The following is a 126649-nucleotide window of genomic DNA, read 5'->3' on the forward strand; positions in this document are numbered from 1 at the left end:
TTTGATTTGTCAGCAACTTTCTGCCAGCCCTCTCTCCTTGCTTCTGCAGCCTTTGCAGTGTTCTCTTGCATTTTAATTAAACTCTGAAACTCCTGAAATCCCTCACTCATGAGTTCTTGCTCTGCTGCCGGAAAATACCGTGCACGCCCCTTCGACATTTTCGCCGACCAATCAGCGGGTTGCCGATCACTGTTTCTACTATCGATGCATAGCCCCTTTTACGACACCCAGTGATGTCACATTACTGCGTCCAGCTGTACTAATCGTCAACAGCAGGTGTGTTCGGGGAACCGGATTAGCGAGCTCACGGTTAGCGCGATGGTTTGGTCTTGGATGTGTCATTTGATCTTGGATGTAGTAAGCGACTTACGAAGAACAGGCCCCAGGTCTGTTCCCCAGTTGTGTTTCTGTGTCTCTCTAGTTGCTCATGTATGTGTTTATTCTACCTTTGTCCTTGTCAAGTTTGTATGTCTCAGTCTCTGTTCCCTGTTTTATTGTGATACTCACTTGTCCTGTGTGCATCATGTTCAGTTTTGCATCCTCTTGAGTTATTAGGTGTATTCATTTCAGCTGTGTCCCCATGTGCTTCCACTTCCCCCAATCACCTGCCTGAGTCGCCCTTTATTCTTTTGTCAGAGTGTTTGTCGTCATCGGCTTGTGTTGCTGGTTCTAAGTGTTATATTGTTTATAGGTTTAGTTTGTCAGTTCCCTTTTATATTCTCTGTATCTTTGTATTTACTTGTCGGCCAAACAAACAGTTTGCTTTTTGTTCACTACATCCATTCCTGCATTCCAGGTTCACACTCACCTCTTCACTTCATGACACTATTTAGGACCTCCTGTCACTTAACGTGGCCTAAAACTTAATAATCCAAAATTATTAATTTGATCATTTATCCTGGACAAGTGGGAATATTGACCTTAACCTTTATAAACCTTTTTTTAAGCTGTTTAAATGGCTGTGCACATCCTTATTTCTGTTTTAAAGGTAGATCATTTAACATGTGGCTCTGTGAGGATAGCAGACAGTATAAAATATGGACCTAGCTACCGTGATGTCAACCGCTGGATTTGGGCTCTACAATCTGAAGCCTCAACTTAGCTTTTTTGGAATCTGCTGTTTTGGGTATTTCTTTTAGCCAGAGCTCCATCCATAGACAGTACAAGTACAACATATAGACACAGATGTCTACTAATTAGTGGTAAGTGACATTCAAATAAAACACTACACCAAAACTGAAGCATATAATTCTTGACTCCTCGGCTACAGACAGCTGACAAATAATATGGTTTCCTATGTCCAATAAAATGCTCCGTGCATCAACGACAGCACAAGCCTGGTGGAATGGTCCACTTAAGTGATTCCACGCAGCAGGTGTGAAGCCCAGCATACACATACTGACTGCAGCTACCTGTTTTGGGATGTTTGTCAGTCAAACTGGTCATACTCTGGCACCCAGGTAAAAAAATAAATACTATACCAACACTAATACTTTCCACAGAGGTAACCTTTTTTTGTACAAGTCAACTTTTTTAAGCTCCAAACTTGCGAGCCACTCTCAAGTGGTCTGTTTCAGTTCACCACCAGCTCTTCCTGTGGATTTATACTGAGTCACACAACTTGACTCAGTAATAATATATATATATATTATTTCCAAAAACCCATGACAAAGAATCCGCTAAGCAAGCTACACAGACAGCTTTCCAGTTGTCTCACTTTCACCTCAGGACCGTACCTCTGGGAAGGAAAGTGTCAGCATGACAGTCAGGGAACACGTCATGCTGCTCTAAATGATTGCTTGCACTAAAAGAAGTGTGGGCTGCACTAATTGCAGCTCTTCCCGACCTCAAAGGCCACAGGATGCCCAAACAGTAAGTTACCATCCAGATTTGGAACACCCCATATTTGGCCAGACAAATTGCAGCAATCAAAGGTTTCCCTCCCAGTTGGTGATTGGCTTCATTGTATAGCTGATATTTTTAAAAATCTCCTATCATGGAACAATCATACGACACCTGGCTAAGGTTCTGCACAAAGCAACGTGTGAGTGTTGCAGGGTGTGATTATGATTAGGATCCTAGACGAGGCAAATGTTCTTAAATTTCTGCTTCATTTTTCTTTCAAAAGAAGGTAAAGCAAACAAAGATGAACTTTACTGAATGGGAAAACAAGAAGATTTAACGGGACATTGGAAAGCAGGTCAACTGACAGCTGATAAAGAGAAAGATAGAGCTGGAAAAACTAATTTGGGAACAACGTGGGGTGAAATTAATGATAGCAGATCGGACAATCAATAAAGTGATTCAACAGAGTAACAGAATTGCTAAAAAGACAGACTGACCTAAGCATTCTAATTTTTCAGTTTGAGCACTCTCTGCATGCACGTTAGTCCTTCCAACGTGAAGTAGAGACACAATGAGGCGACAGGCCCTTAACAAAATGACATCATTGCTTAGGAGACATCATTCTAAAGCAGTGTCTTTAAATATGATATGTGGCACATCTGAAGCATCTGATTTTTGTTGTTGTTATAACCCAGTGCTGTATTTAATAAGCTCTGTGAAATAAGCATTATAGCACTCACAGGAACACATTTATTTTCACCACAACATATAATGTGATCAGAATGAACTCTTTTAATAAACACACAAAGACAACGGGCGAAGGGGAGAAGGTTTGACTGTGTAGTTGGTCAATCTAGAGAACAAAAACAACATTTATTTGGAGTCCTCTTCCCTTATCGTGTTGGTGTCTATATTCCAGTCTTTTTTTAAAGATTCTTGTAAAGGATACACCTGTGCATCCACACTAATACCTCCTCCGGGAAGCCTCCTTTCTCCTCTCTGCCGAGATGCATTTTAGAAATTGAGACCTTCAAGATGGCACAGTGAGATCAAGTTTTCCATCTGGCAGGAAGGCAGAGAACGGAGGAGGTGAAGGAGGCGGCACAGATGAGAAATGAGGAAAGGCTCACAGAATGCACACAACAATAGAGACAGACACAGACAAGGAAGTACTTTGTGACAGGGGAAAGGTAGAAACTAAAATGTTACAAAGCAAACACAGGAATTGTATGTAGTGCAGGGGTGGGCAATCTCAGTCCACGAGGGCCGGTGTCCCTGCAGGTTTTAGATCTCACCTTGGGTCAACACACCTGAATCACATGATTAGTTCGTTACCAGGCCTCTGGAGAACTTCGGGACATGTTGAGGAGCTAATTTAGCCATTTAAATCAGCTGTGTTGGTTCGAGGACACATCTAAAACCTGCAGGGACACCGGCCCTCGTGGACTGAGATTGCCCACCCCTGATGTAGGGCCTTCACCTTACGACAGGAGCGTCCAACTCCAGGCCTCAAGGGCCGGTGTCCTGCAGGTTTTAGATATCACCCTGTGTCAACACACCTGAATCAAATGATTAGTTCATTACCAGGCCTCTGGAGAACTTCAAGGCATGTTGAGGAGGTAATTTAGCCATTTAAATCAGCCTATTGGATCAAGGACACGTCTAAAACCTGCAGGACACCGGCCCTTGAGGCCTGGAGTTTGAAATCCATGCTTTAAGATATAAAGCGCCTTGAGGCAACTGTGATTGTGATTTGGCACTATACAAATAAAATTGTAAACGTGATGATAAGCACACACAGCAAGGAGGTCCCATGTTTGATCCCACCCACGACTCGGTTGGGGTCTATCTGTGTGGGGTTTGTGTGAGTTCTCTCTGGCCACTTTGGATTCCTTCTAAAAGTCCAGTGTTTCCAATGTTTCACGTCTAGAGTCATAGTTTGTGAATATGGGCTGCATGCATTTTGTGCTTTCACAATATTTATATAACACTTAAGGCTTTATGATCAAAAGGAAAAAATGAAAATGTCATTCTCTGCAATATGGAACCTTTAATGAATCTGTTTTTGTAACCAGGACACATGAAAGTGGTTGCCAGATGGTCCAGGGCTGAGTGCGTCTCACCTGAGTGCCCATTAGTTTGTGGAGGAAAAAAATGTGTGGGCATTGAAGCACATCAGGCATGTGTATGATTTCCCGAATGTTTTCTTTTTTTAATTAATCCTCATTCGAAGATAATTAAAATGAAGCCCTAAAATTTTACTATATTTTTAATTAGGAGGAAACTTTGGAAACTCTCTTGAATGCAGTTATGGGTTAACTGCTGAACTAACATGGAACTGGCATGTAGTGAAATGATCTGGTGCTAGCCACTGCAGCAGCTCAGCTGCTTTCAAACCAGCTATTAAAGTTTCATTCCCTTTATGCAGGAAAACAGCATGCCCTGCATATTCAAATGGATCCGCTCCAGGAGAAGCCAAGCCACATGTTTCTAAACAGCATTACATTTTCTGACAAGTGAAATGTTCGAGGATTTCACATATTCACAAAAAGAATCCTTGAACAAAAAGCCACAAAAGGGAAACTTGGACCTCTGTTTAATTACTTGTGGGATATGAAATAACGGCACTAATTACACGAACTGTAGCAGTGTAGGAATGTTTTTGGAAAACAAGAGATAACCGTTTTCTGCTTTCTAGGAACAAGCATTTGATCCTTTTTTCGTGACTCAGAGAAGTAAATTGATTAAACCTCACTTCAGTGCTTGTTTGAATCATGCACACACATAAATCACTCATTCTGCTCTATTCTGCTTAATAGAGCTGCGGTATTTTAAAACTAAATATTACAGCAAACACAAATTGGTCACGCAGGCTGAGGTTTTGGATGGTGGCCATTTCGTTTTGGTGTGCATTCCATAACTTTGCCTTTTGCATGTTTGCCTCTCTGGAGATGGTTTAAAAGAGGAGGACTTGCTGTTTACACTTTTATTCTACTTTAGTTTCTTCGAACAGTTGGTCTACATCTGAAGGAAAGTGGACAACAGATGAATAAAACGGGGTCTTGTGGCCCTGTGGGACCGAAATCTTGTCTCAGAAGCACCCAGCTGAGCATGTGGCACACTGCACAGCTTCATCACTGAGCCTTCCCTTCAGACTCCCTTCACTCTGTCGAAAGAAGCACTGAGTTGGAGCCTTTTTTAAAATTAAAAGGTCAGAGTTTCAACCGCACCCGTGTCGACGACACCCCTTCTTTCCCTTTACTCATGCATGCACACAGGCACATCGCACACATAAGCCCACAGACACACACACGTACACAGGGCCAGCCCAAAGATGATCTTCAGTTTACCTCCGAACACAGATGTTTCTCAGCTTGACAGACTGAAGCTAATGATCCTTTTTAACACATTTCTGCTTGCATGTTAACTCGGTACAGATGAAACAAAACAGTAACATATGTATTTAAATAAGCAAGGACTCCGAGCTTGAAATATCTCTCTTCATCACAAGAGCTGTTTTTTTCAGGAAGCAACTGAAAAGTGAAAAGTGGTTAAAAAAAATCACACAGATAATTACAAGAAGTCTGCAGCACATTTTCTCCTTTTTTCCCCCCACACAGCAAAACAGTCTAGAAATATCAAGTGAGTCACGATGCTCATTACCTTTCCAAATATGATCCTTCCAGCACTTATTTCCTGTAAGGGAGAACTGTTATGGGGACGTGAACTGCTAATGCAGTACTGACTCTCATATCAAATTTCTAAAACAAATTAGGAAGGGATGCTTTGCTTTAATGGATTTCTGTCACCATCACTGACCAATGGGTATTGTTTAAAATATAAGATTTTTTTTTATTTAGAAACCCCAAAACTTGAAAGCTAACAAATCTATATTACTAACAAAGACATTGAAACACTGAACACATTTTGTTTCCACATCTTTCCACAGTACTGTGCAGAAGTCTTGAGCCAACATCTTATTTCTTTAATTTTTTAAGGAAAAATGGAAATAGGTGTAGGAATGAATGGAAGGAAGAAAATTAATATTTGGCATGACCACCTTTATTCTTCAATAAAGCCTGAACTCTCTCAGTCAAGCATTCTTTTAATTCCTTAAAACAGTGATTAGCAATAGTTCCTCCCATGTGGGGAAGCCTATCCATGACTCATAGTGTTCCACTGTGTGTTTTTCTATCCAAGTGCTTTTACTGCATTGGCAGTGTGTTTGAGATCATTTCCTTCTTTAAACGTTGCTTCTTTTCAGCCACCCTTGCATTGAGATTTCCTGATGAGGTATCAGTGAATAATAGATGGATCAACTGCATCTCTCAGGTCCTATGTCCTCGCTGGACTTTTCTCTATTTATTAAAAACATGAGTTCCAGATTCAAGATTCAAAAATACACTGCGTGCCATGCTGAGATAGGTCAAGGTTATGGCTAACTGATCTTTGGGATTCGCCTTCTTGGTGGAAGATATACTGTTATGCTTTTCAAAATCTTTTCTTTTAGATTGGACTAAGAAAATATAGTGTGCTTTTATGACAGACTGCTAGTAACTGCCCAAAGATATCTTTTAAAATTGATGATTTGCTAAGCTGTTGATTATGGGAGAACATAGGTGAAAAGGCAGAGCAGTCAAAGTCAAAAGAACAACTTTTAAATGGGTTCAGAAACCCTGTCGAACTACTGCTGAAGACCAAATTCAAAAAGATAAAAAGGAAATCTGTTTCCTTGGAAGCCAAATATAAAGACATATGAGGTGACTTCTTTGTATATGAGGAAATGTTTCTGTCAAAACGTCTGTTCAGGCTTGTTGCTTGTTTAGAATGCATTTCTAGAAATGGTCTTTTTCTTATGCTGATTATAGTTGGGAGAACTTGAAGCACCGGTATCAGCAACTGAATTTATGTATGTGTGCTGCATATTTGTGCTGTGATAGAAGTTAAGATCTAAGAAGTGCAGCGGTTTAGTTCATGTCACCTTTGTTGAGCCATAAGATTGAAAGGTGAAAGCTTAAGAGCTGAAAAGTTGAGAGGTCACATAGTAGTTATTCACAGATGTTACTACAACTTGGAACAGAATGAAACAACATGTTAACTGTCCGAGTGATGTAACATGTTTGTTGGCACAGTCATTCAAGAACATGATACCTACTGATTGTTACATGATTGGACTAAAACTAGCTTTAAAAAATATATCTATTGCAGTATTTCATATTCTCAAGTACTTTCAAAAGCTTGTGATTAATGCAATTAAAAGGGGCGCTTATCTGATCAAACCAGTCTTGATAAATAATCCTTAAACAACTGGTTGTTTATCGATGACATTTTTGATGATATTTTAGAACAAAATACTCATTTTGAGTCTCCCTGCTGTGCAGGCGATGCTCAGGTCATTCACGCTTCCAGTCACCACGGCAACAGTCTCACGGACATGTCATCTGCTGAGCAGCATGCTTAGCTGTGGATTGCCTGACCCTATATCTCAGTCAGTCAGTAGTTCAAACAGTACGCAACAACAAACATTTCTCCCCAGTGACCTTCTCTTCATGGCTTCAGCCAAATTGAACAAATCAACTATTTTTTTTCTCCTTACCTACCACATTTCCCTCTTTGTCTCCCTCTTCCACTCTCCCCTTAATTCACCTGTCAGCCTCTCACACCCACAGAAGCTTATCTGTGATGAAAAACACAAGCTCTCTTACCTAATAAAATGGCACCACTTTGTCTGATAATTCTGTTTAAGCAAAGACGGGAAGAACCATAAAGCCTATTCAATACACGGGAAGAGAAAGGGCAAGAGAAAGTAATAGATTCATTCAGTTATCTTTTCCAGAGATTTATGTTTTATGGAATTATAAATTTCACATATGGATTTGTTTATAAGTCCGTGGTGTATCTTCATTTGTTATTATTCCAGGAAACTCTGCTTTTCCCAATATTTGAACTATAGTGTCTCTGCTTTTAGTTAGATTGGGCATTAATCAGCTAGAAGAAGGCAACATTCAATCACAGTCTGCTTTATCCCTCTAGCCAGCAATCAATATCTGAACTGCAATAAGCGTTGTTTGTTGGTTTATAAATCATTTGTCCTTTTATTACCAATTCTAGCCGCAAAAGATTAAGATATTCTATCACTATATTACTCTTTAACCTAATTACTTTATCTAGTTTCGTCTCTGAGCTATTTTGTCCACATTAATTCCAGCTACGGCTACCTGACCTTAGTCACACATACAGTGGGGCAAAAAAGTATTTAGTCAGCCACCGATTGTGCAAGTTCCCCCACTTAAAATGATGACAGAGGTCAGTAATTTGCACCAGAGGTACACTTCAACTGTGAGAGACAGAATGTGAAAAAAAAATCCATGAATCCACATGGTAGGATTTGTAAAGAATTTATTCGTAAATCAGGGTGGAAAATAAGTATTTGGTCACCTCAAACATGGAAAATCTCTGGCTCTCACAGACCTGTAACGTCTTCTGTAAGAAGCTTTTCTGTCCCCCACTCGTTACCTGTTTGAATGGCACCTGTTTGAACTCATCATCTGTATAAAAGACACCTGTCCACAGCCTCAAACAGTCAGACTCCAAACTCCGCCATGGCCAAGACCAAAGAGCTTTCGAAGGACACCAGGAAAAGTATTGTAGACCTGCACCAGACTGGGAAGAGTGAATCTACAATAGGCAAGCAGCTTGGTGTGAAAAATCAGCTGTGGGAGCAATCATCAGAAAATGGAAGACATACAAGACCACTGATAATCTCCCTCGATCTGGGGCTCCACGCAAGATCTCATCCCGTGGGGTCAAAATGATCATGAGAACGGTGAGCAAAGATCCCAGAACCACACGGGGGGACCTGGTGAATGACCTGCAGAGAGCTGGGACCAAAGTAACAAAGGTCACCATCAGTAACACACTACAACGGCAGGGAATCAAATCCCGCAGTGCCAGACGTGTTCCGCTGCTGAAGCCAGTGCATGTCCAGGCCCGTCTGAAGTTTGCCAGAGAGCACATGGATGATACAGCAGAGGATTGGGAGAATGTCATGTGGTCAGATGAAACCAAAGTAGAACTTTTTGGTATAAACTCAACTCGTCGTGTTTGGAGGAAGAAGAATACTGAGTTGCATCCCAAGAACACCATACCTACTGTGAAGCATGGGGGTGGAAACATCATGCTATGGGGCTGTTTTTCTGCCAAGGGGACAGGACGACTGATCCGTGTTAAGGACAGAATGAATGGGGCCATGTATTGTGAGATTTTGAGCCAAAACCTCCTTCCATCAGTGAGAACTTTGAAGATGAAACGAGGCTGGGTCTTCCAACATGACAATGATCCAAAACACACCGCCCGGGCAACAAAGGAGTGGCTCCGTAAGAAGCATTTGAAAGTCCTGGAGTGGCCTAGCCAGTCTCCAGACCTCAACCCCATAGAAAATCTGTGGCGGGAGTTGAAAGTCCGTGTTGCTCGGCGACAGCCCCAAAACATCACTGCTCTCGAGAAGATCTGCATGGAAGAATGGGCCAAAATACCAGCTACTGTGTGTGCAAACCTGGTAAAGACCTATAGTAAACGTTTGACCTCTGTTATTGCCAACAAAGGTTATGTTACAAAGTATTGAGTTGTATTTTTGTTATTGACCAAATACTTATTTTCCACCCTGATTTACCAATAAATTCTTTACAAATCCTACCATGTGGATTCATGGAATTTTTTTTCACATTCTGTCTCTCACAGTTGAAGTGTACCTCTGGTGCAAATTACTGACCTCTGTCATCATTTTAGGTGGGGGAACTTGCACAATCGGTGGCTGACTAAATACTTTTTTGCCCCACTGTAATGCCCGGAAGCATCAAGCGGCAACGCAGAGATACAGTCTGTAAATTTGTACTCTTACGGGAAATCATAAGCTAAGCTGGTAGCCTCTCTGATTTTCACAGTAATTGATCCACATCGTAATCCTTTGTAAATACAGTATGAATTTACAGATAATAGGGATTAGGATGATTGCATCTGTGATTCAAGAGGTCTGTTTCTATCTAGAGGCCAACTGTAAGGTATTTACAGTAAATATTAGTGGACGTCTCCCCGTGTGAGATAAAACATTTAACAGAAGTCAGACTTGGGGTGACTTCCTGTACATTACCCCAAGATGAATATATAAATAAATTAACCCTCCTTGTCTGCATCACAAGTGAGCACATGTGGGAATCTGCTGTGTTCAGTACAGGACAATGATGTTTGAGGAAATGGAGCCTTGGAGTATAAATAAAAAACTAATAAACAAGGAAAACTACTATATAACTTCATTACTACTATGTAGCTTTGGCAGTTTTCTGCTTCACTGATGAATATATGTATTTATTTTTGTAAAAACTAATCTTTTATTTGCAAGTTGTCAAACATTAAACCTGCTAATAATAACTAGTAGGATCGCCCTTTCACTGTTTGCATTTTTCCTATTTATTCAGTATTGCTTGTTGAGGCAACCATGTGTATTTACTGCCATCTAATGTTGGGATAAAATTGTGATGAAACCAGTTTTCCATGATCTAACTGTATTTCACTGAATATGCAGTGTGCCTGCATGTCGTTGAGATACTCCAACATTTTATTCCTCTTTCTGCTAAACAGAAACCGTTTAATAACCGAAGACAAAAATCCATTTTCGACTTTTATTTTCCATTGCACAGTAATCTCTATCTACAGAATTTCTAAATTTTTGTGGCAGCAGATAAAGTCATAAACATCCATGTGAAAGTTGCATAAAACTGTACAAGAAAATTGGCTACAATGAGAAAAATACTGCAACCCACTGATAACTGTTGAATCGAGGACAGAAGATGGCATATGGCAGATAGACAGGACTCCCTCTTATTGAGTGTGGATCATATCAGGTAGGAATACTGCATACTGTAGTACATGGGCTGAAAAATCAAATTCACTCAAAGATGGGAAAACAAGTATAACATTCAAAGAAATAACAGCTGGATTAAAGGGAAAGACATCAAACGGATATTGGTGGGGGGCTGACTTGTAGCTAAAACAGCTATTTTTCCTGAAGTACTTCGTTTTGTCTCTCTTTTTAAGCTTAGGGGCGAAAGATAGACCAACCAGCCAACATTCACACCACAATGCTTACTGGAAACACAGGAGGCCACACCTGTAGCTGCGCAACCAACGGAGAGAATACAGAGGACAAGTGAAGGACTTTTAAATTAAACCAAAATTTAGAGGTCGTCCTCACATATTATCACACATTATCTTACCCTTGTCCTCTTTTTTTTCCTTTTTTACTTAATTGGTGGTTTGAGTTTGTCCACACTTACCTGAACTAGGACATCACCAGCAATGAGTAAACAACCGGAACAAAATATAATAAATCATATCACTTCATTTACATGAACATAACCTTACATACAGACAGAGAAGATGTACAAATACACCCATTCACACAGATGAATACCATAAACATCATTTGAGGTGTGGTGGAATGATAGTGATTTTTATGATCCATCGTGTTATAAATGGCTGAGTTCCTTTGCGACTTTCCATTTCCTGAACCCTGAAAAGTGACAAGGGTGATATATCTAAACTGGATAACACATATTCACATGTACCGTGTGGTTTCCAGACTCGCGGCCAAATGCTATGGGACAACGCAATGGGAAAGGTAAAGCAATTCTTTGGCGTCAGAAAAAAATATGGCCTGTCTCCTCTTTTGTTGCCTGAGCAACTTCGGCATTTACTTTCCACTTAGATTGTCAAACTATTTACTTATATACAAATAAAGGTTAAAAGCCCGGCAGACAGATACATCACATTTGAGTTCGACTGCAAACATGGAAAATAGAAACAGGATAATAATGAAGATAACACCAAACACAGCTGTCTCCTCCACCTCAGTAAGTAAATATTAAAAGGAATCACACGTACAGACAAGTGTGAGCAAAACACAGAAAAATTTTTAAAAAAAATACACGAAAAAAGTTTCAAATATGTCCCTTTGAAAGATTACTCAGCCATTTTCTTGTTTTTATCCCACCTGTATGATTACTGTTAGGATTTATGCTTGCAATGTATGTAATCCAATACTGATACTTGGCTATTTGTGTATTTAACGCTGATTTCATCAAACCACCGAGCTCGTGACATCGGAGACAGAGCGAGCAAGTGGGAGGCAGCTCACATTGCATCTGCTAAGTGATTAAATTACATTTTCAGTAAAGGAATAAATGTGTGTGGCTCATACATTCTCTCTTTTAGAATAATAAAAAAAAAAAGCTGATGTCACCATGTTACTGAGTCCCAAATATGCCTTTTATATCCTTGCCCTCCTTATAGATTCCAGCCCTTTTCATAAGGAGAAATTAATTTCAGTTGTTAGACAAAAGTCACAAAATGTATTTTCTTTTTCAACAAATTAAATATCATCCACTTTCACAACAATAGAAAAATAAGAGTTTTTCCAATAATATTACTACTAACAATAATGATCATAATACAGACGGAGCAAATAACCCAACAAATAACAAATAGAGGAATGGCGAGAAAAGAAATTCACGCACGCACATACGTTCTCACGCACGCACCCACACACACGGTAACGATTTGAAAGTTTGTCAAATACAGAGGTGAGTCTAGAGATTGAGCAAGATGATGAAATATCCAGTGTACTTCCGAATGAGTTATCCCTGCGACCCTCTGCATAGAGGAGACATCTCTATCGCAGCACTTCTTATACCTCTCCAACGGTGCCTCCTTCGGCCCTCGCGCCCCGCTTCCATCTCCCCGATGAGTTATCCCTTTGTTTTGTACTTGTCACTTGGAAGTGGATACAGCATTGCACATTTATTAGATCTATGTATATATAATGATGTATTTACTTTTTTTTTTTGTACATTTTAATAACTTTTTGAAGTCTTTGCGTCTTCATTACACATTTGTCTTTTTTTTTTTTTTAGCCAGTTTGAATATTGGCCACGAGGGTACAGAGTAGAGACAACAGTAAAGAACATTTTGGCAAATGAGAGTGAAGAATCTTCAGGTGCATGGGCCAGTCAGCTACCTCAGAGGAGAGGCTGAACAGAGATAAACAATGAGACAAGAACATAAAAAGAAGACACCATTTATTAAGTTATTCCCTCTGAGGTCATCTTCCTCTCCTGTCTACCCCTCAGTTCCACCCCAAGACTGAGGTAAGTACAGTGTTTCATCGTTGTGCTAGGGAAGAAAATCCCCAAGTGTCTCAGTGAAGGAGGCTTGGAGGGACGGATGAAGGGACAGACAGATGGGTAGGGGTCACGGTGAGTCCAGATGAGCCAGATGAGGGAGGTCAATCAGACAATGGTGTCCACAGAGCTCTACTCCACCCCTTCCACCAATCAGAACTGGTACCACTTTTTGTCTTTGCACTTCAGCATCATCTGGAAACAAAGAACACGTAGTCATGGGAACATGGTCCAAATGATCGGGCAGTACCACAAAACCATCACGTCTCTCTCTAAAACCACTTCCATTTGCTGTTGATAAAGTTAATTTTATGTAAGAATGTATATGAATTTGCTTTGATTTTGAATTTTGTTTACTTGGTCAGTCAAACACTGTAAAGAACAGGGGCGCTCACATAATTTTAGAAACCGTTTCCATTCTGAAAGAAATCTACAATTTGAGTAAGTTTCTTGGTTACATACTGCCCTCTACTGGTTAAATAGTGTCAGGTATTACATGTAATATTTCACAGTAACTGCTTTGCTGTGTAAAATATTTTATGGAGGGTCAAGACTGGTCACAAGCATTTAATTTCATTGTTTATTGTTTGTTAGTAGCACTAATGTACAGTGAGCATTCATGATGTCACATCGTCGCTCTGTTAATTGTGGGTATGAATTTTCAAGCTCGACGTCCTTCTTGACACTTTTGCTCACCTCGTGGGCGTGTTTGGAAAAAGAGTCTGCACTGGCCATCATGGCGGCCGTCCTCTCCTCCAGTTCACCCAGTTTCTGGCCTCTTTCATCTAGTGCTATCCGGGCACGTGCCAGATCACCAACCACACCAGAGGCAGCTCCCTTCATCCCCTCAATGCCACCTGGGCCAGGGATGTGCTGGGCCAGACTTCGCGATGCCCTTCCAGCTGTTACTTCACCAACTGATCGAAGGAAGAAAAGACAGATAAGCATGAAGTGATGGTACATATAGGACAGAAATATACTGTATGTATATCATCAGATACATATTCGGCATACATAGTTCCTCTCTGTCCAGCGACTGTGCACCGCCACCAAACAGGCCTTTGAAGAACCCTCTGTTGGGGGCCTCCGGTGTCTCCACTGGTGTGAAAAGTTCACCCAGCATCTCCTGAAATATTAACACATTTTATAAATACATATATAAAATGTATAAATATAGATAAAGATATATATATACTAGACATATAGAATAGAATAGAATTCAACTTTATTGTCATTGCACATGCACAGGTACAGGGCAACGAAATGCAGTTTGCATCCATCCAGAAGTGCTTTAGTGATATAGATATATTACAATATATATTAGCAATAGTATAGATATGTAAGTATATTACAGAAATGGGTCTATTATGGTATGTTATAATGTACACGGTATGAAGTATGTTGTGAATATGCTATAACTATAAGTATGTACAGGCTGTAGTGAGTACAAGCTATGTACAGGATATGAACAGGATATAAATATGAAAAACTATACAGAATATGAAATAAATAACTTTACAGAAATCTGAGATATACAGCTATACAGAAATGTGAACTATGGAAGTTGTAAACAGTTGTAGAATTAAAGATTATCGAATGTACAGAATGATTATTTACACAGAGCTATACAGTAGTGCAGTTAAGATAAGTGAGGGTGTAGATAGTTTCTACAGAGGCTACATAAAGTGCTAGTGGTTGTGAGTGGTGGTTCAGTCCATGTTATTATTGTGTGTTTGAGGGTACAGTTGTCCATTGTGGGTGTGTGTATGTTCAGTCCATGAGTTAATGTGGGTCAGATGTCAGGAGGCAGAGTTCAGGAGTCTGACAGCTGTGGGGAAGAAGCTGTTCCGGTACCTGGTGGTCTTAGTCCGGAGGCTCCTGTAGCGCCTCCCAGAGGGAGGGCTATCCCCCAATAATACAAGTCCCTAGCTTGTGAGACACACTGCAGTAAAATCTGGACACGGTTATAAATAGAATAGTTCTCACCATGGATGACTCAGTTCCCCATAGTTATTTCAGGCCAAGCAACTTATGTGAGACAAGTTTCAAACTACTTAGGCTACTTTGGATTAACTCCATTCCTTGCATTCATTTATTGATGTTTTGTGTTCATTAGCTATGACACAGGCAGTAAGTGAGTGTATGACAATATAAAGGTTTCTCCTGGTCCAGGCTTAGGCGTCAGAGCTTTGTGTGCCCGCTGGATATTCAGAGCAGGGTCTGGTGGGAGAAAGAGCTCAGCTCTCAACAAGTGTTCCACAAACTGCAGCACAGAGTTTCCTTCAGAACCTTCTATTAGGCCTATTGATCCATTGATAATATACATTACTGGACAATATACATTTTTCTAGGGCAGCCAGTTTTGTTACAGTGACTGAATTAATGCATCTTTTGTGGCCATGTTCCAACTTTCCATCTCTTCCAAGTGTTTTGCAGCTTCTTTGAGTCTTGTCTTATAGCTAGCTACCTCACCTATTGTTTCTGTCAGTTTTATATTAATGTCTGGAATTCTACCTTCATTTCTTGTTTAATGTCTTTGTTCAGTGGGACAAAATCAGTTCTGAACTTTGCCTTAAGTGAGTGAATTTCTTTAATGATGTCCTGGAAGCCTGAGTGGAGGTGGCTAGCCCCTTCTCCTTCCACATGCTCACCTTGCATGCTGTTTTCCGGCTGTCTCCTCTAGCCGGCTCCCCTGTCTTCTTGACCTTCTCCCACCGTTCATGACATTTATTCCACAGTTTAATGATTAAAAATACTTCAGCACTTTTATTTGTGAGTTTTTACCAGGAGCTGCAAACTTATGCTGCCATCCTCTCAGCATCCCCCTTGTGAATTTTGATTAGATAGAGGGAGTTTGGCAGGAGTTTTTCAAAATCTCATTCTGGCATGACAATAGGAATATAGGGTTATGGTATTTCAAAATTCTTCCTGTCTGTTACCCATAGAGACAAGGTTAATTTTAATACGTGAATATTTCTTATAGGTATAAACAAACCAAAACAAAATAGCCTAGGTACTTAGTTGGCTAATGTGTGTCTCCAAGCCATGCAGAGATTTTAAACTGTTTTGCAATAGTAACACGTAGTAGTGCTGTATATAGAAGGCTAATTCACCTGTAGGTTTTCACAAGTGTCCTGACTGTAAGTGATCCTCTGGATCTCAGTGGGGGAGCAGAGGTACATGGCCTGACCCAGGTTAGTAAAGCAGAAAGTCCTGGCTATCCGCATGTCTGTCAAAGGTAGGTAGTTCACATCCATGAGCGGTCTCAATCCTGGCACACTGTATGGGAGGCACAGAAACAATATCAATAAAGTTTCTGACCTACTCTGAACTCTAATTATTTAAACTCAACGTCCATTTTGTTAGGTATACTATTTTGTTAAGGCAAATAACTCATCAGCCAAGATGTGCAGCAAATCCATAGACAGTCAGACCTGCTGAAATACAATCTGAGCATCAGAATGGGAAAAAAGGTGTCAGATTGTCTGGTCTGAATATTTCAGAAACTGCTGATCTAGTGAGATTTTGCCGGACAGACGAAACTAGACAATAACCCAAGATCAGCAGTCGTCTGAGTTGACAGGAAGGAAAGAGTAACTTGCAAAAATTAAAAAAAAACAAACTCTGGTTATAAACAAGTTATGCAGAGAAAGATCTCTGAATGTACAACACGCTGAACTTGAAGCAGATGGGTTACAGTAGCAGAAGACCACACTGGATGTCAATCCTGTCAGCTGAGAACAAGAAACCAAGGCTATATTTTGTAGCCCAAAACTGAACAATAAAAGACTGGAAATTGTTGCCTGGTCTGACGAGTCATGATTTCTGCTGCGACATTCGGATGGTAGGATCAGGTGTTGGCATAAACAACATGAATGCACGGATCCATCGTGCTTTATATCAATGTTTCAGACTGATGGTGGGGGCGTAATAGTGTGGGGATAATTTTTGGCACACTTTTGACCCCTAAGTACCAACTGAGCATTACTGAAATGCTACAGCCTGCCTGACCATTGCTGCTGACCATGTTCATCTCTTTATGAACACAGTGTAACCATCTTCTGTTGTTTCCTTCCAGCAGAATTACACACCCTGTCACAAAGCTCAAGTCATCAGACTAGTTTCTTGAACATGACAATGAGCGGTGTAATGAGAGATTCACGTCATAAATGTGTAGCCGACAAATCTGGTCAAACTGTGTGATGCCAATTCCAATATGGACCAAAACCAAAAGCTCTTAAGATGGAATGTTTCCAGCATCTTGCTGAATCTAGGACATGAATAATTAAGGAAGTTCTAAAGGCAAACACTTTTCCAAACCAGTAAAAGCAAAGTGTACCTAATAAAATGTCCAGCATTGCCTGGTGTTTGGCACTTTATCCTTGCTTTTAACATAGTCCAGAAAGAGCCTGTATTATGATACAAAGTCTGAATTCTAAAAATGAAGTACAAAGTGTGAAAAAAAGTGAGAATGCTGAGATTAAAGTTCGAATTCTGAAAATTCAGTCTGGAAAAAATTTTTATTTCTAAAATCAAAGTCCAGATTCTAAGTAAAAAATCTGAACTTAAGATCTGAACTAATTAAAGTCTGTATACTATAAAAAAAACACCTCTGGATTTCGATGAACAGGTGCAAATTATGACCAAATTAAATTATGACCCCAATTTTTGTATGTACCTGTCCTCTTTCTTACCATATGGCAGCTTTCGCTGTACACAGTTTACAGATTTTGTGTGGAAAGTCTTTGCAACAAGCACAAATATGAGCAAAATTATTTGCTCTCCTGCTTCTTTTGTTAAGTCAATTCCAGTTCATGTATATAAATATATAGACATGCCATGCTTGATAGAGGGGAGAGCAAACATTCTTAATTCTAACTGCATGTATTGGTTGAAACATTGCCTGACTTTAGATGTAGCCTTACCTGAGGGTCATGATGTGGCCGTTGGCACAGAAACAAGCCACGCACATGCCTTGGTTCATCTGCACCACATCTGCCCGTAAGATGAAGGAGGTCTCTGTGATACTGTGTTTATAGATGCAGGACTGGGAAGGAAGGGCAATGACTTTGGCCTGTTTCTCTGAACACACTACAGCATACTGGCTCTCATTGAGGTCCTGGGAGGTGGAAGGGGACACTGAGACGGGCCGGCGCTTACGGACTTTTTCTCTTTCTTCGCCGTCTGCTGTAACGTTGGGTTCATACCAAGGCTCATATGCAGATGGCAGCTGAGAACCCGTGGAGTCTATAAAGGCCATCCGCAAGATGCTTCCCTTCAGCCGTACCAACATACCTGGTGAACAGGAGGAAAAAAAATCTATTGGAACATTATATTTCCAGAGGACTGCTGCATTTTGGAAATGCTTAGTGTGTTCTGGTGAAAAATGACTCCAAAGTTCAGTGATGGACGCCGAGATAATGCCATTCAAAATAAGTATCAGGCTAGACACTGGCTGCCTCAGATTTTTAAATACAAAAACTAAAGTTTTGACTGAATATATCGATAGGAAATTACAAGTTATCAAGGCCTTCATATCCTTTATATCTTTAAGACACTCCTGCAGTTTAGTAGAGGACAAGTAGAGGACAAAAGAAGAAGAAGAGGCAGGCCTAAAAACTTACACACAGAAGTAGAACAATATATGAAATTCGTTTCTTTGAGAAACAGGAAAAATCTAAAATATACACATGATAAACAGTATAATCCAATGATCTGCATATGATCACACCGTATATTTAAAACAACTATTTTAAGAACTTTTGGAATTAGTCATAAGGTCAGTAATTAGTAAATAAATGACTAAAGTGCCTACTTTAAAGTAATGGTTTGATTAAAGCCACCTTAAAAGCCTCTGGTATGTAGCCTATTAGCAGAGATAAATTGGTCATACTGTATTTATGTGTACCATTTTTGGTCCATTTTCACTTAAACATTTAAAAATCATTGTGTACTGTTTTTCCTTAAAATTTACAGAGTGGGTTGCCAAGTTTGGTCTTTATTGCCGTTAAAAAAAACAAAAAAAACCTCTCACACTCTAATTTCCCTCCCTCCCTCCCATCTGAGATTGCTTTACCCACCGGCAGGTGAAAGGATAACTGGCTGCAGTTGCCGTTGCTCTCCAGCAGGTGGCAATGTGAGAGCCAGAACCAGGACAGTTCCCAGGGAGGTGCCCACATACAGGCAGGGTGTCAAAATGCTGTCCCCCTTCCGAGCGAAAGTCTCACAGAAGTGGAATGAGCTGATGGCCTCTCGTGCTTCCTTATCGATGCTGGTGACACTGGACGAGCGTGAGCGGCTGAAAGAGTTGTCCCGGTGGTCTAATGGGTTGGCACCCCGCGGCGGGCATACAGACAGGAGGACAGTAAGGAGAAAAAACAGAGAGGTAAAGCACCTGCAAAAAAGTATTATTGCAAGACAGACAATGGAGAAGTTGGCACAAAATATGCTAAAAAAAATAAATAAATAATGAAAAAAATAGAAACATAACAATCACTAGCTTCTTACTGCCTTAAAAGAAAGAGTTTGGAAGTTAAATGCAAATGGATTTACACTTTTCAAAGCAAATTCAAGGCATACCAGTAATAGCATTTTTATTTGTTTATAAATGATTGATTTTAGTACTGATAATGTAGATACTGGAAATTGAGAGAAAGAAAGTCGACTCGCACTTTTAACAGCTAGTGGCAAAATAAAAGTAAATAGTTAGTGGTCTTGTCTTTCTAGGAAAAACAGATCTCATAAGTTGAATTGCCTTTTTTAACAGAGCAGCATCATTTAAGACCTATTTGTTGATGATTTAACATCACTGCAGTTCCCTTACATTATACAAGAGCCATCAATTTAACACAATTTTATTACTATAAAATAAACCAGCTGTTTGGCACATTACGAAAGTTAAATGTGCATAACACTGAGATCATTAAACAAGCATACAGGTGAATATCTTATTTTAAACCCATGAAACCTAACAATATTCCATGTTTGGGAAGAAGGTTGTACAGAAAAAAAGTTGTATTGATATTATTTTATTTTATTTTTTTTGAAGGACCAATCAGACAGAGAAAAGAAAGCCATGAAAAACACACAAGAGAAAAGAAAAGCTGCAAAAGTTACACAAAGCTTTAGAGTGAGATGGGGTGTAAAAAGTTTAGCTTAGCACCACTGACCTCTGCTTTAACCCCCACCATGGTCAAAAGAAGTGTGAGCAAGGGTTCATTTCCAACAATTTGATTGAGTTCAATCATTTTAATTCAGTTCAGATCAGTGCTACTTTTGATGCATGCAAACTAAAGAGAACAGTTGCACAGCTTGCCAATTTTGAGACTAATAACCAGAAAAAAAACTGGACTAATGTAAAGTGATGGAGTCCAGTCAGAGCGAGAAAAGTATATTGCATTTCATACAAATTGTTTGGAGACACGAAGTCAAGGCTTACCCAAGTCTGGCTTTAGCTCAGTAGGCAAGCTTAATTTCCGTGACATCTTTGCTGGAAAAAAGAGAACATCCCTCTTTACAAACACATGTCTAAGCTAACACACGATGCCATGCAAAGCTAGTTAATCTAGCATTGGACTAGGACTGTGCACACACCTGAAATACACCAAAATGACAGAAGACTGTTGAACAAGTGCCAAGGGATTGTTTTATAGAATAGGAGAGCCAAAATGCTTTAGACAGGAGGAGACACTGCATAAGGATTAAGAGACGACCCTCTGTATCACAGAGGCATGCTGTTACAGACTAAACAAAAGAGGTGACGTCTGTTTGCACAATGCCCTGAAAGACAGGACAGGTAAGACACACGTCAAAACTGCACGGCCATTCAGGACCTTCATGCCAAAGGAGCATGCAGCAAGAAGAAGGAAGTAACAAGAAACAAAAAATGAACCAGAGATGGAAGAAAACATAGTGAAAAGGATGGTTAAACCTGCTGCTGGTTATATACTTTCAGTACTAGTTTGTAAAGCATTCCATCTTTCAGAAGAGTGAATATAAATAGCAGTGAATGAAAGTCCTAAATATTATTTTCTCTGTCTGTAGGAAAAAGAAGAAGGACGATAAAATGAGACATTCAGGTAATAGAGTTATGACTGTCTTGCAATTTAAACTGCCAGAAACAATACATAAAGAAATCCATACAAGTTCCTTTAAAAAAAACTGCAACATTCGTAATACCTTCAAGTATTTGAGTTGAATTTGATTATTTTGGCTTTTTATCATTAGCGTTTTATTTTTTAAGCTAAGTGGAGAACATAAAATCTTGCTGTTGCCCGTCTACGGTACTTATGAAGGTGTAGACCAACTTTTAGAGCCCAAAACGTGCATATGCTATCCATACATGCATGATTTATCCAGATGATTTGATTTCTGTTCTCTAGTATGCTGGAAATTGGGGGAATTTTATTGACTTTATCAAGATTTTTTTAAGCTAAACTAAAATACTGAACTCACATATGTGGGTTTTGGGGATATTGTAAAAATATTGCACTGTGAATAATCAGGTGTTAAAAGGACTCAGGAGGACAACATCAGTTTCCGGACCAGGCTAAGCAAAGACAAATAATCCAGCACAAACAAAGCAGCCACAACATTAAAACTATTTACGAGACGTTGTTAACAACAATTATCTTGTACTCTGAAAAGCTGGCTCTCAACAGTCACGTGAACGTTACTTTGGCATGGTTCACCCACCTTCACATTGCTAGAGACCAAGTATATCGGACATGACGACAGCAATCCCCAAACTTTGCCTCCTGATGTTCACGTGGACGTTACTTTGGCATGTTTCACCCACCCTACACTTTGCTGGAAATCAAGCGTATTGGACATGGCAACAGCGATCCTGAAAGGCAGAGGCCTCCCCAGAAGTGCAGAAAGTGATCAGCAATAGCTCAAGCAGCATGTCAATGAGCCCAAGATGTTGAACTCCCAATACCCATGGGATGTGCCTGAGTAAGCCTGATCAACAGAGGGCTCCACTGTCAAAATGTGAGACACTAAAGAGTCAGGGCTGCTATGTCATCACAATGACCAAAAGAAATTTGTGCAGGTGGTTTTAATGCTGTCGCTGATTGGTGTGGATATTGTACTTACTCACTGTCACTTGTATGAGATACCGAATCCTTCCTTTGCTAATCCTCTTTTTTGACTTGCTCACTTAGTTTAAATGTACTTTTACAAAGTTTTATCAACACACACTGAAGTTGGACAAAGACAAAATCAGACAGACGAATTGCTCTCTGTTCAATGGTATCATCAAACTTCGTACAATTAGTTGGGACAAGTATCAGATGCAGGCACATTTACAATATGACACTCGTGCTACATACATGTAGCATGCAATATGTACAGTATATTTGACAAGTAAGGTGTCTCAAGAAAACTGCAGTCCCACCGTCCTTCCAGGTAAGCTTTTGCTTCACAAGCTCTGAATCCTTAGAATATAGTTTTCGTATATTACTCTTCTGTGCTCAAATATCAAATATGAGCATCTTGTCATTTCAAATGAAGAATACTCATTTATGTTAAAATACAAAGTGGCTTCAAAGATAGTTGAATAGAAGCTAACCCAGGAGTATAGAGGAACGTCAGCTCTCTGTTCCCTACTTTAGTTCTTCCCACTGTGGTGAGTATGGACAAAGGAAGACAGAGACACTTTCTCCACAAAAAGAAAAAAAGGGAAACAAAACAGGGGCACCAAATCTAGACCACGTTTTTTCCTGCCTAAACAGCCTCTGATAGACATTTTTGCCCAATCTTACCTCCTCTACCACCTCCATTGTAGAATTGGTGTAGATTGCTGTTTGACATCAAGACTTTTGAGGGTGTTGGGGAGGAGGGAGGAGTAAAATAGAGTAAATGCGCAGTTAGAAAAACACCCATTTTTACCCCATTACCCCAGTGCGTGTGTGTATTAGCACAAAAACTGAGTAAATATTTATTTGGTCAACTATTTCTTTGTTGTAACAATGCTTCTTGGCAAAAAATCTTGGAGAGGCAGTTTTTTTACCCTTAAGTGATGCCACATTTGTAAGGAAAATGCATTTGGAAATCCCCCATTATATGGATGTTGGCCCTCAATTTGGAGATTGTACTAAGGCTCACTCAAAATGGTTTTATGGAACACCAGCTTAAAGTTGCCCTGTGGCTCTATCCAGATCAGTCAAATGTGGCACAACCCATACTCTGCTGCTCAACCCACAAATGCATTTTCCTTACAAATGTGGCACCAATTAAGGGGAAATAAACAGGCTTTCCAAGATTTACTGCCAAGCATAGTTAAAACAAAGAAATAATCAACCAAACACAGATGTGCTTACTTGTTCTGAGCAGAAATTGGCTTGTAATGTCAACGGCACCTTTCTTTTTGAAGGAACACTGATTCTGTCTTCTGATGTAAATTATTCTCGTACAATGTAAAGAACTGGGAAATAAATCAAGCCAGGCCATCCACATTTACACTGTATTTAAGTCTAAAACAAGCCATCCTACAAACGTTACATTATTCCTCTGCAGAATTCATACCACAAATACTCAAAGAGAGACAGAGAGAGGAAATAAACAAAAATCTAAAACAAACTGGCTCACACTTAAAACCTAGATTACAGAGAGAGTTTTGTAGGAAAGCACTCTTTTTCTCTCCCTGTCCCATGAGTATAGCAAAGCAGACAGATGTATCACATCACAGTCTGGTGGCACCAGACACAGAGACTGGGACAGCCATCATACCTGGAAACAGCAGCAAGCAGACTCTGTGATTTGTTTTCTGTCTGACCTTTTTAAAAAGCTCCTTATTTTCATTGTGGTAATGCCAAGTTACCCATAATGAGATAAACCTAGGCTGTTCTCTCTTCAAGCGCCTTCAGATGAAATACTAATGACGCAGATTAAGATGGAAGCAAGTAAAAGAGCAACGGGGAATCTTGTTCCTGCATATCACAAAGCAGTAGATCATCAAAAGGCTGAATATTTAAAATCAGAGGTGGGATAGTGCAGCATAAAGTGGATTGTGTTTTTGTTCTAGTACATTCTATTGAGTTTGCTGTCTAAATGTCATATACACACAAAAACTGCTTAATTTGGCAATACATTTAGACGAATCTGCTTCAATACACTGCATCCGGACACAGGGAAATGTTGAAAGACGCACCCTTATCGAAATCCAAGTTAAAAATAATCAAGAATCTTGGCATGCAATATATTTGTGAGTATCAAAAAGCATGGAATTTCAGTGCTACGGAATATGTGAAGCCCCTTTTCCTACTAATATTCATGTAAATGAATAGGTTTCTCTACCAGAATGCAGAGTTTGGTTTTCCCATAATTTCGAGCAGCCTCAGTGAATTACCATCAGTCCCCGGATGCATTTACAGCCTATGTAACCCAGTTTTTCAGAATACGGAGTGAGATTATAAATGACGTATTCCCCTTTTTTCAACTCTGCAAAGTGGTAAAAAAAAAAAGAAAAAAGCATGGACATATGGCAAAACTATTATAAATCCATAAATGTGCAATATTTAACTGAAATAGTGCATTTTTAAAGAAAGAGGTTGAATGAAGCCAAACACGTGAATGACTCAAAAAAGAAGAAACTTCTAGAGTTCAAGTTTGATGAGCAACAACTTCATTACAACATTAATAACCGTAAAGGCTATTTTGAAACATTAATCTTCCTCCCAGCACACGTAAGTGGTTTTCTAGGTATATTTCTGACTGCTTTACTGTTTGGTTGTTATTTCTGCTATATTCGCCACTCCTCTCTTTCAATGACAAGCTGAAAGATATGTTACCTGAAGTAGGCGACTTGCAGCGGTCCTCCGATGTAGCCGAGCCTTCATTGATGTCACAAAGACCTGTATGAGAGATGACATAATCAAAACAAAAATCAGGTGGATTTTCAAAAAAAAAAAATATTGGCTGTTCACTCTGCGTATGCATAAAAAATATGTTTCTTTAACTTTATATTTTAGTGTCGCCTTGGCTAGGATCTATGTGCAGTCTCATCCGCCATCTGTCAGAGACTATCAAGGTCTCTAGTTTTCTTTATCCAGTTTTAAATGCTACTTCCTCCCTTTCCCGCATGCATGTTTGAGTATAAGTGTGTTTATTTGTGTGTGACATTGTTCTGTGAGGCAGAAAGCCAAGCAGACAGAAGTCCCTATTGGCAGAGCAACACAGCTGGATGCCTGATTACTGCTCACACTTGCCAACCACTGACAAGTGCCAGCCCACTGCTCACCAGTTAGTGACACCAGATGCTCTGCGAGTATTTAATGTGAGCCTTTTGTGAACATTCGGATGTTTACACATACAGTACTTTGAGTCTTTACTTGCATGTGTGGTTGCTTTGCATACAGCATAAAAATCTCTCAACCCACGTGGACACACTTTGCTAAATTCATTAATCAAACTTTTGCTCAAGTATGGACAGGAAACTGTCGTGACGTTGCGGCAGTATCAAAACATGCACTGCTGTTTTCTGACACGTGGTGGCAGTGTGTCCTTACTGGAAAGGATACCGTTCGCTGTCCGTGGTAGACAATAGTAAAAAGGAAGGGATGCGTGGAAAAGGGATGGGCTGCGAGAGAGTGGGTATGTGAATGAGAGGCAAAGAGAAAGAGAGAGGCGGATAAACAAAGAGAGAAAGTCAATCGAAGCACAAAGAGAGAGCGAGTATTTGGTCGTCATCGCTCAATCATGCGTCAGCATTGTAGACTAAGCAAGAAAGAGAGCATCATTGTGCATTCAAAGCGTGTCGTCACTTTATTCATTCTCATATTTGCATCAGTTTACAGTTTAGAACGGGAACTAAAGAACTGTGGGGTGAGCTGTTCTGGCAAAAAAAAAAAAAAAAAAGCTGTCATGCTCAGAAAAATGAATAAAATGTTTTTCTTTCTGGCTTCAATCTTCTCTCTTTTTATTACCTCCAGAAGGCTGTCGCGTCTTTCTTGGCGACCGGGGCTGTCTCTGGTAGGGGTCATTAGAGCCATAAAGCTCGACCGTCCCCAAGTTGAGGACTACTGTCTTCTGGATGTAGTCCACCACTGCCAGACCGTTACTGTTGCCAAATACCACTCTGGGGATTGGCAACAAAGTAAAGAAGAAGTGGGAAGAAAAGGAGGGGTGAAAGTTTTTAAAACAAGAATAACGGAAAGTTACAGTTAGGAGATTTGATTTTGTTTTGGAATACGTAAACATTGTAGTTGAAGCCCAAAATCAGGTGGAATCTCTTAAATTCCCGTAGCTGCTGAACTGTGTCGACAGGACTTGAGCAGTAACTTCTTGAACAGCACCGGTATCTGTGACGATTTTGCCTGCAATTTGATTTGCGCTAACTTTGCTAATGTTGCTTTTTACCTTCAGATTAAGCGTCTTAACATAAATAGCATAAATCCCAGCAAAGTCCCAGAAAATGCTTCTAGTTTCAGTTAAGGCTTGCGTGTACTTACAGGCCGTAGGAGGAATTGACGGCCAGACTTGTGATCTGCTGAGGAGGCTCTCCACTCACCCACACTAACTGGACCACCAAATCTACCTGGTAACCTGGAGACTGCTTCAATGGAGTACTGCGCACTCTGTGGATGAAAGGAGGCCATAGACAAAAAAAAAGGTTTCATAAAAAGAATGACGAGGGGCGCAGCTGCGGTTGTGAAGCTGTTGTGTATTGAGTGGCTGCAGGGGAATGTTGGGGAGGCTGTGGCTGAGAATGCTTCGAGTGTGCTTGAGGCAAAAGGCAAGACTCTTGTGTGCATGAGTATGTGTGCAAGTGCTCCTGCAGCTTATGAGCGTTTATGCGAGTGCTTCTCTCTCCCTCTCCTTAAAGTTATATATGTGTGTATGTGTTTCATACTTGAGGCAGGGTATGTTGCCTCCATCAGAGTTGTTGCTGCTGGTGGAAGGGTGTGAAGGTGGGCCGCTTGTCTGAGGAGAGGCACCGGGCGTCGGGAGCGCCGATGTCTGTTCACCCCCGCCATCTGGAGACTCTATGTCATTCAGCTCGTACTGCATTCGCACCTCTAGCAACTGGATGAGAGGACATACACACAGGTGCACATATTAACATGCACATTATAAACGAGGAACATCATGAAACTTCCTCTTCTACATTATTGTAAATAATAATTCCTCAGGACATGATGACTGTGTCGCTAAATGGCTTTCATATGCGATCGCAGAGTCACTTTGATGATAAGGAGGTGTTTGATGTTTGTGTGGGAAGATTGAGAGTCTTAGAGGTCCTCCAATACTGCGATGTTTCATTCCTTCTGAGTCCTCCTTCAGGCTACCCCTTTGCAACCCGCGCCTTCGCAGAGACACGCGTGTACGATTCACACACACCGATACACACGCAAACTCATCAGCTCCTCTCTTTTGCATTCTGTCAGTCTCATTAGCCCCACTGACATGTGGGAGTGAAGAGTGATCAGTGCCCTTGTTCAGAGACTACCTTCATTTCTGCAAGGTTATTTAGAGGTGTTTGACCTTGTTCTAACACGGGCTGTTTCGCCTAATTACTGCTCGCCATTGCTGCATGTAGCGTTCTGATCCACATTACAGCATGTGGCGTTTAGGACTAAGGGCTCTAACATTTCTCTTCTGCGTGCATCAATGCTTACTGTCATTTACCCACAGAAAACTGCAAAGCTTTCAAACATGAACGTAGCTGATTTTTAATCTCTTCCAACAGCTACTAAGAGGCTCCTAAGCAAGGCACTTGAAGTCTATAAATTCATAATTGCTTCTCGCTGTTTGTTTGAAAGAACAAAACATTTGGGCATTTAGGACAAACAGTGCTGAACACAAAAAGGGCATCAGCTAAACGCGCCACAGTGCCACCCACATGCTTTGATTGACAAGTGAACACTGCGAAGTCTGCTGCAACAGCACCTCAGCAATGACTGTTCACAAGAAATATGTTGCCAGGACTAGAAAGATAATCTCATGCTAGACACTATTTTATTGCTTTGCTACCACAACCAACAGCAAAGCATATATGCACAGTTTCACGCTAATACAGAAGCTGTGAGCATACGCGGAGATAATAACGGCATTTCTCTTTATTTCATTAAGCACCCGCTCGCATCACACCACCATTAGCATTTACATCGCTATCAAAGCAGGTCATAATGATGGTCTAGCTTTGCTTGTTCACTGCCCTGTCTGTTGGCATGGTAACCATACTGCCTTTGACTAGGCAGATCTTTGAGTTCATGTGGTTGTGCATATGCCTCAACATCTGATGCTTAATTTATAATACCGCAGTTGTGTCCGTTTGCTTACGGAGAGGGGTTTTGGAGCGACGAAAACCAACCACTGCCAGACGAATGTGGATGACACTGTGCATCGGTCAAATGCAGATTGGTTGACGAGTGGGCTGATGTCATGCCAGAAAGTGATTGCCTTCATTTGCAGTGTTGTAAATGACTTTTGGCCGATAATTTGTCAGACGTATTATGAACGATGAAATCATTTTGAGCCAGAAAGAACATTTCTGTCAAGCTGTAAAGACACACTTATATATCCTTTATTTATCCAGGTAAGAATAATCCTAGATATTAAAAATGTCCTTTTTAACCAAAATCTGGAGAAAAAGGCAACAGAAACTACAACAAATATGTCATGAAAGTTCTATAAAGATACACTAAGTGGTCAAAAAGGACAAGATAGATTATAATGTAAAAAACTGAGTAGGTACAATAACGCAGAGTTATAAAAATAATCGCAAAACAGGTAATTTCTTAATTTTATCTCCAGTGCTTTGTAAATCCTGTTGACTACGGCCTATTTACCAATTTTAAGAAATTATATGAAACATAAAAAACATCTACAATCACTTTTTTGCAGATAATCTTGTTTTTGACATAAGAACAGGGAAGGGAGTGTGAAAAGTACAAACAGTGGCTGCAGTGGACACTTCATTGTTTTTAACACTGTTTCACTTCAGCTCTTTGTATCTCATAACTTAGTTCTCCTCCGAGGCAAACCGATGGACCAAAAACAAAACAAATAGTAGCCCACAGCTCTACAACATATTTCTGACAATGCACCCAGTGAACAACAGGCATTTATTGCAGGCAGGCATTAGGAAGCCACGTATTACAAAAGATGATTAAGAAAAACATGAAATTCCTGGAAGTTGAGGCTAAAGGTAAAACTGAAGACTGATACCCACCTGAACCACCTCAGTAGTTACTTCCAGCTTACTGAAGCGGTAGATGATAACATTGGCTGACACACCGGCCACACACAGCATCCGGCTCTCAGGGCACCAGGCCATGATCTGAATGGCAAAGGGGTCTTCATCTGACACCTCAGTGCTGCCCTTGTCCTCCTTAGACCTGTTCCTGTCAAATATCTTGGCTGTTTTGAGTTTATAGAGCACCTGGAGCATTACTAGAAAGAAAGGAGGAAAGAAATAACATCAGGAGGAGCAGCTATATTGAAGCCTATGCTAAAGGAGACGCTCTTACAGGCTTAAATGAATGAGTAAAAAACAAAGTGTCATTTAAATTTTCAAAGTCATTCTGTTTTCTTTCTTTCTTGACTTCCCTCCTTTTTCTTCCAAGTTAAATTGAAACTCAAAGTGTCCTTTGACTTTTTCTGTTTAAAAGCTAATAAAATAGTCAATAAAATAAACTATATTTGTAATTTATGAGCTTAACCTACTTGCAGAGGCATCCCAGAACTTCACAGTTCCATCAGCGTGCCTGGAAATGCATGGGAGTGACACGAGACACAAATGAAGGACCATGTCAGTTATAACTTTTGACTTTTTATGTGAGCAAACAACACCAGCCAATTTGTAACATTTGCAGGGAAAGAAAACAATATCAGCCCTGGTAACAAAAATGTGTCAGAATTTGCCATAGTAAAGCTTTTACAATCAAATCTCATGAGAAGTGAGAAAATCAAAATACACTTAGAGGGTAAAATGACTGAAAGGGAAGTTATTTATCCCTTAAAAAATCCTTTACATCAGCCACACGTCTCTTCTTTGAAACCAACAAGCTGATTCCCAAAGAGCTATTACCCGAAAACTTGGTGTGCGGTGTGTTCTTGAAAAATCTGAGGAAACTGGACAAGTGGAGTGAAGTGGAGTGCAAATGAAGAAGTGACAAGCCTATGTCATGGTTTGATCCACCATGCAATACAGTACCATCTCCAAAGCATCAATAGATTGATGTGAAGGTCAAAGTGATAATGATGCTATATAGAGCTATTTAAAACATGTTTGTTGCTGCCATTATTTTGTATTGATAACATATAGGTATTCTTTGGGACTCTGACATCTTCTTAAAGATCAAATAAGTCAAAACTTTTATAAAATGTCTTCTACTGTTAAAAGGATGCTGACATTTCTTCTTCTTCTGTTTGTATAGTGAACATTTAGATAATGATACTGGTATCTGTGTATTCTTTCAAGTTGTTCCCAAAACGCATTATATTTTTAAAGAAGGTATTGTCAACATAAAGAGAATGAGCTATTTCTAGTTAGTTAGAAATATACTGTAATAAGCTCTCATTACTAAAGTAGTAACATTTAGAATCCCCATATGTCATTTCATATATGCCTATATGCTGTCAATACAAACAAAAAAAATAGTTCTATATTGCATTTTTATCACTCTGACCTTCAGACCAATCTTTTGACCTTCAAGGAGAGGCAAAACGTAGCATAATTTAAATCTTCATACAGCAGTTTCTATTTGTTAATAATACACACTACACTTGTTCACATGACCCCACTCTACACCCCTACAAAGCTATTCAAAACTTCTCAAGCTATCATATTTAGAGACAGAACGATACGCATGCATGTAAACACTACCAAAAACATTTTGGCAGAGGTAATTAGAGACAACTCAAGCCTTCTTCGCAGCGCTGTCATTTGTGATTTTTTTTCATAACTATAACAGTAAGAAATAAATATATAGCCAGAAGTATTCGGGCATCTGAACAGCTCCAAAGCAATATCAACATAATTCAGATCACAAGACGTCCTAATGATATAACGAGGAGATATATTCTAGACATACACGGGTTCCCAACTCACTAACAAACATTAGAAGAAGAAAACCTTCAATAATCCATTAATATCCAAGCACTTCTAGACAAACATAAAGGCGTAACATCAATATGTGTTATAAAAGAATGCTTTCGTATTGATAATTGACAGATTTTCTATTTGGTGTCACAAAAAAATGCATGTCATTTGGCTATGTTTCTTCTTTGTTTTGTTGGCAATTCAGCTAAGTGGAGAGGGAGAGAAATACTGTGCAGGCTGTGGCACTCTTCGAAGGAAAAAAACCTGGGCAGAATAATAATGTGGCACATGGGGGAGAAGAGACAAGGAGGAAGGAGAGGAGCAAGGGCCTCCTACTGCCTAACCCATACCTCAATGTCACTCCTTTCCTGCATGTGTTCTGTAAAAAACACCCACCCCCCACCCCTGGCCCCCTTTGTTGACAGCTTTGAGAGGGATAATAAGCATCAAATGGGAGCAAAGTGCACATGATGGGAATATATAAAAACTTGGTGACCTGACAGTGCAGGAGAGGGGAAAGCAATTGTGCAGGATAATAAAGATAACACTAATGAAATTAGTGTCTTACCCAGTGATGATGATCTCTGGGTAGCTCTGTATGCCTTGACCCCAGTTTCCACCACTGATGGGCCATTCCTGGACAGACAGCAGACAACACACGCGTTACCTTAGTAAATGAGATCGTACAGGAATCACTATGTCAGTAAACAAGGTGTCAATGAACACACTGATTGTGCAAATAGATGACATGATAAACCAGCGCAAGTGTGAGTGCACGCAGGAAAACAAGCGCGAGTCCTTGGTGTACGTCTCTCAGTGTGTCTTGCGATTATGGTGTGCGTCTCCATGTGTGTTAGCGGGGGTTTGGCTATGAACACGTTGACACATACAAAGGTCAACGGGATGACTCACGGTGATCTTTATGTGAGAATACCCTCCCGCAGCTCAGTAAGGCTTGTGCTTAACAGGAAAAAAAAAAAGGAAGAAGCTAGGCTGCCAGTTTGGGTCAGTGCATGCTGACATTTCAGACAGAAAGCCAGAACAAGGCAACAGAGAAAAGAACATAAGCATACATAATGGCTGAAAAAGCAGGGGGTCTGTCTTAAATGATACAGAGATGTGAGAAGAGAATGAGAGGAGAGAGGAGGTGTACTGAGGACGGGAGTATCATTAGGTAATACGGCACTATTATATAGTCCATTTGGCTTCATGGAAACATTAAAACATGTGTTTCCGAGGACTAAGACAAATTCACCTATTATGTAGAGCGAGGTATTAATCTACCCTTCATCCTGTGACCTTCTTGTTCTTTATGTATGTAGGCGCATTGTGGGAATTTCTGTTTCTTCGTTCATCACATCAAAAATCTGTGATGATTATTTCATGAGTTACTGCAATTCATTTTATACCAAAATATTTCAAAACGTGCCTCATTCAATAATGTGGAGCAGCATTTAGTTGTTTGTAGTCTCAGACTTCTAATTACAGTTCAGTAACTTCCTAATAATTTGTGTTTTCTGTGACGTTTCCCCAAAATACTCATTTGACACCAGTAACAGCTGTGATAGCAGCTCTCTGAGACACAGTCATGCTTTGATTTCATTTCTAACAACAGCATGCTATGCTGACAAAGCGGCAATATAAATATAGGGCTGTTTAGCATGTGGTGTCTACCCGAGGCCTGTACTCAGAAGCTGGATTTCAAACATAACCTGCTCTGGACCTTGCTGCGAAAATATTGAGGTGTCTAGTTGATCACTGAAAGCTTTTTGTGTTTCCCAAATGACCACTGATAATATAGATTTTTAGACGCAACTTTATTCCTTGTTTTTCTGCTACGAGCAATTTAAAACCCGTTATTGTTATATAAGTTTTAATACAGCAACATAAAAAAGGGCATGTGAGTCTAGTGCTTTCCGAGCTTATATAATTATATATGCAACTAAGCGTAGTTACTGGTTTGATATTGTTTTTGATATATATTTTTTTCTTTTATTGCTCTCAAACCTTTTTTACTGCCTGGTTTGCAGCTGAGGGACCTGCTAAAATTGTCTTACACACCATAGGTAGGCCTTTATTTATTCATTATTGTGCAATAAGAGCAACATATCTATGAATTTACAGTGTTTTTTCCCCCTATCATTACTTTCTTGCTTTAAAAACATTTTAAGTAGCACCTTTTTCATCTTACTTACCACTCGCACACATGCAGCACTTTTTATGACGACACTTACTTTACAGCAGTTTCCTTCTCACGCAGACTCACATACCACCTTGACTAAAGCAGCTGTATTTCATTTCATTTTAAGTATATGCTTCTTTCTTTTTATTTGTTTTATTACATCTAAAATATCGCAAAAAGCAACGAATAATGCCTCGATCTAAATAACCTCAAGAACAGATCAAAAAACAAAGTCACTGACGTCTATCAGTCTGGAAAAGGTTACAAAGATATTTCTAAAGCTTTGGGACTCCAGTAAAAAAAAACGAGCTGTGAGAGCCATTATCCACAAATAAAGAAAACTTGGAACAGTGGTGAACCTTCCTAGGAGTGGCCAACTCAACCAGGAGGTCACAAAAGAACCCAGAACAACATCTAAAGAACTGCAGGCCTCAGCTAAGGTCAGAGTTCATGATTCAGCAATTAAAAAGATTTGGCAAAATAATGGTATCCATGAGAGAGACCCAAGGAGAAAATCTGTACTGACCAAAAAGAACTCAAAAGCTTGTCTCGCATCTTGATAATCTCCAAGATTTTAGGGGAAAATATTCTGTGGATTTATTAGGTTTAGGGGTAGTTACTTTTTCACACAAGGCCAGGTTTGGTTTAAAAAAAAAACCCAGATTTTTTTATTTACTGAGGTTATCTTTGTCTAGTATTACATATTAATATTTGCTGAAACATTTAAGTGTAACAAAAACACAAACATATATGGTGGATGCACTACTTTTAGTCTCCTCAGAATAAATGAATATTTTCAACCATGTAAAACTGCAAATCTGAAAAAAAAAAAAAGAGGCTTTGCCCTTTGAGTCTATGTCTTAATCCAAAGTCTCTTCTTCACCCACGATATGTTATACAAGTGATTTTCTATTAAGATGTCAGAGGAAGAAGGACACATAATGGCATCTAATGATAAAACGTGCAGTACCTTTTTGCTGTAGCCCTGTCGTTTCTGCCGTGAGCCAACAGAGTAAAGTGCAGGTATGAGGTCCACAGAGCAGTCGGCAAAGTACTCGCAGCAGGTCACAGGAGACTCGTGGATAGTCAGAGGATAGGGGTTCTCGAATATTGGATAACTGTTAAATACAGCCCGCACATACTCAAGTGACAAGTCAGTCTAAATAAAAATAATATGTCTGCCGGTGTCAGTTGCACTGGTCAAACACAGTGTTGCATACCTGCAATTCAACAAATGTTGGACATTGACTAAAAATGTTGAGTAAAGAAAGGAATAATAAACAACAGTGACAAGCTGTACTACTGGGCCAAGTAGCAGTTTACCCCATGGTTAAGAAACAAAAGTCAAGATAATGAACCATTTTTTGAACCTACCCATTTTGTGCAAGGTCGATCACAACTAAATCCTTTTCTAGAAGGACGACCACAGCATAGGGTTCCTGAAAATCTGCAAACCGCACAAAGATTCATAACATCACACTTTTATCAGTCTTGTAATTCCATGAGAAAAGAGCTCCCCTAAAATATGCAAACCACATGGGAAGAATTTCCCACTCTTTATACAGCAAATTATATCTATGCCCTTAAGATGTGAGGGCAGGAACGCTCAACGCTAGAATTTTATTATACTATGTAATTTATAACTGTAGGGGATATTGCTCAAGTTGAATATTTGTATCAGTCTGATTTGAGAGTAAAATGTCATATTCCATTTTAAGATTAGTGCCTCATAATAGATTTTAACTGTGGTAATGAATAAATTCATTTTATTTTACTTGCCACTGCATATTCTGCAGAGGCTCAGTATATATTGTAACCTGCAGTGCAAAAATTACTTCAGTTTCATACATTTGCAATAATCAACGTGTCAAGTGGAGCGTTTCCCAAATCTGGTTGTTATTAACAGCCCCTTGACAAAAGCAGACTGGAGTTATAAAGACCCACTTAATTTGTGGGAGAGGGCAAACATGCAAAACCTCCTCTGGAGCTTGCTGCCCTAAAGGTTTGTCCAGACCCGGCTGTCACAGAACACAAGGGTTGTTTCCTATCATATCGTCCACGATAATGTAAAGTAAAAATTCTAACGTGCCATAAAATGTCATATGCGATATAAAATGTTTATGTTTCCTAGTGTGTGCCACCATGAGACAAGCCCAGGCATGTCTGAGAACAAAAACTGTGTCTTAACCCTCGATGACAAGCTTCAATAAAACACCATTTCTCTTATATCGTCAGAAATATCATCATTGCAGATTTTCTTGACATATTGTTAAATTACTTTAAGTCCAAAGACATGCAGTTAGTGGGGATAGGTTATTTGGAAACTCTAAATTGCCCATAGGTTTGAATGTGAGTGTGAATGGTTGTCTGCGTCTATGGGCTAGCCCTGCTACAGACTGCAGACGTGTCCAGGGTGTACCCTGCCTCTCGCCCTAAGACAGCTGAGATAGGCTCTGGACCTTCCTATCAACGCATCTGTTGACCACTTACTCCCTATAAATGGGGACATGGCAAACCAAAACAACATCATTTCCCCTCACTGAAGTATAAAGCATTTAGGCATTTTCTTTCATTTGTCTCCTATATGTCTGTACTCTAAGTACACCTTAAAAAATTCTTCAATTTCCAACACTACCGTTTGTCAGTGTTTGGATTTTTATCATTTCCTTGTCTGTCTTAAGAAATCCTAGTTTGTCTGTTTAGTTTATCATTCATCCAAAATATTCAACTTTGTATTGACAAATATAGTTTATAAATGATATTTAGGGATACCGTCTCATCTACTTGTGCCAGGATTATTAGACTATGTGGACAAACATTCATTGTGGAATCCAAAGACCCAGTAATGTCCATTACCAGATGATTTCAGTGAGCAGTGACATCAGATTGTCAGTGACATAATGAAGTCGCCATTCTTACATAATTCACTAATCCGTCCTGTAGCTGTATACGTGCCAGATAACACAGCAGCAGAGATTGCATCCTGGATCACATACATACAGGCCATACTGGTAAGCTCCAGCTGTTGGCTCCTCAATACCATAAATAAAATAATAATTAAATTTAGATTGAAGGGCATTGTGCACAGCGGGATGAAATGAAAATGTAATAGCCTATGTGTCAGATAATAAAACTGAAAAGTAGCATCCTTTCCCTTGGGAAATTTCTGATTTATTACAGAAACACACTCACACACACAGACAGGCTGTCCAACATAATTAAGAACCAGAAAGTTGTGTGCATATTTCCGCAGGTGTTAGTGCAAAAGAAGAGTAAATTAACAATGTCCACAATTCTCAGACGTTCTCATTCAGACCAAAGTATGCACACTTACCATTAGGATATGGTGTCTCACATAGCGTGAGGAAGTCTACTATAGGATAGTCCATCTCCAGCACAGCAGTACTCTTCCCATGCATCACTGTTAGACAAGGCCTCCGGCCCACCGTGTCGTAGGACAGACCACCAGAAAAGATTATGAAGGGGTCTCTGGAATGAGTTGCATTCATGCAATTATTTACTTAAATGGGTTTTTAAAATATTAGGCATTTTATATGGTGGGGCTTTATTTAATAATGTGCGTTCACACTCTTAATATTTTATTTCGCCAGCAGGAAATTGTTGTGGCATTAAGAGCCTTGGCACAACTTAAAGCATGAGTCAATCTGACTACAAATGAAAAAAATCAGTACAGTGAGCTTAATTTTTCAGGAACTGTTGCATGGATATTAATGTATGTATACCATGGTATACTGTAAGTAAGATGTCATCATGCATACAAAATAACATCAGGGTTGGAGTTAAAACAAAAGACTTTGATTTAAAGAGGACTGGGCTTGTCTTGTCTTGTCTTTAGTATCCACAACTCTGAGTTTATGCTTTATATAACAAAATAGCTGATTAAGAAAAGCTGATACTACAAAATATATAGTTTTAAATGATTGGCTTAAGTTACAAACATGAGGAGTATCTGTATGTAAGTAAAATGCAACTTGAGCTGCTTTGTGGGGACTTTTGTCATGGCTCTGCCTGCATTAAACACATGCATGTCTATAAATATGCTCAAGTGAACGTGCATTATACAAGTGTATAACAGTATATGTGTACGCGTGTGAGACTGAGGGACCATACCCAATTCTAGTTGTTTTGTACTCCACTTTAAGAATGGGCTTACAAGACTCTGGCTTCTTCCCGTCCTTGGGCTGTTTTCCTAAAATAGAACAAACAGAAGTTACTTTGGTTTGCAGTTCACTCCTTCTTCACCCAGTCTCTTCTGTCATCTTGGGGTTTTTTCCCCCCAGAAGCAGCATTGTAAAATGCTGTGCTGAAGAGTATGCAGCAAAATAACAGAAACCTATTCATCAGAGAGAAGAAAGACAAATTCAAGGACGGGGACATGCAAAGAAAGGTGTAAAGATCCTGGATGATTTACAGAATCCATCTTTTCAAACCTCAAGGGGTGTCAGTGTGGAATAAAATTACACATCCATCACATGCATGCCTATGTGTGCGCATTTCTGTATCACAAAGTACAGTGAGCAGTTGAATTTATATGAAAAGTCTTACTGAAGAGCGAAAGTGACCCCAAATGCAGGTTATGCAAGGCAGGTCTGTATAATAAAGAACACTTTTTAATAACTACCATTTAATAATGGATATCTAAAAAGACAATTAAAAGAGGACTTATAAGCCTTACTTAAACATGTCAAAGGAATTTGCATAATTGCCCATTAAATACCAAACTAATTATGCATGCAGCAGTGGGAGAAACAACTAATTAAAAAGCCCATGCGGTGAAATCTTTTCTGCAACCCCCGACACATAAAATCAGCTTGAAAAACTGATTCAAAGTTGTTGTAATTTTTGATTTAATTTCTTTTCTTGTTCCCTTTTTCTGACTCTCTTGCTTTCTCTGCCCAGTTGCCGTCGCCTATTTTTCTTCCAGGTGCTTCATCTGTGTGAACTAAGTGGGGTGAGTCAGTGTGTTGGGGGACAGAAGAGTATGGATTAAATGCATCTTCAAAAGAGCAGACTTGCTTTCTGCAGGAAGTAAACAGAGGACGCACATGCACACACAAAGTAAGGAAAACAGAGGCAGGAAATAATTGAACCGACAATAATCCTCTGCCTGAAATGAGGAAACAATGATTGAGCCATGTGTAGGCAGACACTTGAGAGATGGCTACAGCGAGAGTGGCTACAGAGGGAACAACATAATCAACACTACAAGACCGTCAAGTCATCAGACCATGGGCAATCAGTGTTTTTATGTAACAATTAAAAAATAAAGTTACAATCACACTCTATATGGATGTTTGTTCCAAAGCTATATTCGAACAGGTGGCACCCAACTTTTTTGTTTAGATCCTCTAAAGCAAAGTCTACCTGCAACCCATCCACCCATATTTTAATTCTCCAGCCTAATAAACATCTCACACCCTTTAGATTTATCTCAACACTCTCCATGGAGGTCTTGATCCCTTCACCGAAAGTTTCTTCACTGTCCTCAGTCAACTAGCTTGTGAGACAATATAAATTAACTCCATATGCACTGCATGTCAAATTTCAATAATGGTGATTGTTATACAGAAACGATGTGCGTCAAAGATTATAGAAATGTTGAATCTTGAGAGGAAAAATCAGTTAGAGTTCAACTATAGTTGATTAATGACTTATGAAGTGTAAGGGCTATTAACTTCTTATTAGTGATTGTGATTGACAACAACTGGCAGTTTCTCTTTCGATGTATAAAAATAATTGTTTTGATCTCAGAACAATGAGAAAGTCCTAAATGGTGGTCGTTTTGAGCTATTTCTAAGTAACTTAAGACACCAAGATCACTTCAAACAGGTGGAACATCAATATAACTGCCCATAGTGAAATGAATTTTACATCACCATGGACTGAGAGGGTGCCAACCAAAAAAGAAGCCCCTACTCCACTGACACCTTTAAGCTTGACTGAAGGTTTCGGCTGCCCACAGAAATAACCCAAATGCCTTGTGAGGTAAAGTTTTATGGTCATATGTGACAAAGATTGAGCTATTTGGTCATAATGACAAAGGTGTGTTTAGAAGAGTAAAGGTAAAGCTTATAAAGCTAACATTGTACCAACTGTACCAACTGACAAGGTGGTAGCATTGAGCTCTGCAGCTGTTTCGCTACCAGTGGTACTGGTATATTGCACAAAGTGGATGAAATAATGAAGAAAAACTCCAAATTCCCCAGGAAACCAGCCAATTCAAATGAATTGTATCAATGAGCGGTGAAATATCCAGCAAGAATTATGCCAAAAGCTTTTTAATACCTACCAAAGGCATCTAGAAACTAGCTAAGGGACATTTAACCTATCAGTGAGTGCATGGTGTATGTAAATATTTGAGGCAGCACGTATACCTTTGACCCTGTCTGGATTAAAGGAAAGACAAAATAAAGTCAAACTTCTTCACCCAGTTCTAGTCATTAAAAATGTAGGAACCCTTGAAAAAGACCAGTTCAAGGAAATCATTACAAGCCAAAAAATTACTGTGACATTGTATGTATAAAGTGTGTGTGTGTGTGTTTTTTTACTTCCTTACCGTGTGGTGTGATTGTCTGTATGGGCTTGCCCTGGCCTCTGACGTTCCATATGGTCAGAGTTCCATCTGAGTGACTGCAGATGAACTGCTTGCCCTCGTGATGCCAGGCAACTGAGTGGATAGCCTAAGAAATGACAGGCAGGAAGGCAGGGGTTGGGGGCAGTGGTTTATTCGAATGAAACCTTATGTGCCAGCATGCAACTTGCACACTACAAGTTTGTTGCATTACCACAGCCATATGGTACATGACTTTCATACGTGGCTTAAATGGCCGCGACTTTGCACACTTGCGCAGATGGTTGAAGTGAGATAAAAGAGCTCCCTGGCTTTAGAAAATTTCCTGTGGCACAAATGCATATATTAAAAGCTTTCATAGGAACCATTTGTTGAATGTGAAATAAAGAAAAAAGAAACCCCAGCTAGATGGTTCCATTAGCAATATTATTAACTTAGGAGTCATATTTCATAAAGATACAGCATTACTCTGACAAATGTGTCCATAATATTCAATATAATTGAAAAACCGCTAATACTTCAATCAAGACCATATGGTTTAGCATGAATTACTGTGGAAATAAGAAAAAAAGTATTTCGCTTTGACTCTAGTCCATCATTGAGAGCTAGAGGAACAATAGAAGCTTTTTAAAAGGTTAAAAAAAACTACTAAAAGGAAATACAGTTAATCACAAGCTTAATATCAACTACAACAGTTACAGAAAAGGTTGCAAAAGAGGAAGTTTAAGAGGTGACCTTTAGTTAGGGCTTCAAAACCGAGAAGAGGGCACAAGTGAAGAAAATAAAGACCAAATGGAGATACAGATCTGTGATTCACAGACAAGCTAACAGATAAAGAGAATAATGGGGAAAGACAGACAAGATTGAGAGAGCTGGTGCCCTCTCTGTCCTCTCATCTTTCCCATCATCTGAACAGTCCTGCTGCTGTTGTAAGCCTGGCTTGGGATGATTTATGTACTAGCAACAAAACACAAACACATCAAAACCAAAGTGTATCTGCAAAGGCCAAGCTTGCCCTTTTGTCGTCGTATTCAATGCTGATAATTAAAACCAGCAAACATTTTGACATCAAACCATATGTTGGCTGCACGATGTGTGAAGCCGACAGCCATCCACATCAGCCCTTTAATATTTAGGGCATTTTGTCTGAAAATCCCCTCGTTGTCACTGGTCCCACTCGCCTTGTGTCCTCGGCGCTGCTGCTTGTCTCACATCGCTCATCTGAAATGAATGACTGCCTCTCTGTCAGAGCTGATGTGAGTGCATGGTCAGGTTAAGTCAATCTCTTCCAATTGCAGCTGCCATTTATTTAGGTGTATATCAATTTTGCCTTGAGTGTGTCATTAATCATAAGCAGTGCTATATGTCAGGCTCACCAAATCTGCTGAGTTTTAAGAAAAAAGCTGCATGAAAGGGAATAGCATCAGTCAGCGCTCTTATGGCACGCTCTGAGCGGTGTACCTGTTTTGTGTGCTCCAAAGTGAACAGTATCATACTTTTGCTTCCTAGTTAAGTGTGTGGTGTGCTGCACAGACTCTCCTGGCATGTTTTATAAAATCATAAAGACTGAATCACCTTTATGATCACACTGCTTGGTTTTAACAAACTAAAGACCAATCAGAGACTGAGATCAGTCTGCTATAAAGCGTAAAATAACCCCCCCCCCCCCCCCAATGTGCTCTTGGTTCTGAGGTTTTCTCATGGAGATTTCGTCTTCCTGAGGATTGTTAGAAATAAATAGACATGATGACTAACGGCTTCTGTGTCTCTTTAAACTGGGGCGGCGGTGTGGAGAACATGGTGGGGATGGTTGGATGCAGCAGCCCAGAAGGAGAGACAGTTTGACAGCACTTTTTTTTCACTATACACCAGTGATTCACTGGTGTATAGTGGCAGGTGGTGTGGATGTAGTTATTTGCAGGTGTCTCGAATACAGTGCGAACACATCTCTAATTTTGTCAAATGTTTAGCATCCCACACTGTGGAAATGAAATCAATGTTCCAAGTTTTACTTTCAGTTATAAGTGCAGACTGTTCTCCTGGGGATCTAAATTCTGTTGTCAACACTAAAAGTATACTTATGGATAGATGATATCTAATAATGGATACTGGTATAAACTGTCTATGATTTTCCCTCAATGCAGTCCAGTCCACTTTTGAATATTCCTCCCTGGAAAATTCGCCCATTCTGTGTTACCCTGACACTAACAGACTTCTAGAAATCTATCAGTGCATTGTTCATCACGCCAGTCCCAAGAGGCAACAATGCCCTGTGCTTAATTGGAAATGAGCAGGATAATTGAAACACATGGCACTCATCAAATCAAACAATACCAATTAAAAAGGCTAATTTCATGATTTATCACATCAGGTCAGTTTTTCACAGATTGGTCTTTGGGGGCTGAGAGGATCCTGTCTACATTCATCACAGTTACACAAGACCTCCTCACACAGACACACAAATACACACTCGCGACAAAGACGCTAACAAGCATAGAAAACAGGAGAAAACAAACACATTAGTTTTGTGTCACAGTATGACCCGAAACAGCCCTGAAATATCATTGGCTAACCCTAAATGACACTTTACCTTAGAGTAGGGCTGTGCGATATGAACAAAATCTCATATCCCAATATAAGAATTCTATCATCCTGATAACGATATAAATCACAAAAATGAAACATTTTCTGTAAATTCTGTGAATCTCGGGCAGCTCGACTTGCGGGAAGTGTTTCCAGCTGCGCGTCATGTAGCTGGAGTCGAGTGTTTTAACAGATGCATGAAACGATACATTTTTAGACATAAGTTGTAAAGGCCGCCGTTTTCTTTGTGAGTATTTATTACACGGCGTGCTGCGGGGAAAAGCCTGGGCCCTGTGCTTCGTACGTCGCTTACTACATCCAAGATCAAATGAAACATCCAAGACCAAACCATCGCGCTAACCGTGAGCGCGCTAATCCGGTTCCCCGAACACACCTGCTGTTGACGATTAGTACAGCTGGACGCAGTAATGTGACATCACTGGGTGTCGTAAAAGGGGCTACGCATAGATAGTAGAAACATTGATCGGCAACCCGCTGATTGGTCGGCGAAAATGTCGACGGAGCGCGCTCGGCTCGGTATTTTTCGGCAGCAGAGCAAGAACTCTTGAGTGAGGGATTTCAGGAGTTTCAGAGTTTAATCAGAACGCAAGGGAACACTGCAAAGGCTGCAAAAGCAAGGAGCGAGGGCTGGCAGGAAGTTGCTGACAAATTAAACTCGTAAGTAATTTAATAATAACAATAATAATGGAGTGGATTGATATAGCGCTTTTCAAGGCACCCAAAGCGCTTTACAATGCCACTATTCAGTCACTCTCACATTCACACACTGGTGGAGGCAGCGACAGTTGTAGCCACAGCTGCCCTGGGGCAGACTGACAGAAGCCAGGCTGCCATATCGCGCCATCGGCCCCTCTGGCCAACACCAGTAGGCGGTAGGGTAGATTTATTATATTACACTATATTATCCAATATTATATTACATTATATTATAATATGTTATATTTTATCCTCTTTCACATTAGAGCCACGACAGGACCCACTAGAACATGGGAACAGGTAAAAGTGAAATATAAGAATATTCTACAGAATGGTAATATTTATCACTTATATTGCTTTTAGTCTCTTGGAAAGAGACCCTGGAATAATCTGTTTATAACAGCAACCAAGAAAAGGGCAGAGCAACAAAAGACAGGTGGTGGTCCTGCACCCCCTCGTCAACAAGTTGGTTAAGTAAATAATACCCTCACGGGAAAATCGATATCTCTCTATGAGCACACTGTCGCGCTGAGCTAAAGGATCCTGTCTGTCCCGCAATATACGCTGAATTCTGAGGACTCTCCTTATCAATCTTGCACCTTCCGCAATGGGTGGCTCGCGTATACGGACAGGACATGGCTGCGACAGACTTCCCAAATCCACCTTCGCTTTTATAGCCGTGGTCTCTCATCTTGATTACACGAAGTAATTTACAATTGCTACTCTGAAATATGAATTACATCTGTAATAATCACATGTAATAGAATGTTAATAGTACATTTCCCTTTTTTAGGAAATGACCTGTGTGAAATCAATAAATGGATCAGGTGCTGCATTGTCTTTAGTTACATTGATGTTATTTATTTATGGTGAAACAGTGGTGGAATATCGCTGTTGCTTTCGTATGAATGACGCGGGCATACCTGCGTGGCCGCGATCTAATCCTGTTTACATAAAGTAAACCTGCTCCCCAGCAGGTTTACGCTTACGGCTCTGTTGCTATGACAGCAAGTCCCGGATGGGCTTCGGGGAACCGAACGATCCAGGATCACGCGAAATCGTCAACAATCTCATCCAGCTAACTCACTTAGCGCGGTACGAAGAACAGGCCCCTGTTCTAACATTTGAGTCTAAGATTTATTTTTTTTAGCACCTGGCGGCTCTTTTTTACTTCTCATCCGTAAATAAGCTGCTCTTTCACGTGGTTCAGTTTATTTTGAAAAGTCTCAACAGGATCTTGAGCTTTATTGTGAAAGGTTTATGTGGAACATAAACAAGCGGACACGTGATGGTGTTGTTACCGTCGTTGTTGCTAACCACAACACATAAAAACAGGCGCTTGTCCGTCCATAGTGTGGTTATATTAAATATAAGAGAAAGAGAGAACTTTAGGAAATTAATATAGCCACTACAGTGACCATCAAAACAATGAAAAAATATTGCTGTAAATAGTTCATTTTGCGACACCACGAAACAAACGATAGCATAAAATGAAACAATAGACGTTTTTATGTCGTCATCCGATATATATCGTTATATCGAACAGCCCTACCTTAGAGCAAGACTTTACACAGAGTACTCAACATACTGCTGTACCTGTTTTTGTACACATAAAAACACATACACACACACAAGCAGTCACATACACACAGCAAAAGTAATGCGAGTCAAGCAACACAACCAGCTTAATCTGAACAAACAAGGCATTTGGAGGCAAAACGTCAGCAGTGATTTGCAATGAGCAATCCATTTTTATTCAGTTATTTTAAATCCACATTTTCTGCTTTTGTGTTGCAAGATGCTCGTTACATAAGTCTTGAAAGAAACAAGCCCCAGTGAGCCTCTTATTTACACATTTAGATTTGTCTCTGTATTATGAAGATGATTCACCATCACTGTTTCTGACTGAATAAACAACTTTGGAAGCACAATATACTGTCAATCTCTACATAACCAGCATAATCAGACACTCCGAGTATGATGGCAAGGTGGCAGTGTGTAAATACCCGTCTGAACGAAAAGCTTTTTTTCTGTTCAGAGAATCAACAGGTCGAATTTCTTATTCTGCAAAACTCAAACTGGATCTTCTTGAGATCTTTTATAAGTTTTTAAAGAATTCTAAAAAGAGTAAACAGTCAGTATCCAACATGAAAGCGTGGATCCATCCTGCTTTGTATCAAAGGGTCAGGCTACTGGTTGGGGTGTAATGGCTTAACTGCCACAGCCTGCCTGAATTTTGTTGCTGGCATGTCCTTTTCTTTATGACAACAGTGCACAAACAGTTAAGGCAGTTCTGAAGGCGAAAGGGGGACCAACCCAATATTTGCAAGGTGTACCTAAGGTGAGTGGTGGCCAGTTGATAACATGCTAATGTTGAAAATAAACTCCAAGTGGAGCCTCACAGAGCTGTTGGCATGGCTGTGCGGTTTACTTGTAAACAGGGTGTTGTGGTTTTTTTGTTTTAAATGAGTAAAAATGACCAAATCAGTGAGATATGTTACATGTTCTTATGTGGGGTTTTTTAATAGTCTGAGCAATTGATGACTATTCTACAGAGAGAAAGACTCATCCAAATGGTTGGGATACCACCCTGAAACCTCACAGCTGGGATGATTATGTGACTCACGTGTTATAAACAGCAGCTCGTAAACATCTCTAAAACAACTTCAGGGTGGGAATAAGCATTAGAAAACCAAATTCACCAGCAAACCAAATGCATGGGAAGTCTTGTTACGACATTACACTTATGCATTTGCATCCACTTTATCCTGATGGATGGACTCCCTAAGAGACTGACCATCATGTAAAGAGTGATACTCTCACCACTAATGGGTATTATGCAAGCCTTGCCAAATCACCCATGAGCTCTGTACAGTTAAGTTGTCTGTCTGAAATCTCAACAGGTCTTAGGGGGAAAGAAAACACTTCCTAATGAAGCCACACTTGTGTCAGATAGTTTGCAGATCATTTTGTAGCATTTGTTTTTAATCTTAAGGGATAAGCAGATGGGAGGGATTCACTGCGAGAGGACGCATTAAATTAAGATAGCGGAGCTGCCCATCACAGAGAATGCTGCAGGAAATGTGTGGAAGTCTTATCTGCCAGGTGGATTTTTTTTTTTCTTGTCGAGAATCTCACCCATCCGGTTAGAACAGTGCCGGTCTGATTCAACAGTATTAAAAATACTGGCAGGCTGTTTACAAAATGAATGTTGGAATAAAATATGTTAACAATGCAAATTTGTCCACAACTGGAGCAGGTTATTGTTATGTTTTATTTAAATTCTAATAATTAATGCTTCGTGGTTGAGGGGAATATGTTTTCCAATTTTATTGTTATTGTTGCCCTTTATTAGTAGCTGCGAGAATTATGACCTGCTCCTGCACAAATCCCTGCAAATATTTTGTCCCCCAAGTTTTTCTCTTGTGTTTGTGGACTTTTCTTCAGATCGTGGCGTAGGTGCTAAGTTTGGGTGCGCTTTGTGTTTGCGCGTCCTGGTTATCGTAGTCGCAGTCAAAGTAACCAATTTCTTATTTGTCCATTTGTGAAAAGAAATAGAAAGGAAAAGAGGAATGGGGAGAACAAAAGGAAGGGTAATAGGGAAAATAGAGTGCCTTATCTGTGCAGCTTTGGCTGGACATCTGTGACAAAAGCCTGAACAGGTCGTGCCTTTGCAGCTATAGAGACTGACTGCCAGATGCACTCCGAAGTTGAAATCAATAAAAATAAACTGCAAGCTGCAAAAGTAATGTTTTTTTTCCAGGGATACTAAAGATGTTTACTTGAATTCTACGCTAAATTCTTGTGAATAATAGCAGGTGCTGTGCTCCCTACTATATAACACTGTATGGCATCTATACACCAAAATACTACTAATTTTTTTTACTGTAAATGCACATGTATGCGTGCAGAAAGGAATGTTCATCTTTCTTAAAAGCTCCTTTCCTTCATTCCTTTCTGCACACAGTGGAAGAAGGCTGTCTAAATTAGTGCAATTAAACAATAGGCTTACTGAAGGGGAAAAAAGGATTACAAATTCCATCCATGCATTCAGTGTGCGCCACCAGGACACAAACACAGAGGGCGGAGGGAAGAACTAACTCAGATTTGGCTGCAATATTAACCATTCATCAGGTTTTGAGTCAGATGGAGAAGAGCGAGGCAGGGTCACAGTGACAGATGCTCTCTGGCTAGCACTCACTGGAAACCCATACTGCTGATCCACAGCTAATAATAGACAATCCACTGAAAGACACAGAGTTGAAGGCGTGCTCTCTCAGCTCTTTAGGAGCTTGTAAAAACAAGTTTTATTGCCTTTGTTTGCCTGAACTCTGCTGGAAAGTGTCAAAGTTTTTTCTTTGCGGTACAGGATAAGTTTGCTAATTTGCTAACTGTTCTTCAGTTTGTCAGCATCTGTAATTTCCAAATGCTGCCTTCATATATTTTTTTTTAACAGAAAGAATTTCATTTCCTCTACTTGCACAAATTATACAAGAACGCTTGCAAGACATGTTAAAAAATGTGGCAGGAAAACAGGAAGTGGCATTGCTCATTATCTCGATCTTTTGAAATCAAAGACCACAGACTGCCTTTCAGCTGTTTAAACATTCGCAAATTTCCATCAAGAGTAAAATACGCTTTAAGATGTCTGTGCATTTTCTAAAGTCTGAATCCATCACCGCGCGGTCTGCTGGCTTACTCTGCTGTTGAAAAGGAGAAGACGAAAAGCTTCCTTGTTCATTTCAGTCGACAACTTTGATACTTGGCAGGAAGCTTCTAGGCAAATAGGGTTTGAATGAAAGCACGCTGGAGGAAAAAAAAGCACGCGCGGCAGGAAGACTATAGCTTGGAGAGGATGTGAGAGCTGGAAAAGAGTTACTTCACAGTATTGTTTGAAGAAGCTATGTGGAGTTTGCATAGAGTCATGATGCCAGTAAATCACAGCCAGCGAATATAACATCGCCTGCAAATCCATGCATTATCAGTGGCTTACAATTAATGTTAATAGTTTCATTTATATTGAGGTTAACAAATGGATGCTAATTCTATTTATGCTTATTATTAAGGTTACAGTGGGTGGCATTTTAAAGCATATTATAAGAAATATGCTTTAAAATATAGACAGAAAATAAAAAGAAATTAACTGCAGTGAAGTCCATTTTAAAGATACCTGACCCTGGAAAACATTTAGATTTAGTAGCCAGGGGAGTAACTTCACCACATATCAAATGAGATGAAAGAACAGTTGCATGTTGCAGGCCCTTTTTTTAAGTCAGCCAGTGAAAAATTACATTGAAGCAAGACATAACACCCCGCCCACCCTCTAGCTCAATACCCTGTCCCTCAGTTCCCACCCAATCTAACCCCCCCAGTCCCTGGGGAGGTGTATCTGCGAGGGTTTGGAGAGAGGAGATGAGCTCCTCTGGGAGATTCAATACTAGGATCTGTAATGCCCAGGAGCAGTGGGAGGATATTAGCTTATCTGAGAAAAGGATGTAGGGAGAGCAAAGGCAGAGAGGCAGACAGAGTAAGAAGGAGAGCTTCATACATACTGAACATACAAAATCTCCACCTCTTTTTTTTTTGTATTTGTATCTTACAGACTGCCAACAAGGTGAGCATCTACGTGAGTGATACGATAATCTCATTATCTTAAACAGACTAGCCCTTTGTAAGGCCGCAGACACAGCTGCATGGCCGTGTACATGCTGAGTCAGCATGTGTGTCTATGTGTGTTCTTACAGCCATTCAGCTGGCTTAAGCCTCAGTAACAAAGTTATGAATGAGAGGTCCTATTCATAGAGATGTTTCGCTCCTACCAGGAAGTCTAAATCATGGACTGTAGGAGTTCAGACTATAATCAGATTGAAGGGGAACAGCTAGGTTTGATGTAAAAAGGCAGATATTTCTTTTACCGACTAATAGCATTAAATTAGTCAAATTTAACTCATACATTAGTAGAATTTGTGGGGGGGTTTTAATTGCAAATCAATAAATTAATAGAGTTTAGAAAGCAGAGTAAGTGATACAGTGCATGGCTAATATCAGCGTTATTAGTCATGTACTGCTTATAAGATGAAAGCAGTGAACATGAGTCTAAATCTTAGTTTAAAACAAGATTTCATTACAATGCTGTTTAACTTGCAAGACCCAATCTCAGTCAGATAAATGCTAGGTCCAGAGAGAGTCGAAGCAGCTCTGACACCATCTCTATTTAACTGTCATGTTTTCTGTTATTTACAGAAATACACTGTTACCTTATAAAGCCAAATAATCCATTATTTAAAAAAAAGTGTATCTGTTTTTATACAAGAAAACCACTGTGCTGCTTTACAATCAGACATGAGCACATGGCACTCTACTGTGTGAATCATAACCGTGGTAAAATATGTATTTAACAAAGTCTTCTTCTTTGTAAATGACACAACACATCTTCTGCAGTGCTACCCAGAAATGCTTTTAAAGCTTTTAGAAACTACTAAAGTTTTACATACTTAAAATTCCTAAATATCAGCCCGTGCCAGCACTTCATTTGTAATTTTACACCCTCTCATACTGTTTGGGTGAAATTTGGCCCGTTTTGATATTTGACAGCAGCAAAAAATATCCTAAATTGACCCAGAATACAAATGAAAAGTGAAAATATTTTAACATTTTGTACTGTTACCTTGTACATTTAGGCTGTTCTGGGTCAAACTGAACCTGTATCTATTTTAAATGGATTTTAGAGCCACCAGTGTGAGTAATACCAAGGGAAATGGTGGTTTTAGGAAATCTTGAAATTGTATTTTCTTACGGGACAGTGGTGACAGAATCTAAGGGGGATTTTGACACTGTAACAAGAACTGTCTGTGTTAGCCTGAGCTCCTGCTGAGACGGGCACCTGCTGGTCTTTGAAGGATAATGGGCAAACCTTGAAACAGCGAAACAGAACAGAATACGGTGTACATAAGGGGTCAGGCAGAGGTTAGAGAATTTCTTGAGAGATGGTTCCTGGACACTTGAGATCTATAACAGAGTGATGCAGTGGTTATCACTCTCACCTCACAGCAAGAAGGTTCAGTTTGAAGTTAGAGCTGGGCGATATGAGATTTTTTCATATCACGATATGTTTTTTTCATTTCAGGCGATAACGATATCTATCACGATATAAGCCAAATAACTATATTAAGATTTAAATGTGCCGTTGCTCACAAGTAAAATCAGCAGCTTGTTTTTATTTAAATATTTATTTCCCATAATAAGTTCAACAGGGTAGATGTACTTAAGGAACATGAGACTTTTTCAGATAAATAAAGGCAAATATTGCAAACTACACAAAAGGCAGCCGCTAAAGCGTTTAAGTTTCAAAATAGAACAAACAAAACAGACTAAATTGTCAATTCCACTTAGAAACAAAATATTAATTCTAAAAATAAATCTTAGTTTGTTTTACAGAAGAACAGACAAAACTTTTGTCAATATCAAACTGAGAACTAAAAGGAAATTCTCAATCTCTCCTTGTTGTATAGCTGAGCTTTTCAAACAGTTTTAACAGTTACTTTAGTCTGACAAAAGCCGAATGACGAATTAGCGCTTCCAGTCAGAGACTGAGGCTACGTCCACACGTACACGGGTATTTTTGAAAACGGAGATTTTCCGTTTCCGTTTTAAAAAATAATCCCGTCCACACATAAAGGCAGAAATGAAGGAAAACGCTGCTATGAACATGCCAAAGCAGCAGGTGGCGCTAGATTCCTAACCGTACCGAAATGTTGGCCAATCAGAAGTCTAGAAGCCTCGGTGGGGAAAAAGTAAACAAAGCTGGGGCATAGAAGCAGAACCGAGTCGTATGTGTGGACGGACAGTAACTGTGTGTATATGTAAGCATTTAAACACTGCAGAGAGTAGAATTAACAGTAACAGTATTGTAGAAATTCATTTCACCGAAACAATAATGTGGCGCACAGTGTGACGCATGCACCAGTTTATTGTATTTCCAGACTTGCTTTCGGCACAATTTACAGTGCACGCTACTCTGTTTTTTGTCAGACTTGAAATAGCCGAAATACCTTCACACTACGGAACTTCTATGGCTCTTCCGTTTGACAATCTCTCCGGCATTGGAACCATCATCTGTTTTCTCTTCGGTCACGCTCGGTTGATTTTTCTAGTCGGCACACTCATTTCCTCCATTACGCGCCGGCTCCATTACCCGCTGGCTGCTTCCCAAACAAACACACGTGCGGCTTGGCACTTGTGCTGTACGTAACAAGTCACGCGACGTGACGCTGCGGCTGTGATTGGTTCGGCTCTGCGCTACTTAATTTGGATTGGCTGACTTTTTTTTTTTTTTGAGGACAAGAGCGGCGAGGTCTATCGCGATAGCTTAATTTCTCTATCGAGTAAAAGTTATATCGCGATACATATCGTTATCGTTCTATCGCCCAGCTCTACTTGAAGTATATGGACTAAAGTGCTGCATGGATGCATATCTCAGGTGGTTAGTAAAACTATAAAAGCTCTACGTGAATGTGAGTACATTACATTTGCATCTAGGAGCTCCCACAACGTAACAAAATAATCTGAGATTAAAACAGAAATCAAAAGAGGGACTGGGTGTTTTGTTTATGATACAGCAGTGAGAACAGAGTTTAACATTTACAGAGGTTACACGTGTTTTCCATGATTTATGTAAAGCAGGACATAGTACTGCATAAGAGTAGATATTTTCTCAAAAAACAGTAGTAATTAAGGTTTAATTATCCATTAATTGTCCATTTTTAAGTCTAAATTTCCAAATAAACCTGTAGATCAAAACTTGATTTAGACACTTATAATGAGAGAATTCTTGGCCTGTGTCAAAATGGACCCAGACCATGCTGTGAAGACATAAAATATGAACAGTGTGTGAGGGATAAAGAGGAAATACTTTGTCTTTAGCTTGACAACACAAATCTAGTTAGTGATGGCTTATTTAAAAGTTATTCTCTTATTAAGCAAATTCTGGCTTCATCCTACTATGAAGTCAAACCTGACAGCCCCCCTTTCTTATTGAGGTGAAGCAGAGACTAGAAAGTTTTATCTTTCTTATTTTATCACCCTGCCAGCACTCTTTTTGTCCTCCATTGTGTGGTTTAAAGCACAGACAAGAGAAAGGAAACACAGCTGTAGTAAAGTATTTCAAACTCAGGTAGACACACACACACACACAGACCAATACACACATTCACAAAAATGTATGCAATTCAGTTCAGAATATGTGATTTCACTTCCAGTCCTCGTATTACATTTTCTTAAAATGGAAGTCAAATGAATGCTGGAAATCTATTAGAGAAGAAAAGAAATCTGGGATATTTGCCTACCTCATCATATGTGTAGCGATAGTCTGCCTTCTTTGATTTGAGATCCCACAGGACCACGATCCCAGACTCAAATCCAATTATAAGCTGGAGAGGAAGAGCGACAGGCAGTCAGTGAGATAGGTAGGAGAGATGACAGACAGGGGGATAGAAAAGACCCCATGATGGGCAGAAAAAGAAGTAATACGTTTGACATTCAAGCACAGCGTGAAAGGAAGTCAGGTGTAAGAAGACTACAGCGGCTTAGGAAAAAAAACCTGCCCACCCTACTTCACAAAAAATGATATTAGATAATACAAAAAGAGCTGTAGAAAAAGAACATGATGCTTTAAAAAAAATCTGAGCTTATTCACAGAAAAATACTTCCCGCACTCAGTCTCAAAAATCATCAAAAATCATCTGCATTTGTGTCAAATTCCTCTCATCAATTAAAATAACCAAAACAAATATATACAGTAGTTGTCCTCCAGCACCTCATGGGTGCTGTCTTGTCAACTTATATCCTTATATACTTATCACACGCTGTTTAAAAGGCATGCTGATACATATCTGAAGAGTGGTCAAAGTGGTCAGCACAACCTGCATTCAAATTAAACTATACTCTAAATGGGGCTACACTAAAAAACTAAGTAATGCTTTCTCTTGACTCACCCCTTGTTTCTTCATATTTTGCATCCGAGGTGCCAGACTTCCTGTAAATTATTTTTAAAAGTGGGCTTAAGCTGTAATTTTCCTGGCTTTCTGAAGCTCTTTCAAAGTTTTTCATTGTGCACTGACTGCTTTTTCACTCATTGGCTTTCAATGAGGCATTCTTAAGGATAGGAAACAGGAAGAAAGGGCCGAGATGTGCCAGTTTACACAAGAACTGGCCTGAAAATTAGAGGCAATAGGTCTTATGGTGAGATCAATACCAATTTAAAAACTCTGGTGCAAATTATCATCAGTACGCTGAAAAGTACCCTCAGATGTTGATCCACCATGCAATATCATCTGGAAAGTGTCTGATTGGCAAATTTCAACATGGCAATGATCCCAAACGCACTGCCAATGTAGTAAAAACATACCTGGACAGATTAAATCCAGGTGGAATCAACCACGGAACATTATCAGTCATGGCCTCAACAAAGTCTGGACCTGGACATTGTTAAAATACTGTGGGATCATGTTAACGGAGTCCTTTAGGAAGCCTGGAGAACTATTCCTAAAAGTTACTCAAATAAATTACAAGAAGTGTTGCCTAATAGAGTTCAGGTAGTGTTAAAGAATAAAGGTAGTCACATTAAATATTGACTTTCAAGCTTGTTAAAATTTTATAATCTGTTTGCTTTATATACTTTATATACTGTGCAATCCCTGTATGTTTCCATGTTTTAATAACTCGCTGCACATTTATCCAATTTCTTAGAAAAATATAAAGAATTGTGGGGTAATTCAAGACTTTTGCACAGACTTTTGACCAATGTAAGCTTTGCAAGATATTGCGATTGGGTGCAGAAAGCCGCTGATTCTTACCTTTCCTTCATCCATGGGGTTATCACTTATGTGAACAACTGGTCCAGGATGAGCCTTAGAGGACCTTGTAAGAAAGATCAAAAAGACAGACAGTTTTTTTTCCCCTTTAAGCCAGGATGGAGAAGACAGGCATCATGTAAGATTTACTAATATGACATGGTCATAGCCCTCATCTTAACCCCTAGTGAGGGTTAAGATGAAGACCGAGTGTCTTTGGACTTGTCGAAGAGGTCTGCTGGGAGGACAGAGCTGTCAATCATTCCAAGGCTCTAAAAGGCCGTACAAAGAAATAAGCTTCCTGAAGGTTGTGATGGATGACTCTGTCAGGCCAGGAAGTCCCCAGTGGCTATGTGTATGTGCATCCACGTGCTGATATGTGTGTCCATTTGCATGTCAGTGGAGAAGATAGGGCAAAAAGTGCTCGACAGCCTCTCCTCTCCCCCTGCTGTCTGTGCTTTACCCTCCAGACAGTCTTATGTCAAAACTCCTCTTTCTGTGAGCCACATGGGAGCCAAATGTACCTAACCTGCCCTGCCTTAAAGAGATGATGTGGACAGAGGATTGCCAGGCAAGGTCACTGCTGAAAAAAGTGGTGACTCTTGGAGCCTGAAACATATCCCCAGCACCGTGAAACAAGGGCAGGGATGCCTGACAAAGAGAAGGAGAGGAAGGAGCTGCAGCCAAATGTAAGTAATGCAAAAATGAGGCAAGGCAAAGTTGTTGTTTTGACCTATGCCTTTGCATATTTGTGACAGCGGAGGACACGCTGATGACAATATCAAAAATGTAAAAAAGATGTACATATTTCACTGGGAACATATTTTGGATGGAAATCAATTAGCAAGGGATGAATGTTAACTCTGCTCATTCGATTTAGCTTAGCATATTTCCATGAATCTATGAATATAACCAAAGGGCAATAGAAGGGAAGAAGAATAGACAACAATGTGTGTGTGTGTGTGTGTGTGTGTGTGTGTGTGTGTGTGTGTGTGTGTGTGTGTGTGTGTGTGTGTGTGTGTGTGTGTGTGTGTGTGTTAGAAGGTAGCAGTTAGTGGGCAGGCAAGCAGTCATTCAGTCATCTCTATATTTAGCCCGTTAGTGCTGGAGCCTTATTACCTAAGCTCTGCTGCAGCCAGAGTTGTTGATTTATCTAATCCCCCCTTCACTGCCTGTGTCTCAGCGAACAGCAGTCCACACCCGCGCACACATTTGTGTGTCAGTGCAATTAAGACACATCTTAACATCTACCCCATCTGTAAACAATCCCCCTCAATGCCACAGCAAAATAGTACTCTGTTGCCAAACTACAAACTGCAAGTTCCCCTCCGTCCCACATGGTTTACTTGGGGTTTTAGGGTTTTTATATATAATGTTCTCTGTGCTTCCCTTGAGACTTCACAGCAAATCTATTTTGTTAAAACCTGTTGTCGTACAGTAAATAAACCAGAAGTGAACATATTTACAAAGTTCACAAAAAACCCCAACACATTCAGGTTTGGAGATAAAGGAATCACCATAGCAACAGAGGCAGGATGGGCAGAGCGCGAGCAGGCTCCCAAAAATCATCCACAGGCAAACACACACATGCACACACACACACACACAGATACACGGAATGGTGAGATGCTATACTGTGCATGTATGCCACTGTATTTGTCTCAATATATGCTTGTGTGCGCAGAGTATGCTTGTATTCTCATAGTATGTTCGCATTTATCACATTCTTGTCTTTCAAAAACTAAGTGAAGGTTTTATATGTCACACAGACAGACACGCACACACACACACACACACGCAGAACCAACAGCAAGAGTAAAACTAAATACCCCGTGGCAAATATAATGCTTGTTCAGAACGTCATAAAATCTTGCAATCCCCCCCACCCCGATACCTTCAGCCAGTCATCTGTTATAAAGCCTTACTGCACCAAATCCTTCTCTGTATATCAAACATTCTCCCTACCCAGCAATGCCTTTAGCGCATTAAAGAAAATGGCCTATTACAATACATATGTTGCATGCATGCGCACGTGCACTGTAAAGCAATTGTCTTTGCGTGTATAATGAACACAGGAGTGAGGGGGTATTTAAGCACTTGTAAAGGTAACACCTCATTGAATTTAAAAGCATCTCCTCGGCGCTGACACACCCACATTTCCTCATTCACACGCAGAGAATATAGCAGTAACTGAACTCATAGGACGGTATAATTTCAGATATTATGCATTTAGAAATGAAAGCACAAAAAAATCATCGAGCATACCTATTCAACAGCTTAACTCCAACACTGACACATGCCCACACAGTGAAGTCCTGAACATCTGGTGTCATCATGGGTGACAATCTCTCAGGCTGCAGAGGCGCAGTCAGCATGGCAGTGCCTCTGCGGCAACATGGCTTGAATAGCCTATTCGCAGCCTGCTGATTTCTTATGTGGCCTGATGTGACCTCAACAGACCACGCGTGTTGTATGTGTGTATGTGTGTGTCTACTATAGCGTCATTTTGTGTGATTCTTTATGTAAGCATTCATGACAGCTACATATTTTTCCAGCATAGGATCACGTTCCAGACATCAGTCCTGGCTTAGCTATACTAATTCTGCATAGAGAGCTGCTTCCTCATCAAAACTGTAGCCTCCTGAAAGAGACCAAAATCAGCAGAGGCAGCCATGAAATGGTAATTGTTATATTATTGGAACAGATTTACTTTTTTTGGAGACGTGCTCTCATTCATCTTCTTGCCACAGGTTAGAAAATAGGTGACACATCTCGGATCCGTTTCTTAAAAATGAAGCTACCACTAGACATCGATTGGCTTAGCTGAGCACAGCTACACAATATCTGCCAGAACTCGCTCATAATCCCAACATCCGATGGCATAAACCCCTATAAAAAGGTAACATGTTTTTTTTTTAGAGAAAGAATAAATTAAATTTTAATTAGTGACATTTAGCGTTACTGCTAGGCTTGGTTTAAGACAGGGTAGCTGTTTTCTGCTGCTTTCTGTCTCTATGTTAAGCAAGCATTTTCAGTCATATTTAATGTACAGAAATAGAGTCTTCACCTTCTTCATCTTTCCTAATGTCTTCACCCTCTAGCAGGCCACAAGGCCACGAGTTCCCTCCATTTAAGTTGTCCCCTGAGCTTGCCCTCAGGTGTAGCTCTGACACAACAGTTCTCTTCCAGATAATTCAGGGTCTGCCTGGTTTGTTTTGGGGGGGTTTTCCCCTGGTGAAGTCCAATTAATGACCCAACCATTTAAAACATTCCAGTTTTACTTTACTGCAACGAGAGTCTTCCACTCTAACTTTCCGAAAAACACCAAATACAGGTATTTAAAAAAAAAAAATCTTGATGTTTTACGACCAAAAATCTATTTCTTTGGTACTGAAAAAAGATTAGAACAAGAACCAGACTATAAATATGTGTAGGAACCAAACAAAATTAACCTGTGAAGTGACTTATTTCTACCCTTAATTAAACAGAATATCAAAAGGATATGTATAACAACAAAAGATCACTGTACCGGGTCTACAAGCGGTAGCACAGCATTCCTGAAGTCCCAGTACATGGCTAGGGGGATACTCCCAGCCATAAATCTTCTCTAATCTATTTTAGTACCAGCTGAGGATTTCACACATGCATATAAACAAAGTGTGCAGGAAGTATTCATGTAAGAAATTTTTTTTTAAGATTCAACCAAGTATTTATACTAGCTGCAGGGTTCGAGTGGGGGAGCAGGAGGAAATGAAAGTGGACAGAACAGGAGATGCCTCGGGTCAACATGTTCACGTGAACTATGTGTCATAGTAAGCTCTTAACATTTGCTCCAGTCCCACTTCTCCTTGTCTCTCTGCACCCAGTGACTGTTTAGCTGATTTAACACACACCAGCGCACACATAGTCACTGCTAGATACATACATAACAGCTTCAAACTGTATATTCAAGTTAGATGAAAGGATACGTTGAACACTTAAACATTCAATAACTGCATACCCTCCTACACAACTAGACAAGAAAAAGGAGCTGTGTTAATATCAGAACAGTTAACAGCCACTGAAAAGGATATAATAACTCAATCTGAAATCATGGAGAGATGTATTACAAGTACGGGGTACTTAAAGAATATGCCTTTTTTCAGAAATTGTTAACTTGGTTATTTATTTATTTTTCTTGTCTTTTTCATAATTCACTTTTTGGGGGAGGGAATGTAATGCCACTGGGAACGCAGCAGTGGAGTGATGAGAATGTAGGGGATCCTAATGGAGTTAAGTCTTTGATAGGGATGCTTAGTAGAGCACAGTGGTACACATTTTGCATGTATAAAGTTTGTGTATGCTAATTTATGATTAATATACTGCAGTCAAGTATATCATATATGAAGGATTAGCCTAATTCTATTTAACCTCCTAAGATCCTGACTCTTTAATAGCATGCATTTTTAATTTCTCTTTGCTATTTGGGCTGATCAGGACCTGATGAATGCGAAAACAAAGAATTACATGATTTTTGATTTTTTACCTCATTTTTGTTTCTGAGAAAAAATGAGATCTGTATATGAGGACATTTGCTTTAAATTTCGATAGAACAGTGGCAGTATAACGTCCTCGTAAGTGGATATCAGGCCGTTGTAGAGCAAAATTTAGCATTTTGGTCTAGACAACCCAAAATGTGATGTCGACATATGTGGACGCCAGGTCCTAGGAGGTTAATTTGCTTTCTAGTAATGTTGTAAGAAGAGCTTTAACCAATACAGAATTATTTAAGACCAATACTAATACTGATATTCCAATACACTGGCTATTTTCTTTCCTTTCAGACACACCCAAAAAAAAGATTTCCCTGATATTTATTATATTTGCTTGTTTAAGCTCTTCTCGGATCAGCTGGATATTGTGTTTTTGGGGCATTCAAAAACACGTGTGTGGCTAACAAGGAAGTTGGAGAGTGCCTTCCAATGACTAAGGCTACGTCCACACGTACACAGGTATTTTTGAAAACGGAGATTTTCCGTTTTCGTTTTTAAAAAAAAATCCCGTCCACACGTAAAAGCCAAAACGAAGGAAAACGCTGCAACATACCAAAGCATATAGCGATATATTCCTAACCGTGTAGAAATGTTGGCCAATCAGAAGTCTAGAAGCCTGGGTGGGAAAGAGTAAACAAAGATGGTGCATAGAAGCAGAACTGAGTCTTATGTGTGAAGAAAATCTCCACCCTGGCAGGAATTTTTTAAACACAGTTTACGTGTGTACGAAAGCTGCAAACGCACGGAAAAATCTGCGTTTTCAAATATAACCGGGTACGTGTGGATGTAGCCCTAAGTCTGTAACGTCAACAATCATAACATGATTAAAGGGTTTTCTTGTAGTTTTCTTTAGTTTTCATTTAAAAGGCTCTTATAAATGCTAATACCAAGAAAAATGGCTAACGTCGGCTGACAATATCGGCCCGCACATACATCGGTCAAGTTCTAACAGTAAGTTTGTTGTGTTGTTATTTAAAGTATATAATATACCAATTCATTTAGAAGCAGAATCCTTTTGTTGTCATTAAACATCAGATGTTCAACGATATTAAAGGCAGTTTCCTGGTAGCAGCATTTAGACTAAATAAAAAAGTAATAAAAGCTAGCAGTAAAACACACCTAATAATGTCAGCTGTACAAACTAATGTGCAAGTTTGCTCTGAAGTATTGCACTTTTCTTGGGGTGTGGTGATGTGTATGAGATATCATGTCTATTGAGATATCTAAATTATTTCTATGATTGTTTTAAAAAAGAAAAAACGTGCATGTTAACAAACTCAGATTCATATGTTGACGTAGCAGCCTTCATGCCTGTAGCACTCAGTCAACAACAGCGCTGTGCAGACGGCGTAGGATGTTAGTTGGTCTAAAAGTCCAGTACAATTTCTAACACAGTAGCTTGGGAACAGAGGTGTGAGTCATCCAAATACTCGGAGCACTCGGCCTGGGGCTACTGGCACAGCAACTGCACAATTTGTCTCCAAATAGCAGGGCCCAAAGGATGATGACCCCTGTACACACTGCATCTTATCCTCATTAGAGCAGTCACAGCTGCACTGAGGTGTACTAGGCAGGGCTTGAAATACAATGTTTAGGTTATATTTTCCATAATACAGCATGCAGATAACAGCAAGAACATTTTGGATATTTATGTCTAATGGAGATTTGTTTCATCAGAAAGCTGCCCAAGGTGACACCTTCCTTTTTTCACTCTTAAAAAAAGGCAAATTTTAGAATTTCATACTTGACACCAGCAGGTGTTGTTTGATAAACGAGACAAACAATTAATCACTTTGCTGATTGGATATCTATCACACAACCAGTCACTGCAGATGTAAGTGGAGTGACTGTGATTTTGACAGAGCACTATCTTGGTCTGATGAGAACAACAGAAGACGCTTTTGTATCTGGAAAGTGACGCTACTAACGCCACAGCTGGCTGGGCTCAAGAGACAACAAGAGAATCACCTCACACCTCTCTGATCTTCATCAAAGCAAACAACCGCCACACACTCATACATTTAAACAGATATGCAAACTGAATGCATCCGCATCAAGTCTGAGAACTGATTCCTGACGATGCTGACATCTTATGCCGTCGATCGAGGCTTGAACCGGAGATATGTCCTCCGACTCACACCGCAGGTTGGGACAAAAACAGCAATACGTGAAATAATATTTTGTAACTCTATTTTCTACAAACCTGAATGACTTAATGTCGTGTGAGATGATGCCTGATAGGGAACACGATTCATCTTCGGCTCGAGGTAATGAAATGAAAGGTGAAAGCAGATATACTGTAGAGATTTAGATGTGAATGTGATCTTGAGAAAAAGTGGAAATCTGAGGAAGGTATGGAAGCCACACAGGTCAATACATATCAAGAATGTTTAAAGAGATCTAGCATGAGCAAAAAGACAAGTACGGCACGCTTTTGTAATAATATTTGGTTTTAATACTAGAAATCCGGTCGTTAAGTGATGACGTGACGAATCCTACTTCCGGGCCTAAAGTAGTCTGCGTTTAATATGGCTTTTGTGTTGTTAACATGTTTAATGTTATGTATTTTCTTCTATTTAATCTCAAAAAGCTCCTAAAACAGTCAGTGATCACTGTTGACCTCCCTCGGCTTTTATTACCGCTAATCATTTATTTAAGCTCAGTTTTTAAAACCTTAGGATGTAACTACAGCCCAGCCCATGCAGCAGTATATGAATGACTAACCTCATATTGTGGATGGATTATCTCAGTTGTTCTCCTAGCTGAAGTTTGGTCCTTTTACAGCATCCTGCCATGCGATTACATTTGTTCCTGACCACCGAGAACACTCACGTTAACTTTTATCGAGTGGAAAAAAAGTTAGCTTGTTTATATTATGCTAACATAGCTGTGTCGCTAGCGGTCACGTAGCACATCATTATATACCAGCTAGCCAAACTTCAGTAACCCTACAAACGTCACTGCTGTTTAGTTTTCTGTCTTCATTTATGTTGGAAGTGATAACAGAGCTGTACGTTTTAATTTGTTTCCAAAACCCCGCAGTCAGGACATGCTATATTGTATTTAGATAGAAGCTAGCGAGCTAACTCCCTGCTAACTTCTAACTCCGTTAAATGTCATAAATTCCGTTTTCATGGATTCCTGGATGTTAAACTCAATTGTTACACCTGGTAGAGCAGAACGCTGATTATTTTATTAAAGATGAAAGACTTTAGACAGTTTTTCAACTCTCAGTAATGCCATAGTGATCGTTTGATATATGGACCTGCAGCAGAGTTTAGGCCCAGACACGGCTAGTGACGTCAGACTTAACGACCGGATGGAAGGACTAGATTTTTATTATTTCCAACATGGACGTTTTTGCAATTTGTGATATCAAAATGGGAAATTGAGTAATTTTTGAGATTACTACTTTGAAGAAGGTAGAAGAGTAGGGTAAGCTTTTACTTTAAACTTTCACAATTTCACATTTTCTGGAGAATATCACAAATATTTTGAAACTCAACAAACAAAAGTGTAACTTTTGGTGAAGCAGCCATATTTAAAGCAGCTAAAACGTCACATTTCAAATCAGATATTGTTCCTACGGTAGTTGTTATGGCGAGTGCACTGGTAGCATACCACAAGCTGTGTGTGAGAGTCTTAATGAATTTGGAAGTAAAAGAGAAAGCGCTATTTCCATGAAGTCAATGTTAACATATACATATGCAGTATTAACTCAACTGGCTGTACATGCAGCTGATGCCCAATAAACTGCTATTTAAATATTCTTCCAGAGATGAATACATTTCTCATAGTGCAAAAGTCTTTACTCTTTCATTTCCCACCAGACAAACATTGAAATAGAAGTCACTGAAACAATTTATGGGTGGCAGGGGATGCCAAGGGAAGGTGAACAGACATTATGAAGGTGAAGGGGAACAGCGTGGAAGGTTTTGTTTGTCCTTTAGTCAAAAGGCACCCCGGTATCTACCTCACCATCATCCATATCTACTCTCCATCACACATTATTACTCCTTGCTTTCCCCCTTTGCCCTTTTTTCTTTAATTGGAAAACTTTTTCATCTGCCTCTCTGACTTATCCGTGCAACTTTATTCTTCTGGGCAATCATTCCCTGCCCTCTCTTACCTGCATTTATCCTTCTGTCCTACTCCATTCCTATATCACTCTTCATCTCTACATGTCCTTTCCCTCAGGCAAAAGCCCTGTGTCATCCTTTCCACTCTTCTCCCCTCCTCTTCTTTCTCTCCCTCTCTCTCTCTCCCAACGCTCACTCTCGCCTTTTCCTCCCTGCAGCCCTGTCGACGAGACGAGACGTCTGTGTGTACCATACACTGATCTCGGCAGACACCTGTTCCACCCCCTCTCTCCCTCCTACTCTTTTCACTCCGTCTCCACACACACACACACACACACACACACACGCAGACACACATGCACAGTTGGAGATGAGGGGAAAGCATGAAGCAAAATGCTCCAGTGAATAATTTAAGTCTATACAGCAGGGAACCAAAATGGAGCCTGTCAAGCTGACAGATCCATTCAAACAGCAAAGAGACAGGTCCCTTACTAGCTTGAATCTGATACTGGGAGTGGAAATGATACAGTGACTAATGATTCTTTCTTATCTCCTTACATTTGGAATACAATAACCTTTTGACCGGTAAAACGTCAAACGGCGTTCTTCTGTTTTCAAGGTGAGTCACAAGACCCCAAGGTCCTCATTGGAGTGTCGCTGATATGAGTTCAACTCTAACAAAATCTATATATTGATCCACTTATCGGTGATTCTCTTTGGATAAGATACCCCGCCATGTGAGACAAAACCTATGAAGGTTTTTAAGTATAAGACAAAAGCAAAGCTTTCAGGACACAATCTGGAAGAGAGCATCAGAGGGTAAAAAAAAAAAATCACGAGGGCCACTCACAGTTCAATGGCTTTGTTCCACATGATGACGTAGCCTGAGAGCATAAAGGACTCCACGTTGACAATGTGGATGTTCCCTCGTTCTGTGCCGATGTACAACCATTTACTCTGGAAGGGCAGGTGGCAGAAAGTTATTCTGTGGACAGAAGGAGAGGAGTGTTAGAAACAGAGGAAAGGGAGGAAAAGAAAATGTGGACAAAACCTCAGAGGAAGACAGAAAGCCAAAAGTAAGAAGCTTCTTGAAAATCACTCAGTCTTATTCTAACACGACAAATTATGCAAAACTATGAGAGGATTATTTACCACTCCACCAGGTCGAAGCAGTCAAGATGAGAGTGGCAAACCACAGATTTCTGAGTCATTCAATCAGACCCTTTTCCTCTACACCCACAAGATACATGAGGGCAAAGAGGCAGCCATCATTTTCTTCGGGTTTTTTTTCATTATCACCCACATCTCCTCCTTTTATCCATCAATCAGACTCAAGTTTAATGAGAGGTTATAAACCCTTCCCTCCTTATCCATTCATCTTCTCATCCCTTTTTCATCATTTTGTTCTTTCATCCATTCTCCAATTCAACTTTCAATCCATCTGAGGAATAGTAATGTACAACCTTGCTAATCCGGCTTGCTAATATTTCAAGGTTATTCGGCTCCTCCAGCGATCCTTTTGATTCTGCACGGTGGTTTGAGCCACACCTGTGGTGCTGAGAAGCTTGTATCTATAGGACAAAGCCCATAAGTTTCATCAGCTGAGAAAGCCATCCATGCAGGAGGAGAAATAAAGCTGCACTTCTTGTTCAGTATTTCTAACAATGGTACAGCAACGTACTTCCTCCTCAGCGCTGACGGGTTTGCTCAAGTTTAACAGCAAAGTCACTTGGCACAATTGCTGGCAATTTGCTGCTATCAAAGACAGATTAAGTGGAGGCAGTGTGTCAACAAAATGCTTTGAGATAAAACAGAATATAGTTTACATTTATCTTGGTACCTTGGCAGGGATGAATTAAAAAAAACTGAACTTAAAATCAGGCTCTGTACTATATCATGAAGGATTAAATTAACCATACGCAACTAGGGCTGCCACGATTAGCCGACCAGTCACAATTATGTCGACTATCAAAATCGTCGACGGCGTTTAAAGCCTTGTAAAATCCTGAAAGACGCAGGAATACGTAGTAGGATTTAAGTGTGTAATAACGGACTGAAACAGAAGATGCATGTACAAGGATGCCAGCTGCTGTTAAACCCCGACGAAGAAGAAAAGTTATATCGTAGCTGTGTTCAGGGGCCGCATCCTTCGGAGGCCGCATTTGAAGGCCGATTACGTTACAGCGACGTGACGAAGGCTTTCCAAATTCGAAGCCTTCTGCAAATGCAGCCGACAAATGCATCCTACTTTTCCCCAGATTTGAAGGATGGGTCGGGCGTATCCTTTGTGGCCCAACCTATCCCAGAATTCATAGCTCAGCCAATTCGAGTTTCAAACAATGGTGAATGTAGCTGTGTAAACTTCAAATATCTGCTCGGTTTATCAAGACATCACATATTTGCAAAAGTGCTTCGACGTTTTCAGAGACATCTGTTACCCACCAGCTCGATAGCTAGCCGGGGTTCAAGGCTCACTAGAGCCCGTGAGAACACCGGACTCCTGGCAAATTGTTTTCAAACCCACCGCGGTCTTTCGCTACTCAGGTTAAACATGATATATAAGTCACTTAGATAACTTAAAACTTTTACTGTTTGGCTTTTTTCAGTGTTTTATTTGTTCCTGAGTAAATCGGTTTGGCTGATATATTAAAGTTACAGTTTTCACACAGCTGAATAAATGTCAAACAGAAAACTGATTATCAGAAGCGTGAGATGGTCGAGAATTTACTCCAGTGTCCTGTCATATTTTAGATAGCAAGAAGTTTATTAAACTTCACCGAGACAATCTGCAAATTTTATTAAAAGTTTAATAAACTATCATCTTGTCTTTATTTTTAGTTAGCACATACCGTAAATACTTAAAGCTGTAAGCTAATGATAGTTATATAAGTGCAGACGCATGCTGATGCAATAAGCTGTACGTTTTACGTCCAATGGATGCATGATCTGATTAGTCGACTAATCGCAAAAATAATCGGTGACTAGTCGACAATCAAAATAATCGTGTGCGGCAGCCCTATACGCAATATTAAAACAATTCCTTATAATTAGAAAAATATGCAATCCCATTTTCTGCATGATTCAATGTTGATTCAATTGAGCATAACTAATGTGCAAAAGCATTTTAGAGATTAGGGATGGGTATCGTTTAGGTTTTATCCGATATCGGTGCCAAACCGGTACTTTTGAAACGGTGCCCGTGCTTAAACGGTGCTCAAACCGGTGCTTAAAGAATGGAGAACACAAAATTGGTCCAAAAACCTCTCATGTTCAGCTGTTTTTTTGTAAAAAGATAACAATGTTAGCCTTTTTTATGGCATCACTCTTGGCTGGAAGCAGTGCTTAATCAATGGAAAAAACACAAACTTTGTCCAAAAACCTCTCATGTTTAACTGTTCCCCACTTTTTCTTTGGTCATTTTAGCCTTTTTGGCCAGGGTGAAGGGAGTATCTGCCATCAAACAAGAAGACAGCCGCATGTAGCTATGATGATGTTTGCTAGTTCACCTTACATGCATTAATTTGATAATGCGGTTAGCCTACTCAGCGTAAATTACACACGAACAACATTAAGCTACTCACTCAGAGAAGAACAGCTGCTGCTGCTGCCGTCATCATCCGTCATCATTTCTGCTACACTGGCAGGGCTAGGGGCCAGGACTCTCCTCTTCGGGTTTTTGGGGGATGTTGCTAACTCCGGGTCCGATAACAGGCACCACACCCGCAGTAGATGCGCTCGGTGTGAGGTCTCGCAGCAAGCTATCAAATACGGCGCATTTCTCAGCTTTTAAAAAAAACGCTATGCGTCGCCAGGTGTTTCATGGGATTCGAGGTGTTACCTCCTTTGACAGTATCACAGTATCAGCTTAAAGCACTTGTTGCAGGCTGCTGAGTTTGCATATTTTGCTGTGAAGTACAGCCAGACTTTGACCGCTTCGCCTTGGGCATTTTTAATCTGTAGCTCTGCTCTAAAAGAACGTACGTACCTGGACCCGCCTGCTATCCTCGGAAACGTAAAATGATTGGCTAGAATCTAAAGTGTATGACATCTCAGGAAAAAAAGCACCGAAATAAAGCACCGAAATGTGCGCTGCTTTTCGGTCTGGTTACTACCGTTTATGTCAGAACCGGTACCCATCCCTATTAGAGATACAACTAAATAATAGAAACTGTGATCTTGGTTATACATATGCAAAAAAAAATACCCTGTTGAAGCATGACGGGTAACTCGATCTCTAGTTATCAGGATTTGTGTCTCCATGTGCAGCATATGGATGTTGCCAGTGAACATTAGTAATTGCATCTCCTCCAAAACTTACTTCGCAAAGCTGTTCGGTAGCTTAAAGCATTTTAAAACTTTTCATTCACTCTGGGAGTCGATCTCACACTGTTGCTCCGGGGCTGTACTGAGATCAGCAGCAGCTCTTACTATAACACACGCTCTTCCCCTCTCTGCCTCCATGCTCTGCTTTAACAAATAAATATATTCATACTTTTGGAGAGGCAGCAGGCTGCATCACATACCAAGCCTCCAAAATAACACATGCAAAGAGACATAAAACAACATTTAACTCATATTTTGTATGACCACGTTTATTCTTCAACAGAGGCTGAACCTTCTTGAGCGATTTGTCTTGTGATTTCTTTAAGTAGTCTTCAGGAATAGTTCTCTAGGCTTCTTAAAGGACATTTAAAACTCTTTTTGGATGTTGACTGCTTTTTGTTTTGCTCTTAATGTTCCCAATGTGTTTGGGATCACTGTCATGCTGACAAATGAAACTGTTGCCAATCCAGTGATTTCCACATGGTATTGCATGGTGAATCAAAATCTGATGGTACTTTTTGGTGTTCTTTATTTCATCATATTTTGTGAAGACCCCCACCACCACTGGCTGAAATTCACCCTAAACCATGACAGAGCCTCCACCATGTTATACAGATGGCTGTGGACATACATTCTTGTACCTCTTTCCTTATACTGTTGATGATTTGAACCACAACTTTCATAGATTTATCAATCCATAAGACCTGTTGCCACTGATTTTCAGTCCAGTTCTTGTGTAATTTGGCATTTTGCCACCTTTTCCCCTTCTTAACAGTCACCTGAGATCATTTTTCACGAGCTTTCGGCAAAGTGTAGATAAATCAACCTGCAAAGACCTGAAACAGATCCTGTGTCAGAACCCAAGGACATGATTTTCAGATGCCGTTCATCTGCCTTGCCACTTCTTCCAAAGAAATGTTCGCAAATTCTTTAGAGACACATGCATCATGCCTAGATACACCAGGTTTCCAGCCAATAGCTCTTTGGGAATCACTTTTTTGGTGCAAAAATGATATTTTATGCTTGTCAAAATGTGTTATGTTTAGCATTTTTTGTAAATTCAGCTAAAGAAATGGAACAACTTTGTGGTTTTGCAACAAAATGCTAGTAACATTGTGTCTACAATTAAAAATTGGTTATCTGTTATGTGTAGACGTAACAGTGGTTCATCCCTTGGGCTAGATGGCTCTTTTGCGCTTGAATGGTTCATAACTCAAAGGTTCACAAAGATAAGGACATTTTAAAAACTGAAGAATGAATGGTTCCCCAGAAGCAAAGTGTAGAGGAGTGAGGTGTGGATCAAGGCCTTTGGACAGTCTTGTACTATTATAAAGTGGAAGAGCTTAGCTTTCATCATACTAGGTTCATGACAAAATCAAAATCAAGTTTTAGCATATTGTAGAAAGTACTTTGCAGTGACTGACCTTTTGAAATCTTCAAAAAATAAATGTAACCCAGATTTTTCACGTCCATGTGTAAGATGCATCTACGCAAAGCAGAGACATGATAAGGCTTAAAGGTTGCTGATTTGATTTTGTGTGTTTACCAATCTCAACAGTTTCCATATATCTCTTTCTTCAAGAATAGTGTTATATACACACTTCAAAATCTCTTAGGGAAAAAACGAACCAGATACCAGAAACCATAGTTGAAACCACTAAAAACGTGATTTTTAGTGGCTAACTCGCATGTGGACAGATTATCAGAGAGATGCACATGTTTGTACAGATGCACTTAACCAGAGGAAATGTAACAGCAACACGGATATTCATGATAACTTGTGGGATCCTTTTATCTAGCAGACGGTCCACTGCACAAGCAGATGTGCCTCGTCTATGCATATGAGGGCTTGCATGTAAATAAAATAAATAAATTCTAATTTTATTTGTCACGTACACAGTCATACACAGTACGATATGTAGTGAAATGCTTGGACAACTGCTCGTGACCTAAAGAGAACAAAAAAGGAAAAGGCTATGAATAAGATAGGAAATAAATATGAAAAATTAAAAAGGGTAAATTTAACTAGGAAGGAATAAAATATAAATTAAGGTTAAAAATGAAATAACTGTACAACACAAATTAGAATGAAGGGTAAATTTAACTGGGAAGAATAAGATAAAGATAAATATATAAATTAAAGTTGAAAATAAAATAACTGTACAACAAAATACACAATACACAATATAGAACTATATAAGAATGTATGAAGAAATCTAAATATAAATAAATATATACACAATAACAGCAGCTGTACAAGTATTAACCGGAAATGAAGAATATAGTGACCAGTGTTGTGCAAAACCAAAGTCCAGAAAGTCCAGTGTGTGTGTAAGAACCATATGTGTGGGTCAGTACTGTGTGGTGGTGTGATTGAGAGACCGTATCGCCTGCGGGAAGAAGCTCCTCCTCAGTCTCTCTGTGTTGGTCTTCAGGGAGCGGAATCGCTTTCCTGACCTCAACAGAGAGAACAGTCTGTTGTTGGGATGGCTGAGGTCCTTCACGATCTTCCTGGCCTTGGTCCGGCACCGCCTGCTGTAGATTGAGTGCAGGTCAGGGAGCTCGGAGCGGATGGTGCGCTCAGCTGACCGCACAACCCTCTGTAGAGCTCGTCTGTCCTGCATGGTGCTGTTCCCGAACCAGGTTAAGATGTTTCCCGCCAGGATGCTCTCTATGGTGCACGAGTAAAAGTTCCTGAGCACCTTGGAGGGCAGTTGGAAGTCTCTCAAGCGTCTGAGGTGGTAGAGACGCTGTCGGGCCTTTTTCACCACGGTGTTGATGTGACAGGACAATGACAGGTCCTGCGTGATGTGAACTCAGAGGTATTTGAAGCTGTCCACTCTCTCCACTGGGCACTCGTTGATGACGGGGGTCTGGTAGTTCCTCTCCTGCTTAGTGCTGAAGTCCACTATCAGCTCCTTTGTCTTACTGACGTTTAGAAGGAGGTTGTTCCTCTGGCACCAGTTCTCCAGATTCCTAATTTCCTTCAGGTAGGCCGTCTCGTTGTTATCAGAGATCAGGCCCATGCGTCGATTTCATGAGCGATGGTTTTGTAAAATGCAAACATATTGTAGTTGTTACTGCATTTATGCTTACTGTCTGTCTGTATATGTGAGTGCAAATGGGTGTGTGTGTGGTTATTACGTGCTCCCCAGCTGTTGATATGAATTAATGTAATTGCACATGTATTGTGTGCAAATGTATGTTGTGTATAAATAGGTTTGATCCATGAGCATATACAAGTCAACTGCCAGAATATAAGGGCCAACTGTGAAGCATAATTATACAAATTATCCTTGCAGTTTGTTAGTGTGTTACTGTGTATGTGTGTGTCCATTTCTCTGTGCGTGTGTGCAAACACGCACTCAGTTGTTTGTGCAGTTGTCATTACGTGTGTGTCACTGTGTTCACACTTGTTGTGCATGCACGCGTCTCCTGGTGAAACCTCCAGCTTCAAGTGGTCACCACACAGCTGCTGGTTGCAGGCTCGGAGCCAAGCACACTGCCTTAGAAATGACAGACACCTGCTGCACAACACAACTCTGACACTAACTGCAATGTGAGCTAGACGTATGACAGTACGGTTCGCTGTGAATTAATTGTGAAGAGGGGACACTCCAGAAAGTCATCTTTTATAAAGCATGGTTTTATGTGGCATTCCTATCAGTGAGGATCATCCAGTAATCTGCTCGCGCCTGTAATTAGAAATCACCAGTTACAATACTTTGATCTACGCTGCCTTGATCTTGTGACACTTTCCTTTTTTCTGAACAACATTTTACCATGCTATCCTTCAGCACAGACCACAGGGTGCAGAATGGATAAATAGACAGTAATATGAAACAAATTTGTTTCCAGTGAAGCTGTCCTGTGTGGTTTTATATTAATTCACATTCCTGTTTGCAAATACACTCACTGGCCACTTCACTGGTTACACTTTTTCAACTGCTCCTTAATGCAAATACCTTATCAGCCAATCACATGGCAGCGATTCAAAACATTTACAAATGCAGACAAGTCAACCTGCTGAATTTTTCCCTGCATAAACATCTATAAGGTTTACAGAGAATGATAAAAGGAAGAAAAAGAAAATATGCAGTGAGCAGCAGTTTTGTGGGTGAAAATTCTTTGTTGACACCAGAGGTCCAAAGACACTGTTTCAGGCTGATAGGAGGCCAACAGTAATTCAAATAACCACTTGTTACAGCCAGTGTATACAGAAGGGCACATAATACATATAATCGAAACTGCAGCAGATGGGCTACAACAGCAGAAGACCACACTAGGTGCTGGATTAGTCCACAATTCACCTGCACTAATCAAAATCTGATAACAGAAGACTAGAAAAACGTTGCCTGGTCTGACAGGTGTCAAATTCTGTTGCAACATTCAAATGGGAGGGTTAGAATTTGGTGTAATCAACAGGAAAGCATGAATCCATCCTGCTTTATATCAACGAGTCAGGCTGCTATTGGTGTTATGGTGTGTGGGGGAAATTTTAGTACCTTCGTGCCAACTGAGCATCATTTAAACACCACAGCCTACTTGAGTATTATCCATCTTCTGATGGATGCTTCCAGCAGGATACTGCACCATGTCACAAAGCTCAAATCATCTCAAAGTGGTTTCTTGAACATAACAATTAGTTGACTATACACAAATGGTATCCACAGTCAGATCTCGATCCAAAAGAGCACTTTAGGGATTTGATGGAACAGGAGATTTGCATCATGGATGTGAAGCTTTGCAGCAACTGTGTAATGCTATCATTTCAATATAGAGCAAAATCTCTGAGGAATGTTTCTAGCGCATTGTTGAATCAATGCCATGAAGAATTAAGGCCATTCTGAAGGCAAAAGAAGGTCCAACACGAGCAAGCTGCAACTAATGAAGGGGTGAGTGTATATTAACAGGGGTGATCATGAACATAAATGTATATTGTTTATAAATATGTTTGATCTGTAAACAATGGGAGGAGAGGATGAAGACAAAGTTAATCATTGTTTCATTTTACTCACTGTGTTTCTTGCCAATATTCTCTTTCAAAAGCTATTCAAAGTCTGAAATTTTACAATAGTTTGGATTTCTTTGGTATTATTTGGATTAAATTGGATTATTTGGATTAGAGTGATTCAGACACAGACAGCGAACAAAAAGAAATCTCCATAAAAATGACATCACCATTGTCAAGCAGTTACAGCAGCCAAAAAAAGTCGTGTAAGAGTTGAACAGTCTTTAAACATAGCAAATTATCCATGAGAATGAAAGCTTCTAATACCCCAAAGCGGTTAGGGGATTTTAATCTAAGGTGCCAATGCTCAAAGACATGCACGTACTTTTTCACCTTTGCATGTTTCAATGCATGTGTGCAAGGTTAGAAGCTGGGGAGAAAGTTGTGGAGTGAATCAAATCGAAATCATCAGCCCTGCAGCAGCTTTAATCAGCCAAATATCTCTGAGCAAAGTCTGCTGAACTGAATAATTCATTTTTCAAGCATTTTTAAGACATTTGATTGACGCACTCCCAATGTCAGCAAACTCCTAAGTACAAAAAAAATCTGTGATAGCAGGCTGTGACTTTAGGCTTATTATTAAGTCACCTTGATTGACTGTCAGACAGCTTCACTGAAGTATAAGAGGAATACAATGAGGTAGTATTTATAAAACAGACTTTCCTTAATCTTACCACAGAGAACATAAAATATTAGGTGTCACTTTTTTGCAAGCACACACTCCCACCTCTCCCACCATTATCTCGTATCATATCACCCTATTTTAACGATAACATCCACATCTGCAATGCATTCCTGTGAGGCCAGGAGGTGACGAGAGCATCCTACGCCAGAATGACTCGGCAGGATTTCTTTTTCCCCCCACACTCCTTCCCACAGACTGACTCACTGCTCTCTGGCTGAGGCCCAGTGTGTCTCAGCTCATCCTCTCTTCCTTTCTCTCATCTCCCTGTTGCCTAATGTGTATGGATACTGATGCTCGAGGGGCTTTCTGCAACACTGCTCTCAATCATCAACTCAAATTCTGATCAGGGCTCAATTAGGGAGGAATGAAAGATCTGTTTAGAGCACTTGAACGGGCCTAAAGATGATAGGAAGTGGGCTGTGGTGGCTCAACAGTGATATTTCTATCATGGAAGAGCCCACACTCTGACCCCAGGTATCAAGCAACTTGGCATACACGGAGAAACAAAATTTCCCAGCATGCCTACTAACCAAACTACATTTTTTGGCCATTAATCACCAAATATAGTTCGCTTTCTTTAGCTTCTCCACATTTTACAGCCTTATCAATAGTAAAAGTGAAGTTACCGTTTTAAAGATAGCAGTCATAAAGACTGATCTGCTGGCGAGAAAGCTGTCGAAAGCGAGTGCCGTCCAAAACCAAAACATCCATTAAAGGAATAGTGCAACATTTTGGGCGACACGTTTGCAGTAATTGCTTTCTTACTGAGAGATACTGCAGCTGGCTAAATCAATAGCACCCTCATGTCTGTGCATTAAATACAGAGCCTGAGCCAAGAGGCATTTAGCTTAGCAGGAAGAAACAGCAAGCCCAGCTCTCTCCAAAGTTAAATAATCTGTCTACTGGCACCTCTATCCCTCTCATTAATTAACGCGCTTTATCGTGTTTCGATAATCACGGAAAGAAAGAAACTATTTGTGGCTTTGTGGTAAACGCTGGAACTTTCCAGACGTGTCACAGATTTGTCATCACCAAGAGATTAAGCAATAACCACTGACTGCAGTGAAGCGCAGAGCCAAAGGAATTTTGTTCATTACGCCAAGTTAAGTCCATCTACAACCACAAGCTGTCATAATATTTGTTTTGAATGTTGTCTTAACTTTACTATGACTTAACATTATTATTATAATTTTTATTACTATAGTGGAGTATTTTTCACCCTGTTAAGAAGCTGCTGTCACAGTTCTGGATGGGTGAGTCAGTGCTTTTCTTGATGGAGTTCACAGCTGCTCTGTCCTCTGGCAAGTTCAAGTCAAGCTTTGAACAAAGTGTCAGAGAGGGCAAGAAGGAAAAAAAGATGGGATTGGATTGCAGTGGGTGACCGACATCTTGGCCTTACAAATAATTGAAAGTTTTCTGGCTTTACTAGAACACTCACTCTTAACTTCAGATGACACTTCAAGGTGTGATATCTATTGGGAAACATGACCTCATGGTATTTCTTTCTTTTGACAGCTACAGAAAGTATGATCGGGGTGCACACTTAAAAAAACGCACACACACAAACATAAACAAAGCAAGGATTACAGATATCTGTAGCTTCTTTTTAACGGTGTGACAGAAAAGCTGAGTGTGCATGAGGTCCTACAAAATCTAAGTAATTCCAAAGATCAGTTGTTTTAATAAAAATACCTATGGGAGGTATCAGCATATAATAGTAAGCTGATTTCTAATACTGTTAAAGTTTAAACCCATTAGCTTCTATACACCTATCATTGTATGTTTAGTCCAAAGAAGTCATCCAAAAAGCCTTATCAACTTCACCTTATCTGGTATTTTATATGTAAGACCAAATCAACTGATGCACATTTCTATCCGATTGTTCAGTCAGACGTCACTAGCCGTGTCTGGGTCTAAACTCCGCTGCAGGTCCATATATCAAACTATCACTATGGCATTACTGAGAGTTGAAAAACTGTCTAAAGTCTTTCATCTTTAATAAAATGATCAGCGTTCTGCTCTACCAGGTGTAACAATTGAGTTTAACATCCAGGAATCCATGAAAACGGAATTTATGACATTTAACAGAGTTAGAAGTTAGCAGGGAGTTAGCTCGCTAGCTTCTATCTAAATACAATATAGCATGTCCTGACTGCGGGGTTTTGGAAACAAATTAAAACGTACAGCTCTGTTATCACTTCCAGCATAAATGAAGACGGAAAACTAAACAGCAGTGACGTTTGTAAGGTTACTGAAGTTGGGCTAGCTGGTATATAATTATGTGCTACGTGACCGCTAGCGACACAGCTATGTTAGCATAATATAAACAAGCTAACTTTTTTTCCACTCGATAAAAGTTAACGTGAGTGTTCTCGGTGGTCAGGAACAAATGTAATCGCATGGCAGGATGCTGTAAAAGGACCAAACTTCAGCCAGGAGAACAACTGAGATAATCCATCCACAATACGAGGTTAGTCATTCATATACTGCTGCATGGGCTGGGCTGTAGTTACATCCTAAGGTTTTAAAAACTGAGCTGAACTGAATAAATGATTAGTGGTAATAAAAGCTGAGGGAGGTCAACAGGGATCACTGACTGTTTTAGGAGTTTTTTGAGATCAAATAGAAGAAAATACAAAACATTAAACATGTTAACAACACAAAAGCCATATTAAACGCAGACTACTTTAGACCCGGAAGTAGGATTCGTCGCGTCATCACTGAACAACCGGATAGGCCTGTAATGTACACAGCTACACTAAGGTTTCTATAGTATTACCACTTGTCTATAGAGAAGCACCAATTTTTATCTACAGTATAAGTTGGATGAGTATAGCCCAGCTAAAGACAGCTGACTCAATTTGTTTCAGTTTTATTTATATAGCGCCAAATCACAATAACAGTGAAGTAACGTCAAGACCCCACAATAGTATGAGAAAACCCCGACATTCAGATAACCCCCAATGAGCAAGGTGACAGTGGGAAGCGAAAATTTACTTTTAACAGGAAGAAACCTCCAGCAGAACCAGGGTCAATCCCTCACTGCAAAATAGTTGGGGGTGAGGATATTGTCTGCTGTGTCAGATGACACAGTGGACTTTAACACCTACAACCAACCATTTTCTTCTGTTCATTTAATTCAGAATCAAGGTGCAGTTGAAGCCTATCCTAGCAGTTGACAGGCGATGTACATCCTGAGCAGGTCAGCAGTCTGCCGCAGGGTTTTACCATCATTAACACCTCAGCTAAGTTGTATGTCTTTAGAAAGTAAAAAAAAATCTATTCATACCTGAGAAAAAATGCAAACTCATATTGTGGATACACAGGGCAAATAAAAAGTTAATTCAAACCTCAAGCAAGATTGTGCCTGTGAAGGGCAGAAGAGATAGTCAGTCTGATTTTCCCAATGAGTCTGACTGGAAAGACTTCTTCATGAAGCTCAGTTATCTGAATTTTCTCCAACTTGTTACATGTTGTGTATTGATTTCAACTGAATGGGGCTGAGAACATGAATGAATTAAATGGATGCTCCATTCTCCTGCTCCTACCTTATAACCTTCTTTGGTAATCTCTAGCTTTCTTTTCTTATTCTATTTCCATCTCAAATTCGTTAACTGTTCTAAGCTTCTTCCTAAGATTTTTTCAGTTGCTTCCATTGCATTAGTTTAACGGTCTTCTCTTATTTTCCCATTTCAAACGTGTCAAGTGACTTTGCAGCTTCTTTTTCCCGTCTTGACGTCTCTTAGCAGTAACTCTGCTCTTCTTTGATGCTGTGTCTTGAGGTCATTCGGCTGGGCGGCAATGTTTACTAAATGTCAGAGGCAGTCAAGCGCCTCCACAAGAACACAATCCGCCCTAAAAGCTGCTGCTGGCCACCTGTCCATCACATCATCGCCATCTCAGATCATTTGTTCTGAGGTTTAACCCTTTCACCGCTTTCCACAGTGACAGATCGTGGGCCAGTGATATGATTGGCTCTGATGGGTGTACACTAACTTCCTGGAGGTGAGGTGATTCTGTACTTGTGTCTCAGAACTTAAACTGCATAAAAAAAAATGCAGTATTCAGACAGTATGACTTAGAATTTTGCCAGTATGTGCACCATTCCCTCTGTCCTTTAGATGCAACCCTGAGAAGATGTCTATCCTGGCACCTTAATTATCATAACACAATACAATTATAGGCAAAAAACAGTGTTGATTCTTCAGAAATTTACATCACAATCTAATGTTAGGAAGTGGTATACTAGCGAGCAATAATATGGTCCACATATCCATATGTGGATTTGGGACCTGAAGAAGACTGAGTTTTGGACCCAGATTACTCGTTGAGGCTCCTGACTACGGTAGCTGTAATGCTCAGACAATCCATTAAGCGGTGCAGCTTCGTCGCTTACCAAAGTCGTACTAAAGCATTTTTGATTTTTGAGCACCGTGTAGCACATAAAATCAGTTCGAGGTCAGTAAGCACAACCAGAATTCAAACATAAGGCGCCCTGGATTATAAGGGGAACTGTGGATTTTTGAGAAAATTTGTATTTTAAGTGCGCCTTATAGTGTGGAAAATACGGTAATAACTTAAAGTCGATTGAAACATGCAAAGTGGCCGAACAAATATGTATAGACTGCTTTTCTTCTTCAGGGTAACAATAGGGTAGATTTGTCCAGTGGAGAAAAGGTTTACATCACCATACCTGATCAACTACTTGAAAAAAAAAAAATCACTCACATTACTTCTGTTTTTATTCATGACATGTTTGTGTCTCTGCGTGGTGTAAACTGGTATAAACCTTCAGGTGTTTGGGTAGGTTTCACACCTGTGCCCCAGTGATGGGAAAAACCTCAAAGGCAAAGCAAGTGACCCAAATACCAAGTGTTTAGTTGGAGACCAGCAGAGAGAGAAATCGAGAGTATCAGACTCTCTGTCACTTCCAGTGCTCTGTGCACAGTTTTGCAAGCGCACAGACAAATGTGCCAAATGAAATACCATCTGTTTGCACACTGTATGACTGCAAAAACTAACAGCTGAAACAGGCGGCAAACTGACACTAACCCTACTCAGAAAATCACGGTTCATGTTGCACCAGACCAGGTGTGGGGTCTAACTGAGCATGCAGAGAAACAACTGAGAGAAAAACTGGAAAGCAAGTGGACTCAATTAAGTATGCGGTGTTTCTGACCAGCTGCAGCTTTTATGCGCGACCCACTTACCTCTCTCTGTTGAACTTGAGGGAGTGGAGGATGGCTGGTCTCTTCTGTCTCAGGTTCCATAGGTGGACGCTGTCATCTGCCAAAGCGCTCACCAGCGCCCCCTGTCATAACAGAGGCATTGAGTTTCCTTTTTTGAAGGTGACAAAGGAAAAGCATTCACACAAACATGGTAGTGTCATTAACTACATACTACTGAAGCTTCCATGAACACGTCTGCACATTTTGTCTGCGAGCATGACATGTATTAGTCAGACTGCATTCCCTAGAAACTCAGGGAACTGAGTTTAAATCAGGCAGCTTTCTCCCAGGTAACGATGATGATTCATAAGATGTATATAAGTGTATGTCTGTGTGTGTGTGTGGGAGGCACAAAAAAATCATCTCGATCTCCCTAAGGGTTCGTTTGAGCTGCTGAGTCACAGCCACACAGATGCTAACACACACAAGCACACATACCGGAAACACTAAGTATGAAATACTGCACTGGTCGTAAGTGATAAAAGTCTGAAAAGATAGTCAAAAATGTTTGTGTCTGGCCTGTACAGTACTGTGCAAAAGTCTTGAGCTGCTCCTTCATTTCTTTATATTTTGCTTCCAAGGAGCCAGCCTTTCAGTCCAGGCTGGCTGACAACTCTGAAAAAAAAAACCCTCATAATTTCTAATTTCTTTAGCTTATTCTTTAAAAAATAGCTAGGATAGCACAGTTAGTCAGGCATAAATAGTATTTTTTAATCAAAGAACCGTTGACATATCTCAGCATGCTGTGCAATGATTTGAGAAAACTGAACAACAACAAGAAAAGTGCCGTAAAATTTTGAACCATCGTGCAAAATATGATCTCAAACACACTGTCAATGCAGTAAAAATGTACCTTTATAGAAAAGACATCAGAGACCAGACATCAACATTGTTGAAGCACTGTACAATGATTTTAACCAAGCTACTTTTGCACAGTATTGTAGCTTAAAATTATATAAGAGGTTTTCTGGTGCAGAATAATGTTTGGGTAAGTTGTGCTGTGACTGTGTTATTACAAGGAACAAGCCAAAAAACAGTTAAACTGCCACAAGATGTAAAACAACTTCATGTTATATTGTTTTTTAAATCAATTCGGCACAATAAACTTTCAACGCATCAGTATAGTTCAAACACAAGCAGCCATATTGTTCTAAACTGGAAAAAGCTCAATATTACCTGATAAGATCAATGACGAAACAAAGAAGGTTGGAGAAAATCGTGACATGGCTGTTGATTGCTAAATTTCAAGACTAAACAGCAGTTGTTTGAAATAGCAAAATCAGCCTAGTAGCTGCAATCAGTCATCAAGCGTGTATTAGAAGTAACCACAAGTAAAAATGGGAGTCATTTCTCTGTTTTTGTAACCTACCTCATTGATGAGAAACTGTAGCTGGATGACAGCCGCTCCACTCTCATGCTGACAGTAACACTCCACACCAGGACGCCCGAACCTGAAAGGCTCTCAGTCAAGGAACGTACAGTTCCAGCAAAGAGATCATCAAAGCAATAGCGCATGTTTCTGTTTGTGCAGAGAAAGCTGGTGTGTTCTGTGTCTGCATGAGAGAAGAAAAAAAAAATGGCAAAAAAGAACAAGTGCCTCAGCATTTGAAAGCTCGAGGGTCACGACACCTGATTTAAATGTCATGACATGTGTTCCTGGGTAATTGTTAGGAAGGAAAACGAAACATCCACAGTGACGTAAATTTTATGGTCTGGTAACAGAGATTCAGCCCATTCCTCCCCTCCAACAAAACTCTTTACAGTGCAAGACTTCCTCCTTACACACATTTCATTTAAAATATTAGCTCATTATGTACCCTACAGATAAAAATCACAGGGATCAGTTTCACTAAGGAGCATTTAATTTTAACCGTACGCTCTCAGTATGTATGCACTGCAAATGTAACTCAGGAAACAGTAAGCCACTTACAGTAGATGACTGCAGTTCTGTAGAAATAGCAATAAATATACAGAATCAACACAAAACAGAGCTACAGTAAGGAACAGACACAGACAGATTGACAGCGAGAAAATGGAAATGTGGGGTCATGAATTCAAGTATAGAGAATATGAATCAGCAGAGAGGAGGTGGATATTATGTGACCAGCTGAGCAAATAAGAGCAGGAAGAAGAAAAAAAAAAAAGAAGAAGAGAAAGGGCACATTTGGATATACTGTACACTGACAATTCTAACAACAGATGCAGAGAGAGAAAATAGACACAACGATGGAAGTTTTTTCCTTTCTTTAAAATAAATAAATAAATAAAGGGGGAAAAGGAAGGAAAGAGCACAAGTCTAGCAAAGAATAGCAAGTTTCCTTTCTCGAGGAGAGTGAGTGGGTGAGCTTACTGATTATTTTTATTCTTCCCATGAGTATCAGCACTAAGGCAGGGGGTGTCAATTTTCATATGGGGGCACATGAAGACACCGCACTCTGGGGATGACACTATCGCTCATCATTAATATGCGAGGGGAGGGGGTTGTGTGTTTTGGCATGTGGCCAGCTACAGTAAATTTCCTGAAGAGCTCGATATTTCTCTTGAATCTACATAGACACAAGAAGCAGGATGATTCAAAGGCAGAGAGAGAAATGTTGGTTCAACAGTGGTAGCGGCAGCAACAACAAACAAGAAGAAGCTTATCTCACCTGAATGCAAACACCAATAATCAAGTCCCACTCAACACAGTGCGCCATGTGCCATAAGCCCTAAACATAGGTATATCTTATCAAAGTATTTTACAGGTGATCATAACACCTACGAAGCCTTTAACGCAGCTAGCATTCACCCAGCTATGTTAGGCTTTTCGTTTCCTCCACATTTATTCTTCTTTTGGCCTCAATACACAGGAAGGTATATATAAATACACGCACTACAGTATATATTTATCTGAACTCTATTCGTATTTTTGGTCATTTAGTCCTTTGTATTTAGTCATCTGTAGCTATGTTGACAACAAGGTGTTGTCTGATAGCATGGACAAGGCTATGCCTAAACCAGCTCGAGTCAGTATGTTTTATATTGATCTTATTATTATGTGTAAATCACAAGGTTCGCTCATAGCAAAGAATCCACAGAGAACTGTTGCATCATTAACCATGGAGCTCTCATTAGGCAGCAGCAGGTAGCCAGTTTTAGCTTTTAGCAACTCAATAACCGGATATTTTCATCAAGAGCTGGTTGAATCTGTATGGGACTGTGAAGAATTTCCACTCATTTGAATCCCTGTTTTACCCTGAACAGGATTATGTCTAAGGTAATGAAAGCCCTAGGACCCCTTGACAGTTTTTCTAAATATTCTAATTTAATTCAGCGTTTATTTTGGTTGCTCATGTTGAATGGTTTTGCACACTGTCCTACTATGGACCCAGTGACACCTCTTTTTCAGTAATGTTTTTGTTGTAAAGCACTTTGTGATATTTATCTTGGACGGTGCTACAGAAAGAAAAAATATTGGGGCAAAGTCTCAACAAATACCTGACAGGGAATTTACCTGGTAAAACAGGTTGTTATAGAACAGAGTTTTAATTGCTGAAAGGGGGTTTTGTTTGGTTTTTATTTCAAATCCAGTTGTAACCTCAATATTTGTACTGAATAATTTTACTTTTACATCTAGAATTTCTTTTATACCTGGTGTTGTTACTCAACATAATCTGTAATTTAAAAACTGCATTCTTCTTCTTGAGTTTGCCAAATTGGTTTCATATGAAAAAATGACATACCAGCAGCTAGCTCTCTGTTTCTTAAGGAGTAGCAAAGTGACTGAAGACTACACACACGTAAGCTAACCTATTTATTTAGAAATACAATGTGATACAATGTTTACAATGTGGTTTATCATTTGCAGTGTTGGGAGCAACACATTCCATTTAATCACATTACATTTCTCAGTGATGTAGCAGCATACCATGCCACAGTGATTACATTACATTTACAATTATGCTATCACTTGCGTTACAAAGGTTCAAACAAACAATCTTTTTCTTCTTTTTGTGCAATTGTGCTGCAATCGGCTGATTTTACAAAATAGTGGGGCAATCTACCGCTTTTCAGAAGTGGACACATGTGCACTGGGTTTATTTTTATTGCACAAAAAGACAAGACCACATGGCACAAACTGCCCCCAAGCCAGAAATAACTACATTGCACTGCTAGCACAACATTAGCTCTTTGTAAGCATCTGCACAAAAAGCCATAAGCTAGCCAAGAACCCAAAATGACGTTAAAGCTGGGTGCCAACCCCAGCCCAGGACCTAGAGCCTGAACTTCAACAGGTAGTAAAGGCAGTGATGAGCAGTCAGGCTTGTAGCACTGTAGCGTCCATTTTGACATTTACATGTTTTTACAGTAAAATGCTGTGAAATGGCACGTTGCATAAAACTTTTGTGGTTTTATGGAGAAATGTGGTGCATGTCTACCACTGTGATGGCATTTGTGTGTGGTTACAAAAATGTTCATGAGAAATTTTTAAAAACCACAGACAGGACATAAAGAAGAAGTTTAGTGACTGCAAAACTCCTCAGACAGTATTGAGTTTGGGGCTACAAATGAAGAAATAAAAAAGAGAATAATAAATATAACAGAGGGCCAGAGAGCTCATCAGCATGCACCAAACCTTTTACACCCAGTGGATGAGAGTCTCAGTGCTCTCTCCACTTGACCTAGTGTGCCTTCTTTCCTCTAGCATACCGCTACTAGCTAACCTGTCACAGGGTAATGTAAGCCAAATGTGCAAGTAAGGGGGGAGAGAATGATTATAAATATATGAATGTTGTGTTCATATTACATAAGTGTTTTTTTCATTACACATCACCCAACTTTTTTTGGAACTGAGGCAGTACTTTGCACGGCTAATGTAGCTAATGTCACCATTAGTTTTGATCGTGTGTACAGAGTTTAGTCCAACTTGTTTTAAAGGGAAAATAATTTAGAAATTGTGCCTCAACTTTGAGAATTTCGATACGAATACGATTGCGTTGTATGGCATAGCAACTGCAGTCTCTCTACTTCTAGGTCTGATTCTGATCTAGAACATTCAAAAATACAATAAATAGTACAGTCTACAATAAACAGCACAGTTGAAATAAAAGGGGCTTATACTATGAAGTAGTGCAGGAATTTATATATCTACAACAGTGATAAAAACCAAGAAACGTAAAAAGGAAGTTAGTTAAAAGTAGTAAAAGTAAGACTGAAGACTGACATTGTGGAAGACAGAAGTGAAAATTGCATTAATAAATATTAGATCAGAGCAGACTAGGCTTAGAAAAGGCTTGACAGGACAAGGGCAAAGACAGAATATTTCAGACAGAGAAAAAAAGATGTGCCGCTCAGTTTTTTTTTATATTTAAGCATGTAAAACAATTCTAGCAGACCTCTAAAATAAAAAAAGAAAATGATATTATTGGCCTGTAAATGATAACAAGGATTTTTTGTTTCAACAAAACTCAAAGTAAACGGCAATACAATTGTTCTTAACCATCAGGTCACAAAGTGGAGCTAAATCAGCCTGCATGACATCACCTTATGAAATCACTCTGGGTTTTTTTCAGAGGGGGGGGTTTAAAGAACCATTTTTGGATAATTAGTGCGAAAGTGGCCCTTGTACACATTTTGTCTTTCATCTCTTTGCAGAAAGCTGCCGAGCAAACAAGCAGAAGGGCCGGCTTGCTGTTAGTTAAGATGGTTTGGACCCAGAGACAGTGCAGACCATCTAAGTCAAAGTGGCTTAATTGAAAACTCTGTCTGAATGTTGCCTGGCAACCAAATCTTCCTCTCTGTAAAAGAGAGGAAAGGATTTAAGGTTGTGCTTTTTAAACTGCTCTTATTGCTTTCTCTCTGAAGGAAGGCAGCCATCCCACATGTACGATATCATGAAGCGAACACACAAACACGCACACACACACACAGCCTGGGGATGTGATCAGGAAAACATCCTGCCGCAAAATATGTTGAAAACACTGGCTTTTTAAAAATTGTTTCAGTGAGTGTCGCTCACTTTTGGTCATACCCTCAACAAGAGGGTATGACCAAAAGAAACTGGTCATAGACTGAATTTCCTCATGTGTAGTTCAGTTTGAGTTTACCTCTGCTCTGTGTTTCTCAATTGGCATGCACCAATTCCCTCGGCATCCAATCAAGAGTAACCAAAACTGTCAAAAGTGCCCTGTTTCCTCTTTTTATGTGTTATATTGTTGTTGTGTCTCTTCAGGCAAATAGAGGAACTGCAGGACAAAAATCAACATTTTCTTTTTACCATTTGCTGACATTTCAAAGAACTAATGATTAATTAAGGAACAACAAGAGTCAATAAATCACTAAACAGGCCAACAAGCAATTCATTAAACAAAAGCAGCTATATAAAAATGTTTTGTACAGGTTATTATTGAATGCCCTTTCTGCTGATCTCAATATCTGATTAAATCTTTATCCAGTAAAAGAAAGCTTCTACTTGTGTTTTTGTAAACCTCTGGGCCGAGTAAATGTTTTCTTATGCTTTGTCAAAATGACTTTCCTATAAAAATACAAATTCCCTCTGTGTTTGTGCTGCAATTTCATGGCAGGGTGGGAAAAAAACAACAACACAGCTTTCAATTCCTGTGAATTGTTTTCACATCACTGACTTTTAACGTGTTATAACAACACTGACCGAATATTTTAGCAGATGAAGAATGAGGAAGACAAATTAGAGACAAAGACAAAGTTTCTATAATGACCATGCTTTTCTGTATCGCTTGATGTACAACCACGATTCCAAAAAAGTGCAAACACTGTAAAAAGAAAATAAAAGCAATAGAACATAGAAAACGCATCAAGTGCTTGAGCTGATGTGAAGATGGCACAGGTTCACCAATTGGGGGAAAGAACTGCATCTACAAACTGTGAAACGATTTCTGAACAATGTTCCTCAACATAAAATTGCGAAGACTTTGAATATGACTGTGCCTTCCACAAATGCAGGTTAACATTTATCATCCAAAGAAGAAACCATATGTGAATATGATTTAGAAATAGTGGCATCTTCTGCTGGCTGAAGTTCATTAACATGGACTAGCCCAGGACTGTTGAGCAGCTAGAGTCCTGTATCAGACAGCGAGGGAGCAACGTTACCGTCCCAAAAGTCCAGCAGCTGATCTCCACAATCCCTGCCCATTTATGGACTGTTGTTAAAAGAAAAGCTACACAGTGGTAAATACAGCCTGTGTTGCCGTCGTCAAGTTTAAAATGAGCTAATATTTTTCATTAAATAGTAAAATGTCACCGTTTAAACATTTAATTTGCTTTCTATGTTCTATTGTAAATAAACTTGGTTGTATGAGATTTACAAATGGTCGCATTCTGCGTTTATTTACATTTTGCACAATGTTCAAACTTTTTATAAACTGGGTTAGTACACAGAATAAAGCGAATGTATTTTACCTCTAATATTTTCTCAGAGGAAAGCATTTTAGTTACTCACAGTCCAGTACTGGTTGCATTACTGAAAACAGAATAAGAATATTACATAATCACAATGATATTCACCACTTTGCAAATAAAAAGTCTGGGACAAGTCAGTTGTATTTTTTTCATTAAACAAACATGCTTCAAGCTGTCTCAGCTCGATGCACATGGGACAGGCTCAGTAGGAGCCGTGTCGCAGTTGTCGACAAGAGCGGTCCTCATTCATTTTTACTCGAGCGAGCTCTATCTCAGTTTACGTCCCACCCACTGCACCGACTCTAAAAGTGGACCTCAGGCAGCGATAGCAGCGAGACAAGTCAGGAAGACAGAGAGCAAAAGCAGAAAGTGGGTCAGCGTCCCGTCTTGTCAAGCCTAATGAAAGTTTCCTGAGCTATTCTCGAAGTCAAAGATGACTGACAATTCGCTTTTTTATTGCTCTTCTTATATTTATCTTTGTCAAAGCCACAGGCAATTTTTCTGACAAATAAAGGTGAGTCAGTGGGAATTTGGTAAAGGAAAAACGGTCATAAGGAGGACTGGCTGTGGGAAACAGACTATGGTATGGAGCTCAGCTTATCTTGATAAGTGGAACTGAACAGGGATGAGCCTGTGTGTCATACAAGACAGTAATCTTTGTTAGCCTTTCTGCTCACATCAAACATGAACTCACTGTGCATGGTATGTTTTTGAGAGGAATAGCAAGCCACATCAAGGGGGTGCAGCTTCTGACGAGAACAGAATAAAGAGGGTGGACAAAGAGAGAGCGAGAGACTATAACATGAATCGGAGTGATGCAAAATAATGAAAAGGCATGATAAAGAAATGAATTTGCAAAACGTGAAACATTAAGAAAAGTGACCATATCAGAGGAGTATACAGTGAAAGCGAAAGATGGGGGGGGAAAAAAAAGGTGATTAATGGAGGATACAGAGGAAAAGGAATGAGGGAGAGGCAGTGAAAGAAAGCACCAGAAAGAGCAAGCCTGGGAGCACTGAGTTGCTGTGACGTTGGGCCTGAAGTGACGTCAAAGCTAGCCACTCGTACATCACCCTGCCAAAGAAGAGGCGGGGCCACGGGGCACAGCACTGCTCTGCACTGGACCCAGTGACAGGGATGAGGTGATGGAAGTTGGGAGGCAGAAAATGCAAGGAACAGAGTGAAGGCGAAGCGAAAACAGTGGGGGAAAAAAATGAAAGACAAACAGAAATAAAAGAATAAGAAGGATAGATGCAGGGGAAATAATACCATAGCAACAGCAAACCAAAGAAACAAACTGAAACAGACAAAAATGTTGCAGAGAAACCTGCCCCGCGGACAAAGGACTCGGCTGCCTCTCCTCACATCATCGGCTCTCATTTAAAGGCAAAATCCTACTGATCGTACATAACGTCGCAGCAGACCTTCACCTCAGTCTGCTAGGTCCCGTGTCACTTATCTCTTGCCCTTCCTCTGGCTGCCCACTGTTGTTAACATCCAATTTAAAAGCTGCTAAAGGAAGCTGTATCTCCTTTTTCTCCATCATGAACAAGCCCTGTGCTGCTATTACCAGACACCTTTGTTAAGTCAACCCATATTGCTTCATGCTGATTTGGCACATCTACAGATATCCTCATGCATTTTTGATAAAGATTATGATTGCATTTAATGGGCACTAAATGCATTTCAATGTATGACTTAATCAATTAATTCTTTTGGTATATTCTAGAGTCCACAGTATATCTCTCAGGGTTAACACATTTTCATGTGCCTTTATAGCACTGTAACACATTCTGTGTGTTCACAAGGACCCTGCTTTATAGTGTTGACATGGTTTTATTAATTTAGGTTTAAAAAAACAAACATGCAATGGGTAGAGAGAGCAGGGCTGGATTTTATTTATTTGTGAATAAGATACACGGCAATCAGGCACAGGACACACCAGTGACAGAGAAAGTGCAAAGATGCTCCAGAAATCACTCTTTTTCCCGACTTTCAGTGTCACGCATGCAAAACAGACAGTTTTGATAGTTAGATAGTTATACCGAAACACAAAAAGCACAAATGCAAAAATCGTATGCAAGCAGCATGCATGTAAAAAATAAATAAATATGCAGAGTTGAGAAAACTGGTGATTTATTTGTTTAACACGCTCCTTGTATAAATAATCCCCCCTGACACATTTGATTTATTATGTAGTCAAACAATTAAACTGTGTTGAGCCACAGTATTTTCCGCTGCCTCAGCTCCCACACACACACGTGCATATATATAACACCCCCTATGTCTATAGATGACATTCCTGTCAATGGCTATTTGCTGAAGAGCACAGCAACATGGCAGTAATCGCCCTCCAGGTTAAAAAAAGAGGCCCGTTTTAGGAATTTAAAGATAGGTAGCTTATTAGGAGCAGTAAGCTGCAGAATGAGTGGTGCACTGGCAGGTCCATTGTGTTTAGAAAAATCATAATTTACCAAGAGTTGCAAAACAATGGGCAAAGAAGAATTACCAGCATTCCAGAAAAGATCACTCTTGACTTGTTCTTTTTTTTAGGACTTGTGTATTGTGTGTTGCACTGAATTAATCTGGCCACCATGCTACTATGCTCATGTGAGCCTTTGGTCTCCTTGAGTGACTTATGAATGCAATGCAATGATGCAGAGGCAAAAATGTTTGTGGCCAATTGTACCAGAATCTCTGTTCCGTTAAGAAATATTAGTCTGGGTCTGAGCCAGTAGGCGATGCAGCCACAGTTATGATTCACAGTAAAAATGCTGTAGGGATAATAGGGATTGTTGGGCTCTGGAGTATGGCCAGTATTAGGGTGTTAATAACCAAGAGTCTCATCTATACCAAGACAAGTCAGCGGTTAGCTACTGTGCATCCACTCAAGAGAAGCAAGAGAAAGAGAGTGAAGAAGAAGAGAAGGAATGAAATTAATCCACTGGCTGTAGAGATTGAAGGTGGGAAAGCGTAAGGGAGGGTGGGAGCGGAGAATCGGCAAGGCCAGAAAGGAAGCAGAGAGCGAAGGGGGTAAACTATGAGAGAATAAACGTTGAGTCAGCGGAACAGGTTGTGGCCGATTGCTGCTGCAAGAACATGCAAAGCAAAAGGGAGAAAACGAGAGATGTGAATGAAGGAGGAAGAGGTGAGATCGAAAGAGACAGGAGAGGAGAAGGGAAATAAAAGAGTGCGACAGAAGAAAGAGGTAAGTGGATGAACAGGAATAGAAATACAGGGATATTTAGTTGTATGACAAGATCAGCTTTTCCTATTCCCTGAGCATTTTGGAAAGAAAGGAAAGATTTTTTAGGTATGCTACTGCAACCGCCAAAAAATTCAAATTCAAATTTTTATTTGTCACGTACACAGTCATACACAGTACGATATGTAGTGAAATGCTTGGACAACTGCTCGTGACCTAAAGAGAACAAAAAAGGAAAAGGCTATGAATAAGATAGGAAATAAATATGAAAAATTAAAAAGGGTAAATTTAACTAGGAAGGAATAAAATATAAATTAAGGTTAAAAATGAAATAACTGTACAACACAAATTAGAATGAAGGGTAAATTTAACTGGGAAGAATAAGATAAAGATAAATATATAAATTAAAGTTGAAAATAAAATAACTGTACAACAAAATACACAATACACAATATAGAACTATATAAGAATGTATGAAGAAATCTAAATATAAATAAATATATACACAATAACAGCAGCTGTACAAGTATTAACCGGAAATGAAGAATATAGTGACCAGTGTTGTGCAAAACCAAAGTCCAGAAAGTCCAGTGTGTGTGTAAGAACCATATGTGTGGGTCAGTACTGTGTGGTGGTGTGATTGAGAGACCGTATCGCCTGCGGGAAGAAGCTCCTCCTCAGTCTCTCTGTGTTGGTCTTCAGGGAGCGGAATCGCTTTCCTGACCTCAACAGAGAGAACAGTCTGTTGTTGGGATGGCTGAGGTCCTTCACGATCTTCCTGGCCTTGGTCCAGCACCGCCTGCTGTAGATTGAGTGCAGGTCAGGGAGCTCGGAGCGGATGGTGCGCTCAGCTGACCGCACAACCCTCTGTAGAGCTCGTCTGTCCTGCATGGTACTGTTCCCGAACCAGGTTAAGATGTTTCCCGCCAGGATGCTCTCTATGGTGCACGAGTAAAAGTTCCTGAGCACCTTGGAGGGCAGTTGGAAGTCTCTCAAGCGTCTGAGGTGGTAGAGACGCTGTCGGGCCTTTTTCACCACGGTGTTGATGTGACAGGACCATGACAGGTCCTGCGTGATGTTAACTCCGAGGTATTTGAAGTCTAAAAGTCTCATTTAGATGACTCTGACAGCCTGCAGCTTAACAGAAGTCATGAGTTCTGCTGTTGTGATTGCAATGCAAAGCCAGTTAAAGGATTACGCTCCAACAGGCAATGGAGCTCAACACAACAGGGAGTGTGTGTGGATATTGACACTGATTCCTTCTGATTTGGAGCCCCTTAGTGCTAAATTGATTACATTTAACTAGATCTGGTTTTTAATTTGATTCATTTACATTTTTGGTGTTTTCAGTTATGCCACACAAAGTGGGATAACGCAGTTTTACCATGCATGAACTGTCAGAACCAGATGTTTCTGAATATTCGCTTTAAGGACAAATATGCCAGAAACTGAAGGGCTGAGGACTCGTCCACCTGCAATGTCTGTGCTGCCTATATAACGGTGGGGTTTAAAATGTAATAGTAATGCCAGCGAGTAACATCAGAATAGAAAGAGTCATATTTTCAGTGTATTTAATAGCAATCAGACAATCCCACATAGTAGATTATCCTAATTTTCCATATGATCGGATTTCACAGGAAATCCAATCGCATCATAAAGTAAATAACACCATTGTATAACCCTTCCAGCGCAACATGAACCGTGTGATTAGTTGTAACAACATCAAAATGCATTTTTAAGGTCACAGACGTTTGTAATCAGAAAACAGGATGGCGGACTGACATCCCGAAAGAACCATCAAAGTCGTCAAGCAAGCACCTTCACAGCTAATGTCATGTGACCACGTGGGGAGCTTGATCATCCGTGATTATAGCCCAAAGGATGGTCCCATCTTTCGGCCAGATTGCGCACTGCTAGCAACAAGCAGTGGACAAGAAAAATTAAGTTTAGTGTACAATTTAAATCAGATGGAGATCACCAAGAATTCACAGGCCTCCTATGAGATCCCTCCCTGAGCCTGGTTCTGCCGGAGGTTTCTTCCTGTTAAAAGGGAGTTTTTCCTTCCCACTGTCGCCAAATTGCTTGCTCATAGGGGTCATACGATTGTTGTTTTTTTCCTCTGTATCTATTATTGTACGATCTACTGTGCAATATAAAGCACCTTGGGGCGACTGCTGTTGTGATTTGGCGCTATATAAATAAAACTGAATTGAATTGAATATGAGATGTATTATTTACTATATGACATTCTGGAACTTACGATAACCACACTGCAATGCCTCGATTTCCAAGAAAAGGACATTTTGCATATTCCACATCATTTAGCTCTAAATGAACCATTTACAAATATTCAGTGGGTACACAAGGCTAGTATTTCATGCAAATACATGTTCACTCAAAAAGGTGCTGAGACTGAAAAGATTTGTATTTTTAAAATAAAAATTGTAATAATTAAAAATGTATTATTTTTGTTTAGACCTAAAGAAATGCAGCCAGATTGCTGTGCAGAATAAAGAGGTTCCTGCAAAAAGAACCTTTTAGATTCTTGTTCAGTTCTGGTTCACGTTCTGTAAAATATTTAAGAGAGATCATTGGCTTTGGCAGAGGATTGTGCTCTTCAGATGCCCTTCTTATTTCATATGTGACAAGAGAAATATTTGATAAAAATTAAAAATGAATCACACAACCCCCTTATCGCCAAAGGGATACTTGCAATTCCTTTGCACACAGAGCTTATTTCTATTTCTTCTGCCACACATTCGGTATACCGTGGTCAATGAATTGCACAAAATGAGCATTATCAATATGAAAACTGTGTTCAATTCATAAGCTCATATCAGATAGGCCACCCAATTGGGTATTGAATTCAGGAAGGGCTGTGGAGAGAAAGAATAAAAAATCTCCTTAACATCTGGGCAATTTTACCCAGTAAACATAAGGTTTCACAATAAAACACGACTGTTATTGAATATAGTGAATGAAGAGAGTGAGGAGGCATCTAAAAGGCAGATCCAGTTGAAATGCTTAAAGTGTGTGAATAAGATACACGTGTAATAATTTTCTCTCTGTCACACAACTGAGAGATTGAAGACTGGGGAAAAAAGACAGCAGGGAAATAAAAGTGGCTTTTAAAGACAAAACCTCGAGTGGAGATTGAGAAAGGCACCGGGGAGAATTATTGAAGGAAAAAACATGGCTGGAACGTATAAAGATAGAAAGGAAGGAGAAAGAGAGGGAAAGGGAGAAGAGGAGGAAGACACAAACATCTGCAGGACTAACTCGGTGACTGGTTTTTCCTGCTGTCTATGAATAATGGATGTGGCGAAAAGGAGCCAGTATATGCATTTAGATAGCCTCATGTATTATCCTTTCAGAGTAGTTGGGAAGAAAATGTTTTATTAGAATTTAAATCAATGCACCATCACAATAAACTAGCTAGTCATAGATATCAATAGTTACTAAATAATAAACGATATTGTGCAGCACGCAAGATAGACAGCGCACAGTGTGCTTTGAGGCAGCAGCCAAGAAAGCTGTAGTCCGCATCTGTGAATACCCATGTGTACACCTGTGTGCATACCTGTGTGGATCAGCATGCTTGCATTCCAAAGGTTTCTCCATGTAATGATCTGCTAGAGAGTGTGGGGAGCCACAGCCCTGTCCTCTATGGTATCAAGCAGGTATGGAGGAGATGTGATGTGATGGTGCTTTTTTTTTTTTATTATTATTATGTTGCTCTTTGTTGTTTGCTGTCTCCCCTGTTTTTTTTGTTTTTCTTTCTCTCCATACAGGTGACCCAGGAGTTTTTTTTTTTTTTGTTTTTTTTTTTTTCTCTCTTCCCCCCCTTCTCACCGTCTCTTCTCCCCTTTGGTTTTCTTTCTTCCTCTCCCCCTCTTTCTTTCATTCTTTCCCCCTGTCCTATTAAAAAAAAAAAAAAAAAAAAAAAAAAAGGATGACAAAGGATGAACTGAAGCTCTGCCATCACGTGATGTCACATGCTGCTGTTTCTGATGTCACTTCCAAAAAAAAAAAAAAAAAAAGAAAAAAAAAAAAAAGAATTTAAATCAATGCCAAATTAACCTTAAACACATTCACGTGGCAACATCGGGATACAAGTTTCAACAGCAATAAAATGCACCTGGAGACCTCGTTTATTCTGCTCTGAACGGGACTGCGTGGAGGGGAAAGTGTGCTGTTTTCTGCTGTATTAACTCGAATAAAAACTAGCCACTAATTTCAAGCCAGGTTTGGGTGTGGGTGGTTGTCACGAACAAATACAGATAAGCTAAGGAAGAAATATAATATATAATGCAAGCCCTTTTACAAAATCCAGTATTTCTGTCCACTGAAATTTTTAAAAAATGCTTACGTTTCTTACTTCCACCCAATGTTTTTTCTTAGCTGCTTTTCGAGCTATGGTATGTGAAGTTCCTTGGACGTTTCAAAACTAATGTGTTCAAAGATGGTGCTTAGTTTTCAACTAATCACAGATAGCTAGGAGACACTGGAGAGCTTAGTACTCGAGAGTTAAGGTGAGAGGCAAGACAGCTTGTCGCAGTGAGAGTCTCACATCCACAACTACAGTTAATTTAGATTTTTGTGTAACAACCACATTTTTGGACTGTGGGAAAAAATCACTGCAACTGCACCAAACACAGCACGCCCCTGCAATAACCTTACAGGGCAAATGATGCCTCTGATATCATCCTGCTTCAAATAAAGGTCTGTTACATGCTGCGGTTGAGGCATGCACTCCCCCCAGCACTGATATCAAGAAAATCTTTCAAAGGTAGGATCATGGGAGATTAGTAAAGATTGGCCACTAATGTGTTTCTGTGTGCCAACCGATGCAGAGCCAGATTGTGCTCTCAAGGTCATGGACCTGTGAGCTGCAAGTAAAGCAAAAATCGCTGTATTGCTAGACACGCAGCAGTATCTGATTGATAATATATACGCATGCACACCTCAGCAATTATATATGTAAAGAATTGATCATTAAAAAGAAAAATATGAAGAAGAAATGATGTTATCATCATCGGTTTGATGACTGAAATGACGAGAATGGAATCCATAGATTTACTCGGGCTGATGAATCGAGGTATTCGTACCACACTCCCTGCTGGCAATAATTCTGTTGTGTCTGGTTTAGGACTAATTAGGCATCGTTGGTACACTGTATGGTTGTCAGTTTGCCCGTAGCACAGCGGAGAAGGGCATCTTGCCAAGTGTCACGCAGCATATAAAATATTAATCTGAGTGCTGTCCTTTGCTCTTTGATTAATGCGAGACAGAAGGCCAAGTATTCGCAGCACTTAACCGGAGTCTACCGGTGAACTTGCACGCATGCACGCATACACTGAGGCAGCAGGGTGCCACAGCCGGTAATGAAGGTGTCCTTCAACTTGAGGACAAAGGTTTAAGGTTTCCGATGTGAGCAGCCACCTGCCCTGCTGAAGTATCGTTGAGCAAAAAGCTGAATTCTTCACTTCTCTGCGGTACTATTCAGCAAAGACCTGGCTCCCTCCCCACAAAGACAAAGACATGCAAAGGAGGTGAAATGGTGATTGTAGTTTGGATCTAGGTGTGAACGTGAGTACGATTGTCTATGTCTGTGTTAGCCCTGGCAATCTGACCAAGCGTCCCCTGCTTCTCGCCCTGTTTCAGCTAGGACACCGCTTAAGGAGACTGCTGTTGTGATCTCAGAAAGGCAACCCACTCTCTCTCTCTCTGGGTGTCCATGCTGCCTCGGTAGTGCCGGGGATGTGCTGGTTTTGTTTCCGGGTCTTCCGGTGGTGCATTCTTTTTAACCATTTGTTATTTACTTCATTTCTGATTAGTCATTCAAGGCATTTTCTAAGGAAACAAAATGTATTTCCAAGGTTGGTCCACCACATTTGGTATAGCAACTAATATAATAGAGAGGTTCACTGGTATCATGATGATTTCTGGGCACCTTTATCAATGTCAATAAGATCAACTATATTTGTATAAAATTTAAAAAATCAATAAAGTTTCAATTTAAGATTTAATTCACACTGCTAGCTGACCAAAACAGCCTAAACGCTTTAAAATCCCTGACCAGGCAAAGCTGTTATAAAATGCACTGATGGATGGATGAGTGTACATTTTAATACCTGTAAGTGCAGCTGTGGATTAATTCAGGAGATGCATTCAATTGGATTAAGCAATTCGGGGCACCGAAAAGGAAGATATTCTCACTGAATGACCGGATTAAAAAGAGAAGAATGCATATTCACACAGGCAAATGCGCCATGCACTTAATTAAACAGCAGCGCTTTGATGACTCACATGTCCATCTGTGCAATATAAAAATATGTGCCTCCGACTGCAGCACAAACACTACAGTACATGTTTGTATGCCATCTCCTTCATGCAGCGCAGTTATAGTCTCCCTGAGCTTCTTCCAGGGATTATAACAGGCAGGTTAGGGGGAAAAAAACGGAGAGAGTCAGGCGAACACAGTCACATCACACAGCACATACAGGCTTTCAGGGATGGATTTGAAGTGAGTGCATGGTACAACAAAGACAGCTGCATAAGTCGACAGAATCGTTGCTGTTTATGAATGTGCGCGTGTCGGTGGGTGTTTATAGACATGTGCCGCGCTTTGTGGAGGGCGCCCAGGCCGTGACATTTCCCGTTTTGCCACTGAGTTTTGGGCAAAGTGTATACAGGAAAAAGAGCAACAGAGTGAGAGCACAAAAAAAGAAAGCACGTCTTCCTCGCTCTGCTGCTAATCCCCTCTGTCGCCTCTCCGCCTCTCTTGCTCGTACCATTGCTGTCATTTTTATCTCTATCGCCTTTCCGTCTGATGTGTCTTTCAACTTACTCCCCCCCTCTCTGCTATTCCAATGCTCCTCCAAGTTGCCCATAGCCCAACTAAAACATGCATTTGCACACACACAAGCTGTGATGTGTAGTGTTTTGAAACTAGGACAATGGATGTCTGTGTGAATGTGTAATGCATGCGTGTCTGTTTGCACATATTTTACCAGAGCGTCTGTCTCTCTCTCTTATGCAGTTTTTCAAACTCGAAGTATGGCTGTAGATGCACCAACCAGGCAAAGCATGTTACAAATAAATAAACAACCTTTTATGAAGTCTAGTATAATCCGTTATTTGAACAGATTTTTGTTCTTCGGGTTCCTCATCTTACTATTTATGTTTGAAACTAAATTAATCTCAAGTAGGTGCTTTTTTAGACTTTGAGTCAAGATTGGGTTTCAACACACACACACACACACACACACACACACACACACACACACACACACACACACACACACACACACACACACACACACACACACACACACACGTTGCATTGTATACAATAGGCATCGGTACAAAATACTGCAAGTGCAAGAATACTACCATCATCGCCTGCTTGTGGTTTCTCCCTGCATTTAGTAACATCTTTACAAAGCCAAACGCTGCTGTTTGGATCAAGGTCAAATAACTGACTCAGCTAGTCAAGGATTCCCTGCTTATTCACCTTGAAAAGCTCTTTGGTTGCTTTGGCCTTATGATTAGGATCTTGAATAAAATGCTGTCCAAAGAGTTCTGGTGCAACTAAATGAATCCTCGCAAGCAGAATTCTCCTGCACCTCAGAGTTCATTGTCTTTTTCTTCAATAAAGGCATCATTACATTTTTATTAAGTTTTTTGAGCTGTTCCTTTTGTTTTTCCATTATACTGACAGATTTACACTCGATCTTATATTCTTCTGGTTTTGGTGATCCTTAGTTTTTAAGGATCATTTGTGTCTAGCTGCTTTGTATATTAACATGGCCGTAGGTTTCTATTGGCATTTATTATACTCTATTTGTAGTTAGTTTATATTCTAGTTAATCTTTTAGGTGATATGTAGTTATTGTTTGTGGTCCCTGTCTGTCTACACTCTCTGTGCCTTGTCTCTGTAGTTGTCTGGTTTTCCTGTTGTGTAAAGTGAGTCTTGTTCTCTTTTAGTAACGTCTCTGCGTTTACTTCTTCCCTGCGTCAGGTTTGTATGTCTTAAGTCTAGGTCACCGTCTCACCGTTTCCTGTTTTACTTTGATAGTCCCTTGTCTTACGTGTGTTATGTTCAGTTTTGCTTCCCTAGGTTCACTAATTGGATTCAGCTTCCTGGGTGTTTTGTATTTTTTTTTTTGTTTGTGAGTATTAGGAACAAAGCTACCCTTTATGTTTATGTTTAGTCATGTCTGAACAGTGCAGATTTAATACTAAACTGGAGTAAATCTTCTTTATTCAGAATAGCTGGTGGAAAATATAAGACACAAGGGGGAAAAATGGTGGTTTGAATGTTTGTGAGAAAGTTAATGTACAGACAATATAAAGTCAAATTAAATATATGAGTCGAGGCATCATCGTACGTCTAAGTAGTGTTTGACTGTGATTTCAGCACAGTCCAGGTGTGGTACCGGCATTTCATGAAACAAGATCTCATGTCTCATTTTGTGTGTATTCTAACGGTTCTAGCGAACATTAAAATAAAATGATTATAAAAAAAGGGAAATTCTTTGTAAAATATCCGGTTGCAGGTTGTTTGTTTCCACTTTTATTTTGGATCGTCATTTTAAAGGCTTGCCAAATCCTCAAATTAATTTTGGAAGAAGCGCAGGCATGATGAAAGCATTATTGGAGAGACCTCTGGGAATCTGAGCCCAATAGAGCTTATTCAAAAATGATTCAGGGACTCTGTCTGAAGCCCAGAGCTGCTGCATCACATTAGTCCCACTGTTAGCTGGTACACAAGCAGAAATGCAGACACTCATATACTAACTCACACATGCTATATGCTGATAGACCCTTACACACACACACACTGAACCAGCAGTTCTCCTTATAATGGCAGTAAAGACACCTCATGCATGCAGAATGCACCAGCTGTACACACACCCATGAACTCTCATAAAGGACAGCCATACATTAAATGCATATACTTAAAGAGCACAGTCTAATACAATGGCCTCAGCCATTAAAAATGCATTATACTGCAGCAACAGTTTCTAAAAATGACCACCTGGGCAAGCTGCTGCAACAAGGATCAGCCTGAGAGTGAGATGAAACCTAACAATACTCTTCTTTAAAGGATTCAGTTTTGTTTGCATTTAAACCGGTGATGCAACCGTCAGTGAAGTAGTTAACTGCATTCATTATCTGTCTGGATGCTAATATTTTGAGGTCTGCCGCAAAGGTTAATGCACTCACCATTGTTACCCCCCCGCCTCATCGTGTTATTGGCAATCATCAACGCCCACTTTTAATGTGAAAGCAAAAGCACTGCCAAGCGCCAGACAGGAGGAGAAATAAGGCCAATAGACCCCAGTCGAGGCTTAATGGGGGCCTAGCGGCGTGGCTTACTGAGACCTCTCCTACCGCTTGTTCATCGCTCACACCTGCTGGTCGCCTGAGAGACGGAGGGGGCTTCTGGCTTATCAAACAAATTAGCTGCTTCATCACAGGGATGAAAGTGGCGATACACAAGCTGTGAAGCTGTCCTTTTCTTTCACGGGCAGTCCTTGCTCGAATACAGTCAAACAGAGAAACGATGCTCTGTTTGACGGAGGCCGGCGGATCTACAGTGCACTGTGTGGTGAGTAAGAAGCGATGGGTCTCCCAGCCCTCTAGGGTCTGACACTTCAACCTGCTGTCACAGCAGACAAATGGCCAAAGTGCGGTGGCTTCTGCTTGGACAGAGGTCTGATTACAGTTAGATCAGAAGCCAATTTTTTGCCCTTCCAATCTCTGCAAACCCCACCCACACAGCACCACAGTTCTGAGTCACAGAGCTGAATGGCTGCAACCACTATGGCTAGCGTCCATATGCATACACTCCTACAGTACACTTTATCTCCCTCTAATTTCTCATCCTCCTCTTCACTTTTCTAAACTTAGATGCAACTTCGTCAGTCTGCAGTGAGATCATCCCTCTGCTCTTCCTGTTGATTGTCATCTTGTCTCCTATAGCTGTAGGGCTTGCAGCCTGCTTGTGCTGCAATGAATGACAATCCAAGGACACATCTGCACCACTTTTAGGTATTTATGTCTTGACAGCTTTGCGTCATGTTGATGTTATCCCAGAAGTCTCCATGCTTGTGAAAAACAAAAAGAATCCCAGTATACGTCCCCTCATATGGAGTCTGCCAACTCCCAGCTGGATGATGCTACAGCAGACAGACACATAGACATATAGCTCTTTGTCTCTGGACAAACACGTCTAGAATTTTGTCCTTATTTCCCCCCGTCAGCCCTCCTCCACATACATCCCCTCGGGTCCTGAGATGTGCATCTCAACATCCTTGCCCAACCACCCCCCACCATTTCCACATTTTATAGGACAATATCTTCCACGCTGTGCACATATCAGACAAAAGTGCAGCCCGATGGCCAGTCACGTGCCACAGAGAGACAAACATCTTGGTCGTTAGCATACTCTTATGGACTTAAATATAGGCCTGTCACACTTAGCAACAGGCTGAGAGCTGAGTGGGGAGGGGGGCCTGTGCACATGCCAGCCATGTGGCAGAGCATTAAAGGCTGAGTCATCGCGTCATGTGACATGCGTGTCTTGCCTGCAGGCACTCGGCAGGACTGCATACTAAAGAGCAGCCTAGAGAAGCAACAGGGGGATAAATACCATTGCAGCTACCAGCGGAGGAAGGCGAACGTCGGGATTTGCGGAGCTCTTATTGACAGACAAAGACTGTGCCAAGTCCAGGCTCGCAGTCTCAGTCGGCTAAAGTTTAGGACATTGGCTTTACTCAAGCAAACTCCATTACAAAATGCCATTTATTTAGGCTGGCAGCAGTGAGGCTTAAGTCACTGATCGGACATTTAGAGCCTTTTCTCTCGAGCTGGGGAAAATGTCAAACATTTGTTTGCAATGTCACTGTCAGCATAAGGAAGAGACACAGAAGCCATCCAGTGCTCTCAGTCGAGGGAGGTGAAATAAATCAATGTCCCAGTGCATGAATCTGCGATCAAACTAAGTTTGGCCAGTTCGTATGGAATAGATTATAATGTAAATGTAGGGCAAGTACAGAAAAATAAAACACAGAGCTCACTTCAGCAGGGCATGGGGACCGACAATAATATCTTCCTCCCAAATAAGAAAGCTAGACTCAGGGCTAAAAGGTGGATTTAAATTCAGGGAGGGGCTTTTGAAATGTTAGCAACAGCAATGACAGGCACTCCAAGCACTGTGAAAGGCCTATACCAGTCGAATTACCTAAAAGTGAGAGGCCACATATATCACAGCCTCCTACACTCAACTGCAATTTCCACTGTTGCAAAAGCAGCCGTGGAAATCAGAAAGATTTGAAATTCATATTGTTTAAATTGAGAGTAAATAGGATTTGTTTGTCTACTTGGATGCTTTCAGACAGACTGAAGACCTTGGTGACACATAACTGAAGTCAGCGGCAACAGCAAGCTGTAAGAGTGCACTTTCTGCTTTTATAAATGTACATGGTTATGTTTTAACTTTTCCATCGCTGCCCCCTTTGTGACCATGGAAACCACAGAAGCTGCAGGACAATATAGGGACTCATTTTGCAGATGGGCTAATGAAGCCTTTTCTCATATAAAAGTAAAACATTTGAGGGTTTTTTTTTTTTATTTCCTTTTTTCCCCTTTTTTTGTAGATGCTATTACACTCTGTCCTATCAGGAGATATTAACAACATTAAGTCTTACCAAAGCAAAGCATTTTGTACATGATTCAGCAAAAAAAAAAGGAAGTAAAACACAACCTGTTTGTTTGTTCTAACATCATCTTTCCCCAGACACTGCCCACCAGCTACACTTTATTTTATGTCAAATACTTTCTCTTTGACAAATAATGCACAGTGACAGCCATACAAGTGCTGCTATTTTGTTATTGTGGCACAGCTGCCCCTAGTGTGTTTCTTTACTAAGTTTCTAACATGTTACATATACACAAAACATACAATTTCAATTTATGTGTGTAAGGCCAGTGCAGGAGCAGAGCTCTTAAAAAAAAGAACATCTGAGAGGTCGTTCCAGCGTGGTGAGAAATTTTTCTGTTGGACATAGCCATGAGCAGCTTCAGATGACTGTGCAAAGTATTATCTTAAGGTAAGTGTCATACACACTTTGTTCAGCTGGTGTACACTGCTTAACACTGACTGTGCAACGCGGAGCATGTGCTACAAGTAGGACCAGATTTATCCTGCTCGAAGGTTTTTGCGGCAGTTAAACGACAAACATCTTAGTTGCAGTTAGTTATATCTTCCATAATATGCTTATGAGCAACATAACCCACATGTCCACACTGGCAGTCTAGGTTTGTTAGCTAGAGCTGACAGAGACGCTAATATTCTACAGCTGGAGCTGATTTAGTTGACTATGTAGAAATTAGCCTTTAGCAAAGAAGATAAAAAGCATGACATAGAAGACTCAGACTCAAATTGCATAATCGTACGTCTTGGACCTAAGCTGTGAAGCAATAAAACTATAGGAAACTTTGTGTGTCTGTCACAACAGATGGTTCATTTGTGTGAACGTTAAGGCCTTGCTGAGGTTAACTACACATAAATATAGAAAAGGCAAGGCAAGGACACCTACCTACTGTACGCATGCAGCTCCGTCTCTGTCTACAAGAGTCTTTATCACACACATACACCCACATCTCAGCGCATAAAAACGCAGTGACAGGCAATTCCTCAAGTTCTGGCGCCTTGGGAACCTTTCTGTCTTTCCTCCTTTGCACACTCGCAAAAGGTTCAAATCTGGTTTTAGCCCTCAGGTTTTGGCTGATTTGCAGCTTTACATGTTTTATGTATTCATGCTTACAGAATCATCAGCTGGCCTCACATTATCTGCAAGTGCCCTTTTGATATCAGGATTTATTTTTAGTCAGTGACTCGAGCTGCCCGTTCTCTGAGGCAGCAAGGCAACCTCAAACCATAACTTTCCCAACACCATGATTTGCACTTAAAAACTGCCTTCAGTCCATGCCAAACATTTCTACCGTTTATGTCGCCAATTCTGTATCTATCTTTGACGTGTCACTCCAAAACACTTTATTCCAAAAGACCTGATTAATCATTTTCATTGGCAAACTGTAGTTTTGTTCTTTCTGGACAACAAAAACTCTTCTTGCCACGCTTCCCATTCAGATCAAATGTGTGATATTTCCTGATTTTTTGAACAACAACAGTTGCAAGAGTTACTTTAAGATCCTCTGACTACATGTTGGGTTGTTTTAGACTTCTTTTAAAGCAAGTGACGTGCTATTAGAATGACTTTGCTGGAACAGTCGGTCCTGGACACATCGGTAGTGATTTGAAATCTATACCACTTGTTTGAGTGATTTTCCTTACAGGGGAACGATTACTCTCAAGTCATTTGGAAGCCTTTTCAAAAATCTTTTCCCTGGCTCACAGCCATCCAGAAGCCTTTTTGTCAGGGCCTTGGAGAGCTCTTGAAGACGTGAGGGTAAAAGAAAGCAAAGCAAACACCCTAGAAGGAAAAGGTTTAAACAAGACTGGGGTTACCTGCCACTCCTAATGGAGATTTTAATCCCTGATATCTAATCTGGAATTTGTGATTCTAATTTTATGATTTTGAAGAGGTGATAAATGTAGCTATGTACTACAAAATGTCATTATGTTTACTTTACCTGTAGGCTGTATTTTAAAGATCAATTTTTTTAAACGTGTGAAAAACACTGGTAATTTTCATGTAATTTAATTAGATTTACATAATAAAACATCATTAACTAACAATCTATCTGTTTCTGGAGCTTGGCATAATGGCCTTTTTACATTTTGCTTTTAATTAATTGGTCATAACCGTTGTGTTGGGGAAACAAAGCACATGTGGCGAACATTAACATGCGCGTCACCTCTCGCAAGATAAGCTCCTGGATGTCTGGGTAAAGCGATTGGAAGAGGAGAGTGTTCCGAAGCCAAATCATAAGGAAACATATGAAACATTAATGCGGAGGCAGCAGCGGCCCTTGAGACAGAGTGGAAGACTGCCTACAGTGGTTGAGAAGAAATAATTGGATGCAGAGAATAAGTAGCAAAATCAGGAGCTTAGATAAAATAAAATACATTTTAAAAGCACAATGCATAACAGAAGAAAATGTAGAAAAGAGTGAGACAAATACTTCACAGTCATTTCAGAGTCGTGGCCCTACGGAGACCCGGAGGTCACGTCAAAGGCAGGGGGAAAAGCAAGATGACAAAATCTTTGTGCTTCACAGCGTTCTGTAAGCCAGTCCCCCTACAAGCACCACAGGGACTGTGCCAACCTGACAGCATAAGTTTGACTCACCCCCACCACAGTTCCACACATTAACAACAATGTCAAGCAAAACCACCGAGTCTCAACCGCTCACGTCATATTGAAACAAGCACCTGAACAAACACTCGGGTTTTTTTTGCTTATTTTTAGCTCATCAAATGAAGCGTTTTTATCCACTCGAGGAGAAGCCTTTAATTCAGTCCAGTCATTTTGACAGCAAAGCATGTGCGGGACAGTTATGCAGTTACGATTTCTTGCACAAGCTGCTTCTTGCTTTGTGTTATCAGTTCTTTACCGTAGAGAGCAGGCCACAAAGCCATGCTCAGGACACATGTTCACCCTCCCAGACGTGAGGATAAACATGTGTTTACAGACCAGAACAATCCCCTGGCACACACTGTGTGTACTGACGGTAATCGAAGGACATCGCATTCTCATTCAACCTCAAAAATGCCTTTAAATGAATCCCATACTGCGTGTTCTCTGTTGACGTCATGTATGATTTGTTAGATGACAGTGATATTTCAGCGAGACGCCGGATTTCCAGCATGTATGATGAAGTGATATTTATATCCCTTGACAGGGGAGCGCTATCAGCACGCGCCAAAACCTTCTCTTGGAAAGTTGCAAACAACAGCTTGTACTTAACCTACCAAATAATCGGCTATTTATAGGCAAAGGGCAATCTGTAGCTTTTTTTTTTTAGCTTTGAAAGGAAAGAAACGAACGGTTTACATGATTTCTGAAGCACCAGCATTTAGTCCTCTGGGAGTCAACCAAAGTGCTACGATAATGAAAGCGACAGACTCACAAATGAAATCAATAGGAAGCATAGGGTTACCACAAGTATCATCACTTAATCGGAAGCCATTCACAATGACACCAAACAATCTATTAGAGTGTGCAGGGTATTTACCTTTAATGCTTGACTCTTGATGACAAGGGACCTGCTGTTGTACAGCAACCGGACAGTGGTCAAAGCTCTTGGTTGCAAGGATGCCGTTACATTAAGAGAAGAATATTGACCAGGACTTACACGAGTGCAAATCAATACAATAGGAACATGATCCTCACAAGTGGCCCAGCCAATGCTGAAAATGCAGCTGTGCGAAATAGATCCTGCCGTAAATCACAACATTCCGACAGAGCTGCGGGCTCTGACTGTCACTCACTCGCTAGGCCGAACAGCACAGCGGCGAGTATGTTATCAAGAGTGGCGTGGTTAAAATGGAGCTCACGTCTCAGATCAAAGATTATCAGTATGTTACAAAATGGGTGATATTTTCACAGTTTTGGCCACTGCTTTGGTTATAATAGAACTACAATCACTGAGAATATTGCTACGACATGGGATGAAAGCAACAATGAAGTTAAATGAAGCGATAAATGAGCAGCAAATTGATTAGACAGCTAAAAAGGGAAAGTGTGAGGGCCTGAAATGCCTTTCTTAATATCTCACTGAACATGGAAACTGTAACTGTTGGTAAATACCGACATGCTTCCACGCCCTTAAAATTCCTACATACATCTCTAATTTATACAGCAACTCATATGGACTGGTACTTATATAGTTCTTTTCTACTCCAACAGTCCATCGACTGAGCACTCAAAGCACTTTTTAGGAAAACCCATATTCGTCCATCCTCAATTAGATGTCTGTGAAGGTTCTCAGTCATTCAGGTCATCGTAGTCTAAGGAGCTTGGAAAGAAAAGCGTCTTTAAGTTGCTTGAAGACGTTTCGACTCTCATCCAAGAAGCTTCTTCAGTTCTAAAGTCAAATGGTGGGGAGTCCCAGATTTAAGCCCTGTGGGAGGGACCAAACAGCCACTTCATAAACGCACGGCACAACATAGAAGAGCCACCTCCACGGGACAAGACTCGGCTGTCTATCTGCATCTAAAGGACAAAGGTCACTCTTTTGAGGATACCAGTGTTCACATTTCGGACAGATAAGACAGATGGTTTGAAAGAGAAGTGAAAGAGTCCATCTATGTCCACTGTGAACGGCCATTTTTGCACAGAGGCGGTGGCTTACGACACCAACTGTCTGCCATCAATAATCCAGTTTTTGGTTTCCCTTCCCAGACGCCTTAACACCCACTCACATCCTGGGCCATTGACTTCAGGAAATCACATGATAGGGTGGGGCTAGGTTTAACAATGAGCTCACCCGAAACCTCGGCTGATTGTGACCTACACCCGTTGTCACACCTTGGCTCGTGTGATTAGGTAGAGGATCAATAGGGGATCCATTGTACCTCTTGGGGGGATACTCCCACAGGGCTTAAATCTGAGACACCATTTGACCTTAGAACTGAAGAAGCTTCTCGGATGAGAGGTGAAACATCTTCAAGCAACTTAAAGAAGTCCAGACGCTTTTCTTTCCAAGCTCCTTAGACCACATCAATTAAAGTTTTGCAGGCAGGATTAAAAATGTCAATCCAAACTTCCTACTGCGTTTGCTCCACTGTCCTGGAAAATGTTAGCTAACCTTATACGGTAACTAAGGTTCCTTCAGGCTAACATAGGGATTTGCTTAGTACCACTAAGCTCACCTTAGTATGACTTTCTACCCATGTTAAAGTGGTCCGAGAGAAAATCAATCTTTTCATGGTTACTTACAGTTAATAATTACAGCTAACACAGACAGTGTAGCTTCACCTGTCCACAAGCAGTCAGAATAAAGCCGGTCAACATCCAGTACAATAGGTACACTCTCCGAGTGCGTGTGTTCAAATATAAACCTATTTATTCTCTCCAGCCCACGTGACACTGTGTATTTTCATTGAGCCACTCAAGCGTTGTCTCCCGTCTGTTGGGAATAATTAGTGCACAGGTTGGTGACCTCTCAGGCATTGCTACTCTGCATCAAACAGTCAGTACATGTGCATTACTTATAGCTTGGTTTCTTTTCATGCAGTGTACAGACAAAAGAATGAAAAAGTGCACATGCATTAACAACCAGCAGATGTAAAATGTGCCTTTGGTCAAAAGCTTCTAGACAGCACTTATTAAGCAGTCCTTCAAGTTCCCACCTTAAATGTGATGAGTCATGGTAAGTAGGAAGGCCTGTGTGTCTGGATGAACTTTACTTTTAGATGTGCACTTTTCCATTAGTTAACTGGTCAAACGGTTTAAACCATCAAAGCCACATGCCTCTCTTTAATGCGCAGACATACACACACTCATCATCCCTGACAAGGCAGGAGTTAACAGAGCAGAGAGACAAGGAGCAAGAGGAGTAAGAGCTGGAGATAAATGTACACTAAATTATTGAGGAGAAGCAACATGGCAGCACAACTTTAATCACCCTAAACCCGGATCCCATTTGGTACCTGTCAAGGCTAAAGGACTTAAGCAGAACACGCTGTCAGGATATTGGACAGGGGGAAGCAGCAAAAACACTGTTGCGGTACTGATGCAGCAAAATTTGTTTTCCATTTCTAAGAACCGATAGAACAGAGGACGCTGAGTGCTTTGGGAGGGCATGAAAGATTCAAACCTGGTACATAAGGGGTCTTTGATTAACAGCACTTCAATACAGCGCACAGCCACAAACACATGCCCTCTTTGTTCCGGTAATAGTGTAAAGTTGATGTGCACAGAACTGACATGAAAGCCACATCTTGGAAGTTCCCTTGTGACCTTACCACGGGCTAAACTTTCAAGATTTTTTTTTTTGACTATATCACACGGTTATATCGACTGGCAGTTTTAAGACTTAATTTCAACAGATTTTCTCTTCTTTCTCTCCCCCAGTCCTTGTTCTACTTGTGTGAAAAGTAAAATGAGGTCCGCTGGGATGAGATACTAATCCCTCTTTATATTCTGTGATACCAAACCACAATCCTTCATCCCCCATATGCTACTGCCAGCTCTCCAGCTAGCCACTGAGAAGGAAACAAACTATACACTTGTAAATTTAGTAACCTTTCCACCAGAGCAGATTATATGAAATGTGAAGAAATACGTACACTGATGTTTAAGTCACCAATATATAAAATATGCATTTCCCTTCTACACTCAGTTGCTTGCAATTAAGAACCTAAATCACACCACAAAAAAGCAAAGAAAAGAAAGTTTTAACAAAACAGATAAAAGACCAAACAACTGAATAAATGGTCTGTGACCTGAAAACAAGCTTTAGCTTTCCCTCCATCTCTAAAGATAGTGCAGCTATGCAGAGAAAAGTAGCCAGAGGATCACTGTAATTATTTGTTAAAGTCGAACTGTACTATGAAAGCAATAATAATAATAACCCAGAACTTATATCACTGGAATCCTCCAAGAGAGTCTCACATATATTGAAATACACGGAAATATTAATAACGTTTCATCGCGAGTTTAATCAAAATAAGAACTTCCCTCGCATACATATGATGAAGCGCTGTAGAGATTGTGAGCTACAACTGAACACTTCCTTTGGTGCATATTATACCAATTAAATTCACGCTTGTATTGCTAAGTAAAAACAATCTGTGTCATTAAGATCACGTCTCAGCAAGATTTTCAAGTGACTGTGGGCAAACGTTGAAGGGTAGCACACTCACTCATTGAATCAGAATCTGCATGCGTGCATGCATGCACGTGCCGTTTCTGCATCCACCAGAGTCTGCTCGCATGTACAAATGTTTGCCCTTTTGTGCACGTCACACATTATTTGCATCCGCATCCATTAACATCTGTACAAATCATCTATCATCGTGCGTGTGCATATGTGCAGAGGCACAACTGCATGTTACCTCAGCCACCTCCGGACAGCTATTCTGAAATAATAATTCTGGGGATGAGCGCACGCGCTTCTGTGTGTGTGCCTGTGTGCCTCCATTTGGACGTGTGAGGCCTATGATGTCCTGCGTTTGTCGATGAGATAATCTGGCGGAGCATGGACTGACAATTTGATCTATTGATCTGCGTCTTGCTGGCTCACAGGGAGTCTCTGAGTTATAGCGCTGCCATTTCTCCTGGCCACCATTAGTAAAGAGCGATCTCTCTGGGGAGGTGATGCTGCCACAGTGTTAAACACATTTGCTGCAGACCACCCAGAAATTGAAATACATACAGATGACTCTGGTTCCAGTGTTATCACATTCCAAAACTGTAAATGTTTTCTGTCAGCCGGACACTCAGTTTCTATATACTGTTGCTTTGATGCGCAAAAACAATGTCTGATTAAAATCGTGTTCAGTATTACACGTTCTTGCTGACACAGCATAGAAAATATCTGACCAAAAATGAGCAAAAGATTTTCACAGTTGTTGACAGTTTGACACATTTTAGATTGTACTTGATTACTCCAATATACTGAAGTTGGAGATCCTAAACTACGGGTAACTGATCCATGTGTTGATGTCACTTGTCCCATGCTTATCATACGCCTGCAATCTCATATATCGACTACTTCTCTCACCCCAACCAGTCGGAGCAGATGGCCCCGCCCCTCCCTGAGCCTGGTTCTGCTGGAGGTTTCTTCCTGTTAAAAGGGAGTTTTTCCTTCCCACTGTCGCCAAAGTGCTTGCTCATAGGAGGTCATATGATTGTTGTGTTTTTTCTCTGTATGTATTTTTGTAGGGTCTACATTACAATATAAAGCGCCTTGAGGCGACTGTTGTTGTGATTTGGCGCTATATAAATAAAATTGAATTGGAACTGAATTATTATGCAGGATATAGCACTTTTTAATGTAAAGACTTTAATGGGTTAAGCACTGCGTTTGAATCCGCTCCAAAGCCCTACCCCTGGTCCTTCTCCCAGTTTTCCTGTCTACAACTGGTCTATTACAATAAAGGCTAACAGCTTCTAAGAGAAGTATAGCAGGTATTAACTGCACGCTTGGTTAGTGTTAGTTTTGTCTTTGGTATGCCAAAGTATCCTGATGATAGTGAACAAGTTACTGAAGCCCAAGTTGCTCCTGAGTGTGAATGTTATACGGAGAGCACTTAGACATATAAAAAAGTGCTTGTGCGAATGTGTGTGTGGATGGCTGAATGAGACATGCTGTATAAAGTGCTTTGAGTATTCAAGTAGAGCAGAAAAGCGCTATACAAGACTCGTATGATGGAGCTCGGCTGGCACATGCGGTTTAATTAAGGCAAAAACTAGCATTACTCTCAGTACTGACACTACTATTATTTAACACAATCCTCTTTTTACTTTTACCCTTCATGTTGATCCACAGCATCACATTAAAAAGAGGTGTGGAGGAAGAAGCAAGAGCATCATTGCAGAATGGTTTCAAGCTAAATGCTCGTTTTATCTTTTAACCTTTTCATTTTTATGAATGCTGGAAGCCAAGATTGCAACAGTGTTTTTTTTAGTCCGGTGAAAAGCTAATCTTCTCATCTTTTTGTCTTATGTTGATGGCCTTGTGGTTAACCTCCTGGTAAACACTAAAAGGGCCTCTGCAGTGTTCATTGAAAAGAAGCGTCATCAGAAAGTATTTGGCCAAGAAATAAAGGGCATAGGAAACAAGGGAAGCTTTCTTTTTTTTTTTGCTCCTCCACCTTCATCAGAAACACTGTCTCATCACTAAAACCACTAAAAAAACTGCTTTATTAATTCAGCATTTTGCAATCTTGCTTATTTTTGAAAATACACAGCTAATCCAAAGGATAGCTAATGTGGGGTGGCTGCTTGCACAGCAAATTCCGTTGTTTTTTTTAAATGCTTATGACTTCTTTTTGCTGTTGATACTGTGCAGAAAACAATTGAGTGTGTGTCTCTGTGTGTGCACTTGGGCATATCTGTCTCACTGCATTACCACACACAGATCAATAAGGATTCTATTCTTGGCCATTAGATCTTGAAAAAAAGGGATAGCCTGCCTCTCTCACTCTTCCCTAGCTATTCCCCCTCTCTCTCTGCTCTTCCTGGTTTATTGGCCTGTTCTTTCCACGGGCTCACCAGCCAAGCTCTTTCTCTATTTCCCGTCTTTCCCTCCTCCAGATAACACCAAAGGGACATTGTCATCTTCCCAAGTGGACGCTGAAGCCAGAGGCAGAGTGAGTGGTGAGCAGCCAATACGAGGCAGTTTTGGGGGACCACAGAAATGATTGGCTTTATGTCTACAGGGATGAGACATATCCTCAGAGAACACAAACACCGACATGTATCGCACATGTGTACACATCAGTGCACGCCTCCCGTTTGTGCTGTAATTTTCAGTGCTTTGCCACGTTGCCAGGCTGAGGCCCTTGATCTGCCACTTCCTGTAATCCTTCATGGAAGAGGGGTGCAGCCAAATGTCCTGGCAGGCCAACCAGGCAAACAAACACACATATACACACACTCACACAGACGTCGATATCCATGAGAAGCCTCTCATGGCCCGCCAGGGCTTAGATGTGACCATGTGTATCAGCACAGGGAATCCCTGGATGCCTTTCCAAAACCTGCAACCAGCCAAAACTTCAACGAAATCACAACCTGCCACAAGACCCACATCCGGCAGCTCAGCACTGCACAATTTATGAATCGCGAAAGCTCGAACTACCCCGCCTGCATCTGCGCCACAGTGGTGTCGCTGTCATCAGATAAAGAGACAGGGCTGACTAAACAGTAAAATAACGGGGGAGGAGAACCAACACCAAGGAGCAGATAGATGACTCCCAATTCACCTTCCACTGACTCTGATAAGACTCTATCTGATCCACATCACTCAAACACAAAAGAGATCCCTCAGTTCATTCAGTTTCAAAGTGACCAATTACAGCCAGCAGGAAACATCTGACAAGATCATTCGACCAAAGTCGGTATAGTCTGAGTATAGGCTGACTCGCTATAAACTTCTTCTTCCTACTTTGGAAGTAATGGGTAATGTACCAGAAAGCAAGACACAAGCCCTATTGAGCTTATCCCCCTTAACATAGTTCACCTACCAAAGCAGGAATTTCTACTTGTATCTACTAATACAAGTGATCGAATCTGCTCTAGTCCAGTTAAGGTTTATTTTGAATCTGTAAAGCTTTAGGAACATACAGTTATCGCTTTAAAATGTGGTGTGCCTACCATCTCACTCAGTCTGTCTTAAAACATTTAAAAGGTACACAGGCTGCCCATCTTTTTAAAAAAAAAATCTGGCAAACACGGTTCAGTAGACTCTCATGCTCATCATCATCCTCCCTTTTTTCCAGTGCAAGGTGAACGAGACTGAGTCACAACCATACCTGCCAGCAGGTGGGAAAGAAGGACAGCCAGGCGGACCGCTCTTAATCACACCGTAATGAGCTGGCAAAGGTTGTCGGACAGGCAGGAGAACACACAGAGGACCTGTAAAAGCGGCCTCACACAGGCAAGTTCGCGGGCGTTCTCTGAAGTTATATGACTCCCCGTGGTGCCATTTCATCGCAAGCTGTTGTCCCTGTTTGTGTTAACGTCCTCATATTGCAAGAAAGCCGATGCGAGCTAACACAGCCGAACGGCAACACGTATTTCAATATGTGGGGTCTGTGTGGGCTTTGCTTTGATTTAGCATTCGGCACAAGGGTGCAAGAATGTAGCACGGTCAAGGTCTAAAAAACAGCTAAACTGTGAAATTCAGTGAAGGTAAATGTGGTCTATATTTTATGCATTGTCTCGCCTTGGGATAATATCTGGATGTTGGACTTTAAGTTGAAGAGAAATCAAACACTGAAGCTCGCAAACCCAAGAAACCCACCTTTCCAAAATCCCTCTAAGATACTGAAAACCAGCCAACATACAGGAGCGTCTGACAACAGCAGCTGAGGGGACTGTTCACTTACCTGCTGCTGCCTCACAGGGATGCACCTACCCAAAGGAGCTGCCACGGGCCACAGCAGCTCATAGAGGCTCAGCGGCAAGTAAAAGGATACAATCTGAGAGCTCCACTCTGGGTGCCAACGACCAATATCTTCTGCACAGGGTCAAAAGCCATGGACGACGGCTGATAGGGGAAGCCATGACGGACAGTCTGGTGCGATACGTAGAAAAATGAAGAAGAAGAAAGAAGGGAAAGAAAAAGAAAATGTGTTAGAGAATATCAATTTGCATTTCACAGCAGGGGTGTTGTTTTGTCAGTGGATGCCACACACCTGACTTTGATAAACAAATAGCCCAGACGGATGCGAAGAGTGTTATGAAAGAAATATAAAAACTGAAATTGTGCAGACAAGGGAATATTAAAAAAAAAAAAAAAAAAGATAGAACAAATGCTCTTTCTGTGCACAGATATCCTTTTCTTAATGATAGGTATGATATTTGGACTCGCTTTTTTGGTTCCGTTTATAATCACTGGCCTAATTTGAGATTTCATCTCTCTCTCATTTCCCTCTTTTTATGTTGTTTTCCTTCTCTCGCTGCCTCCCACGTGCAGTCGTGATAACACTTAAAGTCTGGAAATAAAATACATGGAGAAAAAAAAACATGGATAAGGAGGAATCAGGTTATGATTAGCTTTTGTTTCTTCTTTACGGTATGCGACGCATTATAAGGTGTTCCTGGTTCACTCTGTGCATTTCTGTGACGGTAGTTTTATGGCATCAGTCAGCCGGCGGTGGGCTGTTGGATTTGTTTGCTTAGTGACAGAAGGCTAAAGTACATTACATAAGAAGCACTCGGTGCAGCAGAGACACCTGCCTTCCTCGTAGAGAGACATTACAGAGAGATCCTGTCCAGACAGACAGCAAAGGTGCAAGAGTGAGCCTGAAGTCTTGTTCAAAGGCACTTCAATCAGACGTCTTGCTGTTGACAGACATATTTAGGCTGCCGTGGCTATAAAACCTGCAGTCTTTAAGCTGGTCTGTCTAGTCACCAAACCCCAACGTCCCCAAAGCCCTCGGGTATGTTGACATGATTCTAGATTATTTTCCCGTGTTTACTTCACGCGCTCTCAACGTAACACTTCTTACTGATGTTAATCTCCCTGGATTTGCACCTCTGTTATGTGACTACTAAAATACACGAGGACAAAAAGTCTTTTAACACACAAGAAAAGACTTCATCGTGCAAATATGCTAAAGCAAATCAATGGCAGTGTCATGTTTTTCCAGCAACCAGACATAACGAAGGATATCACACATAGATGATTTCAAATATATCAAAAACATTAGGTGGAATAAGCAAAAAAGCTTCACAAGCACACAATTTAAATATGTTGGGAAATCAATGAGAAGCACACAGTGGGGTCTATTAAAAGGGCAATTAGAAAAGCTGCTGAGGAAACTCTGAATTGACTTAACAGTAGCATGCACGTCATGTAAACTGGACGGGTATTATCCCAATTATCCCATCTACTACTGTGGTCAATACAGACAGAGGAGGGAGAGCCTTTTTTAATCTCCCAAGCAGGCCTGTACTCACTTCAGGCGCCATCAGTCCCCAATGATCTGGGGATAAAGTGGTCTGTGTTTAGGTGTGGATGAGGGAGACCGAACGGAGGGGGGGTGCAGGGATGTGTGAAAGAGAAAAGACGAGGGAGAAGAAGGGAATGGAGAGACACTGCGTGGAAAAGACAACACGCACAGTGCCACACGTTCGCTTACACACGCACATCAATCACAAACCAATGTTTTACTAATCCAAACCAACAGATTATGCAAGAGGGGATCAGTTCAGCCCAACCCCTCGATATGACAGTTCATGCCATGCGCACATGCAGAAAAGTCCGGGATTTTCACAGAGTACACTGGCGCAACCCTAACCCTACCATACCCCGTGTTGCTCGATGATTTTAAAAAAGCTCGAAGTACATTACTTAACAAAAACATAAACAATCGAATAGAAACTTGCAGCTGGTCGGTGCAGCGCACTCGCCAAACAGCATGCGCATCGTAGCTGCCTATGTTGCACTGTTTATGCGCATAGGATGTGATCTTTCTGAAATGGACAGGCTGCTCGCCAAATGTTCATTAAATCTTTAATGAGCACGTGCTTGTTGTAGTTTAGAAGAAGACTGCAGTGTAAAACGCTTTGCGGCTAATAAATAATTCCGTGGAGCTCCACTTGCACCATCCGTGTTCTGAGATGGGATAAGTGCAAAACATTGCCTGCAATAAATATCATTAGCGCTAAAAGCCAATACGCAAACAGCTGTATGATTGGAAAAAAAAGAAGAAAAATCTCCAGTCTCGCCCACCTTGCAGAGCTGGAAATGCTCGGACTGGAGGGTCTCCTGGATGAGATGGTTCTCTTGTGGCCCCACTTGGACAGACGGCGTGGAGGAGGACACCTCTTTTAAACCGTCCAGCACCTTCCTGATGTTGAACTTCTTCATTTTCAGACTGCAGAACACAGAATTGAAATCACCCGCAATAATAATGATTTTAAAAAAAGATAAAGGGAATGGCCACTTTATTTCTCTCACACACACGCGTGCGCTCTGTTCCCCCCTGTGGCTCTTACATTTTAGTGCTTATTATTTATCGCAGTCTCCATGCTGGAAAGCTCAACGCGCGCACCGCACAGGTCAGGTCGCCGCTTGAGGTGTTTCTGGAGAGGGGGCGGTGGGGGTGCTGGTGCGTCGGTGTAATTTGCTCCTTGGAGTCCGTGCTGTGCCCCACTGCGTCTCCGTTCTTCCTCTCGGCGTCCCTCCCCTCCCCTCTCGACTGTGTGCGCCGCTCAGCCAAGGCGGAAACGCAGCGCGGCGGCGGTGGTGGTGATGCTGCTGCTGCTGCTGCTGCTGACGCTCTTGCGCATGTCTGACAGAACAGGCTTCAACACAAATCCCGCCACCTTGCCAACCCCCTCTCTCTCTCTCTCTCTCTCTCTCTCTCGCTCTCTCCCTCTTGTTTCATCGGCCCCAGCGACAACGCCCCCTCCCTCCCCTCCCTGTCACGCACGTATAGTAGGTTTTGCTCCACTGCACCTGGTGATGCTGGTGAGCCTGGGATGCAGCAGCGTTGAGAGAGTCTGTGTGGAGACAGACGAGCAAACAAACCGGGGCTCAGTGCCATTATTTCCAATACACCCTTGCCTTAACCTCTCCGCCTCTTTTTATGTGCTTGCGTGGAAGATTCGCCATATTAAGGGTCACGCACAACAGATGATGGATGTGGAAATCAGTTGTTTTTTTTAAGCGAAAGAAATGGTTGTGCCAGGCTCAGCAATAAAAGACAGTCACAACAATATTAGAGCTGCATTTTGAACAGTTTTTGGGGGGCTTGGAGAAAAATGATAACATGAAGGACAAAATCATCCACTTTCAATCTATATTTAATTTTTTAGGATTTCTTTTTCCTGCTTTTTAAAGACGTTATTGCGCTCCCTGTGCTGTTTGATTTCATTATTTATTTATTTTTTGGCGAATGCTGCAAGGAGCGTTTGCAGAGAGGGAGCCACGTTAAGTAGCCCAACAGCTGAGCAAGCAAATGCGTCTATCAGTATCCATAGCAATGACTGTGTCCATCCTAGTGGAAGTTTACGCGCTCAACCGAGTTCCACGGCTACAACGCAAGAGCAAGACTTCATAGTCCAAAGCTGATGAAAAGGAAGGAGTTTGGAAATGTCTGGAACCGTATGGCATGTATGTCTCTCAACACAATAGATCTAATCTTTATCATTCTGTTTAAGATTAGATGTTGAACACATACAAATGTTTAATCCTACTTATTTTAAAGGAATTAACACTCTAATGTGTGTTTGCTGTCTTTATAGATTTGAGACTAACATTCACATGAGTCAGCAACAAAAGAGGGGCTCTGACTTTAGCTGTTCCACATACTTTTTCTGAAAGAACTTTCATATTTGCCATCTAGTGGATATATTGAGGGATAGCATGCCAGACGGTTGAAAGCTTTGAACTATGGAGGGTGTATGTCCCACCACCAAAGCATGGAGATCCTCCAAAGATTTAAGATATGCAGAGTCCATGACATATGATTGTTAATACCTTGTGTGTATCAGACTTAGAATAGACTGGTGAGTATTGAAGAGCTGGACTCTGACCCTTCAAATCTACAAGGGCACCAAAGATTTGAGATATGTGCAAACAGTATTTAGATAGTCAATCCAATTCAGTTTTATTTCAATAGCACCAAATCAAAACATAAGTCACCTCAAAGTGCTTTATGTTGTAAGATAAAGACCCTACAGTAATACAGAGAAAACAGCAACAATCAAGTGCCCCCCCCCCCCCCCCCCCCCCTTTGAGCAAGCAGTTGGTGACGGTGGGAAGGGAAAACTCCCTTTTAACAGGAAGAAACTTCTAGCAGAACAAAGCAAAGGGAAGGGCAGCTATCTGTTGTGACCAGTTGGGGGTGAAGGGAGGAAGACAGGATAAAAAAATACTGTTTTTATACACTTCTGTAAACCTTTTTCACCTCACACCTAGATTAGCCAAGGCTTGATTCATGAGCTCACAGTTGCCCTTAAAGAGTAATAACATATAAAATATGTCTCCACATAAACACAGTCACTTCACAGAGTCCCGTGATCATACCTATTCGGTACCTTGCGCAGTCTGTAGTCTACCAGGAGCAGCTGCTATCGAGATCTAACGCTCACACAACTTTAGCACCAGGTACGATTCTCCTGAGCACTGAAGTGAGTTGAGTGCAGCACCCTGGTACAGCTGTGTATGTAAGGTCACAGATGAAGCACGAGCCTTGACAAGCTTATGCTTGAGTGACACAAATGTTGCCACCTGTTTGGGTTGTTTGCTAACACTCTCATCTTAGACAGGTGCCCTCGAGCAGCATGTGTGCAGCAGTGGAAGTAATAGCTGTGTGTCTGCGCTCGCTAGCACCTGATGCCATTTCTGTCCTAAAGTGGAGAAAGTGAGGGGGGGGGATGCATTTCTGCGACTCCTGCAACAGCATATTGTAATCAAAGCTGATATAATGAGCTGGTCTATATGTGCTTTTACGTAAGCAGTCCTTTGAGTGAGCTTGGTTTGATGTAAAGGATGCATCGAGGAAATGAAGGCGCTGCTGAACAAAACGAATCAAAAACATCTGAAGAGGACCAAAGGGAGAGGGAGCAAATTATGAAATCAGCAATCATATCAAGTTGGCTCGAGAACAATTGTTGCCACGCTGATTTGCATAATGAACTGAAATTGACCGTGCAGACCTTCCAACCCCAACCGATATCTCCTGATCCAGAATACATTATGCCGCCAAACAAAGAGGTCCTTATTAGGTGATGCTTGCATGCGTGTGAGTGTGTGTTGTTGGGCTCACATGGTGACACTGACATCAGTGATTTAATTTGGCACCATTGTGTTGTAGCCTGGCCATTCATCTGGCTACGCCATGTGTGTTTGTGTGCGTGTTGTATTTAAAGTGCTTTGTGCTCTTTGTTAAGGTTACCGAGGCAGCGCAGTGTGCGAGGACTTTTTAGGAGTCAAAATGTAAATAAAGCAGGATTCACGGGATTTATAATCCCATGTAACATTTAAGATATACAGTAATAGTTGCTAATATGGTTTTTCTTGATGATTTCTTTTGATTTCTGCAAAGTCTGAAACAGGTTTTCCTACTATGTCCATTCTTTTGGGCCATTAAGGACTTCTTACCTTAAGAACTTCCTGTAAGACCGGAGGTGAATAGGGTACACAGTCATTAATTTGCAGGAAAAGAATGTTTCAAAGTTTATTTAACCTCCTAGGATCTGGCGTCCACATATGTGGACATCACATTTTGGGTTATTTAGACCAAAATACTCAATTTTGCTCTCCTAGGACCTGATATCCACTTACGAGGACGTTGTACTGCTACTGTTCTATCAAAATTTTAAACAAATATCCTCATATGTGGCTCTTATTTTTTTTAAAAACCAAAATAAGGTAAAAAAAAATAAAAATCTGGTAATTCTTTGTTTTTACATTCATCAGGCCCCAATATGCCCAAATATCAAAGAGAAATTAAAAATGCATGCCGTGGAAGAGTTCGGGTCTTAGGAGGTTAATGTAAATTAAAAAGAATTAAAAAATAAGTGTACATGTCACATTTTTGTTTTAGACATGCATGTACCAGCCAATCATGGTTCTCTACTAGGCACTTGCCACTACTTGTTATCAATGTATTGAAATGTCCCCATATTTGAAATATTTTCTCCTAGAACTGTATCATGAAGAAACATAGAGGCGTAGTAAAAAAAAAAAAGTGAAAAAAAGTAATGCCAAGAAAGTGTTTCCCTGGGAGTAATGACAGTATGCAAAAAACCAAACAAAAAAACTGCAAAGCTTGGACTGCAATAACCCAAGTTGTGAATGTTGTGTCCCTTGAGACAAGACTGCAGCTAAGGTAAAAAAGAAAAGAAGAGCGGACCAGAAGAAAAAGAGGGAAGGAGGCACTGGATCTGTCAGCTTAAGTCAAGAAACTCACCCCAGTTTCTGGACAAACATGCATTAGTGGGGAACGTGATGACATCCATACAACAGGCATACTTTTTATGGCCGTTTCATGTATTTGGCTGCACGTACACTGATTAAGCCTAAATTTGTATCTATGCGCTCTTCATGAACGATACCCAGGAAGAGAACTGCACGTGGGCCAATTACAGCAGAGCACAGCTTCTTGCTTCAGTGGTCCCTCCATTATCTGCGAAAAACCATCTAATGCTGCTGACCCAGCTATATATATGCAAACTGAGCTGTTATACACACACAGACTCTGAGCCTATTCGCTGCTCATTCCAGATCAGAGATGATCAGCACTGATATCTATTTTCAGCAGTTCTGAAGAAACAAATCTTAGACTCAAAATACATATTTTATGCCTCTAATTTACACATACCCAGTTGTAAAACATGTTGCTGGACAGCAGATTACAAAGAAAATTGGAAAAAAATCCACCTCAGCATGCAAATTTGCATATATTACACAGATGTTTGGATAAAGATGATAAATACGCATTTTTATCCTACATACATACATCTATCTGCATAATGCTGCTGCGATCCTGTAAAAAAAGGCTTAACCATTCTGATTATGTATCAATATGTGTACTTTATCCTCAAATAATACACATATGCCCTAAAAGTAAGTCTCTTTACACATAGAATACCTCAAGTGGATTTCAGCCCCTTATAATTGTACTGACCTAACAGGGATGCACCTTGTCACATGAGCAAGGATGAGCCTTCCCTAGCACCACAATATGCCGTTTCAGAGCTCAGCATCACAGTAAGCCCTATATGACCCTTATACCAACAAAGTCCCTGTGCTGTCTGGCAAAAGTGAAAAACCCAGAGGGAGGCAGGGGACAATATCAGGTTGCAGAGAGTTGAGGCGTCTGCCTGTCATGCAGAAGGACTGGAGGGACAGCACCCTCTGCCCTCACTGACAGCTGTAGTTAATCAAGCGAATCATAGCACACCTGAGTTTAATGCTTATGACCCAAACCCTCCCTGCAGCATTCAACCACTGTTTCCTTATACAAGCACTCTGACAAATGACAAGACGTACAACATCATTACACAAAGCCTTTACGTAACTCACACACACATAACGCTGGGAGCTTGTGACTGAAAGGAACCAGCAGACAAAGCTCACAACAGTTTTTGGCAATGAGAATGCCAAACTCACCGCTCAGTAGTCAGGAAAGCTAAGAGGGAAGCTATCTAGCTAACAAAGCCACGCGTGATACACACATACACTAGAGCAGTCCCAGAAGGATTGACTTTAATGAGCAAATGCCCTTGAGAAAACATTTGATTGTTTCTGCCTGGCTAAATGGGAGGATGTTTCAGCGACAAATGTTCAGCGCACAAACGCACGTGTTGGCGCATTACATGAGGAAGGTAACAAAATGTACACACTTCATTCCAACCAATAACACTTATAAATAGGGATGAGAGGATAAAAGACGGGAGATGGGAGGTGGAGAGATTGAAAACACTATAAAGCCTCCATCATGTTCATAGTTCTTGTGATCAAAAGCAAGAGAAGAGAAGAGAAGTCTCCTGCAGGCGAACACAACAAGACGTGTTTTACAGTTTTCTCTTCAAGGTCATGAGATTATGTGTCTTCAATGAGTCAGACATGTCTCATACTGCTGATTGTGGTTTGCGTGATTGTACGTGTGCGCGCGCAGTCATGTTTGTGCTAACAGCTCAGAGGATAGACGTAACACATTAGCCTGTCTCCACTCGGGGCAGCACAGCTGGTATCAACTCCGATAATCAGGCAAAGTGATAGGTTGACCGTTAACACACACACACGCACACAGGCACAGGGTATGGCATACACTGGGTGTTGCCAGTGTTACCAGTGCAGTGACACAGAATATCTGAGAGAATAGATTTTTGAGTAACCGCAGTTGGCCCAATTCGGCCAAAATTGAGTTTACTTGAGCCAGTCGTCTGGAGGTTGAAGAGACACGAGAGGTGAACAGCTCTTTATCCTCACATCCATGTCCCTGACTCACTGAGTCGGTGTGTGTGACCAACTACTAATGCTGGTCACAGTCCAGTGAAGTCAGTCAACAGAAGGCAAACATGACTTTACAGCTATTACATCAGACAAGGACTTGAATGTAGCCATTGCTACCATCTTCCCTTACATATACCCTATGTAGAGATAAATATAACGGAGGGAGGGAGGGGGGGGAAGAGGCGCCAAGAGTTTGTGTGCCTCTCTGTTTGAGAGGGAGAGAGACAGAGGTCTTCTGTCCTGTTATCTGAGATAGCAATAATCAATGTGAAGCACAGGCAGGTTATCGATGACTCCCTTGCACAGCTGGCCCCAATTGGTCCAGCTCTAATCAATTCACACTTTATCATGACCGTGGCTGTGTCGCTGAGGTGCTGTGTCCTCTTTATCCACACATTAATAAAGAGAGTGTATGTCAGGAGGGAATTATAACTTGATGTGTTCAAATAAATTAAAAAAATCCAACGCTCAGAAGAGCTAATAAGTGCCAAAAGCGGATTCTGAAGAAAGTTACATTTCCTTTCCTTGAGGAGTACAGTTGTGTGGCGGTGAGCCGTCTTAACGGGGGGAGTCCTCTCATCTTGTAGCCTCCGATGGTAAATTAAGCTGCGCAATTATCCACCGTGATTGGCAAAGGGTATTGCATAATCCAATAAAGTGGGATGAAACTCAGACTCCTGTTTTATTGGCAACCTGACACCTCTCGGCTTTACTGTGTAAACTGCGTGCGCCTTGCTGAATTAATGAAAACTTCTCAGACACGAGGCAATTAGGTGGCGATTCAAGCAGTCACTGCTATGCTATTTAAGGAAATTGTGTGTATCCTTTCATCACACTGTCTATAGATTATGTCTCATCAACACTTTAACTAAGGCAGCGCTTTGAAATGTCGAACATGATCAGTGCTGCGCTACGCAGACGTGTAGCTCCAGACCATGCGTGTATGTGGCACGCAAACAAAGAACCGCATCTTGGCCGAATGTTTGAAATAAACGCTAGGTAAACAGATCAGCTGCACTCTCACAATCACACCGACCTCTCTATAATAACTATAGACATGTACAACTTTGAAACACAACAGTACCCAAAGGAGTTCCCACATATCAGCAGTAGTTAGTATAACTGTCAGGAAATATAGTTGGGACCTAAATCGCAGAGGGCAGCTAAGATACCAAAGCAAACCTTGACGAAAAGTAGGTGTGGACATTCGCATGTACACCTACACACCTAATCCTTTCATTCGCTCTACTCTAACCTGTCAACACAAGCCATTGCTTTGAATGGTGACTAGTCTATCTCTGCTGTCACTGTCAAATCTTCAAGTATACACAGATGGACCACGGACAGTTTATCCAATCTGCCTCAACCTGCAGTTCCACAGCCTTGATTAAATATTGACTTGGTGTGACCTCCAAAAAACAATAGACTAATCTTTACAAAGTATTAACTGGGAGTGCAGGGAGGACCTTCCAGACATTGATAAGTGAGGACCACAGGGAAATAACGAGGATACAATTAGAAAGCTAATCTGTGTCATTTACAATAGAACACATTATTACCTAGGATTTCCCTCCACAGGTCTCTTGTCACCTAAATCTGATGACGGCTACTGTTTTTCTCCAGTGATGATGACCTTGTGTCCCCTACACCTAAAAAAGAATATTGAAGTGAAGTGTTGCAGTTTCTTTTTTTTTTCTAAGAAATTCTAGCAACCAGTTATTTGATTTTCACATTCTCCCTTGGCAGAAAAGAAAGACATCATTGTTGGCGAGTTGGCCACAGAAGAGTGAAAAGAGAGTGAAGCCAAAGCAAGGTGAGAAGAATGAGGCTGCAAACAGGTCAGCAGTCTGTGGTTCCATCCAGCCTCCAGCACTGGCTATAGATTGTGAACAGTGTGTGTGTGGAGTGCAGGTTGTATTCCTGCTGTGGGGACCTAAATCTGTTTACACACTCACATTATAGATGTATATCCCCAATGGAGTCCAAAACAGCAAATTCTGTTAATATAAATTGTCAAATTTTTATGTTATTTAAGGTTTAAAAAGGTGGACGTTATTGATGATCTTGGAGTAAGTGAAAAGTAAATGACTGTAATGATCTAATGTCAAGGATTCAGAGCTACCCTTGTGTGTGCATTAGCGAGAATTACAAGGGGGGAGTGAGGCTACTGCAGTAATACATTGGCACTAATCTGTGAGCCCTAACCTTTTGCCCTTCAGTGATATCTTTCTGTCAACATAAGGCTTGGCCCGATGCTCTTTGTCATCTGAAATGTGGCTTAGCCATAACAGCACAAGCTTCTCCTTGTGAAGCCTTGCTCCTCTGACTTTTATCAGCAAGGCAGGCTCTGAGTGTGAAACTCTAGAGATGTTCAATCCCACAGGAGGAGGGCAACAACAACTAAACAATGCTCCAGCAAGTTGGGTCAATAAGCTAAAAGGACCCTGTGTGCACCCCTGTGTAAGCTGGAAGTGTATATTTGTGTCTGGGTACCTTTACTCCTCCCAACACATTTTCTCGTTGTGAACAAAAAGCTCAATCTTTGTCTTGTATCGCCATAAAGCTTTTCCCCAGAAGGCACTTGGCTTGTCCATGTGGGTAGCTCTAGCTTTCAGTTGAGCTTGAAGGTGCTGATTTTGGAGCAGGGTCTTCTTTATTGTTCTGCAGCCTCTGGTCAATGGTGATCTAAAAGTCTCTACACTGTGGACAGTGATGCTCGTAGAAATGCCTTCATAAGACCTTCCCAACTTGTGTAAATCTTTAATTCTCCCCTATAACTTCTCCTCTCAAACAAATCCTTTTTATTCTGGCAAAGAGAAACTACCAGTCGTAGTAAATCACCTATCTCCCCCCACCACACTCCCTGCTGGTGGTTGATGCCCTCAGCTGCCAGTGCATTGGTGTTCTGGGCTGGACGCTCAGGTATGCACCGGCTCATTCTCAGTGGCTGCTTGGCAGATCCAGGCGCCCGTGGCTCAGTCGGGCCCCTTCCGGGTGTTGGGGGCCCTCGGGCCTCTGGGCCCAGGGCTTGGACCACTCTGGCGCGGGTGGCTGCCAGCGGAGCCTGCAGGCTCGTCACTGCAGCCCCCTCTGGCTTCTGCACTGTGGCTCCTGGGTGATCCCACATCTGGGGCTCTCTTCAGCTCGTTCCAGGAGGGTGGCACGGTTGCCCCTCCAATGGTTCTCCTTGGGCTCTTGTGATCTGGGGGTCTCTGGATGTCTGGGGCCTGGATCTCCTCCATGCATGCTTCATGCCCTGGGGGCGGGGCTATGTCTTCTCTCACTGTCCCTCTTCCCCTCTGTTTTTCTTTTCCTCCCTTTCCTATCCCCCAGTTATGTCTATCCTGTCAGTAATAAATAAAATAAAATAAAATAACAAAGGTCAATAAAATGGACCAATACGGCAAAGCCGTGATGAACCACGGTAAAGTAAATCTGTTGGGTATCTTACTTGGCCTTCAGACAAAAATTCTGATTGCTGAAGAACCAAATGGGACAGGCAAAAAACAAACAAACAAAAAAAACAAAACAAAGCAATAGACCATGTAGAACCTTCAGTACCACTTATTATTATGACATTCATGCCCATGATGAGTCTACATTAACTTTAGGTAGGCCATATTTTGTCATTTGAAGACTGTGAATTTACTGCTCTACAAGATGTTGATAAAAACAGATTAGTAGTTTTTCCATTGTGGGCTATGGTCACTAGAAATAACAAGTTTGGTAAAGATTTTTTTCTAAAGGAAAAAAAAGAGAGAGCGAGAGGGCAACCAAGTAAAGACAGGATATCCTGCAAGTGCAAAATGCCCTTTTTGTCATTCATAAAACAACAGCAAAGAAATTGATTAAGGTATTCTTGAATTATTACCTCTGAAATGTAAAGTGAATTAAAATACCATCACCTCCACATCACTCGGGAATGTGTATTTAGTTCATTTCAACACCGCTCAATATGGGTCCATTTAAGAATCAAATATTTTCTTATTACTTGTGGAAGTCACACACCCATTCTCTCTCTCCCTCTCTCTCTCTCTCTCTCTCTCACACACACACACACACACACACACACACACACACACACACACACACACACACACACACACACACACACACACACACACACACACACACACACACACACACACACAGACTCATATACAGTGGCTGTCTGTCCCCTTGGTTTCAAGGTTACTTTAGAGTTCCCCTGTTGCTCACAACACATTTGCATCAAACCACCAGCTGCCAATTAACAAACCACCTCTCTGTTAATACACACACGTCACTGTCAATTAGAGTCATGGCTGATCTCTCTAACAACAGAATAATACAACACACATACACTGACAGACAACCACTGTATCACAAGCACCCTGCAGGGAGAGCGAGGTCGGCTTTAGATGTATGGAAACTGTCAAATAACAGCTAATGCTTTAGAAGGGAAAAAATGAATCGGGCAAGTGAGAATGGTGCAACAGTGCAAGAGGGAATGTTCTGTTCCAGTATTGAGGCTTTCAGGATTAGCTTTGTCATGCTGTTGCGAGAGTAGAAACAGTCATTGGTTAAATGAACCCTGACAGAGTGAACAGACACACAAAACACGGCATGAGTTGTACACATAAAATAGCATGGCAATAACACTGTGCTCAAGGCATATTTGTGGAATATTAGATAGATTTGTAGTCTGTATGCATGTTTGACTACACACACAAATGAATTCAACTAAAGTGTTATGCGTATGCTGAATGTGCCTAATTTAGCTCCATAACAGGGACTCATTTTTTGCAAAGAGGAATTTTATGCTATAGGTTTTCAGCAGCAAAGTACAAAAAGCCTCAGAAGAGGAGCAAATTGCTGCAGGACACACATACTACACAAGCAGGCACATATAATTCTTCTCCTCCTGCTATCTGGTCCACAAACATGCACGCAGTCTAAAATATGCACATATACACGCGCAGCATAATGATAATTTCCTCCATGCAGCAGCTAAAAAAATTGAACTATTTATTATTGTCAATCTTGAGACAGCACAGTGCAGGCATGGTAATGAGAATTTATTAATGTCCACTAGATGGCACCCTCTTCCTTTTCATTTCCAATTTAACTTCTCATTTTTCAGCTGATCAGCCGACTCTGAGGTACACAGAACTACATGCATGCTAAATACTAAACTAAGATAAAGGGCACTTTACCATATTAGATATATTTGACCACAGAAAAGCAAAACAAAACACCAGCAGCATTCTGAGTCTGTGCATTCACTTAGCTTTGATGTTAATCAATCGTTGCCATGTGGCAGTAAAGATCTGCCACCTACCTGTGTTACATTTTGTTATGTGCTTGGCTTTGTCTTGCACAATGTGACTGTATCAGCAAGAATATATCAATCAAGCGATCAATCAGTACCACTCAGCTTGTGGGAGGTTGACTGTACCCACTATGCATCGAGTCGTACGGTCAATATAGTGACCTTCAAGAAAACTAAAGATTGGGGGAATATAATCAAAGATATTGGGCACCAGAAGATCCCAGCCATACATTGCAAGTGAGACTGGCTTCTCCGTGAAGCCAAAGGAGGCAAAAGGAAGATCCTTGCAAGCTTGTTTGTTTGACATATTATGTTTGACATATTAAGTGGTTAAATAGTTTTTTATTTAAATTCAAAATTAAGTTAAATACAGAAACTATCACTCAAAAAGAATCCTCAATGTGACCTTCAAGTTTTTCTAATTTTTAATTTATACGATATCAATACGATACTCCCGGATAGACTAATAGTTAAACTGCAGGAAATCGGACTTCCTTCTTACCACCTGCCGCCTGGATCAGAGACTTCCTCTCAGACCGTGTACAAAGAGTTAGAGTGGGGCCTCATCTTAGCTCAGCCCTCAGCCTTAACACCAGCTCTCCACAAGGCTGTGTACTGAGTCCCCTACTGTACACACTGTACACACATGACTGTGTTAGAACCCACCCAGACAACGCAGTCATTAAGTTTGCAGATGATACCACTGTATCATCTCTGGGGGCTCATCTCTGGGGGAGATGGGACGGCGTACAGAGCTGAAGTTCACAGGCTGTCAGATTGGTGTGTGGACAACAACCTGGACCTCAATACCACCAAGACAAAAGAACTGGTAGTCGACTTCAGAAGGAGGAAGTCCGAGCTGTAGCCTGTCAGCATCAACGGGGAGTGTGTGGAAAGGGTGTCCAGTTTCAAGTTTCTGGGTGTGCACATAGACACAGACCTCCAATGGAGCTCTAAAATCTCTGCGGTTTTAAAAAAAGGCCCAACAGCGTCTCCACTTTCTGAGAATCCTCAGAAAAATGGACCTGAAGGACCTGTACAGCACTCGCTGTCTCAAGAGGGCACGCAGCATCCTACAGGACTGTACACACCCAGGACACCAGGTGTTTAAGCTGCTGCCGTCTGGCAGGAGGTTCAGGCTGCTGAGGTCCCAGACAAACAGACTCAAGGACAGCTTTTACAAG

At 40.7% G+C, this 126649-nt stretch overlaps 1 protein-coding gene across 3 annotated transcripts; it reads right to left on the minus strand.

The window, feature by feature from the left end:
* Positions 1–10541: 10541 nt before the first annotated feature.
* Positions 10542–114451, minus strand: stxbp5a (syntaxin binding protein 5a (tomosyn)). 3 transcript variants are annotated; one of them, XM_085382294.1, is made up of 28 exons: positions 114184–114451; positions 113918–114062; positions 111657–111754; positions 79277–79358; positions 77890–77990; positions 63511–63645; positions 54053–54116; positions 52544–52627; positions 39885–40008; positions 37439–37517; positions 36642–36796; positions 34682–34754; positions 34278–34425; positions 31694–31761; positions 29748–29788; positions 29254–29474; positions 26932–27104; positions 26531–26656; positions 26006–26157; positions 24872–24934; positions 22844–22897; positions 20518–20568; positions 19160–19441; positions 18005–18374; positions 16193–16358; positions 14094–14205; positions 13776–13996; positions 10542–13274 (listed from the first exon to the last, which is right to left on the minus strand). In XM_085382294.1, the coding sequence occupies exons 2-28, from the start codon at positions 114053–114055 to the stop codon at positions 13233–13235; spliced, it is 3423 nt and encodes a 1140-aa protein (XP_085238420.1). In that variant the 5' UTR covers positions 114056–114062; positions 114184–114451; the 3' UTR covers positions 10542–13232. The 3 variants fall into 3 exon arrangements, with proteins under 3 accessions (XP_085238420.1, XP_085238421.1, XP_085238422.1); XM_085382295.1 differs by lacking the exon at positions 22844–22897; XM_085382296.1 differs by lacking the exons at positions 20518–20568; positions 22844–22897 and having other exon boundaries at positions 19160–19399.
* Positions 114452–126649: the final 12198 nt, after the last annotated feature.

The sequence above is a fragment of the Rhamphochromis longiceps genome, linkage group LG15 (assembly GCF_057381845.1).
Source record: "Rhamphochromis longiceps isolate RC_006_pf linkage group LG15, R_longiceps_female_GT1.1, whole genome shotgun sequence".
Lineage (NCBI taxonomy): Eukaryota > Metazoa > Chordata > Actinopteri > Cichliformes > Cichlidae > Rhamphochromis > Rhamphochromis longiceps.

Coding starts and splice junctions, on each gene's coding strand:
- stxbp5a (XM_085382294.1), bottom strand. CDS start 114,055: ATGAAGAAGTTCAACATCAGGAAGGTGCTGGACGGTTTAAAAGAGGTG. Junction 63,646..77,889: donor CTCAAGTTCAACAGAGAGAG/GTAAGTGGGTCG, acceptor TTCTGTCCACAG/AATAACTTTCTGCCACCTGC. Junction 16,359..18,004: donor GGCCACATCATGACCCTCAG/GTAAGGCTACAT, acceptor CCTCCCATACAG/TGTGCCAGGATTGAGACCGC.